Source organism: Pinus tabuliformis, chromosome 5_1 (assembly GCF_031772625.1).
Source record: "Pinus tabuliformis cultivar Carrire ecotype Pingquan chromosome 5_1, CPIR1, whole genome shotgun sequence".
NCBI lineage: Eukaryota > Viridiplantae > Streptophyta > Pinopsida > Pinales > Pinaceae > Pinus > Pinus tabuliformis.
In genome coordinates this window covers 879,215,491-879,359,669 of record NC_142305.1, presented here as the reverse complement: position 1 = coordinate 879,359,669, position 144,179 = coordinate 879,215,491, and the positions used below count along the sequence as shown (strand labels likewise).

Here is a 144,179-nt window from a genome sequence, read left to right as displayed (position 1 = left end):
TAAAAACTCTCACTGCTGCACTGGTTTTCCTACATTGTGTTTTTCTAGGGACATTTGTCCAAAAATAATTGTCTCATATTTTATGTGTGTGCTTAGTTTCCAACACATTATTTTTCTGCAGTTTTATTTGTGAAGGTTACAGTGTGTCTATTTCGATATTTGCCGTAGTAGATAAATTGTTAAATTAATTAACAATTAGGAGAAATAATACCAGTTGCTACAATAAGATTCCATATTGGAATTTTCACAAATAACAATCTATGTGAAACGAAATATTAAGAAGTTTATTCTATTCCATGTAAATTGCACATATGCTTCAAGAGTCCTCCTTTTGGAATGGAGTGAGCACTCCTATTTATTAAAAAAATAAAATAACTGATAATAAATTTAGATCCACATATCTCTCATGGGGTTACAACCATTTGTTAATAATTAACAAGTAATATTTCTAAATATGTTTCCACAAATCTGTCTAAAATATTTGATAACAAATGTTCCATGATTCTTCTCCATCCAAGATACTTGAGTGATCCTTTGAAATCCTCATCAAATCTTCAAGGGTTGAAGAGGAAATTCGAATTTGGACCTTAGTGGTAAAAATTTGCATTGTTGGAATCTCCAAATATACCTATAACCAACACCAAACTCACTCAACTTTCAAAGATAAGTGAAAACATGTTATTTTTTTAATATTTAATCATAAATTTACTTAAAATTATAAAATAAATGCATTGGAAAATATTGTTCCTAATCCCACTTATAAGCATAAAAATGGAGTAAAATAGGGTTATGGAAGAGTAGGGAAGCATATATGTCAAGGGAAAGGTTATGAAAAGATGGTAAAATGGATGTGGAAAGATGGTCATTTTCATGACTAAACAAGGAATACCTCAAGGAAAAGGAAAAGGACAAGAATATTAAGCCACTCAATCATGGTCCTTCTAGAATTATCAAGCGGATTAGAAAGGTTGTGTTTAGGTTGGACCTACTCGCATTCATGGGAACTCATCTAGTGTGAATGTGGATTGTGTAAAGCCCTACAAGCCATGAAATTTGGACAAAAGATGAAGAAAAAATGGTCACACTTCTTCGTAAAGAGGTTTGTGTAGAGTTGGAAGAAACATTGATTTAGAGTCCAAAGAGTGGACTACTAGACAAGGAAACTTGAAGCTTTATAAAATTGGTGTAACATCCCCGACCTCCTAGTGGGTGACATCACACAATACTTGCTGGAAAATCGGAAAGGCAAAACTATTTTCTCTTGTTGATAATTACTTGTGATTATTATTATTATAATCTTTCTTATGTTCTTCTTTTATCTTAGTTCATCAAGCAATTACCAATATCAAACCACAAAGATCAAGGACGCCAGATGTAGGCGCATATCCAAGGCAAAACCCCTATATAGGGGAAAACCCAGTCAAGTACTCTTCCTTCAGTAATTCAAAATGGGATAGACGAAGACCCTAAATCAAAAGACCTTCCTCCTCCACCAAGTTATCTCTTCCTTATAATAGATGATCTCTTCCAAAGTTATAAAGTGCCAGCTTCTCAAATGCAACTTCAACCCAGAATTTCGACCCCCAACTTCAGAACTTTGACCTAGCTTTACGACTGTAGTTTCAATCTAGCAACTTCAGTAGTTCTAGCCTAGCAGCTTCACACCTTCGACCTTGATGCAACTTCACAACTTCGATGCAGCTTCATATCTTCGACCTTGATGAAACTTCACAGCTTTGATGCAAGTTCACAGCTTCGATGCATGTTCACAGCTTTGATGCATGTTCACAGCTTCGATGCAGTTTCATAGCTTCGATGCTACTTCAGAATTTCGTTGCACATGAGAGAGAGAGAGACCCAAAAATTTCGATTCCTGCTTCCTTCTTGAACTTCGCACTTTTTCTGCTCTCAGCTTTTGCAATTCGAACTTGTGTGAGATGAGTGACAAATGAGGTTGAGTTGCTCCAATATATAGGCTTCTTGTGAGGTAGAATTCCCCTATTCAGGTCGACTTGTCCTTGAGGCTTGTTGACCCCTACTGGTCAACTACCCATGCAGTGCACCCCGTTTTTCTTGACAGAAAGAAGCAGCACCTGATCAGCATGACCGTGCCATCCTGCCATCATCAGCAACTTGATCATTTTTTTTTTGTAAACCCAGTCTGCATGTATGAATTGTAAATAATCTTAGCAGACATGAGTCATGTATGTAATTTGCCTAGGTGGACCTAACTTTCTGATGATAATCTACGTCCCGGAAGGTTTTTTGTCTCACCGATCCACGGATCGGCAGAGTTTTCCTTCAAACCTGACCCCAAAGCCGGGATTGATTTTGTCATTAGAACTTTAGGAGAATCCTAGTGTGTTGATCTGCTAGATTATCGTTGTGTCGCAGAGCTGGGTATTTTTGTGAGGGTCTGTATTAAATGGGTTTGTCCCTTAAGATGTAATTTTGTAAAAGTCATGATGTAATGTGTCCTGAGGGTCGAGAAATGTTTTAAATCCCCTCATGAGTCCTAAGTCCTAGGTCCTAGGTGATGTTTCCGAAAGGGCTTAGTTCAGTGATCCATTTTAAAATAAATTAAAAAATGAATAAAAATGATAAAATAATAAAAAATTAAAAAAATGAAGCAAAAACCCTAACTAATAAAATAATAATATTTTAAGTTAATAAATCGACGGATGAGATCAAGAGATGTCTTGATCCTCATCAACGGTCGAGATCATTTCTACATGGATCACTGAACTAGCCGTTAGGATCATTTCCTTTATATAGGGTCTTAGGGAGTCATTTGAGATCATCTGATCTGTGAGTCTGTACTGAAAAAGCTCTCTTGTAATCTGATTTTCTGGTTAATAAAAAGACTTTGGGGTTCAAAACTGGCTGGTGTTACTCTCCGGAATTGCTGTGAGATGATTGTTTTTTTCTGCATATTTCAGTTTTCAGCAGTTAAATATAGCTGGTTTTCAGAGTATTGTGAGTACAGGTATCTTGCTCACGTGCTAGGGTTTGAATGTTGTAGGGTTTCTGGAATAATGGCAGGTATCTCCATTATTCCTGAAATCTAGCAGCGTTTCTTGCCCTCTTTACTGATGTTTGCTTGAGGTGTGCAGGAACTTTTTTTAAGTGAAGGGTATTCGTGGGCGTTTGGGGAAGTTCTGGGCTGAACCAGCCGACTCCCACAGGATTTTCTGTGCAGAGCCCAGCTGATTGTGCCTTGGGTTAATCTTTTAAGTTTTATTTCGTGTTTTACATTGAGAGATTTTTCTTTCTGTTCACAGTGAAGTTCAAAATTTCTGATATTCTGAAAGTATTTCTGCTCTTATTTGCTGAATCTGGCTATTTCAGGGGCCAAAAATCTGTAAATTAGCAGCTGTTCTAGGGTTTCAGATTGCAGGATTTTGCTTTGTACAGTTTTTCATGAGGGTTTTGTATTTTTGTGTTTTCAGCTACAGGGTTTTCAGTTTTGGGTCTGAGGCATATTTCATCAGGGTCCTGTTTCCATGCAATTGCAGGGACAAATTTATTGGCAGATCAAGTTTGCTTCCGATTGCTGCTGAAACATATTGTGCCAGCGTGAGAGCCAAGCGTGAAAAGCTGCTCAGCTTCCCTTCACAAGAACAAGCAGCAGCTCCAGCCACGTTTACACATTTCTGATACGCCTGTCTGCAAAATCGATTTAAAGCCGCATCTCAGGATTATATTGCCAGAGTATCTGATCCCATTTTCAAAACGATTTCAGAAATCACGCCCAAGCAACAGCATTTGGTCATATAACAGGAGAAACTGATTCCAAACAACGTTTCTCAATCCTCAGTGTGAAAGAGTCATTGTGGGTTGAAACCATTCCGCGCGGGCGTCAGGACTTTTGGACCAAGTGCGTATACCGTATGGTGGTAACGAGAACTTGCTGAGAGATGTCGCGTGCCAGCATAAGTTTTCCAGGTTTCATGCTGCGTTCAGTGCTCAGGTAAGTATAAACGTGCTGGATTATTGCCATCAACCGTGTATTTGCCACCGCAACTGCTAGCAAACTGTTCAAAATCCGCTGGCATATCCGTTCCATTCATAAGCATTCAGCCGTCTGAGGAAGAGCGTACAGTGCCATTATCAATCCAGCCAGCAAACGCACAGGTGAGTTTCGAGCCAATTTTGCTGTCTTTCGCCATCACGCTTTTCAGTCTCCGAGCCGAGGTAACATCGTTTCAATCCTCAGGGTTACGTATCGCTTGATTTCTTCTGGCCATGCGTTTTGATTATTGTTAAATAGCGTGGTTTTCTATGATAGGGTTTCATTAAAATACGCTTTGTCTTTGGTGTTCAGTGTAGGCAACGAAAGCGTTAGGATTAGCATAGTTTCGTTGTATAGTTTTATTTGTTTAGATTTAAATCATATAAAAAATAAAAAAAATACGATTTTCCTTTTTCATGTTTAACGTAGATTTTAGAGTTAAGATTTTTGATTTTAATTCTTTTGAGTTTTAGTTCCGTTTTGTAGATTTTAATAGTTATATTTTAATGTATTAATGTTTAGATTTAGATTTTTGTTTTTTTTTTCGTTTTAATTTTAGTTTAGATTTAGATTTGAATTAGATTGTAAATTTTGATAATAAAAAAAAAAAAAAAAAAAAAAAAATATTTCGAAAAATTTTGCGGAAATTTTATTTTGCCAAGTTTCAGTGGTTTTTATGCTATATCTTTTATGCTGAAGATCTAAATTTTTTTATCCGAGATGCGAACCTGATATCTGGTTAATGATTCTCGTGGTGGTTTTAAGCATTTTTCTTTTCGAAGTTTTTAGCTGCTGGATATCGTTTTGGTCGCATGATTTAGCTGATGATAGATGGTTGCTGTTCATGGTCCATGTTTCTTTATCATTTAAAAAGTAATCATTTAAACATTGACTCCACAAGGCACTGGTCTTTTAAATCTTTAAATCCATCTAGTGCTTTTCATAGCGTGTCTCGTGTCTCCCAACCAACTGATCGACAGTTGGTCACATCACCTCACAGGGTCTACCCCCCTTAGCCGCGGGAGACAGGCTTAAACGGAGGGATCGGGGATCAGAGTGACAGCCCCCGGTCCGAGCGTTGTCGTGCCAATCTGCGCGACAACAAGGCTGACTTGGTGGAGGAGGCCTAGAAGACCTAAAATACAATACAATAAATTTCTTCTTTGTCAAATAAATCCCAAGAAGGGTTCTTTACAATATGACATGGGACAAGGACACTTGACATACACCCTAGAACACTGCAATGGAGGCTATGACCTAAAAACAAATGACCCAAGCATGAAACCCATGCTTTAATAAGTCAATTTATTTAATAATAAAATTTCATTTTCTTTCTTTGGACAAATATAGTACATCATGACTCAAATACAATTATGAAGACCGACACTAGTTACATTCTTCAACAATACCCACAACCAACAATTACAAAATTTCAGTGGAACTACAATACTGTGATACAAAATTGCCATGTCTTGGCCCACTGTCGACTTCCCTGTAGCAGCATCAACTCACCACTAACTAATTTAGTTTGCCATCTGGGAACATCACGCCTAGTGCCCCTCGGTGACAACCATGGATTATCCATTTTCCTTTAACCTATTAATATCTGCATTGCCATAGCCTATACAAATACCTGGGATAACCCTCCAATTATATTTTTTGTGTAATGAAATGCATAAATATAATGCAGAGTTAATGCCATACTTAGCAATAAAACAATAAATGTTCACATGGTTAATTAGGGTTAACACAGAGGAATAAAATTGCCCACAACAATCAAACTAAATATCGATAACCCAGAAATAGGGTTTACAAGCAATCACACATAATAATTAAATGACACAAGAGCACTTATTTGAAAAGTCCGTCTTGATGAAATATGTAGCTAGGTTTGATCTTCATATTTACTCTTGATTCTTGTATATTGTAAAATGAAAAGAGAACTATTATTATTATTTTTTCTAGCATGGGTTTTGTTACCGCTCAAACTAGCTAGAGTCCTAGGAGGGGTTCCTCGAGAGCAACTACTTGGTCAAGTGGCAACAATGGAGCAATAACCCACAAGCTTCATGGGCATACCAAACGCCGCCGTCTACGGGATAGAATCACACATGTATTGAATGCTGAGTTTGACGCGTCCTGTCACCTCAGCTAAAGCTCCCTGCTCTTTATGAACTTTCACTGATGGGAGGAGTCTCGATATTAGGGAAATCACTAGGGGAAATATATCAATGGTGTAAGGTACTGATTCCAAGAGCTTATTCAAAAGAGATAATTTAATGATAGGGATTTCTTGTTTTTGAAGCAAGATGAATGGCTCTCCAAGAACGGCTAGAAGGAGACCTAGACCTAGGGTTGAGGGGTATCTCTTGGTAAGAAGTGCCCTATGTTGAGAAATATAGGGGCAACAACATTAGGTGATTTCTCTGAAATGATCACTGTTTGTGATGTATTTTTACTTTACTTAGTTAGCTTCTTCATGCTCTTGTTATTATTAGTGTTTCTTTCATCAAACATCTACCAAACCATAAAGAATAACGAGACAAGAGACACAAGATATAGGCGATCAACCAACGACAAAACCTCTCCATCTTGAGAGGAAAATCCATGAGAATTCTTCTTCTTATAGAATCTTCAATTGACGAATTCCAATACCTAGATCCTTGACCAAATGACCCCTCCAAGATCAAGTCACAGTTCTTCTCGACTTCTAGTAAAGTCAACCCAACTCTCCTTGCTGCAAATCTATCTTCTTATCATAAATTCGGGCCTGCACCTTGACTGTGATTTTCGGCTCTTTCTGTAGTAACCCTAGCTTGTACGTGTGGCAAAATCATGGTGAAGACAACTTCTCTTCTCCTTCTCTTGGGCAACAGTTCCTTCTCCATCAACTCAGCTTGCATATTAGTGCTTCTTCCATCCTTCGTTTGGTTACTTAGCTGCCTGTCATTCTGCTCTAACTACAACTCGCACGTGTGAGAGATTACCCAAGAACAAACTTATGAAAATATTCCTTTTTCCTCGATTTGTCTTTTCCTTTCTTCGCCATGTTCTACACTTTTGATCAAGCTTCTTGTGATGAGATCGATGCTGGATTGATGCCCTTTCGAATGAGGCCGAATGCCTCTATATGTAGGCTTCCTTGGCAACCCTACTAGGCCGACATCATCTTCTAGAGAGGCCGATTTGAAAATTTGTGTCTGACAAGACCTTGGAGGTTCATTCTGACACTATTTGACTCAAATAATTTTCTTTACAATATGTAACATGCCTAAGAACGGTCATTCATACATGATAGAGACTCCCTAGACTTGTAAACTCAATGACAAGCCATAGAAGCTTTCAATGGGAGCTTAATCTATAAATTTCCCTTTAGCATGAACCCGATGCCTCAAGATCAATAACAATAAATTTATTTTTCTCATTACATCAAATACATAAAATCATGATTACATATGCCATTATGAAGACCAAACCTAGTTACATATATCAACACTCCCTCTTAGCTAGGGAGGTATTCATAATCCATACAAGGTACTTGGACATTCTCAATTTGACGAATTCTCATAAGAAGAGTCAGATTGGTAACCCATCTGTATAGCATCATATCATCCAGCATTATCACATATCAAGGCCTTGACAAACAATGTAATATCCCCAATTTTGATTTTTCATTTGAGGAGATTAACGAAGTTTATTGGGGAGGTGCTAGGCATAGCACAATTTTGTAGTTCAAGTTTCATATATGATTTCGGTTTGAGGAGCTTGGGTGAAAAGGCAAGATTGCAACTCATTGGCAGGTGGGGGCCACAAGAGAGACAAAAAGGGAATGCACACTTGTGGAGCAAGAGAGAAAAAAAGAAAGGGGATGAACTAGTGGAAAGTGGGGGCCACCAAGGGAGAGAGAGGCCAACAATTATAAATGGAGAAAGGAGGCTCTCATTTGGGAAAATCTTTTAGTCATTTTACAATTTCAACATTAGTTCTCTTGAGTTGCTTAGCCAAGACAACCATGCTGTTCAGCACAAGGAATTTCCGAGCGGGAATTCCACCTCTACCTTCGGTGAACTTCGAGTGTCACCCTAGGGGAGTAAGAAGGAGTCCATCTTAGGGCTTCTCTAGGAGCTACATTGCAGACCATTTCCAGCTGGAGCATGCTTCTCTTAGGGTGCAGAAGGAAATTCAAAGGGGCTGAGAGAAGCTAGCAAATAGTGGAGTTTGGCTGAAGAATTTGTAGAGATTTATCCATTGGGAGGGTGAGTTTTTCTTTGGTGATTTGCAAGGCCGAGAGTGCTACATTTTGGAGGGTCGAATTTATATATTTTCGGGGTTTCTGGATAGCTACTGTGCATACATTTTGATAGGGAGATTTGGGAAGTTCGAGTAAAGGAGAAATAAAGAGGCTTGGAGGAGATTTTTCCAGTAATTGGTTGGCCTTCTATAGCAGAATTATTTCGACAAGGCGTTTTTCCAGCTAGTTAGAACCATACACATTTATTGGGGTCACTGGACCACATTGGATTCAATCCAAGCTCTTTCTAGGTTTTTGTGGGTTTATTGAGAGGAGTCTCCAGTGAATTTTATAGAAATTTTTCGGCAATATTCGCCCTGAAATCCTCATTCTTATAGTAGGGCGAATTGCTAGTTAGCTGGGGAATCTACGTCATTTGGTGGGCTCGGTTTTGGTTTGGAGTTGGACCAAACCCTTTCTGGTATTTTGGAGAGGAGTCCGTGGCTACAATTTCAAGGTGATCCAAGCATTCTTGAGCTCAGAATATTGAGTCCCTTACTGCTGTACGAATTTTTGAAGCTCGCTACTGCGACATCTCTCATAGTCTTACGTGGTTCTCTTAGGTTATTGTTGTGTGGAGTGTCAGTTGGAGGATTTAGGGGCTGAGTTAGTATTTCATTTGGAGGGAGATTGTGGAGATATTTTGAGTATTTTGGAGCAACAATTCAGCATTTTCGGATACATGTGAAGCATTCTGGTATTGGAGGAGGGCCAAGCTATTTGGGGTCGAATTTGGAGGGTCAAAACTAAAGAAAACCCTTTTTGGGTTTTTTGGGGATCTTGACAAGGATCACATCCCAAATTTTACAGAATTTTCTGGGTAGTTTTGAAGGGCAAAATCAGGGTGCCAAGTCAGCCAACAATGAAGAAAAATTGGGCCAGTGCAGATTTCTGGAGGGACAAACTATTGCAGTAGCTGGGCATTGGGAGATTGATCACTTGGGGCTTGTAACTTGCCTTGATTAAACTCAGACACACTCCTTCCAATTTTATTTTACTCCAGCAGTTTATTTATAATAAAAATTGGCCATTTGGGTGTTCCGAAGCATTTTTCTGTTCATGGGTGTTTGCTGAAATTTATTGTGTTGTTATTTTTGTGCATGTCTTTGATTGTCTCTGTAAAATTTCTATTTGGAATATAATAGTGGTATCAGAGCATGATTTTGCCCCGCTGTGGGGGAGCCAGCAAGATCATGGAGGATTTGGCCATGCATTCATAGTGACTGGTGAATTTATGGGCACTTTGATGACACTAAAAGAGGAGTACAAAAGGGATCATGGAGGAGTTGATGAGGGAGAACCGATTGTTGAGGAGGCAAAACCAACAAGTCCCAGAGAGGATGCAACAAATGATGGGGACATTGAGACATAACCAACAGAGAAGCCACCCACATGCATACTCAGTTCAGTGGAACAATACCCATGGCCAGCCCAACCGACCTACCATGCCTCATTTTCTAGGGGAACCGGAGAAGGAGAGGGAACCAGACACCTTTGCAAATTTGCTGAGGCCCTCCATTGATATGATTGATTAGTGTGAGGCGTTGGATCCTAGCATTAGGAGGGATTTCTCATTTGAGGAGCATAGAGGAGGACAATTGGAGGATGAGACCGAGAGGCGCTTTTGTTGGTGGAGACTTGGCTTTAGATATCAGAAGCCTGAGGAGGAGGTTGAGCATGAGATTGTGGGCACACAAGAGTGTGAGGAGCGCGTTGATGTGTCCAATGTGACGCATGAGTCACCCTTGTTGGAGATCCCTTCGATAGCTCTGGTTGAGACCCTAGTGGAGAGAGTCGAGCATACACTCAGTGGGCCATTTGTTGATGAGGAGCCACCCATGGATGAGATGTCCATTGTTGAGGGATCCATTGATGAGGTGTCCAGGGCCATGTCTGAGTTTTCAGGTGATAACAACACACAAGAGGTTGATGAGGTACTAGGAGACATATCCACCGTTGATGATGTACCAGGAGACATATCCACCATTGATGAGGAGTTGATAGGTATAGAGGCATCTGTGACAGAGTTTCCAGACGGTAGCTACCTATCGCTGATTGTTGAGGATGTTATGCATGATGAGCTATCTTTGGAGGGACAGTTAGTGGCTCATGTTGAGCCCATGGTGGAGGAGGATGAGCATCCATCCTTAGAGTTGGCCATCGATGAGGAGCAGTTAGATGCATCGGGAGCCAACATGGATGTCATACTTTCAGATAACAGTCCCTTTTAGGCATACATCGATGAGGCTTGCGGCATTATTGGGCCACCTCTGCATGTTGGTGAGAGAGAGGCCGCATTACCTAGGCAGATTACATGGATTTTCTAGACTAGTGAGATGGGGAGACATGAGCTGCACAGGGTGCAACATTCGCACTGATGTCAATATGGCAGTGTTTGTGATGGAAAATTCTTGTGACATGTGTGGTTTCCCATTGATGCCCATTGATCATAATACTGCTCATGGAGGATCCAAGGATTGAATACAGACATAATAGTGGAACCGAGGAGGAAAGATATCAGAAGCCATTAGAAGAGAAAGAGAAAGAGTAAAGAAGAGAAGCCGTCGTGAAGCCAAAAAGTGAGAGGAAGAGTTCATCGGAAGCCATCAAAAAAGCAGGTTACGGAGCAATAGAAGTAGGTTATCGCATATGCCCAAGGGTAAGTGCTATCGGAAGAACAAAGAGCAACAACGATATTAGAGAAGTAAAGAAGAAAACATTGGAAGAATTGCATGTAATATATGCCCAAGAAGAACCGATAGGAAGAAAATAGCGAAGGAGCATAAACAGAGCTATTGGAGCAGTGTATTGGAAGTCATAGGAGTGAAGAGAAGCCATAGGAGCGACAAGTCAAGACAAAGCAGATCTATCGCATATGCCGAGAGTAAGAGCCATATCAGAGATATTGCATGAAATATCGGAGGAGCTAGCATAATAGAGGAGTTAACATTGCATCGGAGGAATTATATCAGCAGGTTATCGGCGGCTTTATCATTTTATTATGTGTCACGTTGAATCCCCCGATTGTGATATGTGTTGTGGACCCAAAAACAGGTTATGGTAATAGCCCTATTGTAATATCACATCCGTCGTATCAGAACTTTCATATCGCAAGACTTAAAGGGATGTTACGTTAAAACCCCCGATTGCGATATGTAACACAGACTCGATAGCCCCATTACAATACGTCTTAATATGACATCGCATCCGCCACATCGCAAGCCTCTTTAAAGCCTTGCCACATTGAAATCCGCCGATTGCGATATGTATTGCGGACCCAATCATTTTATGGTAACAACTCTATTGAAATATCGCATCCAGTGCATTGCAAGCTTTAAAGCCTTATCACGTCGAAACCCCGATTGTGATAGTATGCGGACCCGTTGCACCATTATAATATGTCCTAAAGAAATATCGCATCCATCGCATATCGCAAGTCTTGAAGAAATGTAACGATGGAAAACCGCTGATTGCGATAGAATTGTGGACCCGACAGATTTATTAACAATTGTTTAATATCACATCGCATCCGCTCATTTGGAAATAGGGGCATCGGCAATGTTATATCGTGAAGCCAAAGGGTTGCGATTGCGGGAGTTTTATGAAGTTGTGATTGCGATTTAAGCAATGACGTGGCATGTGGGACTGCCAGACATCTATTATAATATGACATCCTCCGTAAATAATAAGTCTATTGGATGAATATTAAAAAAGGGCCTCTTTGATATAATTTGAATATGCGACATCATAAGTCGGCCTCTCCTCCAATAAACATGTTTTTTTGGGTATTGATGAGACTCGTATATATACAAGTTAAAAACTTCACCTCAAGCATGGATCTCGGGCATCTATCACAGAGAAGAAGGACAGTTCACAACTCGTGAACGTGAGGTAGTAGAAGAAAGGAACCCAAAGGTCAAGTGAACTAAAGAGGAAGTCGAAGGTTGAGCGAGTGAAGAAGGAAGTCGAAATGTCCAGCGGAAGAAAAAGGAAGCCAAAGGTTGAGCGAATGGCAGTGGAAGCCGAAGGTCGAGCGAGCAAAGGAGGAAGTCGAAAGGTCTAGCGGAAGAAGAAGGAAGCCGAAGGTCGAGCGAGCAAAGGAGGAAGCCGAAAGGTCCAGCAGAAGAAGAAGGAAGCCGAAGGTCGAACAGTTTGTTGACTGGGTTATTTATTGAAATGCTTGGACCTGTGTTTGACAATGATTGAGATAACAGTTCAAAAGGACGATCCGCGGATCTAAGAAGATTATTTGAGTATGAACAGGGTTGTTTTTAATTGAACGCGCAATATGAAACTGCAACAGTCACTCCTTTAAAGAAGTCATTCTTGAAGCAGTTACTCTTGAAGCCTCACTCCCGAACAGAGGGTCGAAACAAAGCTGTTTTGGAAAGACATTGAGGCCTAGCGCAAATATCTTGTTGATAAGTATCAATAGATCTTGAAGATCATGATGCATTGTTGAAATCATCATGAGGCAAACTTTGCAAACTTTGTTGGGCAATATGAAGAATTGTGAAGACTCCTTCATATGAAGACGGGTTGTCATTGATGTAGCAGTGAAGCTGTAGATTGACAGAACACAATGAAGAAGATTTTGAGAGCAGTGTAATACAATCAAAACATTTCTTGTCAAAGCAAAACTATAGGGTTGGAGCCCATGGGTTGGTGCCTCAGAATTGGAAGGATTGGTGTCCTTGGAGTTGGTGCTCCTAAATCCAAGGTTAGTGCTTTGACAAAGTAGGGTCAGAGCCCTTGGGGTTGGTGCCTTAGAATTGGAAGGATTGGTGTCCTTGGAGTTGGTGCTCCTAAATACAAGGTTGGTGCCTTGAGAAGATAGGGTTGGTGCCTTAGAGGTTGGAGCTTCACAAAAGACCAAGTTGGTGCTTAGCAATAGAGTGGAGCCTTATATATATTGTACCTGATTTATTGTAAAGATTATATTAATAAAAGCATTTATTCCTATTGTTCATTTTGTGTTCTAAATATAAATGATTTAACTGGTAAAAATAACAATTGAAAAGGAATATTGATTCACCCCCTGTTTCATTATTTCCAACAATTGGTATTAGAGCCAGTACCTTCACTCAAAGCCTAACAGCTTGAAGGTTGATCATTAGAACACAAATGGTGAAGCCAAGGAAGAAAATCTCCAATCCTCTTAAAGATGTGTCTCCTCTACCACTAAAATAGAAGTCAATCAATTTGTGAAGGCTCCATGGTTCAATGGAAACTTTGATATATGGGAAGCAAGAATGAGGAATTTCTTAAAGACTCAAGGCATTGAAGTTTGGAAATCAGTGATTGTTGATAGCATGATGGATGGAGAATCCAAGGAGTACAATGCAAAAGCAATGAAGGCAATCTTGAATGGGCTCCCTGATTCTATAAAGAAAATTTTAGGAAAATGTTCGTCAGCGAAGGGGATATGGGACAAACTTCATGACCTTCATTCAAAAGGAGCATTGACCATGACCACTAGTCAAAAAGATGATGGAAACCAAGAAGGAAATCCAAAACCCATCATAGAAGCTGAAAATGAGAATGATGACATCAAGGCTAAAGAAGACCTAGAAGATGAAGAGAATGAAAAAGATTTTGAAGAAGATCTCCTCACTAAACTTATGGTTGCCATGGAAGAGATTATCAATTTGAAAAAGGAAAACGAGGAACTTAATAAGAAAGCACTAGCTGGTGACCAAGACCAAACAAGGAAGAAAGTTGACCTTGTCAAGCTTCAAGTACAAGAAAGGGATGAAGAGCTTGCCAAGCTTAAGAAGGAATTTCATCAAAGCAAAAGAAAGCATCATGAAGAAGTCATATCCATGACAAATCAATTGGATAAAGCAAAGAAATAGGAATATAACTTGTCAAGCCACCTTGAACAAAGGCACCAAAGTTTGAACAAACTTGAAGCAGAGATTGGTCAATACAAGGAAGAGGTCTCCTCCCTTAGATCACAACTAGAAGAAGCAAGGAAACAAGCACAAGGAGCTAAGAAGACAATGGAAGCATTGGCAATCATAGAAGGACAGGTTGATGAAGCAGAAAAGGAGAGAAACACCATGATATGTCAACTAAAAGCAAAGGATGGAGAAATCTTCAAATTAAAATCTGACATCAACCTTCTCAAGGCCAAAACATGTAAAGCTACAAGGATCAAGGAAGAAATGGAGAGCAGTCTAGCAAAGGAAAATGAAGAAATATTCAAAATGAAGTCAGGTATCATCTCCCTTAGATTAGAAGCAAATGAAGCAATACATATTAAGGAAGAGATTGAGAAACAACTTGCTAAGAAGAATAATGATTGTGAAATATTGGAAGAAGAGATTGTCTCCCTTAGGAAAAAGGTTGAAGGGATGGACAAAATCTTGAAGAGCTCTCAAGCCTTGGATGACATGCTTAGCCATCAAAGATCTCCATTTGATAAATCAGGTCTTGGCTATGAAGGTGAATCCTCAAGCAAGGGTGACCATACTTCAAACAACAAGGACATGAGGAAGCCTAATGGAAATAATAATGCTCCCAGTTCCAACAAAGGCAAGGAGAAGAGTCAAGGCAACAATGGAAGAAATCCCGCTCCAAGAAGACTTGCAGATGATGTCAAGAATACAAAAGGCGATGAATATTATCAAGGAATCCCAAGGCAGAAAGGCTTCAGAAGTACATCAAGGAAATCCCCATCTCCCGGGTACCAAAATTTATTTCTTGGTTATTGTTATTCTTGTATAAACTTTGGCCATATGGCAAAAGATTGTAGGGCTTATAATGATCCCTGTCAATCTCCGAGAAGCAATTTTGCAAGAAGTCATGAATTCTTATTCATGAACAACATAGAATGCTTCAAGTGTCATAACATTGGTCATATGGCACGTAATTGTAACTTGATTTGGGCACCTTCTCAAGCTAGAACTATGCCAGATAAGAAAGTTACACAAGTATGGAGAAGGAAGCAAATACAATCCAAAAGTCCCTTGAACTCTCCAGCCAACAACACATGTTGTTGACCTGATCTTTGACAATCTAAGCATTTGATGGGAAGACTCTGCCAAAAGAGATGATGCATACAGTTAGGGGGAGCCTGTGATTCTTGATCATTATTGCAGAAGCTATTTGTGAAAGGGTCCTTATGAAATCCTTGATGAGCTATATTAACAATCATTCTTTGATAAAGATCATTTCTCAGGAGCACTACATTGAAGAACATGATCTTGTAACCATTCTTTGGACTGTTGTTGAAGATGTTTTCCACTTGATCACTAAGGATAAATTGGAGCAGCAGAGAAGGCAATCCAATGCTAGAGAAATAGGGCAAATAACTATGTTGCTGTTATTACAGATGTTAAATGTCTTGACCCAAGGATTTGATGTGATAATAGGTAAATTATGGACACAAATAGAGGCAACCTTCAAACAAACAGATGCATTCGAGAATGGAGCTTGAAGCATGAGCAGTTGGCAGCGTCTAACAAAACTGAAGCATTGCAAAAAGATGCCAATTAGTGAAAAGAATTTAAAAGACAATCACAGACTGGATATCAAAATCTGCTAGTGGAGATAACTTGCAGAGACTTTTACAAGAACACAAGGAAAATATGGCTCATCAAAAAGACTATAGAAAGGAGAATGTTGTGATGTCGAATATAGCTCAACAACTTAAGGAGAAGCACAAAGATACAAAGGAATCCTGATTTGAAGAAAGATAGTGAGAATGACAATTTCAGTGGCATTTTCTCTTGATTTGGACTGTGAAGGCCTCTTAATTCTGACTGTGGAGACAACAAAATACAGTGTAGAAGCATAAAAAAATTGGACTTGGACATTTGGTGTATGACTATTTGGAGTTTGTTTTGAAGCATTGAAGTGGAGCATATTTAAGCATTGTTGAAAGCATTATGAAGAAGTTCTGAGACATGAAGAGGGGATAATGTGCTAGTTGATGATGAGGCAACAATCCTTCTATCTTGAGTAAAAATAAGAGCACCACGACAGGGGGAGTAACATACCCATAAAAATATTATATTCATAAAGAACAAAAGCAGTTTGACAGGGGGAGCAGTTCGACAGGGGGAGTCCTTGTGCACTCCTTTGCCATTGATGTCAAAGGGGGAGAGAAGAAGAATATTGCCATCAATGAAAAAGGGGGAGATTGTTAATATAGGTTGTCATTGATGTCAATATGGCAGTGTTTGTGATGGAAAATTCTTGTGACGTGTGGTTTCCCATTGATGCCCATTGATCATAATACTGCTCATGGAGGATCCAAGGATTGAATACAGAGATAATAGTGGAATCGAGGAGGAAAGATATCAGAAGCTATCAGAAGAGAGAGAAATAGTAAAGAGGAGAAGCCATCATGAAGCCAAAAAGTGAGAGGAAGAGTTCATCGGAAGCCATCAAAGAAGCAGGTTATGGAGCAATAGAAGCAGGTTATCGCATATGCCCAAGGGTAAGTGCTATCAGAAGAACAAAGAGCAACAACGATATCACAGGAGTAAAGAAGAAAACATTGGAGGAGCCATATTGAAAGTATCACATGTAATATATGCCCAAGAAGAACCAATAGGAAGAAAACAACGAAGGAGCATAAACAGAGCTATCAAAGCAGTGTATCGGAAGTCATAGGAGTGAAGAGAAGCCATAGGAGCAACAAGCCAAGACAAAGCAGATCTATCGCATATGGCAAGAGTAAGAGCCATATTAGAGATATCCCATGAAATATCAGAGGAGCTAACATAACGAAGGAGTTAACATTGCATCAGAGGAATTATATCGGCGGGTTATTGACGACTTTATCATTTTATTATGTGTCACGTTGAATCCCCTGACTGCGATATGTATTGCGGACTCGAAAACAGGTTATGGTAACCGCCCTATTGTAATATCACATCCGTCGTATTAGAAGTTTCATATCGCAAGACTTAAAGGGATGTTATGTTGAAACCCCCGATTGCGATATGTAACACGGACCCAATAGCTCCATTACAATACGTCTTAATATGACATCGCATCTGCCACATCGCAAGCCTCTTTAAAGCCTTGCCACATTGAAATCCGTCGATTGCGATATGTACTGCGGACCCGATCATTTTATGGTAACAACTCTATTGAAATATCACATCCAGTGCATTGCAAGCTTTAAAGCCTTATCATGTCGAAACCCCGATTGTGATAGTATGCGGACCTGCTGCACCATTATAATACGTCCTAAAGAAATATTGCATCCGTCGCATATTGCAATCTTGAAAAAATGTAACGATGGAAAACTGCTGATTGCGATAGAATTGTGGACCCGACGAATTATTAACAATTGTTTAATATCACATTGCATCCGCTCATTCAGAAATAGGGGCATCAACAATGTTATATCGTGAAGCCAAAGGATTGCGATTGTGGGAGTTTTATGAAGTTGTGATTGCGATTTAAGCAATGATGTGGCATGTGGGACTGCCAAACATCTATTATAATATGAAATCCTCCGTAAATAATAAGTCTATTGGATGAATATTAAAAAAGGGCCTCTCTGATATAATTTGAATATGCGACATCATAAGTCGGCCTCTCCTCCAATAAACATGTTTTTTTGGGTATTGATGAGACTCGTATATATACAACTTAAAAATGTCACCTCAAGCATTGATCTCGGGCATCTATCATAGAGAAGAAGGACAGTTCACAACTAGTGAACGTGAGGTAGTAGAAGAAAGGAACCCAAAGGTCAAGCGAATGAAAGAGGAAACCGAAGGTCGAGCGAGCGAAGAAGGAAGCCGAAAGGTCCAGCGGAAGAAAAAGGAAGCCAAAGGTTGAGCGAACAAGAAATGAACCCAAAGGTCAAGCCAATGAAAGAGGAAGCCGAAGGTCGAGCGAGTGAAGAAGGAAGCCGAAAGGTCCAGCGGAAGAAAAAGGAAGCCAAAGGTTGAGCGAACAAAAGTGGAAGCCGAAGGTCAAGCGAGCGAAGGAGGAAGCCGAAAGGTCTAGCGGAAGAAGAAGGAAGCCGAAGGTCGAATAGTCAGTTGACTAGGTTATTTATTGAAATGCTTGGACCTGTGTTTGACAATGATTGAGATAACAGATCAAAAGGATGCTTTGCGGATCTAAGAAGATTATCCGAGTATGAATAGGGTTGTTTTTAATTGAACACACAATATGAAACTGCAATAGTCATTCCTCTAAGAAGTCATTCTTGAAGCAGTTACTCCTGAAGCCTCACTCCCGAAGCAGTTACTGTGACAGTAAGAATAGAGGGTCGAAACAGAGTTGTTTTGAAAAGACATTGAGGCCTAGCGCAGATATCTTGTTGATAAGTATCTGCAGATGTTGAAGATCATGATGCATTGTTGAAATCATCATGAGGCAAACTTTGCAGACTTTGTTGGGAAATATGAAGAATTGTGAAGACTCCTTCATATGAAGACAGGTTGTCATTGATGTAGCAGTGAAGCTGTCGATTGACAGAACACAGTGAAGAAGATTTTGAGAGCAGTGTAATACAATCAAAACATTTCTTGACAAAGCAAAACTATAGGGTTGGAGCCCTTGGGGTTGGTGCCTCAGAATTGGAAGGATTGGTGTTCTTAGAGTTGGTGCTCCTAAATCCAAGGTTGGTGCCTTGACAAAATAGGGTTGGAGCCCTTGGGGTTGGTGCCTCAGAATTGGAAGGATTGGTGTCCTTGGAGTTGGTGCTCCTAAACACAAGGTTGGTGCCTTGAGAAGATAGGGTTAGTGCCCTAGAGGTTGGAGCCTCACAAAAGACCAAGTTGGTGCTTGGCAACATATTGGAGCCTTATATATATGTACATGATTTATTGTAAAGGTTATATTAATAAAAACATTTATTCCTATTGTTCATTTTGTGTTCTAAATATAAATGATTTAACTGGTAAAAATAATAATTGAAAAGGAATACTGATTCACCCCCCCCAACTATTTCCAACACGATGGAGGACATGTTCCGTGTATGGTTGTTCATGCATTCGATCCCTCTCTCAGGGTTGGATGGCGAGAGATATTGAGTTGGTATCCGGTGGAGCTGGCTAGGAAGTTAGATGCATCCATGGCCATAGTTCACCAGAGACTGTGGATTACCAGAGGGGCTCGAGAGCCACACTGTTGTTGGGATCCAGGTGGGATTCTCCATCACATCGTAGAGTCGGTAGGTGATGGTAGTAGCTGCATGATGGACTTGGTGGTTGGACGCACACACCTTTTCATATCCCTTTCAGAGTTCTTGACAACACTAGTGACAGGATGGATTGACAGAGGATGATGATGCACGATAGGTTGTTTAAGTGTTTTTGCTAGAGAGATATCCTAACGAGGGCATTAGACACACCATTAGGTTTAGCACACATAGATTTGGAGAGCAAGTTGATGACAAGGCCGACTGTGAGCTTCCATTTTTCACTCTTCAACATTGCACACTAGCATAGTGGACTTGGATATCGTCTCTTGATGCTCGCATCATGAGCAACAAGACCCTGGAGGATGGCCTGAGACAGTTGGATGGGACACGATGCATTAGGAGAGAGGCTTTCCAGCTGTGCCATATGGTCAGGGTGCGAGTTGGTGGATGCATGCTTGGGGGTAGTCTGATCTTTTGTAGAGGTAACACTTGCACCACCCTTGAGCCCACACTCAGGGAGATGCATGAACCCCTTTTGGCGAGACATTTTAAGGTGTCTCATGAGCATCTACAATGGTTGGTGGACCTTACTTCTAGACGAATGTTTAGACTCCAGGCAGTATTTGGGAGCGCTTTCAGGAGGCAGGATGATAGATCCCACTATGTGGTATGGCCGACGAAGGGAAATTTCACACGCACTAGATTGGTTCGTGATGTAGGGAGTCCATATATTGATTGCATGCAGGGACTTGAGACGTGGTACAGGTTGGTGCCAGCAACTGTCAGGACTATGTTGCAACCATTCTGGCTATGGAATCTGGGGAGTTGGTTGGTTGATGGGACACTCTGTTTTGTGATGAGTGGGATCAGGATAGAGGATAACCCAACTCACACTTGGTTTGACATGTGGGGGAGTGTTGAGGCCTTTGTCACATGGAAAGGTTGGTTTTCCTTGTTGCTGCTACAGATCAGGGTGAGTGTTGGATGGGTAGGTCGTGACATCGTGGAGATTCCTAGGCCAGATGCGTTGGGGCTCTATAGATATTTTTCCATTAGGTCCCAGGAGAGGAGGATACAACTTGCACATGATGGGCAGATTGTCATGGTCGGAGTTGCACAACGACAACATGGTGGAACCCATTTTAGACTAGAATGGCATCTGAGCATCATAGGATTTGGCAATACAACTACCCTTGGGGATGAACGCATTTCTACAGGGAGAGATCATTCAGATCTTCCTTTGGGATTCATTGGTTCACCGATGGCGCGGGGGACTTCATTAGCATGGCAGGGGCATCAACAGGAAGATATGAAGGGAAGCTCATGTGAGGGAGACTTTATCTCTGCAGGGATTGGGAAATATCGACAGGAGTTTACTCTTGGAGTGTATGAGATGGACCACTCAGTAGGGAAGCTTCATGAGGAGTTGGATAGAGTGCTACATTATCATGATCATGATTCCCTAGTCATTTATGGTATGCAGAGGGCTTATGGTAGTTATACATGGCATGATAGTGAGTGGAGCAAGGGGAGCTTCACGTTGGACATGATGGCTTGGGATCCTGGTATTGAGGGATTCCTTCATGACGGGACAGTGCAAATGTCGGGGATGTTTCAGTGGCATGTTTGGGACCCTGGCATAGTTTGCAGTAATGGTGGGGAACAACAGCTAGAGAGGGTGCTTGTTCAGGCATTGCTTGAGGACAAGCAATTTTTGGCGAGGAGGACTGTAATATCCCCAATTTTGATTTTTCATTTGAGGAGATTAACGAAGTTTATTGGGGAGGTGCTAAGCATAGCACAATTTTGTAGTTTGAGTTTTAGATATGATTTCAGCTTGAGGAGCTTGGGTGAAAAGGCAAGATTGTAGCTCATTGGCAAGTGGGGGCCACAAGAGAGACAAAAAGGGAATGCACACTTGTGGAGCAAGAGAGAGAAAAAGAAAGGGGATGAACTAGTGGAAAGTGGGGGCCACCAAGGGCAAGAGAGGCCAACAATTATAAATAGAGAAAGGAGGCTCTCATTTGGGAAAATATTTTAGCCATTTTACAATTTCAACATTAGTTCTCTTGAGCTGCTTAGCCAAGACAACCGTGCTGTTCAGCACAAGGAATTTCCGAGTGGGAATTCCACCTCTACCTTCGGTGAATTTGGAGTGTCACCCTAGGGGAGTAAGAAGGAGTCCATCTTAGGGCTTCTCTAGGAGCTACATTGCAGACCATTTCTAGCTAGAGCGTGCTTCTCTTAGGGTGTAAAAGAAAATTCGAAGGGGCTGAGAGAAGCTAGCAAATAGTGGAGTTTGGCTGAAGAATTTGTAGAGATTTATCCATTGGGAGGGCGAGTTTTTCTTTGGTGATTTGCAGGGCCGAGAGTGCTACATTTTGGAGGGCCAAATTTATCTATTTTCGAGGTTTCTGGATAGCCACTGCACATACATTTTGATAGGGAGATTTGGGAAGTTCGGGCTAAGGAGAAATAAAAAGGCTTGGAGTGATTTGTAGGGCTTGGAGGAGATTTTTCTAGTAATTTATTGGCCTTCTACTGTAGAATTATTTCCACAGGGCATTTTTTCAGCTAGTTAGAACCATACACATTTATTGGGGTCACCGGGGCACATTGGATTCAATCCAAACCCTTTCTAGGTTTTTGTGGGTTTATTGAGAGGAGTCTCCAACTCATTTTATAGAATTTTTCAGGCAATATTTGGGCCTGAAATCCTCATTCTTATAGTAGGTGAATTGTTAGTTAGCTGGGGAATTTGCGTCACTTGGTGGGCTCAATTTTGGCTTGGAGTTGGACCCAAACCCTTTCTGGGATTTTGGAGAGGTGTCTATAGCTACAATTTCAAGGTGATCCAAGCATTCTTGAGCATAGAATATTCAGTCCCTTACTGCTGTGTTGTCGCACAAAGTGTCTAGGTAGCACGACAACGCTCAGAGTAAGGGCTGTCACTCTTAAATCCTTACTCACTCCGTTTAGACTCTCTCCTAGATATGTCAAGGGGGGTAGTCCCTAGGTAAATGGATGAGGATAGCCTGTGAAAAACAGACTCTAGGAGATTTTAATGACAGACAACTTGATGATTAAGTCAGATGAATAGATTAAACGCCAACATAAACAAGACACGACCACAAGATAGAAACAATTATAGACCAGTGCCTTCGATATTTGAATTAACCATCAATAAAACAAGTTATCCAGAACGATCTTCCAATATGTGACGAACAGTGACAATCAGGTATGATTAATATAAACGCCCAACACTGTAACATGCAAAAGATTCCAGATCTAAAATGATTTTCATCAACTACCCAGATCTAGGATTAATTAACCTTTTCCAAAAGCCAATATGATTTATCACACCTTGACCATAAAATTTAAGATTTAACATTTAACACCAAAGGACTTTAATTTAGGCAATAAACATTGATGAAGTAAAACAAATCAACGGGTTAAAAAAATCGAAATTTTTAATGGGCCATAGGCCACATTAAAATTTTTTAACGTTTAAGCGAAAACCCCTTAATTTATTTTATTTTAAATCCTTAGTCACAAATTTAAATTTTTGTTTATTTTCTTAGAACATTTTAAATTTTTAGATGTTTAGAATTTTAAAAGTTTTTTCATTTTTATATTTTGAAAATTTTAAAATTTTAAGGATTTTAAACTCTTTTAAATTTATTAGATTTTTAGGACCCTTTTTTTATGTTAAGGATTTTTAGTTTTTATATTTTATGATTTTTTAATTTTGTGAAAAATAAAAAAAATCAAAATATACAAAAAGCCTTTTTTAATTTTTAGAATTTTTTTTTTATGTTTTAATGTGAATTGAAATGTTTTAGAATTTTCTTTGAAATCAAAATTAAAATCATAAAATAAAAAAAATAAATAAATAAAATGAATCTAAATTCTACGTATATACATATAACATAAAAGAAATGAAAAAAACTAACCCAAAGTATGTAAATAAAAACTAATGCCTAGACTAACCTAAACCCTAACCAAAAACAAAAGAACTAACCAAAACATAATGCATTCATAAGAAAAAAATCGAAGTGCCCTTTTTTTTATTTGCTACTGTGCAGGTTAGAGGTCGAGCGAAGGGAAAGCCACGGGTTGCTGCAGAGGGTAGGAGATGGAGATGCTTGCTGATGGAGGAAGGAGTTGAGCAACAAGCATGTGTTTTTCCTTTTGAAGAAGAATGGATGGGTTGCGGTGATAGCTTGGAGCTTTGACGTGGGTGCTTGCAGGTTCGTAGGAAGGATACGCAGCTAGGGAGATAGCATGAAAATGGAGGCTGCGTGGAGGGAGGAAAGGTTGCAAGGGCTTGGACGGAGGGAGATGGACAGCGTAGAGAGGAGAGCTGCGGGGATAGAAGGCTGGGCAGCGTGGAGATGGAGGGACAATGCAACGACAGGGAGAAGATGGGGTTCGATGGTTAGGGATGCAACAAACGAATGGCGATGTAAGGCAGCTACGGATTGAGGGAGAAAGGCAGCATAGGGGGAATGGTTTGCTGTGGTGAGGAATGGATGCGTGAGAGGCTTTAAATGCAGATGGAAAACACATATAACAGAGGGTAGTCTGAGAGGGTCCCTAAAAAAATTCGAAATTTGAACACTGAACCCAAACAAATCTGCAAAATGGTAGCCCAGAAACCCCTTTTAAAATAATTTTTTTTCCGAAAAATCTTAATTAGGATTTTAAATCCTTATGCTTCAGATTTGCCTGATGAAACCCTCACAAATGGAGAGATCGGGGATCAGGGTGACAACCCCCGATCTGATCGTTGTTGCAGTGCTTAGAAAATCTGTGCGACAACATTTTTTGGCACTGTTGCCGGGGACATTTTATTCTCGGCTTTTCAATGACATTTCCTTATCATTCTTCTCATTTCTCATCTTTTCATTTCAACCGGCAACGACAACATTTTTGCCGCTGTTGTCAGGGATAGAGTTTTTCTGTCCTTGGTTTCTCGACATCGTTTTCATCATCTCATATTTTCCGCCATTCATTAGCCTGTCAAGCGGCCCAACATTTCCTGGCATCATTTGATCTTTTCATCGCCCTATATTTCGTCATCTCATTAATCATTTCATCTACACTTTTAGCACCTGGACATTTCAGTTCGTTTCTTGTTTGGGTGGCGACTCCACTTCTTTCATTTATTATTTCTTAGACAAGAAGCCCTCCCCTATATCCAGTTGTTTTTTCCTTTTCTAGAGCTAGATTTGTGTTCAAGTGGCGACTCCACTTCTTTCATTTCTTACAAGAATTTCTACTAGAAGCTCGTTTCTTGTAGATCCCTTGATTTTCTTGAGCAGGGGTCTTTCTTTATCATCCATTTGTTCCCTCATTATTCCTTCAGGCAATTCATCATGGATGATTTGTTTACCTGTGTCATTTTTATGATGTTCTCCATGATATTCCGGAAGTGGCCATTCATAAATTGTCTTTGTTCTCGAGTGGGGGTTCACGTGACACGACCATCGGGCTTTATGAGCCTACATGATGATGTGGCCGACCTTGGCAATTTGCACATATGTGAGCCTAAATTCAAAACCACACCTTTTCTTGTCCAAACTTGATGATCTTTAGGTCGATTTTGGTCCTCTCGGAAAGAGGAATTTAATGCAAATACCATCTCCAACAAATGATCTGTCCAATAGTGGAATTTGGCCCTAGTTTCCAATTTTAACACTGCCTTTCAACTAGGGAGAATTCCACTGTTAAATTATGCAACTATGATCAAATTCCACTTTGGACAGCTTATTTGATGGAGATGATGGTTGCATTGAATTCCTCTTTTTGAGAGGGCCAAAAATTGACCTAAAAATAGCTCAAATCAGATAAGGGGAAGTGTACTTATGTAGGAAAGCCCTCATATGCACATTTGGACAAGGTCGACCCTAAAGCAAATTGGATAGCCATGGAAGCCTTAAAGTAGAAGTGACCTCAAGCTCATTTGGACATCACTAAGCATCTTCTTCTCTTCTTCATTTGATTGGCTCGCACAGGTTTGAGGCAAGGATGACAATAGAGGTTCGCAAAGGTCCAAAATTACAGGGTTCGAGGCTCGCATCTGTTTTAGGGTTTGGGCTACAGTTGTTGGCTTCCCACAGGGTAAATTCGACCACAGTCGCAAGCATCACATGTTGAAATAGGTAACTAGGTTCGGTCTTCATAATGACAAATGTAATCATGATTTTATGTATTTAATGAAAAGAGAAAAATAAATTTATTATTGTGAGTGTTGAGGCATGGGTTTCATGCTCAAGAAAATTTATTTTTATAGGTCAAAGCACCCATTGAGTGCTTCTAGGTTTGTTATAAAGTCATTGAGTCATTGTCATATATGAATGCCCTTTTGGGCATGTTACATATTGTAAAGAAAATTATTTGAGTCAAATTAGAATCAAACGACCCTCCAAGGCCAAGTCAATCATGCAAGCATCAAGTCGGCCTAAAGGAGCAACAAGTTGGCCTAAAAGGAGGCTCAAGGAAGCCTATATATAGGGCACTCGGCCTCATTTGGAGAACATGCTTACACTCACACAAGTTCGATCATAAAGGAGAAAAGAAGTGTGAAGAAGAGGAGTTCGAAGGAAGAAGAAGCAGTCAAAGTTTTGGGTTTTATTTTGGGTTACTTCTCTCTGCATGTGTGAAGGAATTAAGGCACATATTGTTTTTGTAAAACCGAGTTTTAGAAGCGAAGTTAGGTCACCAAAAGGAGTTATTCTGAAAGCTGATTTCTCTAAGAGAAAGAATCTACCTAAGCAATGAAGCGAAGTTGCAGTGTCTAGGCAAGTCGAAGTTGCATTTTCTAGGCAAGTTGAAGGTGCAGTTGTAGGATAGGTCGAAGTTGCTGGAAAGAGGAGTTACTCAAAGAAGAAGCATTGACTTGGCCTTGGAAGGGTTCTTGGTCAAGGGTCTAGGTCTTGGAATTCGTCAATTGAAGATTCTATAAGAAAAAGAATTTGTTGGGTTTTCCTTTCAAGCTTGGAGAGTTTTTGGCCTTGGCTGATTGCCTACATCTTGTGTCCTTTGTCTCATTGTTCTTTATGGTTTGGTAGTTGTTTGATGAAGAAATAACACATAATAATAATCAAGTACAAGAAGAACCTAATTAAGAAAAGTAAAAAGTCCTCACAAGCAGTTATCATTATAAGAGAAATCATCTAATATCTTTGCCCTAGATTTCTCAACATGGTATCAGAGCTAAGGTAACAAGTCAAGGAAGGGCAGCTCAATAAAGGACACTCAAGGATCAAATTTTGAGAAAAGTATCAAGGACATCAAAGCATAAAAAAGATTCCCTCATCTCCAAGGCATTTCAAGGACAAGGATCACATCATCATCTTGAAGAAAGTAAAAACCGTAGTTCGATCAAAGGAGCATTCTTGGGATCCACGCTCAATCATCACCTCAAAGACCCTATCTCTACTTAAAAAAAGGACTTCAATTTGAAGCATCTTGAAGACTACTCATTCAAGGGTGGCTAGATCAAAGGCGTTGTCATCATCAAAGATACCAAGGCAATCCCTCTCTCTTAGAAGCAAAGGATTTCATCTCAAAAGAAAATCCTTATCCTTGAAGAAGATCATCCAAGAAGCATCAATACATCATCAAGAAGTCATCAATCATCATCAACAAAGAGATCAAGTTGAAGAGTTCATCTTCACTTGACAAGTATCTTTATTTCTATAATTAAATCTAGTAAAATGACTTCATTTCGCAAGGAGAACAACAAGTTGGTTGTGTTGAAGAATGTAACTAGGTTCGGTCTTCATAGTTGTATGAGTCATAATGAAATGTATTTATCAAAAGAAAGAAAAATAAATTATTATTATTATTATGACTTATTAAAGCGTGGGTTTCATGCTTGGGTCATCATGTTTTAGGTCAAAGTCCCCATTGAAGACTTCTAGGTTTTGTCTTGAGTCATTAGAGTCGTTGTCCATTTACTGAGACCCTTCTTGGGCTTTTGAATCATGTAAAATTAATTATTATTGAGTAAAATAAGTCATTTGTCACCTCCACACCAGGTTGGCCCTTACTTGATCAAGTCGGCCTACATGAGGGTAATTCGACCCACAAAAAAGGGTATATATAGAAGTGCAATTCGATTCATTTGGAGCATCACTCACAAGTTCGATATGTAAGCAGAAGAAACAAAAGTATAGGAAATTGCTGAAGAAGGATTGTTGGATCAAAGTTTTTAGGTTGAAGTTCTGCTGCTACAACTAGGTCGAAGTTTCTGGGTCGAAGATCTGCTTCTGCATCTAGGTTGAAGTTGTTGCTAGAAGGTTATCATCTGCAGAAGAAAGGAAGGGATGACTTGGTGATCGGAGGAAGTCTGTTCCTAGGTCAAGGAGTCTTGGATTATCTTGTGAAACTATTAAAGGAAAAGTTGTTGACTTGGTTTTCCCCTAGTTAGGGGTTTTTCCCTGGTTGTCCGCCTACATCTGGTGTCTTTGATCTTCGTGTTATGGTTATTGGTAATTGCTTGATGAACTAAGAGAAAGAAGAACACAAGAAAGTTAATAAGAACATAAGAATATCACAAGTAATTATCAACATAATTACTTGTTGCTGGAAGGTTACCATCTATACAAGAAAGGAAGGGATGACTTGGTGATCGGAGGAAGTTTGCTCCTAGGTCAAGGAGTCTTGGATTATCTTGTGAAACTATTAAAGGAAGAGTTGTTGACTTGGTTTTCCCCTAGTTAGGGGTTTTTCCTTGGCTTTCCGCCTACATCTGGTGTCTTTGATTTTCGTGTTATAGTTATTGGTATTTGCTTGATGAACTAAGAGAAAGAAGAACACAAGAAAGTTAATAAGAACATAAAAATCTTTTCGCCTTTCTGATTTTCCAACAGGTTGGGTCATCGAACTTCCTTGCATGGAAAAGGAGGATAGACTTAGTCCTCAAGGAAAATGAAGTTATTGATCATGTCTAATGGGAAAGTCTCCAAACCATCTGAAGGGCAAGCACTATCTAAATATATGACAAAGGATCTAAGGGCTCAAATGATTCTTATAGAGTCCATCAAGGGTTCCCTCATCCCCTATATAGCAGAGTTGGAGACATCAAAAGGGATATATGATAAACTAGTAGAACTATTCTCTGAAAGAATGACAGGAAAATCATATCACTAAGATTTGATCTATACAAATTGAAAGCATCAAAGGATGAAGGGATATCTACATGTCTCACAAAAGCATTTCAAATAAGGAATCAAATTCAAGATCTAGGACAAATGATATTCGATAAAGAAATGATTACCATTGTTCTAAATGCTCTATCTGATGAACAAGGAAACCTTGTATCAAACACCTATGAAGAGAAGAAAGTTATCCCATTCAATAATTTGTGGTCACTATGCAAGATCGAAGAAAACAAGTTGAAGGCAAAAAGTGATACAGGATCAGATGAGCAGGGTCAAACATTTGCTGTCATGTCAAGAAGCAAAGGGATATTTGGCAAGTTTGGTCCTCAGAAAAAGAAGAAGATCAATATGTCACAGATCCAATGCTATGGATGTCAAGGATATGGGCACTACAAGAGAGACTGTCCTAAGCTCAAGAAGGACAACAACAAACGAAGAAGGGAAGAAGTCCATATCATTGATGAAGGAAGAAGCTGAAAAGAAGAAATTCAAATAGGAAGTAAAAGATCTCTACTATTATTGAGATAAGTTTTCCTCACCTAGTTCTTCTCAAGTTTCTGATTTCTATTATAAAGTATAACTATCATATTAGGAATCATTAGAAGCATGATAGGATGCATCATGTTAGAAGATGTCATCATAGAAGCATACGAATGAAAGAAAGAACTCATGACATCATCATAAAGAAGCATGAAAGATAGCTGAAATAGAAGTCTGTGGTTGTCATCTATAGAAAGATGTAGCTCTTGGTAACCTCATTAGAAGCATAAGTATTACTTATGGGAAAAATAAAGTCATCTAGCATAAAGCTCATCATACATCATTCAAAAGGAGCATTTGCAGGATGAAGATGATCAAGATCCTTCGTTGGAATCTTCATTGGAAGGTTCACATACTGGAAGAAGCAAGTTTCTTGCTGGGAATTCCAACGTGTATGGGATTCATGGAATGATGGTATGATGTCGAAAGAAGTGAAGCAGATCAAGGAAGCTGCTGAAGGAAGTCTAGATGACCTAAAAGGATAATGAGGTATGTATCCTTGTATTTGATACAATAGAGTCATGTCATATAGTTGCAGGTAGCATGGATAAATGCTCTATCTTGAGAGCATGATCAAAAGGAAGGATCTCTTCCTTTGAAAGGATGTAGGAAGGCACGTGTCATACATTGCCTAGATGAAATTGTTGAAGAAAAGTGTAACTAGGTTCGGTATTTGTCATTGTAATTTTGATCTTTGTACTTGTCAAGAAAAACAAATATTATTTTTATAAATTATATGAATGAGTTTCTTGCTCATTCCATAGGTCTAGGAAAGTCAAAGAGTCAAAATCATGTTAAAAAGCTCTTCTTGAGCATTTATGTAATGTACATGGGTCAACGTAGTGTCAAGTAGCCCTCCAAGACAAGCACCATCCTCCAAAGAAGAAGACTGCCAGCAAAACGATGTGAAAGACAGTGAAGTCGGCTTCAAAATATATATTAATGACAAGTCGGCTCAAATAATAGACACAACACCTCACATTGACACTTCGGCTAAATATGGGAGACTAACCACTATTTATATGCGGCTAGGGTTACCACAGACAGAACAGAACTCAGTTTCTCTCTGAATTTCGTATAGGTGCAGAAAGTATAGGATAGTTGCAGGAAGAATTTCGGATGACATTCTTGGAGGCCTATGCTCAAGCTTAGGAACTTCGATGGGTACAAATGGGTACAATAGGGTGCATCACAGATATCTCTGCAATAATTACAGTGAAAAAACTACAATCCTCATCTCCTCGATGTTCATTGTCTAGGCTTGTCTATACAGTGACCTTTGAAGCAACCTTACAATCTCGGCATTATTGTGATAAGGCAATGATCTCATGAAGACACAGTCTGTCTTGGTATATAGTCCAGAAGTAGTCATAATAGATGTAAGTATGATCTTAGTATAACTAGATTCATGACCTCAATGGAGATAATTGGTATCTCTGTAAAACTAAGTGCAGCTCTCCTATATATATATATATATATATTTCAGATCTCTTTGTTGAAATGAAGATCTCGATGAGTATACAACAGTAAGGATCTTGGTGGTACAACAGTGATAATCTCGATGTTGCAGCAGTGATGGAGATCTCGATGATGCAGTAGTGATGGCCTCAATGGTACAACAATGATGATGATCTCAACAGTGACAAAGAAGAGGATTGGTGTCTTGGTCTTGAAGTGGCCTAGTAGGTCAAGGGTCATGGTGTTGGTGTTCGTCAATTGGAATCTCTATAAGAATAATTACGTGTGGGTTTTCCTCTCCAAGAGGGAGAGGTTTTGGCCCTGGTAGAATGCCAACTTCTTGAGTTCTTGTCTTTTTGTTTTCGGTAGCAGTTTGATGAAGTAAACACATACACTAATAATAAGAAGAAGATCAAGCTAAGATAAATTGTAAAAGCACTTCACAAATTGTTATCAAGTCTAGAAGAATCTTACTAATGCTAACTGCCCTAGATTATTCAACATGGTATCGGAGCTAAGGTGCTAAAGTCAAAGGAAGGGCAGCTAAAAGAGACATTCAAGGATCAGTCTACAACAACAATATACAATGTCACAGTTTTGAATTACAGTCTCTCTCAACTTGATGACCTATACTCGGATTCTTCCCACATTCTCAGCCTCAGAAAACTCAGACAAAAGATGCAAATGATCACAGGCAGAAGACTCGATTAGGAGAGCTCATACAACAATTCAGTGTGGATATACACGGCCAGATGACATTTATTTTACAAGTCCCATTCTACCCACAGTTTCGGTGCCACTATATGAAGATGTCAACCTCGAATTGAATCCTTTCTGTAAAAGGAACAGTCTTGACATCTCAGATTCTTAGAGCTTGAAGATATATATTCAAGGGCATATATATAGAAGTTTGTATAAACAATACTCAATATAAAATGAAGAAGTCCTATGATACAACAATTTTAACTAATGGGTCTCTATATATCATGGCAAGTGACCTCAATACTCTATGATTCCACACAATGCTGCATACTACAAGGTTCCATGGTCAATGCAATGCCATCCCAAGTACATCAATATTTTGTCAGATGTATAAGTCGAAGTAACTTGAAGGCAAATAAGGCAATCTTCCTATTAGTGCAACATGGATCTCATCTGGAGGAAGCATCAATGCATCTGCTTCAACCACTTCCAACATGATCAAGGTGAAGATTTCATCTTCACATGACAGTAAGTATCTCTTCATTCTATAATTAAGTTTGGTTAAATGGTTTCATGATTGCAAGGACATCTATAGGTTGGATGGGTCATCAAGATTCCTTGCATGAAGAAGGAGGATAGTCATAGTCCTCTAAGAAGATGAAGTCATTAAACATATCCATAGGTCTCCTCTGAATTTATGGAAAGGGATGCTTATGAAAGATACCCTCACATAGCAATATTGGAGACATCAAAGTGATGTAGATGATAAACTCATTCTATGAAGGTGCAATAAAGAAGGTCACATGAAATCTAATCTTCATGAAAGTAAAGGTATCAAAGGATGTATGATATCTTCATAAGATCCCATCTGCAAGATCTAGGAAGGAAGATAATCATCATCATTCTAAATGATAAGCAAGGTAACAATTGTCCATGAATAAGAAGGTTACATCATTCAACAATTTGTGGTCTCTATGCTAGTAGAGAAAGGCAAGTTGATGGAAAAAAATTGAAGGTTAAAAGAACTCAAACGCGTGCAGAAAGGAAAGACAAGTTTGGTCCTCAAGCAGACCGAATAGTATAATTAAGATTCAATGCTATGGAAAATTTATAGAAAGAAGCTCATATCACTGGAAATATGGGGGAAGCTAAAGAAAGGGACCAAGGAAAGAGGGAGTAACAAATCTCTCCTATGAGTAAGATGTTATCCCTCACAAAAGGGTCCTATCATAAGCTCCTAAATCTTGTGTTATAGATATGACCAAGATAATAAGATGCATCATGGCATCATGGAAGCATTAGAAACAAGAGCTCGTGACATCACCATGGGAATCATGAAGGACAAAACCCATGGCAGACAAACATGAAGAATATAGCTCTTGGGAACCTCAGTGGACATTGAAGAAAAGGAAGGAGTCATCTAGGACAAGGCTCATCATACATCAAGTCAAAAAGGAAACATATGCTAGTTGGGGATATACAAGATCCTCAAAATTCTCTGATGGAATCCTCATCGAAGGGTTCTCTAATCTAGAGAGGAAGCAAGTGTTTCAACAAGAATTCCAACTTATGGAATCCATGAGATAATGATGTGATGACATGAAGCAGATCAAGGGATTGAAGATCTCTTCAATCAAGGAAGCTTCTGACCTGAAGGTAAAATAAGGTATGCATGCTTGTGTTTAATATTATAATGACATGTCATATGGTTGCAGGTAACATGGATCATTACTTCTATCTTGAGAAGCATGATCAAGAGAAAAAGGATCTCCTCCTCTGAAAGTATGCAAAAAGACATAAGACACACTAGATGAAATCAACATAATATGTCCTCATATGAAGTATGAGGTGGTTGACTACAATTAAGAAACTTTGATTGAAAGCACCTAGGAAGGAAATGTGTGAGGAAGGAAGAGATCGTGAGATATGCAACCCTAATGAAGGCAATCAACATCCAAAGACCAAGAAGACTTGACTAGGAAATCTCCCAGAAAGATATGAAGACTCTGATGGAAAAGATGAAGACCCTTGACAATGGACATCTTTGGGAGATGTGTCAACATGAATGCAGGATGCTGATACCTACAGGAAGATGTCATGATGAAGAGCCATCTAGTAAGGTACAATTTAATTTAATGTTATGTTTTGATTTCTTGAATAATATCTAGATGAGTGCATGCAGGGCTACTGGAACAAGAATTGTAAGTACAAGTACAACTGAAATTCATGTGGTGGATGGAAATTCCTAAAAGAAGCATGATGAAAAAAAAAGTAGCTACATGACGAAGGTTCCAGATATGTATCAAGAAGGCCACTTTCCATGAAGAAAGGAATGACATGATGAACCAAGAAGGAAAGTGATCGATGGCTGATGCCCTACAAGGAAGAAGCTCAACTGAACTCTATGACATCAAGGAAAGAAGTTGATCAAGTCGCTTAAGGACCCATGAAGAAGAAGCTGATGATGAAAAGAAGAGTCCCTTGTTAAGAAGGAGCTCTGACAGGTACCTAATCAAGAGGGAGCTTGAATAAATCACCCCTGATTACAAAGGAGTGAAAATTGTGTTTTTCTATTTCATGTGTCATGCGCTAGACAAGGACTAACAACTGTAAGTCTCGATGAAGGCCATGAATGGAAGTGTAGACACATGATAGACACAACCATCTTGTCTTCACCTAGGAAGAAAGAATGGAGTGTTGGGTAATCATCTGGCATCTGATACTCTTTGAGGATTTGTAGGGCATCCAAGATAAGAGTAGGCAAGAGGACTGATATTCTTTGAGGGCTAGGAACCCAAGATAAGAATAGTCCTAGAAGGTCATACTTAGTGAACGCCCGGGTGGGTATGTACCTTGAGAGACAATGATGAAGGTATCTATAAATCATTGGTCTCACCAACATTGTAGCTCATGGTCTCGTAGAGAGATGGAGCTGTTATTCAAGGCCTTGCACTGTGACAATGTTGGTTGATATGATGCTATACAAATGGGATTACCAATCTGATTCTTCTTATGAGAAATTCTTTAGATTGAGAATAACCAAGTACCATTGTAAATACCTCCCTAGTTAAGAGAGAGTGTTGAAGAAAATGTAACTAGGTTTGGAATTTAGAAAAGTAATTTTGATTTTTGTACTTGTCAAAAAAAACAAATATTATTTTTATAAATTATATGAATGAGTTTCTTGCTCATTCCATAGGTCTAGGAAAGTCAAAGAGTCAAAATCATGTTAAAAAGATCTTCTTGAGCATTTATGTAATGTACATGGGTCAACCTAGTGTCAAGTAGCCCTTCAAGACAAGCACCATCCTCCAAAGAAGAAGACTGCCAACAAAATGATGTGAAAGACAGTCAAGTCGGCTTCAAAATATATATTAATGACAAGTCGGCTCAAATAATAGACACAACACTTCACACTGACACGTCGGCTAAATATGGGAGACTAACCACTATTTATATGTGGCTAGGGTTACCACAGACAGAATAGAACTCAGATTCTCTCTGAATTTCGTATAGGTGCAGGAAGTATAGGATAGTTGCAGGAAGAATTTCGGATGACATTCTTGGAGGCCTATCCTCAAGCTTAGGAACTTCGATGGGTACAATAGGGTGCATCACAGATATCTCTGCAATAATTACAGTGAAAAAACTACAATCCTCATCTCCTCGGTGTTCATTGTCTAGGATTGTCTATACAGTGACCTTTGAAGCAACCTTACAATCTCGACATTATTGTGATAAGGCAATGATCTCATGAAGACACACTCTGTCTTGGTATATAGTCCAGAAGCAGTCATAATAGATGCAAGTATGATCTTAGTATAACTAGAGTCATGACCTCAATGGAGAAGATCAGTATCTCGGTAAAACTAAGTACAACTCTCATATATCTATATATATATTTCAAATCTCTTTGTTCAAATGAAGATCTCAATGAGTATATAGTAGTGAGGATCTTGGTGGTACGACAATGTTAATCTCGATGTTGTAGCAGTGATGGAGATCTTGATGATGCAATAGTGATGGCCTTAGTGGTACAACAATGATGATGATCTCAATAGTGACAAAGAAGAGGATTGGTGTCTTGGTCTTGGAGTGGCCTAGTAGGTCAGGGGTCATGGTCTTGGTTTTCGTCAATTGGAATCTCTATAAGAAGAATTACGTGCGGGTTTTCCTCTCCATGAGGGAGAGGTTTTGGCCCTGGTAGAATGCCAACTTCTTGAGTTCTTGTCTCTTTGTTTTTGGTAGCAGTTTGTTGAAGTAAACTCACACACTAATAATAAGAAGAAGATCAAGCTAAGATAAATTGTAAAAGCACTTCACAAATTGTTATCAAGTCTAGAAGAATCTTACTAATGCTAACTGCCCTAGATTCTTCAACAGAAATCAACATAATATGTCCTAATATGAAATATGAGGTGGTTGACAATATTTGTAGGAACTCAAATTGAAAGTTCTTGGAAAGGAAATGTGTGAATAAAGAAAGAGATCGTGAAATATGCAACTACGGAGAAAGCAATCAACATCCAAGGACTAAAATATTTGACAATGATATCTCCATAAAAGATACGAAGACCTTGATGAAGTCTGAAAAAGAAAGAGACCCTTGACAATATATTCCTTTTGGAGATGTTTCAATATGTATGCAGGATGCTGATGCTCACAGGAAGATGTCATGATGAGAGACCATCACAAAGGTAATTTTGATTTAATGTTCATTTCTTATTTTTGAATAATATATTTGGATGGGCTTATGCAGGACTGTCAAGGGAAGCGCTGTGGATGTCTTCCACAATTGATGCCCATGTAGCAGGATGAAAGATCCTTAAGGAAACATGGCATGAAGAAGGCAACATGGCATGAAGGAAGACCAGATATGGACTAATGGATCACTTTCCAATGAAAGGAATGATGACATGACTGACTCATGGATGAAAGTGATGGATGGTCTATGCCCTACGAAGAAGTCTCGAAAGATGTAGACTCTATGACAAAGAAGAAATTCATGACATCAAAGGAAGGAGTTCTATAAGCAACTGGTTGTCCCATGATCTCCACCTAAAGAGCTACTGGAAGCAAGTCCTTGGTCAAGAGGGAGCTTGGACAAGTCCTTGATTAAGAGGGAGCTTGGGTACATTCCTTTTATGGAATGGGTTGGTCATCCCTGGTTAAGAGGGAGTGACAAATATGGTTCTCTACTTCATGTGTCATGCACTAGACCAAGACTAACAACCGTAAGTCTTAGTGAAGGCCATGAGGAGAGATAGACACATCATTCTTGTCTTCACCTGGGAAGATAGAATGGAGGATTGGGTAAGCATCTGGCATTCGATACTCTTTGAGGATGTGGTAGGGCATCCAAGATAAGAGTAGTTGTAGAGGACCGATATACTTTGAGGATTGGGAATCCAAGATAAGAATAGTCCTCGTGGAAATAATCTGAGAGAACCCAAGTAGGGTATGTTTCGAGAGAGACAATGATGAGGGTGTCTATAAATCATTGGTCTCACCAGCATTGTGCTTTGATCTTGTGGAGAGATAGAGATTTTAGTCAAGGCCTTGCTATGTGACAATGCTGGAGGATATGATGCTATACAGATGGGTTACCAATTTGACTCTTCTAATGAGAATTCTTCAGATTGAGAATGTCCAAGTACCTTGTATGGATTATGAATACTTCCCTAGTTAAGAGGGAGTGTTGAAATATGTAACTAGGTTCGGTCTTCATAATGACAAATATAATCATGATTTTATATATTTAATGAAAAGAGAAAAATAAATTTATTATTGTGAGTCTTGAGGCATGGGTTTCATGCTCAAGAGAATTTATTTTTATAGGTCAAAGCACCCATTGAGTGCTTCTAGGTTTGTTATAAAGTCATTGAGTCATTGTCATGTATGAATGACCCTTTTGGGCATGTTACATATTGTAAAAAAATTATTTGAGTCAAATTAGAGTCAAAAGACCCTTCAAGACCAAGTCAATCATGAAGCATCAAGTCGGCCTAAAGGAGCAACAAGTCGACCTAATACGAGGCTCAAGGAAGCCTATATATAGGGCACTCGGCCTCATTTGGAGAACACACTTTCACTCACACAAGTTCGATCAAAGAAGAAAATAAGTGCGAAGAAGAGCAGGTTGAAGGAAGAAGAAGAAGTCAAAGTCTTGGGTTTTGTTTTGGGCTACTTCTCTCCACGTGTGAAGGAATTAGGGCACATATTGTTTTTGTAAAACCGAGTTTTAGAATTGAAGTTAGGTCGCCAAAAGGAGTTGTTCAGAAAGTCGAGTTCTCTAAGAGAAAGAATCTACCTAAGCAAGGAAGCGAAGTTGCAGCCGAAGCTGTAGTAGAAATTGCAGTAAAATTTGTAGTCGAAGTTGCATTTTCTGGGAAAGTTGAAGGTGTAGTTGCAGGATAGGTCGAAGTTGCTGGAAAGAGGAGCTACTCAAAGAAGAAGCATTGACTTGGTCTTGGAAGGGTTCTTGGTCAAGGGTCTAGGTCTTGGAATTCGTCAATTGAAGATTCTATAAGAAGGATTCGTTGGGTTTTCCTCTCAATCTTGGAGAGGTTTTGGCCCTGGATGATCGCCTACATATTGTGTCCTTTGTCTCATTGTTATTTATGGTTTGGTAGCTATTTGATGAAGAAAGAACACAATAATAATCAAGTACAAGAAGAACCTAATTAAGAAAAAGTAAAAAGTCCTCACAAGCAGTTATTATTATAAGAGAAATCATCTAATATCTTTGTCCTAGATTTCTCAACATCACAGGCTCAAGGGAGTGACGAGAAACCTTCAGTCGCACACACGACTCCTCATCCATGCGACTAGGAAGTTTGACTCATTTTTGACGAACAACTAAAGTTGACCGCAAATAAGAAAAATTGTCTCTGCTATATTTTGATGCTGGAAACATATTTCTGAATATTGTTGGGTTGTTTTGCTGGATGATATTGTATTGGGTTCATTGTACTCTCTGCTGAACATTTTATGACAATCTGATAGAAGAAGGTTTTTCAAAGCGTTCTCCACCTAGTGGGGTTTTTCCTTGGTGTCTCTTGTTGATGTGTTGATTGTCTCTTTTGTCATTAGATTTATTGTTCTATCTTCAATTACTGTTGATGAAAGGAAAGACTAATTGTAATTGGAAAGAATGTTGATTGAAGTATTGAATTGGGCTAAAGTAATTGATTCAACATAGAACAATCTGAAAATTATCATGAAATCATAGCTAAGGTGAAGGACAAGCCCAAAAGGAGACAAACATTGAAGCAATTATCTTTGTAAAGTTGAAAGAGCTGATCTAGCCTAGTCAAGATGACTTCCTTCTTCAAGGAAAATGAGAAGTTGGGTGACTCATCCAATTTTGCTGCATGGAAAGTCAGGTTGGAGATCATAGCTGATAACAATGATGTTTTGGACTACATTCAAGGAAAGGTACCTGAGCCTCCAGAGAATGCTTCTGCTATTGCCAAGAACAAGCATAAGAAAGGTGAGTTAAAAGCAAAAAAAAATTATAGCTAATCGTTTACAAGATAATTTACTTGCATATGTTGGAAACTTAAGAAGGTCTAAGGATATGTATGATAAGATAACTGGCATGTATGAAGTCAACAATTTGAATGAAATCATCTCCTTGAAAGATCAACTCAAAGACAAAAAGATGAACAAAGGAGAATCTGTGCAAAACTACATAATGAGGATATCTCGTCATAGAGATCAGTTGCAAAGAGTTGGAGAATTTGTGCCTGACAGGGAATTGGTGATTGTGACTCTAAGAGGTCTCCCTCCTATTTGGGAAACCTTCATTATTGCTATAAGTAACAACAATGTCCTCCCGTCATTTGATGAAATTGTTGGAAAGCTCACTCAAGAAGAATGAAGGATGATATCAAGAGGAAGGATTCAAGAGCATGAATAAGGAGAGCCCGCTGCATTCATCACCCATGACAAGAAGAAGAAGACAGGGAGAGGAGGTCCATCAAATTCAAGAAAGTCTCCTCCTCGAAATCCAAATAGAAGAAAGGAATACATGCACATCGAATGCTACAATTGTCATAAGAAAGGCTACTATGCTCGAGAAATCCCTGAGAAGAACAATGGACCACACTACAATACTAGGAGCAACAACAATAGGTTCAATGATCAAAGAAGAAGAGATGACGATAGGAATGACCACATTAGAAGAGATGAAAGAAGAAGAAGAGATGCTTCAAGTGATCACGAAGAAGATTGTCGTCCACCAAAGAAGTCAAAATTCTTTAGGTATGAAAGTAATGTTGTGAATAAATATTTGAATATATTCTTATTTCTACCCTTACTAGTTCATCTCCTCCAGATTTGTGGGATACTTGATTGGTTGATAGTGGGTTCACTCATAACTTCTCTAGCTATAAGGAAGTTCTCTCTAATTTGGTGGAGAGGGAGTCAAATTTGAAAATCATTCTTGGAGACAACTCCACTCATCCCATTGAACACTTTGGGTCCATCAAATTTCATTTGAATTCGGGAATCTATTTTGCTCCATGATGTGATGTATGTGCTAGGGTTAAAGAAGAATTTGGTATCAATATTTGCTTTGGAAGACAAAGGGATGAGGGTTGCCTTCATAGGGGAAATGTTCTTATTTGGCATGTTGGATCACCTATGAGAGATGCATTCACATTAGGATCAAGATATGATGGACTCTACACGGTTATTGGAAGACCACTTCTATCATTGGTCCATGATACTAATCATCTAAGTGACCTATGGCACCGAAGATTGGCCCATCTACATTATGGTGCTCTTCCGAAATTGGATAAATTGGTCTCAGGGATTCCCAAGGTTCAAGCCCAACATGACAGAGTATGTCCAGGATGTGCCAGTGGGAAGAAGACAAGAGGACCATTCTCCTCCATTGAAAACAAGACAAATGACATCCTCCATCTCATTCATTCCGACTTGGGTGGTCCAATCCCTGTACACTCTCTTGGTGGCCATCTCTATTATATCACCTTCATTGATAACTTTTCAAGAAAGACATGGATATATTATTTGAGCCCATGTAGAGTGTGTGATCAAATTGGTGGAGGTCGTGGTTAGCTATCTCAGATAAATTCCCCACTATTAAAATTTCAGAGGTCAGAAAGAGGGACGAGTTCTTAGCATGGAATCTGGATAGAGCTCGAGCTTCCTTTTCTAATTGTTGGTGGGCTCGAAAAAAGAAAAAGACCTAGCCCCCTGCTTATAAATCTGATCGAGTTCCTTCAGATTTCTGGGTCGATTTCCCTGGTGAGGAGGCATACCATTGTACATATACCTGGAGCGAGTCTGGAGTGCAAGGCCAAAATTTCTCCATTTTTCTGAGCGTAAATTTGCTGCCATTGTTGAGTCTTGGTATCATTTCATTTCAAAGGGGTCGAGTAGTGCTTGTGGAGAATTTCTTGGTGTTAACTGCAGATAGAAAGAAGATCGACTTCCTAGCTAGCGAGCCACCGATTTGTTCATACTCCAAGCCTGAGTTTCTCTTGGAATAATTTCTCTTATGCCTGTAGTAGCTTATCTTAAGAGGCTAAGTCGGTTTGATACCTATGGCAACACATTCAGGAAGGACGAGATAATCTCTCTGAGGAAATCTCTGTTTCTGAGGACCCACGAGTTTCTTTTTTCCTAGCTGCTGTGCGTATTCAGGAAATGAGATAGCCACACTTTGAGTCGTTTCATTAAATCTAGGCACTATATCCTTCCTGGGTAACTCAGAACTCATGGAAGCCGCATCTGCTTGGTGGCGGACGAGACTATCAACTGAGAAATTGTTCCGCAGATTCTGGTTTGGTCAAATTTCTTTAAGTCAGAGGCCGCATCACCAGTCAAACTTATTTAAAGCTGGAGCGAATTCTCAGATGTTCTGTACCGCATAGTTGTGGATGAATAATCCACATCATTGCTGGATTGACCATTCATTTTCTTCCATCTCTGTCTGCTCACTGAAGTGTCCATTTATTCATTGAGGAAGCCGAGCAATTATTCCAGGGCTAACTGATTCAGAGGACGCTGAATTTGTATGGATGTGTTAAGTCTTTCAGGAGTATCGACTGCCTAAAGAAGGTGCTGGCTGCACGAAGGAGTATTCACTATATTGCCACGTGGAAAGTCATCCTATTTCAACGCTGCAAGACCAAGTTTCTCATTCATTTCATATACTTGTGAACCACTGCTTCTAACAGTCTATCAATGTTTATTTGCCAGTAAACAAATTTGTGATTACAATGTATATGGAAATATAAATTCTATGTGAAAATTTTCAGATTTTTGTAAATCCTAAAGTCCTCAGCCAATTAAGACAAGGACAAAACTGTAGCTGTTAGAGCATGGAGTCTGATTGATAGTCAATTTGTAATACCACTGCATTAATGGAAGAGTCTTATATGTACACTGGGCCAGGGAGTGAGTTGTTGGGGTCATGTTGACATATTGGGTTGATTTATTCTGATGTGCTTGGTCGGATGGTGTCATTAAAGAACATAGTATTGTATCTTACTGCTGGAGGGTGTACAAGGAAGTGAATTTGACTGCTAGGAAGTGAGTCAAGGTGTAGAGGTCTGGTCATTATTTCTGTCACAGTCTTATATGAGTCAGTTTGATGTACTTGACATCATGGATAAGATATTGATAAACTCCTTTAATAAATTTGCAGCAGAAATTAACAGATCCCTTTCCAAGGGGATACTCACTTTGCTACAGCAAGGGCAGCCGCAAAAAGAGCATGAGTTGGGACACAAAATATTTAAACTTGGGACATAATTGAAACACATGAAGGTCACGATAAGAGCTCTTTTCAAACTAGAAGAACTGGATGCACTCCTTTCCAAAGTACACCAGTTAGAGGGGAAGAAACTAATTTGGGCCCTAAGACCAGCTATGCTTTCCCTAATATGAACCAAGTTCTTAGAATACCCTTGTGAAGGGGTCACTCTTCCAGTTGCCTCCTGTCTCAGCAGTATCATGATGCTGACTGCACCTATACCTCCTTACAGTGATGACATAATGAGGAGAGTCTTCAGACTGATAGTAGAGACCTTTCAGGATTTGGATAACAATGAGGGTCCTACATTTGGGAAGAAGCTTGAGATTCTAGAAGACATGGCCTTGGTTAGATCTTATGACATCATGTTTGATTTGGAGTGTGATGACCTGATTCTCCAAATGTTCCAATGCTTCTTCAACATTAGGAAACATCATCCTGACGTGGTCATAACACATATGCAGTCCATTTTGTCTTCATGTATGGGAGGCCTTGATGCCATTTGCAGGGAGTTACAGACTAGATTGTTGACCATTTGGAGGAGAGAACTGGTCTCACTTGCAACTTATGAACTAGCCGAAAGGTTGGTTGAGCAAAACATTGGGTTGTTCAAGAGACAGTTGACCAGGGAGGAGCTGCTAAGGTTTGGTGGATCATGCAACAAGAATGAGCTAAGGAGGAGTGGTCTTGGCTTCATTTGCAAGGGACCATGGGGATTTAACCACTCATGCATGGGTAACACCGAGGAGACGACAGGGGGAGATTAGGAGGAGATTCCTTCTGACTTTTAGGATGAGGATGCTTCTTCTATAGTTGAGTCCTTGGACACCTCTAAGGAGCATGAGCAATCGGGGGGGGGGGGGTTGTTGAAAGCAGCTACAACCATGTTTGGTAGAGGAGATTGATAAGCAGCAGGATGAGCAACACATAGTGGAGCTCAATACGCATGATGGGTCATCTTTGGGGAGTCAGATAGTGGCTCATGTTGATGAGGATGCTTCTTCTATAGTTGAGTCCTTGGACACCTCTAAGGAGCATGAGCAGTCAGATAGTGGCTCATGTTGAGTCCATGATGGAGGAGGATGAATAGACATTCTTGGGGCCAACCATTGATGAGGAGTGGACAAATGTATAGACAATCAACAGGGTGGTAGTATGTGCAAACACTTGTCGTCAGGAGGTGTTGGAGCTTGGCACAATAGTTTTATAGAAGGTTAGTAGAGGGGAGGAGCATGGAGTTTCCGATTAGAGGAGGGAGGAGCTGTTCGAGATGGTGGTGCATCCATCTTTGGGCCTACCCATTGATGACGTGCAGATAAGTGCAGTGGCAACTAGTAGAGCTGTAGTATTTCCAACCTGTAGCCCTGTGTAGGAGTACATAGACAGGGCTTGTAGCACATCTTGCCCACTTTTGCCTATTATAGAGAGAGGGGCAGGTTTCCTTAGATAGATCTTGTTGATTGACTAGGTAGAGCATCCTGAGTTGAGCAGGGACCCATATTAGCCTAGTAGACTTGTTCCTTACACAGGTGCCCATGCATTGAATTGGCGAGAGATCATGAGTTGGTATCCTATTGATCGTGAAATATTCTTAGTCAGGCGCGTAGTAGAGCAGGGACCCTTAGACATGTCAGATGCTACATGCCCCAGTTGGCAGTGGGATACAGGTCGACAACTCTTCAACATTCCATCCCAGCATCAGGAGAGTGGGATTGGCATTGTATTGAGTCAGGGGTTGGACTGGAGAGAGTTAATGAGTTGGTATGCAATTGATGGGGTAGCATTCGCAGCCGGAGCTATAGCACAACAGGAGGCATGGAGCATTGATGCTTGTCCTTGTTGGTACTGGGATCCAGGAGGATTTGTTGGTGCCAGGTTCAGTCAGAGATTGGTCTTGGATCCGAGCATTGAGGGGTCCATTCATGGTCGTTTGTATGGGATTTGGGCATTGGTTCTCAATTGCATTGGGTCACCAGACTGGTCCACAAGTTTGGATTGCTTGAGGGCAAGCAATCTTGGGGCAGGAGGATTTGTGATGTTCCTTTTTCCGGTGTTCCTTATGGCATGGTTAGGATGGACTTTTAGGGTTGGAGGCAGACAGGTCACAAGTGCATGTTTATGTCATCAGCGGGCCTAGGGGCTTATGGAGATGTTTCATGGGGGTTTGAGGAGATTCTATGGGATCCGATGGCATTCGCTTGGAATGTTCCATCTTATGCACAACTTTCCTTTTGTTCTGTTGCGTTCCAACAACTTTCAGAAAACAGGGTTATTGTTGGCCTAACTCAATTAATTACGCTTAAGGTGGCGTTTCGAGAGGAATACTTAACAGAACACCTTAGTGTAATAGCTCGTTGGAAATGAACGAGAAGATCTATATGATGGGATGGTTAGAAGTGATTTTCAGTGACCTGAGGAGACATGGTGGCCAATTTACCCTTTTCCCACATTAAAAAGAATATTTTAATTGAAATAAAAAGAGGGAAAACTGCTCCATGATTAAAATAATAATAAAATAGAAGGTTCTAGAGGGGTCCATCAGATTTATAAAACGAGTAGGAGGAGGCCATTAGAGGACATCTTGGATTTGATATTTCTTCTTGTATGAGAGGTTGGCAACTCGGTTCTCTATTTCATTGGTAGCCCCAAGAAGGAAACCCCCTGATGATTTAGTGAGATTGGGTGAGTACCCGTCTCCCCTTGGTGAATTCATCCAGAATTCACAGGAGAGCTTAGTAGTTGCAATTCAGTTCAGTTTTGGTGGAGGGCCCGTGTAGCATTGGAGTTGATCCTTGAGGCCAGTTCTATCTCAGCCAGCGATATCAACTATTTTGTTATTTCAGCATGTAAAGCCCAGTTTATATATTATAATAAAAGTTGATATTTTTTTCTAGTTTATTGTGTACTTGTTTGCAACATGTTGATTGTTTTATTTTACATGGCAACGTTCTGTTAAATTTATGAGAATTGGGTTGTGAAATTTTGTTCAAGAAGCATTTAAGGAAAATACCCATAATTTCCCATTTGGGATATTACAACGAATGATTGATGGTTACATGCCTTCGTGATGTGGTGCCTAAATAGGCATTGATTGGTCATGAAGGTGAATGGTCATGTCATTTGAATTTTCCCCTTCATAACAATTAAGTATTTATTAATGCTTATTAATTAATTAATTAACCATTATTTTTTTTATTAATTTTGTTATTATTTATTTAATTATTTTATTCATAACATTGCCACCCTCTTAGAGACGCTTTGTCGTCAAGGCATAATAAGCAGGGTTTTCTCTAGTTGAACGTGTTGCTATGGAATGACGGGTATTTGCTTTTATGAGTTTGAATTTGTTTGTGCCTTGTGTGTTGGTGAAGTTCTTGCATGTATTTGCAGCTCCTTTGAGGCTTGGAGCGTCAACACCATATAATTTATAGTGTTGATCTTGCCAATTAAACTCCATGAATTGTTCTTCAAGGTTTGTATTATAGCTTCCTAATTGCATTAACCATTTTGCACCTAGTACTATATCCATTTCTTTGAGCGGTAGAGCATAGAGTTTTGTCTATAGTTCTAGTTCTTGTATCTGAATTGAAACCTTATGACATTCTCCTATTTCTTTGAACTTTTTCCCAGTAGTGACAGTCATGGTCAGGTCCTTGATTGGGCACACACAAAGATTAAGTTGTTTAGCAAGATCAATGTTTATACAATTATGAGTATTGCCAGAATCTACAAGTATATTGACATTTTTGTCTCTTATGATCCCCTTAAGCTTCAGGGTTTTAGGTTGTAATTCCCTCATCATGTTTGTCAGTGGTGTTGTAAGTTTAGTGTTCTTTCTTCTTGGACACTGGGTTCTCTTCTTTTGAAGGTGTGGTGGAACATATTTTGTAGTCGCTTCTTGTTTTTGGTCTTTTGAAAAATTGCTTTCTTCACCCTGATTTTGCTGGACACATGAGATTGTAGCTAATGATGCTTTTTGTGATGTTTCCTCAGGGTCTGAATCTGCAATGCACGTTATAATGATTTCTTCATCAAGGTTTTGTACTTTTACTTGTCTTTCATCTACTATTTTATAGTAGCGTAAGGACATATCCTCACATTTATGTCTTGGTATCCAATTTTTCCCACACTTGTGACAATTGTTTTTATTCGTTATCTTTTTCTTTGACACATTACTTGAAGTGTTTGACTCTTTCTCAATTTCATAAATATACAATTTCCTATTGAGGCATCTGTATCCTGACGACCATTTGCCTCCACAATATCTACATTTGTTTATCTCTTCCTTATCCAAGTATTGTTGTTGGTTTTCATCTTCCTTGGTGAACGATGGCATGTTGAACTTGTCCTTTTGTTCAATTTGTTTCACTGCCTGTCTAGCTTCTTCAATAGTGCTTGGCTGGCATAGTTTCAATTTAGCACTAGTATAGTCCTTTAGTCCACATATGTACATCTTTAATATCTGCTCTTCAGTGAATCCACTATGTTGTATTGCTAATACTTCCCATTTGTGGGTATAATCACTTACAATGCCTTTCTTCTTTAGATGTATAAATTTATTGTATAGGTTGTCATCATCCTCATCATGGAATCTTTTTAATAATGGTGTAGTGAACCCTTGTCAATGAAAAGAATGAACTTCACACTTTTTATTCCACCAGAGGAACCAATCACAAGCTTCACCTAATATTGGATTTGCTCCAAAAATTCCTTCCATCTTGTTGACCCAAACAGTTGCTCCTTTGTGATCTTTACCATCATATTTTGGTAGTTCATTCTTAATTCATTGATGGTTTCTCTATGGAATTCTAGTGTGATATTGACTACCTGAAAAGTATATCTCGAGTTGTTTTGGGTGGTCACATTCATTTTTGTTTTGCAGGCTATCCATAGTTTCTTGATAGGGAAAAGATTGTATCGTTAGCATGCTACCTCCTCTATTAGCTTATTAAACTGTTCACTATGGTCGTTTTATTAATTTTTTATATTATTTTTTTAGTTATTTTATTCATAACAATTTGTAATAGAGATCCAAACCTGTGGATGAGCGTGACAGAAGATCGAACTTGTGGATGTTTGTAACAGAGATCCGAACCTGTGGATGAGTGTGACAGAGGTCTGAACCTGTGGTTGATAATTGTAACAGAGGGCAAAATAATTATGAGGTACATCTTCTATGTTCAAGGGGCTGACTTTGACACGTGGTGAATGCTGGTTAGGTTGACTATAATCTTTGACTTTGATATCTCTTGTTGGATTGGTTCTCTAAGGAAAGGATTGTTGGGTTTACCCCTTTGTGGGTTTTGCCCTGGTCATTAACCTAAAATCTCGGTGTGTCTTTGTGCATTATGATCTTTATTTTCTTTATACTTGTGTAATTGAATGTGTAATTGCTTGATGACATAATTGAATGATGTAAATGCTAAAAAGAAAACATATATATCAATCACAAGTAATTATCATGATAAAAAAATCTAGTTTGCACTCGAATTTCAACAATTTATGTAATGAAATTTTAGAGTTGATATTTTTCCTTGGTCATTGCGTCAATTGTGTACATCGATGTGTTATTTTTGTTCTATTTGTTTGATTATCTTTATAAATTAATTTGCCATAACCATTTGAGTATGTATGTAAGATTATGACATCATGGATGTTTGTTGTGGATGCACTAATTCCACTAGGCAAACTATCTCAAAGAAAAAATTGAGTCAACTATCAACAAAATGGGTGGATGTGTAATGCCTCGCCAATGTAGTATCCCTTTCAACCAAGGTTGGGGGATTTATAGGATGCTTAGCACTTCCCATTGTTGAGATAGGTTGGAAGGAGGAGATCAACCTAGTGGGATAGGGTGTGGATATAGGGAAAAGGATGTTTTAGAAACTGCCAAACTATAGTGAAGGAAACTAAGGGGTTGTGATATCTCTTTTCTTTTCAACATATATCCAAAATATTTGTTATAGTAGTTAAATGTTTGAAAGATGTAACCATTAAGGTTTTTACCCCAAAGGGTTATTTCTTGTGGTTGTGGGATGTGATGCAACATTCTTTTAATTTATTCTCTAGTTACAAATATTGAAAGAAGAGTCAACTAGTCTGACCAATCTAAATAAGAAGATGCAATTAGAAAGGACATGGCCATTTTATATATAATCTTATCATGATAAAGAAAAGAAATGTAATAATATAGAAATATTAACCTTTGAAAGTTGGTCTTAAGAAAATTCAAACTTTGTTTAATGCTATTCCACCCACATTAAATTGGTCAACTGACCCTTGTGACATGTAGCAAAGCGAACTATTTATGTTATGTTAGATTATAGGAGTCAACTTTGTCAGGGGGTAAAAGATGACGGCCTTCTCTTCAATGGCTAACAATGTAACTTTTGTTTTTAACATTAATAAAATGTTTTTGTTACAACTTTCGAAAATTTTGGAGATGCCATATACATGCATGGATATTGGTGAACCTGTCACCATTGAAGGGAGTTATTTGAGGATTTTGGAGATGCCATATTCATGTATTGATATTAATATTTATCACATGGTTTTAATGTGTCGTGACATGGTTTTGATATTAATCTTGCTTTCTAGCTATTAAATGCATAATTTCATGCTACATCCTAAGTGAAAGTTTTTGGGCCTAAACTCTAGCAATATCACTCACAAAGCCTTAGAATATGAAATGGGATGTGTGAGGAGTTTCTCTCCCATGGATAAACCTATTTAATCTTAGGGTGGGTGAGGACTGTTACTTATGCATGTTTTCCATTGTTTGTGTCAGAATCCATAATCACTGGTAGTTTGCAAACTCTCTGAGGTTCTTGCCTTAGTGTGGAAGCTTTTATTTGGATAGTTTTCATCTATTTCTTGTGCATGCTAAATAAATTGTCTATGTCATTTAGGATCACTCATTAAACTTTATAAATTTGAAATGCTATGTGTAGGCACCTTCTCTTCACAAGGAGATATTGAAACAACTGACTTCTGAAGAGGTTGTAGTGAATGAAGAAATGAATATTGAAGGAAGTTCCTCACAGGTATTCTTTTGACAAACTTAGCTTGAATTTACTGTAAGGATTTTGATTGAATTTCTTTTTCATTTTCCGCATCTTCTGTTCATTCAAACTTTTCAGGTTTCTCCTCTTTTTTAGCCGAGGAAAATGTAGATGCTGAGTTTAATCTCACTAATGTACTGTTATAACTCAAAATCACAGTGAAATCTTGTAAGGATTCATAAGAATGATCAGGTGGAAAAAGTCTGTCTGCCACTAACACCTTTTCCCATACTTCTAGGTCAGTACTTCTTTGACCTAATGGGGGAAACTCCTAATCAAACTCACTGCAAGCTGCAGGAAAGCTCAGAGATCTGTGCTAAACCCTTACAATAGCTAGCAAAAATCAGATTTACAACAAGATAACTTCAGCTCTGCATCAATACTCTGTAAATCCACATAAAACAAGTGTAGATCTGTGCCAAAAACAAATTGAAAACAGCAAAAGCAACTCTGAACTTTGGAGCCAAATCCCCAAATCTGTTTATAGAAATGCTGACCTGCATATTTGCTGGTAGAAACTAGCAAATAAAATCCCTCTGGATGATGAAATAAAACACCCTTTGACTGTATGGATCTCTATCCTTCAGACTATGATATTTATCCTTTTGGCATGTCATATATGCAATATATTTTAGTGGTTATTACTTTCAAACCTTATTTTGAAACCCCCTTTGCCTAATTGTGGAGCTGTAGTGGTATTGGTACTATTGTCACCCAAATTGTACAAGTCACTGCGACGACGACTCAGGGAAGGGGTGTTAACTTTGATCCCTGCCCTCTTTGTTCTAGCTGTCTCCCAACAACAGGTTATGGGGGGTAGTCCCTATGAAATGTGTGGATGAAAGTCTTGTTGGGAACCGACGTGATGTTCCCTTTTCTGGTATTCCTTATGGCATGGTTAGGATGGATTTCCAGGGTCGAAAGCAGAAAGGTCATAGGTGCAAGTTTATGTCATCAATGGACCCAAGGGCTTTTGGAGATGTTTTATGGGGTCTGGAGGAGTTCACTTACCATCTTCCATCATCAGGATTGATTCCACAGAGCTCGCTTCTTGTTCCATTGCATTATGATAATTCTTGTAAAACGGGGTTATTATTGTGCCTAACTCAATTAATTACGCTTGAGGTGGCATTTTGAGAGGAATATTTGACAAAACACCTTAGTGTAATAGCTCGTTGGAATCGGAACGAGAAGATCTACAGGATGGGATGGTTAGTGGGGATTTTCAATGCCCTGAGGAGTTGTTGCACTCAAATTGTCAAAGTTCCAAGGAAAGTGGAAGTACCAACTTTTCAACAAGGATCGGATCACATATCAGCAGTTCATGTGTCATGGTTATCTCATTGTACAAGTTATGTAATGTAAATGATCTTACTAAAACCTTGAGTCTATCTAACAACCTAGGTAAGCCTATAATTTGATGATGGATTTCATCTTAGGAGGTTTTTTAACCTCGCTGATTACCTGTGTTTTTAGACACGACTAATCATAAAAGTTTTTTTCCTTCCAGCTTAAACCCCAATGTTAGGGTAAAATTTATTGTTTTTAGTCGAGTCTGATATAAAAGTGGTTTGGGAATAATTCAAGCTAGTTGGCTTAATTATTTTCGTACAAATCACTTGGTTTACTAGATCATATTGTGTAGTAGATGGGTTATGTGCCTTGAGGGTCTAAGCCAAATGTGTATTCCCTCTTTGAATCTTGTAAATGAAAAATCTTATGTATTAGAGTGTTGAAAAAATAATTAAATTTCCTCATGTATAAGTTAATTAATTTTTTTGGCAAAATAAAGTTAAATCCTAAGCTAGAAAATTAATTAATTATAGTCAAAATAAATTGTCATAGGAAAATAAATTCTCCAAATGGAAAAATTCGTGGGTCTTAAAAGATAATTTTTAAAGGTCCTTGACCAAAAGAATATTGTATATTTCAAGAAAATTTGGACCCTTGGACTTTGGTGGTTAAGTCAAAGTCAAATTTTTGAGAAAATTAACTCAAAATAATTAATTTTGAGCTAATTAAAATGGAATTAAACGATAAATTCGAAAATTCCTCAAAAATAAAAAATCAAGAGCCAAGATTAAAAGATCTTGAAGTGTTTATCAACGACCAAGATTATTTTGACAAGGATCAAAGAAACTAGCCGTTACTTTTCCATTTGGAGGATTCATCTATAAATTAGAGAAACAATTGAGTCTCTAGTCATATTGATCTCTGGCTAGAATTGCCGTTGAAGCATTTTGTAAACTATTGTCTCGCTAGGAAATAATTTTCTACTATAATAAAAGACTTTGGGGTGCAACTCGAGGTGTTCTTGTTCGTTGATCTGTGGTATGTATTGACTATGTGGTTCCTATTGTTGGAAATACTAAGAGGAGGGGTGAATCAATATTCCTTTTCAATTATTACTTTTATCAGTTAAATCAATTATATTTGGAACACAAAATAAGAAATAGGAATAAATGCAATGCTTTTATTAATATAATCTTTATAATGAATCAAGTACAGTATATAGGGCTCCAACCCTTGATGAAGACATCGATCTTCAATTCCAGGTGTTGCTCCAAGATATTCTCCAAGGTGTTCAAATTCTCTTCAAATGCTGCTCCAATATCTAGTCAAAGATTAGTCTTTAAACAAGAGTCTTCAATGATTCTTCAACACAATTTCGAGGGTTCAAGGACTGCTTCACAATTGTTCTCTTCAAACTATTCAAGAAGGTTCTACAAATATCTTCAAGTGCACTTCAACAGACAACTCCACAATGTTTTCTCAGTCTGTCCAATAGCCTTCAAGTCTACTTCAATGCTTTCCTTTTTTGCTATACTTTTGCTTCACTGATGTAACAATGTAATTCAATAATCTTCCTTGATCCCAAAACGTTGTCCTCCAAATATGAGTTACCTCAGATTACTGCGAGCTTATCAAAACTGTCACTTCATTTCAATAAGCCATCACAGATATAAGCCTTAATAGGTTTGTAGGTTTGCAATAGTAATACAAGTTGCAAATTTATAAAACCTGAAGTCTAGTGCTTCTTCTACAATAGAGCCAAGGTTTGGTGCTTAACATGGCAGAAGTATGGTGCTCTTTTTGTAGTAGGACCGATGCTCAACAGGGCCACAATCTCGTGCTCTTTTATGTAGTAGGGCCGAGATATGTTGCTTCAACAGAGCTGTGGTCTGTTGCTTCAATAGGCCTAAAAGGATGTACTAAGGTTCCACAAGTTGAGGTCTTTTGCCACAAGGTAACCAATCTACAAATGTGCCACTAAAGGTCTGCAACAAGAGTCTTAGATCCGCAAAAGAAAAGGTCTACAATAAATTATTTACACAGGTCCGAAGTGTGCAAAAGATAGCCCATTTTTGAGACAAGTCTTCAAAGGAGAGCCATCAAATAATCTCAGTCTTCAACAAGGGATCTGTAACAGTTATATCTCCACCGGTTCGAAGGAAATGAGTTATATTACTCCATGGAGTAGTTCGAATCGCTTTTACAATATATAACCCAGAAATGTGAACTCCGAATTGCTATCTTCTCAGGTCATGAGTTGTGAACTCTTGTATTTTTCTTCGTCAAATTAATGCTGTAATGAATAAAAGCGTAACTCTGTATATAGTACTATCTATAGTAGATTTCTTAAATATGAAAATACACGTCTTGGGTGAGCCGACTTGCTATGCAACTTGTGGCAGTATCACATTCGATTTATTTTCAAATGTTTCAAAGCTCAGTAGAAAATCTTGACAACGCACATATGTGATATAATGGAGAGGTGTATTACGTGGAGGTAGTATTATTGGAAATCAACGTTTTAGGAGTTGTTATGGGGTCCATTATCTAATAATGTTACCTCTTCATTTTTTTTTAATAATGTCCAATGATTTTAGATTAGTGAAACGTTCAAGTATATATGACCCCTGTATATATTCCTTGTATATATATTTCAAGAGTTAGGGTATGATTCAAATTAATATTTTTGAGTGTATAGGTAATCATTGGAGGTTTTTCATTAGGGTATGTCTTGGAGGTTTTTCATCATGCTAAGGTAAGGGTTTTAACATAAGGACATTTTTTACATAGACCTAGGGTTTCCAAGGACAAGGGCATAAAGAAAGTCTTCAATGAGGCTAGGGAAACATCCAATTCTAGGGTTTTCCATCTTCAACAATGTCATATTGACATCAATGACAACCTTGATTAACAGTCTCCCCCTTTGTCATTGATGGCAATATTCCTGCCCTTCCAACATTCTCTCCCCCTTTGACATCAATGGAAAACATGGTGCCCAAGTACTCCCCTTGTCAAACTACTGTTTTTCTTCATCAATAGTAGGTCTTTATAGGTATGTTACTACCCCTTTCATGGTGCTCTTCCTTCTGGAAATGTGGTCCATGATAGATGTGTTTACATTTCTTCGTGTGATGAACCAACTCCCCCTGTCTGCACAACCTCCTCTAGCTCAGGAAAGATTACTTGCTTAGTGATCAAGTGGAAGACATCTTCAAGAACAGTGCATTGGATAGATAAGAGATCATGTTCTTCAATGGAGTGTTCCTGAGAAATGATCTATCAAAGAATGATTGTCAATATAGCTCATCAAGGATTTCATAAGGCACATTCACGGATGGCTTCTGCAAGAATGCTTAATCATCATAAGCTCCCCCTAACTGTATGCATGGTCTTCCTTTTGGCAGAGTCTCCACATCAAATACTTGGAATATCAAGGATAACTTAATCAGGTCAGCAACATGTGTTGTTGGATGGAGTGTTCAAGAGACTTCTAGATTCAATTTGCTCCTTTCTCCATACTTGTGTAACTTACTTCTCTGGCACGGTTCTAGCTTGTGTAGGGGCCCAAGTCAAGTTACAATCACATGCCATATGTCCAATGTTATGACACTTGAAGCACTCTATGTTGTTCATGAATAAGAATTCATGACTTCTTGCAAAATTGCTTCTCGAAGATTGACAGGGACCATTAAATATGTCTTTGTGATATTGTTAAAATTGGCAACTAGGGCCAAACTCCATGTGGGTCTTTTTATTTATGGCAGCTGATATTTTTCTTGGATTCCTCTCATTGAGAGGTGTAGGATTGATCTAAAGATTATCTGATTCCGACATGTATTCATGGAGATATGAATTTATTTGTGTTACTTGACAATTTGTCAAGGTTGGCCAGCAACCAAATTACCCCAACTTATTCTCAACGTTGCACTATAAATAGAATAGGTCTTCAAGTCATTTCACACACTCATCTCTTGTGATCTCTCTCTCCACTCGTTTGGGTTTTGGTGGAAGGAGAGGTCTAGTAGAGAAACCCTATACGCTGTCCTAGAGGAGGCTCTTCTACGCAGCAAGGAGAGGCTTCAATTCGCTGTCTAAGGAAGCTCTAAAAGAGCCCTAGCCGCAGACAAGAGGAAGGCTTCTATACACAGGTAGCCGCAATCCTAAAGGGAGGGAGATCTAGCCTTACCCTAGCCACAGTAAAGAAGAGACTTAGTCGCAGGTAAGGGAGAGATCTGGCCGCAATCCTAGAGGGGAGCTCTAGCCCTAGATGCAGTTAAAGGGAGATTAAATACGCAGCATAAATGGAACCCTAATCCGCAGTCTAAAACGCAGTCAAGAGGCCCTAATCTGTAGTCCAAGCAAAGAGCCCTAGCCGCAATCCTAACCGCAGTTTAGATGAGATCTATACGCTGTCATAAGGAGGTTGAAGAAGAGTTTTGGCCACAGTTAACTAGAGGCTTATAATCTGTAATGACCCATTTTTAATATAGAGAGCATAAGAGTATTAGCATGCATACGATGCATGCATATGATAGCTACATATGCATGTATTGCACTAGTATTTATATTCTAAAATTAACTATAAATGTTGAATATCATGATACACCTTCAAATAGAAGTTACCTTCACCCATTAACACACATATTGCTTAATGCATCTTAATTAATGAGCAAATACCAATGATATAAATTTAAAATAAAAGTATAAAGTTAAAAGGGTTATAAAGAAATAGATGTAAAAAAATTAAGTTAATGTTTATATATGGTTATATAATTATATATCCTACAATATTAATAAATTATTAAAATGATAAAGTAAATCAAAATAAAAGAATTTAATATGAACCTAAGGCATTTAAATTAAACTAAACCCTAAATATAAGATAAATACACCTGTAAAGAATTATGACTCACGTTCATAAAGGAAAAAGCTGTCACTACGATGGGAAACGGTGGGATCGCTGGTGAAGAGGGCGGTCACCGCCAAGGAAAGCTACATATAGAGGTAGACAGAGTTTTTAGAGGGGGTTGAACCGGGAAAAACCAAGAAGAAGGAAGAAAGGAGGAAGAACGAAGAATCGGAGGACAGTGGGAAGAAGCACAGTGGGAAGGAGCCTTACTTGTTCTGAGGTTGCTGGGCACGGGGGAACAGTGTGCTTCAATTGAGAAGCTTACTGGACTGAGTATCGAGGTTATGCTCAGTTTGGCTGGGTGGTTTCGGTCTTTTGGTAACGCAGCAGGAGCAGGAGTCGCGACAGAGCAGACAGGTTGGTACTCAATAGAAGAATAGATAATCTGTGTTAAAATTTCATATTTGTGAGTAGAAATATTGTTAAACTCTGTTAAATATCGAATTGAAAGGCTTCACAGTTTTTCTGAACATGAATTTGTTAGACCTTGTTAAATTATGAATTTAGGGCTCTTACATAATCCGCAATTAAGGTCTAAAGTCGTAGATAGAAAGGCTACTTTACGTAGTTAAGAAGGGTTCTTATCCGCAGATAGAAAGGCTACTTTACGCAGTTAAGAAGGGTTCTTATCCGCTATCAAGAAGAAATCTAAACCACAGTTAAGGAAGGCACTTATTCACAGTTAAGAGAGACCCTTAACCACAACAAAAGGAGTCCTATCGCAACATAAATTGTTGTAGGTGACAGCATTGTATTAAAGGCTATGAGTAGGAATGAGTTAAGGTCCAAGGATTTACTTGGGCCTATTTGAAGAATCTGAAGCTACAACTAGCTGCTTTGCTAGGCTGCAAGCCATAGCAAGCAACTAAGGTTGTTCCAAGGCAGCATTGCAGTGTACACTGAGTATAGGTGGCAACGTGGATTAGGAGAGTCTCTCCTAGGTTGACTGCAGCCCTTGGAGGGCTTAGTTGGCTGACAGCGTGGAAGGTTAAAGGGCTTCTTCTTGTGCACTAAGTAGAATTGTAGGAGCAGACAATTAGAGGAATATTGCAACAACATTGATGATCTACCAAAAAGGATATGATACAGTACTCTTCATGAGTGTTTTAAGTCTGTAGGTGCTACAAGCTATTAGTGGAATGTTGCAGCAGTAAGGAGGGCTTCTAGATTGATGATCTACTACAACACTCTTATTGATTGAAGACTGTCATGAGAATTCATGGCTGCATCTCTGATTTGTCATCATTAGTAGAATGATGGTCTTTCTACTGCTATCATAAATATTAGTTTTGTATGCTTGTACTCTCTCTCTCTCTCTATTTGCTAAACTATTGAAGGATATAAGAAGAATTGATCAAGGGTTTCCCCACATTGGGGTTTGTCCCTGGCTGGTGCCACATCTTGTGTCCTCTTGTCTTGGCTTGTCTTCTGCTGTTTATGTTTATGTTCTATATGCATTTTAGTATCATGCTGATGTGATTACTAATCTGAATATTGTCATTGGGCTAATATGAAAAATTGAAGTAAATTGCTCTAAGCATAGAACATACCAAAATTAACATGGTATCATAGGTGAGGTGAAGACAAAGCCCAAGCAAGAGTGAAAGAGCAATCACCGAAGACAGTTGGACAATGTCAAAGGCTCAATGTGTTCTTCATCTCACTTCCCGGTTGAAGACAAGCTGCGTGAAAAGTCTGATTATCGCGAATGGAAGATGTCTCTGGATCTGACATTGGAAGAGCAAGAAATGTTGGATTACATGAAGGGTAAAATCGCTGAGCCTCCATCAAATGCACCGGCTGCTACAAAGAACAAGTACACCAAGGGTGAAGTCAAAGCGAAGAAGATTATCAGAGATTCCATTGACAAGCGTCTGGGGGCTTACCTAAAGGTCTATTCAATGGAAAGCCCGGATCTAAGGGTGGAAGGAAAGGCAGATGCTTTGCTTGCAATAAGTTTGGTCACTATGGGAGGGAATGTCCAAATAGAAGGGACACATCACATGATGATGATCACAATCATTCCAGGGGCAACTACAATCGAAGAAATGAGAGGTACAATGGCAAAGGTCAAAGTAATGCGGGACATCAAGGAAATGGTCGACCCTCCAAGAAAGTAAGGAACTCCAGGTATGAAGAATCAAATGTAATTTCTGATATGCAAAAGGAGTATTATCTTATATTGGCCCTCTCCAATACCTCTCCTCTGGACTCTTTAGGAAATTGGCTTATTGATAGTGGTGCTTCAAGGAAATTCACCAGATACAAGGAAGCACTCTCTAATTTGATAGGGAAGGAAAGAAACTTGAAGATTATTCTTGGATACAATGCCACCTATCCCGTAAAGGGTGTAGGGAATGTTACTCTTCAATTGGATCAAGGTAACTCGATTCATTTACAAGAAGTTCTTTATGTACTTGATCTCAAGAAAAACCTGGTGTCCATTTCGGCAATGGAAGACAAAGGTTACAAGGTGGCATTCATCGATGGAAAGGTACGTGTTTGGAAAAGGAATTTTAAAGATGCTTTTACTCTTGGGTTCAGGATTGGCAATTTGTATCAAGTTGCAGGAAGTCCATTGGGGAACATGTCGTGTGACACATCTCTTCTATGGCACCGGAGGTTTGCCCATCTTCAATGTAAGGCCCTACCCGATGTGAGACAGATGGTGATAGGGATGCCTCAATTCAAAGAAGAGCATGAAGGTACATGTCTGAGATGTATCGAATGAAAACTTACTGATCCCGATTTAAACAGGAACGCAACAAATTATAGAGATAACCATAAACACAAAGATGCAGCAGAAATAATACTTCATTTCATTAATGTAAAACACTGAGATATGCTTACATACAGAAAATGGAAATAAATAGCTAAGGTGATGGTAGCTTATCTCTGAGAAGAGATTTGGTGGCTACATGCCTATGAACTGTGTTACAATGAGGCTCGAAGGCCTATTTATTGTTGAGAAACAATGTAAAACTCTTCACATCCCAAAACCTAACCCTAGAAGATGAAACGCCAAATTGTGGGCCCCGTTTGGGTAAATTGGTACATCAACTTCCCGGGGTCGTAACTTTGGCATATGATCTCTGTTTGACGCGTACAATAGCTCGTTAGAAAGATCTATTCGAGCACTACCACTTTGGGAAGGGCAACATCGGTCCATGGACCCATGTTGCCCCCAGATTTCCCAAAAACGTCGTTTAGGGTCTCAAAACGGCTCCAGAAGTTCAGGACCCGAAGGTTGCTAAAAATAGTAGTATGTGCTGCAATTTAGGAAACTGAAAAGCTAAAAGAAACCATGGTGGGGGTCCAAGTGGACTTGGCGGGTGGCCACCAATATCCACTTGGATCATCCCCCCCCCTGGAAGCAATGGTCCCCATTGCGTTGAGTTCCTCCATGAGATGAGGAAACTTCTGCTGAACTTGGTCCTTGGTGAGCCACTTGCCTTGGTGAAGGAGTTGGCCTGCTTTGACAACTCGATACAATTGGATGTTCTGCTGGCGAGTGTGCTTGATCTGTGTGTCCATGATCCGATTAGTTGCAGCTTGTTCCATGCAATTTGGATTTAACTCTGTGGGTGTGAGCTGTTCTGCAATGTCAGATGTGTCTAGTAATGGTGTAAAGTATGGCTGAAGGCGGTCCACATTGAACACTGGGTGCAGACCAAGGAATGGGGGAATGCTGAGCTCAAATGCATTGTCTCCCACAGCCTTGGTAATGGTGTAAGGACCATATCAGAGTGGTCTGTGTTTCCGATAGGCTCCGGTAAGGCGTTCCTTTTGCAAATGCAACCAAACTTTGTCGCCCACCTTAAACTTATGTGGCACCCAATGTTGATCATGTCGCTGCTTGTACTTGGCATTTGATTTCTCCAAAATGTCATGGACTTGTTGGCGAATATGTTGGATGTGCTCAATGAAGCTGTTTGCCTTATCTGTTTCGGACTGGACATGAGCTGAACCTGCGTGAGTAGCTGTAAATGGCATGGCCACATCAATGGGACATAGTGGCTGGAATCCCAAGCCCACCTGAAAAGGGATGTGGCCAGTCGAGCTGTGGAGAGCCCAGTTGTAGCTGTGCTGAACATAGGGGAGGCTCTCGTCCCATGTGCGTGGATGCTTTGAGTTGTACATGTGCAGAATGTGTACAATCATCCTGTTGACAACCTCTGTCTGGCCATCAGTTTGAGGATGGAAGGCTGTGGACTTAGTGAGTTTGGTGTCCAGCATCGACCAAAGACTAGACCAAAATGTACTGAGGAACCTGCTGTCCCGATTTGAGATGATAGACTGTGGGATCCCAAAGTGTACCCACACTCGTTCAAAGAAGAGTTTAGCAGTGGCTTCTGCTGTGATATTCTTCTTGTAGGCTGCCAGAATGGCCATCTTCGAGAACCTGTCGATGACCACAAAAACACAGTCGTTTCCATGCTTAGTGGAAGGAAGGCCTGACATGTAATCCATGGAGATGGATTCCCAAGGTCGACTAGGGGTAGGTAGCAGGGTATAGAGGCCTTGTTTCTTGACTGTTGGTTTGGCAATGGCACAGGCAATGCATGATCTGATGTACTTTCCGACATCCTGTCGAAGATTAGGCCAATAGAAATACTTTTGTAGTACTGCCACCATTTTCTCGACCCCGAAATGCCCAACAGCTCGACTGTAGTGTGCTTCCCAAATCATCTTGGCACGCTTGCTTGAAGGAACACAAAGGTGACCCACGTGGCATAACAGGGCATCCTGGAGGTGAAAATCTAGAACATGCCGACCCTCCAAGAGTGTCTGGTATGTGTGGCCGAATTCTGGGTCGCTTTTATAGAGAAGTGGCCAATCTGCAGTCTCGTGCCCACAAGAGTTGAGCACGGTGGTTAATGACATGATCGGTGGTCGACTGAGGCAATCTACAACATTATTGGTACTGCCCTTCTTATACTTGATATTCAAATGGAACTGTTGCAGATATGTGGACCACTTCTGATGGCGCTCATTCTGCAATTTCCCTTGGGTCTATATGAATTGGAGGGGTTAGTGGTCTGTGTGGGTGACCATTTCCTTCCCCAAAATGTAATGTTTCCATTGTCGGTAGGACTGCACAATGGAATACATTTCTTTGTCATAAGTGGGATACTTCCGAACTGTGTCTAAAAGTGTCTCACTGTGATATGCCACTGGATGCCCGTGTTGAGTAAGGACTGTCCCAATAGCATAGTCAGAGGCATCTGTTTCGACCTCAAATGGTTGTTGCAAGTCTGGCAATGCGAGCACTGGTGCTGAGCAGAGGCGATCTTTCAACTCTATGAATGCCTTCTGTTGAGATTCAGACCAAAAGAACTTTTCTTTTTCTCCTCCTTTGGTGACTTGACTCAAGGGCCAAGTGATATGAGAAAATCCCAACACGAACCTGCGGTAGAAGTTGGCAAGACCTAGAAAGCTGCGGAGCTTCATTAGAGTAGTTGGAGAGGGCCAATCCTGAATGACTTGGATCTTGGCTGGATCCACATGCATCCCCTGTTCATCAATAATGTATCCCAGATACTGAACCTGGGTCATGCCAAAAGTGCATTTCTCCAAATTGGCACATAACTTGTGTTGCCGCAGTGTTTGGAGAACCTGTTGGATGTGGTGGAGGTGCTCTTCCCAACTCTAGCTGAAGATCAGGATGTCATCCAAGTATACCACTACAATGAGTTGGTGAATGGCCGCAAGATGTCATCCATTAGCCTCATGAAGGTTGTAGGAGCATTCGTCAATCCGAAAGGCATAACCAACCATTCGAAAAGGCCCTCCTTGGCTTTGAAGGTGGTCTTCCACACATCGGAGGGTTCGATTGCTACCTGGTGATATCTTGACTTCAAATCAATCTTGCTGAAATATTTTGCCCCCTTCAGTTGGTCCAGGAAGTCATCAATCCGTGGGATCGGGTACCTATTACGGACAGTGATCTTGTTCAGCGCCCGATAGTCAACACGGAGTCTCCAAGTCCCATCCTTCTTCTGTACCAACACGATCGGGCTCCTACAGGGTGATGAACTCGGATGGATGTGACCTTTCTGTAGTAGCTCCTGAATGTACCTCTTGATTTCCGTTCTCCAAAACAGAGCGTTGATAGATTGGTCCATTGGGAAGCAGCGCACCTAGTGTCAGATGGATGGAGTGATTAACCTAATAGTGCAGAGGAACCTTTGCGGGGGAGGTGAAGATGTCCTTGTCCTCCTCCACGACCTTGTCCATCTAGAGTTGTCGTGCGGAGGGGCCTTGTCTGGAGGTCGTGGCCACTGTCTTCTTCTCTTCTTGAGGGCGTATCATCAGGAAAACAAATTTCCTGGTTTTGAAAATGAGTTTACTGCATTGTTTTGTAGTAACCAAAGAGATGGCGGTAGGCAGTGCTACCTCCGGTATCCTGTACAACTTATTTCCCAAAGTAATAATAATAGCATGGGGCCTTGATTCATAGTACATACACAGCATGTCACTTGCACAAATATGTTTGGCCTAATAATACATCACAAACTTCAAGGGGAGCAATGTCACACAATACCTCATCCGTGAAGGGCTTGATGTTGTATGGAAGGCGACACTGCTGGCTCACGCGAAGATCCCGTCCTTGGTGAAGCCACCTGATGGTGTACGGTTGTGGATGTGATGTGGTCGGTAAGCCCAGCCGCTTCACGACCTCTGCCGAAATGAGGTTCTTTTGGCTCCCGCTGTCGACAATGAACTACAGCGGGGATCCCTTTACCCACATCTGGGAGTGGAAGAGACGCTCCTCCTCCTTTGGATCTTCGGGTTCCTCTTTCTGGATCTTCGTGGTGGCAACGGTGGCGTTGGGCTATGCATCAATAATCTGCTTCCCTTTGTCATTCCCCTTGTCGGGTTCTGACTCAGAGTCGGAACATGCATCTGATTCTGAAACCTTTAGCTCAACCACTAGTGACTGCTTGGCTCGACACTCACTTGTGTTGTGAGTAGAGCTCTTATGGAACTCACACCATTTTCCTGTGTCCTTTTTCAGCTTCGCGGCACTGTTCTTTGCTTGCAGCTTTGGCGGGGTGTCTTTGGCCACCCCGCCTTGGTTTTGTCCTTTGTTCTGCGGTTTGGGGGCACCTTTCCCCTGCTTCAGATTCGCAGATCCAAAGTCGCGCTTCTTTTGTTTAAACTTTTGATCGACCTTGACGACATATTGGTATGCCATGCCAAGTGAGGAGATGTTTAGGAATTCTATTTCTTCCTGGATGTACTTGTGTAGGCAGCCACGGTATTTGAGTATCAAATGCTGCTTTGAATCCTTGATACCCAACTTTGTGCGAAGGGTATGGAAAATATTGGTAAACTCTGGCACGTCTTGGTCCCTTCCCTGCCGCAACGTGGTCCACTTTATGTATTGATCCTCATAGCTTCCGACAGGGTAGTACTGCTCCTTAATGGGATCTAGGAATGAATTCCAGGTGGGTGCGGCTGAAAATAGTGAGCTGGTATTTTCATCCTTCTGCTCGCAGTAGGTTTCATACCAGTCCTTGAGGTGGGGGGCTGCTTTGAGAAGAGCGAAAATAATCTTTTCCCGGCTGGAAAAATCATGAACAGAAAAATAACCCTCTAGCAGATTTAACCATTTATTGGCAGCAGCTGTGTCTATTTGACCCTCGAATATGGGGATTTCAAAGTTAACTTGTACCTTAAGCGGTGTGGCGTTTCCAGAGTAGTTGTGGGAAGCCGATGCGTCGCCCTTGGGTAGCTGTTGAAGGATCTGGGCAAAGTTGTCCATCATCGCGTTCCTTTGTCGAGCAATATTTTGATAGGATCTCCTGCCCCCTCATCTTTCTTTTCATCCACCATGGGAGGCCGTCGGGTTTTGCGAGGCTGGTCTTGCAAAGGTTCGACCAGTTCAAGCCCTAACTCCTTATATCTCGACCTTGTTGGGGACATGCAAAGAAAAACAAAACAAAAAAGTAGACTGCTCTGATACCACTGATCTTGATTTAAACAGGAACGCAACAAATTACAAAGATAACCATAAACACAAAGATGCAACAGAAATAGTACTTCATTTCATTAATGTAAAATACTGAGATATGCTTACAAACAGAAAATGGAAATAAACAGCTAGGGCGATGGTAGCTTATCTATGAGAAGAGATGTGGTGGCTACATGCCTATGAACTGTGTTACAATGAGGCTCGAAGGCCTATTTATTGTTGAGAAACAATGTAAAACCCTTCACATCCCAAAACCTAACCCTAGAAGATGAAACACCAAATTGTGGGCCCCATTTGGGTAAATTGGTACATCAATTTCCCGGGGTCGTAACTTTGGCATACGATCTCTGTTTGACGCGTACAATAGCTCGTTAGAAAGATCTATACGAACACTACCACTTTGGGAAGGGCAACATCAATCCATAGACCCATGTTACCCCCAAATTTCCCAAAAAATGTCGTTTAGGGCTTCAAAACGGCTCCGGAAGTTCAGGACCCGAAAAACTGCTAAAAATAGTAAACTGTGCTACAATTTAGGAAACTGAAAAGCTGAAAGAAACCATGGTGGGGGTCTAAGTGGACTTGGCTGGTGGCCACCAATATCCACTTGGTTCACTTACAAGAGGACCATTCCCCTCATGTAATAGCATGACCACGGATGTGGAACAACCTGAGGGGTTTGAGATTCATGATTGAGAATCTCATGTATGCAGGTTGAATAAAGCTCTCTATGGCTTGAAGAAAGCATCCAGGGCTTGGTATGAGAGGATTGCTAGCTATCTGATGAAGCTGAGATTCACTAAGAGTGAAGCTGATCCAAACCATTTCTTTAAGGTTGTGGATGATAGACCTCTCATACTGGTACCTTATGAGGACGACCTCTTTCTGACAGGTACAGACCCTCTCATTTATAAAAGTAAGAGGGAGTTGGATTTTGAATTTGGAATGGTGGTCTGTAAGAATGTGACTACCTCAATGGAGCTTAACTTGAAGAAGTTACGCGGTAGTGCTGTCAGACCTGATTTGGGAAATGCCTCTGAGTTTCTCAACTCATAGTAGCATAGATGTTCTTGGTGAACTCCCGTCCGGATATATGTTTTGTAGTTAGCATGTTGAGCCAACATATGGCTGAGCCTCATCACTCACATTGGATTGGTGCCAAGAATCTTCTGAGATATCTTCGGGGCACAATCACTCATGCACTGAGATACACTGTTGGAGTTGTGAGGCTGCATTGTTATTCTGATGCTAATTGGGCAAGCAGTGTGGAGGATCGCAAAAGCACTTTTGAGTGTTGTTTCTCTTTGTGTTCTGTTTCGATATCCTGGATGAGCAGGAAGCAGAAGTCGGTTGCTTTGAGTACCACTGCCGCTGAATACATAACTAAGAGTATGTCCTCCTGTGAAGATGTCTGGTTGTGGAAGCTCTTTAGTGCGCTGTTTGGACATGTGCTGGATACCACTATGATCTTATGTAACAACCACAGTGGGATTCGATTGTTGTGGAATCCCGTGTTCTATGATCGCTATGGTACATCGAGGAGCAATAAAGCTCCATCACATTGGGATTGATGTGCAGGTCACCGATATTCAGATGAAGCCCCCGGGAAAGGTCAAATTCTTGACTTTCCTAGAACGACTAGGATTCATGGAGAGACCCTCTCCTGATGGTCCTGTATGATATGGACATTGAGCTCTGGGAGCTTCGGGGGGCTTGGGGGTACTTCTTGGAGCGAAGAGCAACCATAGGGTGAGTGGTTCAGCCTTCACCTAGTGGTTTTCTATGTAGGCAGGATGAGTGGTTCATCCTTCTCCTGCCTAGACACAATCATAGGGTGAGTGGTTTAGCCTTCCCCTAGTGATTTGTTGTGTACAGGGCAATGTTTTTAAAACCGGAACCAGTGACCGGACCGGTCCACCTAATGAACCGGTTTACCGACCGGAGCCGGTCTAACCAGGACTGGTTTGGTCTAAACGAACCGGTTTTAAAAAAATACATTAAATAATTAATTTTTAATGAAACAAAACTATTTTTAATATGTAAAACCATGATTCCAAGCCAATAGAGACAAAATATGCAAAGTTTGCTCATTTATATACCATGTAAAGGTGAATATATCAAAATGGCACCGAGTGCAATACATATCATCAACAAAATAGCAAAATACATAAGAAATGAGGCTCTAAATGACCTATAAAGTCCAAAAATAATGCTGCAAGCTATGAGGCCATTGGCCTACTACAATTCTACAGTGTACACATGATCAATCATCAAGTTCATCACCACTACTAGACACAAGATCATCATCAGGAGCTACATAGAAATCATCTGGTTCAGAGTCTGAGGATGCCTCAGCCTGATCTGCAACCTCAGTATCAATGCCACCAATGACAATAGAAGTGGACCTAATGGAAGCACGAGTTTGTCGACCTGCATGACTAGTGCCTTCCATTGGTTCTTTGCCTTTCCTTGATGCCGCTATTGATCCTGGTTCTGATGCCACCACATAATCTGCTTCATCCCCTGCCAAGGCCATGTCGATATCAAAATCATCCTCAAACACAGGTTCTTCAGTCTCCTCCACCCATTCTGATGTTGGATCAATATCGTCCAACACAATGGGATCTAGATCAGGAGTTTTTCTCATCATTTGGAGCTCTAATTGCATTTATTGTTTACCCCCAAACCATGAAATCCTGAAAACCATTAAGTCTGCTGAATTTTGAGTGAAATCTAAAATTCTAGTTTCTCCATATGAAATCCAATGAGGTCGAAACCACTCTCAAACATCCTGAGTCATTTCATGGTAATGTTAAAAATTTAAGTAAAAGGATGAAAATGAAAATTAAAGGAAATGCCACTTTTACTTTAAGAATTTAACATTACCATTAATTGCCAACATTGTTAGGGTTGAAACACCCTTAGTTCCCCCCCAAAACCCCTCAAACACAGTCAAAAATATGCTTTTTTAACTTTATGGTGGGTGTGCCTAAAACCGGCCGGTTTAGGACGGAACCAGCCGGTTTGTTACAAACCGGCCGGTTCCGTCCTAAACCGGCCGGTTTTCACCGGTTAGGGCAAAAAAATGGAGAAATCAGCATTTAAATCGGGTTTTTTGGCCGGTTAGACCAGTAACCGGTTTTCAAAAACGGTTTTTAAAACACTGGTACAGGGTGAGTGGTTTAGCCTTCCCCTAGGAGACCATACCCCTGGCGATATGTAGGCAGGATGAGTGGTTCATCTTTCTCCTGCTGAGACATCCTACCCATGCAGTCTGGGACTCATGGGAAGTACCTCTCATCTGGCCAATGAGTAGGGAAATGAGGATAGGGACCGTAGTACTACTGATGGATGCATCGTGTACTACCGTACTCTCTATGCTAGGATGATATTGATCTGGGATCAATTGGAACTGACTTCAGGTCAGTAAGAGTGGTATGAGACACTCTCTTTATTTGGAACTGATTTCAGATCAGTAAGAGTGGTATGATACACTCTCTTTATATGGGACTAACTTCGGGTCAGTAGAGAATGGTATGATACATTCTCGATCACTTCTTCTTCTTCATAGTTCAGTAGAGCAGAGGAGAGCAGTGTAGGGCACTACATTGATTGCAGAGATTGTACGGACTGGTAGATGAATTAGCAGATGGGGTTCTCCCTAGTTGAGAGGGAGTGTTAAAACTGGCAACTAGGGCCAAACTCCACGTGGGTCTTATTATTTATGGCAGCTGATATTTTTCTTAGATTCCTCTCATCGAGAGGTGTAGGATTGATCTAAAGATCATTTGATCCCGACATGTATTCATGGAGATATGAATTTATTTGTGTTACTTGACAATCTGTCAAGGTCAGCCAACAACCAAATTACCCCAACTTATCCTCAACGTTGCACTATAAATAGAAGAGGTCTTCAAGTCATTTCACACACTCATCTCTTGTGATCTCTTTCTCCACTTGTTTGGGTTTTGGTGGAAGGAGAGGTCTAGTAGAGAAGCCCTATACACTGTCCTAGAGGAGGCTCTTCTATGCAGCAAGGAGAGGCTTCAATTCGCTGTCTAAGGAAGCTCTAAAAGAGCCCTAGTCGCAAACAAGAGGAAGGCTTCTATACATAGCTAGCCGCAATCCTAAGGGGAGGGAGATCTAGCCTTACCCTAGTCGCAGTAAGGAATAGACTTATCCGTAGGTAAGGGAGAGATTTGGCCGCAGTTCTAGAGGGGAGATCTAGCCCTAGACGCAGTCAAAGGGAGCTTCAATATGCAACATAAATGGAACCCTAATCCACAGTCTAAAATGAAGTCAAGAGGCCCTAATTTGCGGTCCAAACAAGGAGCCCTAGCCGCAGTTCAGATGAGATATATACGTTGTCATAAGGAGGCTGATGAAGAGTTCTACCTGCAGTTAATTAGAGGCTTATAATCTGCAATTAAGGAAGTTCTAAAGCCGTAGATAGAAAGGCTACTATACACAGTTAAGAAGGGTTCTTATCCACGGTCAAGAAGAACTCTAAACCACAGTTGAGACCCTTATTCACAGTTAAGAGAGACCCTTAGCCACATCAAAAGGAGTTTTATCGCAGCATAAATTGTTGTAGGTGACAGCGTTGTATTAAAGGCTATGACTAGGCATGAGTTAAGGATTTACTTGGGCCTGTTGGAAGAATCTAAAGCTACAACTAGCTGCTTTGCTAGGCTGCAAGCCATAGCAAGCAGCTAAGGTTGTTCCAAGGCAGCATTGTAGTGTACACTGAGTACAGGTGGTAGCGTGGATTAGGAGAGACTCTCCTAGGTGGACTACAGCCCTTGGAGGGCTTAGTTGGCTGACAATGTGGAAGGTTAAAGGGTCTCTTATTGTGCCCTAACTAGAATTGGAGGAGCAGGCAATTAGAAGAATATTGCAACAATATTGATGGTCTACCAAAAAGGATATGATACAGTACTCTTCATGAGTGTTTGAAGTCTGTAGGTGTTGCAAGCTATCAGTGGAATGTTGCAGCAGTAAGGAGGGCTTCTAGATTGATGATTTACTACAACACTCTTATTGATTGAAGACTGTCATGAGAATTCAGGACTGCATCTCTGATCTGTCTTCATTAGTAGAATGATGGTCTTTCTACTGCTGTCATAAATATCAGTTTTGTATACTTGTACTATCTCTCTCTCTCTGCTGAACTATTGAAGAATATAAGAAGAATTGATCAAGGGTTTCCCCACATTGGGGTTTGTCCCTGGCTGGTGCCACATCTTGTGTCCTCTTGTCTTGGCTTGTCTTCTGCTGTTTATGTTTATGTTCTATCCGCACTTTACTATCATGCTGATGTGATTGCTAATCTGAATATTGTCATTGGGCTAATATGAAAAACTGAAGTAAGTTGCTTTAAGCATAGAACATACCAAAAATTAACAAATATGCCCTACAATCTTTTGCTATGTGCCCAAAGTTTGTACAAGAATAGCAATAACCAAGAAATATATTTTGGTACCTAGGAGAAGAAGGTTTCCTTGATGTACTTTTGAAGTCTTTTTGCCTTGGGATCCTTTGATGATAACCATTGCTTCTTGCATCCTTGACACCATTTGCATTTCTTCTTGGAGTAGGATTTCTTCCAATGTCAACTTGACTCTTGCCTTTGCTGGGAGCATCAACATTTCTTCCTGGCTTCCTCACATCCTTGTTGTTTGAAGCATTTTCCTTCTTGCTTGAGGATTCACCTGCATAGCCAAGGCCTGATTTATCAAGGGGAGACCTTTGATGACTTAGGATGTCATCTAGGGTTTGAGAGCTTTTCAAGTTCTTATTCAGCAAGTCAACTTCCTTTTTAAGAAAGATAGTTTCTCCTTTTAACTTTTCACAATCTTCATCTTTCATAACTAGTTGCTTCTTCATTTCTTCCATCATCTTGGTTGCTTCACATGATTGGGCCTTAAGTGAGATGATTTCTGCTCTTAACTTGATGATGTCATCATCCTTCTCTTCTAGTTGGCATGTCATGGTGTTTCTCTCCTTTTCTATTTTATCAACTTCCCCTTCTATGAATGACAATGCTTCCATTGCCTTCTTAGCTCCCTATGCTTTCTATGAATGACAATGCTCCAATTGCTTTCTTAGCTCCCTGTGCTTTCTATGAATGACAATGATTCCATTGCCTTCTTAGCTCCCTATGCTTTCTATGAATGACAATGCTTCCATTGCCTTGTTAGCTCCCTGTGCTTGTTTCCTTGCTTCTTCTAGTTGTGATCTAAGGGAGGAGAACTCTTCCTTCTATTGACCAATCTCTAGTTCAAGATTGCTCAAGCTCTTGTGCCTTTGTTCAAGGTGGCTTAACAAGGTATCTTCCCGTTTCTTTGCCTTATCCAATTGATTTGTCATGGATATGATATCTTCATGATGCTTTCTCTTGTTTTGATGAAATTCTTCCTTAATCTTGGTGAGCTCCTCATTTCTTTCTTGTACTTGAAGCTTGCAAGGTCAACTTCCTTCCTTGTCTTGCCCTGGTCACCAACTTGCGCTTTCTTCTTAAGTTCCTCATTTTCGTTTTTCAAATTGTTAATCTCTTCTATGACAGCCATAAATTTAGTGAGGAGATCTTCTTCATTCTCTTCATCTTCTAGGTCTTCTTTAGCCTTGGTGTTATCACTCTTATCTTCAGCTTGCTTGATGGGCTTTGGATTTCCTTCTTGTTTTCCATCATTTTCTTGACTAGAGATCATTTTCAATGCTCCTTTTGAGTGAAGATCATGAAGTTTATCCCATATGCCTTTTGCTGATGAACATTTTTCAAAATTGGCCCTCATAGAATCAAGTAGCCCATTCAAGATTGCTTTCATTGCTCTTGTATTATGTTCCTTGGATTCTCCATCCATCATGCTATCAGTAATCACCAATTTCTAGACTTCAATGCCTTGAGTCTTTAAGAAATTCCTCATTTTTGCCTCCCATATATCAAAGTTTCCATTGAACAATGGAGCCTTCACGAATTGATTGACTTCAATTTCAGTGGTTGAGGGAGACACATCTTTAGGAGGATTGGAGACTTTCTTCCTTGGCTTCGCCATGTGTGTTCTAATGATCAACCTTGAAACTGTTAGGTTTTGAGTGAAGGTACTAGCTCTGATACCAATTTGTTGGAAACGGGGGGGTGGTGAATCAATTTTTCTTTTCAATTGTTATTTTTACTAGTTAGATCACTTATAATTAGAACAAAAAATTAACAATAAGAATAAATACTTCTATTAATCTCAATAAATCAAGTACAATATTTGTGTAGGGCGCCAACCCTAGATGAAGACACCAATCTTCAATCTCCTAGGCTCCAACCTGCATTTGCCAAGCACCGACTTGGACTTCCAAGGCTCCAACCTTGTCAATTTTGAGGCACCAACCTCAAGGGCTCCAACCCTATATCTGGTTCAGGCTCCGACCTGGTTTCTTGAGGACTCCAATCCTCTAGGGCTCCAACCCTATCTTCTAAGGCACCAACCTTATATTTTCAAGGGTCCAATCTCTTGGGCTCCAACCCTCACTTTACTTTGTCTGTTCTTCAAGATAGATTTAACAATTCTTCAAGGCTTCTAAAATATTCTACAACAAACCTTGATAATCCTTGACAATTCCTGCAATTAATCGCCAATAACACTTCGTACATCAATGGCAGCTCTAGCATCCACAGAAGGTGTCTCCAAGACTCTTCATGATGCCCAAACAACTTCCCTCAAGGTTACTCCATGAGGGCTTCTGTCATACATGAAGGTCTCTACTAATGCCTCTAAGTCAGCTTCTAAAAAGGGTCTTCAACAATGCTTGCCTTAACAAGATGTCCTCAACACAATTTCCTTTGTAATGCTTTAATAATGTTGCTACACAACTTCTTCAATGAGTCTACTTCCAGGTCTTCAATGAGTTGCTCCAAGATATTCTCCAAGGTGTTCAAATTCTCTTCAAATGCTGCTCCAATGTCTAGTCCAAGATTAGTCTTTAAAAAAGAGTCTTCAATGATTCTTCAACACAATTTCAAGGGTTCAAGGACTGCTTCACAATTGTGCTTTTCAAACTATTCAAGAAGGTTCTACAAAGATCTTCAAGTGCACTTCAACAGGCATCTCCACAATGTCTTCTCAGTCTGTCCCATAGCCTTCAAGTCTACTTCAATGCTTTCCTTTTCTGCTATACTTTTGCTTCACTGATGTAACAAGGTAATTCAATAATCTTCATTGATCCCAAAACGTTGTCCTCCAAATATGAGTTACCTCAGATTACTGCGAGCTTATTGAAACTGTCACTTCATTTCAATAAGCCATCATAGGTATAAGCCTTAACAGGTTTGTAGGTCTGCAATAGTAATACAAGTTGCAAATTTATAAAAACTGAAGTCTGGTGCTTCTTCTACAATAGAGCTGAGGTTTGGTGCTTAACATGGCAGAAGTATGGTGCTCTTTTTGTAGTAGGACTGATGCACAATCTGGTGCTCTTTTATGTAGTAGGGCCAAGATATGTTGCTTCAACAAAGCTGTGGTCTGTTGCTTCAATAGGGCTAAGAGGATGTACTGAGGTTCCACAAGTTGAGGTCTTTTGCCACAAGTTAACCAATCTGCAACTGTGCGACTAAAGGTCAGCACCAAGAGTCTCAGATCCGCAAAAGAAAAGGTCTACAATAAATGATTTACATAGGTCCGAAGTGTGCAAAAGATAACCCAGTTCTGAAACATGTCTTCAATGGAGAGCCACCAAATAGTCTCGGTCTTCAACAAGGGATCTTTAACAGTTATATCTCCACCGGTTCGAAGGAACCGAGTTATATTACTCAATGGAGTAGTTTGAATTGCTATTACAATGTTTAACCCAGAAATGTGAATTCCGAATTGTAAAGTCTGAATTGCTATCTTCTCAGTGCACGAGTTGTGAACTCCTGTATTTTTGTTCATCGAATTAATGCTGGAATGAATAAAAGCGTAACTCTATATATATTAGATTTCTTAAATATGAAAATACACGTCTTTGGTGAGCCGACTTACTATACAACTTGTGGTAGTATCACATTCTATTTATTTTTAAATGTTTCAAAGCTCGGTAGAAAATCTTGACAAGGCACATATGTGATGTAATGGAGAGGTGTATTACATGGAGGTAGTATTGTTAGAAATCAACGTTTTAGTTGTTATGGGGTCCATTATCTAATAATGTTACCTCTTCATTTTTTTTAATAATGTCCAATGATTTTAGATTAGTGAAACATTCAAGTATATATGACCCCTATATATATTACTTGTATATATATTTCAAGGGTTAGGGCATGATTCAAATTAATATTTTTGAGTGTATAGGTAATACTTGTATAGTATATGGTGTTTGTAATTTGGGACATAGTAACTTAGGGTTAGGGTTTAGGAATTTAGGATTAGGGTTTAGCAATAGTCTTAAGGGTTGTATTAACAAGTAGATTCATCATTGGAGGTTTTTCATTAGGGTATGTCTAGGGTACATGTCTAGGAGGTTTTTCATCATGCTAAGGTAACGGTTTTAACATAAGGACACTTTTACATAGACCTAGGATTTCCAAGGACAAGGGCATAAAGAGAGTCTTCAATGGAGCTAGTGCAACGTCCAATTCTAGGGTTTTCCATATTCATCAATGCCATATTGACATCAACGACAACCTTGATTAACATGGTGATTAGTTTATCTTAAAGTGGTACCAAACATTGTTTTACATCTTGTGAGAATTTGTTGAAGTTTTGCACTTGTATCTCTAAAGCAATTTATCTTGTTCAAGATTTGTTGATCAGTGGTTGTCATTGATGTCAACCCAAGCAACACCAGGGGCTACCCCGATCTTGCATGGGCATTTTGACTTGACAACTTACTCTATTCTAAGTCAAGGATCCTCTAGATGGATTCTACTCGTCGTGATTTTTCCGTTGATATATGGCACACCACATAATTCTTCATGGTTTGGGAGATATTCGTGATTGAAGCTAGTAACCCCTGTTAGTGGGCTAAAACCCTATGGGGTTGTGGCATGGCACTCATAATTGGTTGTGGTCATTGAATAGCTAATAATTAATAAAAAAATTGCTCTTAACTTTTTTTTTTTTTTTGCGAAGCTTTAGAATTTGAAATCAAAACCCATTTGAGACAAAATCTTGATGAACCTCGTGACCACATTTCATATCTTGGTTCGCTATATTTTCAGAGATATGATTTGAGGAAGTTAGGGTTTTTGCAGGCTCCCGAATTCCATGTCAAATAGGTGACGTTGGGAAAATCGTCATAACTTTCTCTCTGAGCATTGGATTCAAATTTTGTAAAAATTCACAGAAGGAGGACAGACTGCAGTTTGTTGAGTAGTGTTTTCAGGGCCGAAGGTTGCAACAGTGACTCGTGGCACTTCGTACAAGTTCGCTCTACTGAACCAGTCTATAATCAAGTCATCGTGGGAGATTGGCCATAACTCTTTCTTGAAGAATCCAATCTTGATCAAACCCATGGGGTTGGAAAGAGGACTCATAGGGCTACCACAGGACGAAATTTCAAACCATGGAGATTCGAAATTACATAGATACAACAGATTCAATATCGAGCTCCTAGAAGGCAAGAAAAAGCATGCATTCAAGGATCACTGCAATAAGGACCACACATCAACTGTCAAGGGTAAGTCTCCTACAACAAGGTATGTATGATTAGTGTTTACGTTTGAAATATGAGTATCATCTCTGACATATGTTTTTGCAGGACAATGTAAGTATATACAGGGTCTTGGTTATATCTCTATGTCTTTATATGTCACAGTTAGTTTTGATACCACATTTCAGATGTTCTATTCTTGACACTACACATTTGATGCTACATATTCTTGATGCTACACCAAGTCTGCTAAATCTATATGATGTTGTAAGTTCATGTTGTCTTTTCATAGTTGATAGAATGGTCTCTGTTGTTGAACTTAGAACTTGGTCCATCACAAGTCTAGGGTTTGTCATCAGTTTTTATTGTATATATCTTTAGGTCAGTTTTGGATATAGTCTTGCATAGAGTCGAGGCCTATATCAAGAGTGGGAGTCTTTGTCTACTACTGCAACAAGTCAACAACAAAAGTGACAAGCATACTTTAGGTACACATTGTAATTTTAATTTGTATTTGTTCATTATTATGCACTTACATGTGTTTTGTAGGCAGAGGTAAGTTGAAGGGTATTTTGTTTTGTTTTGGGATTAGTTTTGCTGGGCAAATTTTGCATGCTGGTAGAAGAAGATTCAAGTACAACTTCAGGCAAGCATTCAAGAGCAGAAGTATCAAATCAAAGGAAGCATTACAGCGGGAAATCCTTTGAAGACATGACAACCATCCGTATATTGTGAAGAAGTGTCAAGGCCAAGAGTCATCATTGTAAAGTTGTAAAAGAGTCATTTGTAAAAGTGTCATCATTGGAAGAGTGATTATTGTAGAAGAGTCAATCTGCCTAGAGTCGAAAAGGCATTATTGGGAGGTATAGGAGTCTCTGTTGGGATGATGTCATGGTTGGGTTGCAGGTCATAGTGTGATTGGGTGTTCTATCAAAATCATTGTAAATAATATTGTATCGTGGATCATTGTCCCTAGTACGGGAGTCACACTTTTGTATTTAATTTTTGTCTTTATAGGGTGGTAGGGTGGTGCTAGGGCAAGATGAGGCTCACTAGGGTGTTGGGGCATCCTTTCAGTTGACTACTGAATAAACTAGGGCGTTGGGGCGTCCTTCTAGTGGGAGTTGGAGAAGAATGCTTTTCTAGAATTATAGGAAGTTGTAACTTTCATTTCAGTTGGGGCTGAAGATTAAAGAATTTATTAGAAAAGCATTCGGTGGTTTTTGACCTGGAGGGTTTTTCCACCTAAAATTCTTGTGCCTATTGTGTTCTATTTTTACTGCATAAACATTAATTATAATTGAAGATTAACTAATTCTCCGAAAGATTTAAAAAGTGCTAATTGCTAAGAAATACTGATTCAACCCCCCTCTCAGTATTTCCAACAATTGCTATCAGAGCTTGGTTCCTTCAATAGCAGTCTAACAACTGGAAGGAGATCATGGAGTATACTAAGATAAGTTCCTTTGTTCAATGGAAATAACTATGCACTTTGGAGTGGAAGAATGTAGGTTCATTTGCTGGCGCAACGATACGAAGTATGGGAAATCGTTGACAAAGGCTTCACACCGACCCAAGATGAACAAGGTAAGAAAAATATGGTATATGATGCAAAGGCTAAAGATCTTATTATTAGTGGGTTTATCAAATCTGTTTATCTTAAGGTATTGAGTTGCAAAACTGCTAAAGAGGTATGGGGCAAGCTTGAAAATATATATGCAGGTGACTCAAAGGTGAAAGAAGAAAAGCTTCAAATTTTCAGGGCAAAACTTGAGCAACTCAAAATGAGGGAAGATGAAGATATTGCTACATACTTTCAGTGTGTTGATGAAACAACAAATACTTTGGAAGGTTTGGGAGAACCTGTTGAAACGAAAATTGTTGTCCAAAAGATTCTCACAACCTTGCCAACAAGATTTAATCCTAAGGTATCTGTCTTGGAAGATAGATCGAATTTGACCAATCTCAACATAGATGAATTGCATGGAATTCTTACAGCATATGAAATGGGGATTGAAGAAGAGGATGGCACATCTCACTTAGAAATAACATTTGTCACATCCAAGAAGAATAGTAAGGATAAGTAGAGTCCAATAGCAAAAACTTGCAATTGTAAGGATGAGGAAAAGGAAGAAGATGAAGAAGAATTCTTAGATAAAGAGTTTGTCTACTTCACGAGGAAAACAAGAACAGGTACAGGAAAATTCAAAGGTAAAGTTTCATTAATATGTTTTGATTGTGGTGAAGTTGGGCATTTTGTAGCCAAATTTCCTCACAAAAATGAGGTTTTTACGAAAGGAAAGAAAGTCCTAGGAAGTTCAACAAGCAATGCAAGAAGAAATGGTATAAGAAAAGTTTCTTCTCCAAAGAAGATAACTCCTCGTCCGAAGAAGATACTGATAACAAAGAAGAATTCAACGAAAGAGTATTGTTTATGGCCACGCACAATAAGAAAGAGGCACCTGACGAAGAAGGAGACGAAGAAGAAGAAATTACTTAGTTTGAATTTCAAAACGAAGTGATCAGGGTTATCAAAGAGCTCAAGGTCGAGAAGAAGCACGTCAACACTCTTGAAGACAAATTAAAGACAGAAAGGGAACAAGTCCTAAATCTTAAAATCAAGGTTGAAGAATACAAACGAATTGAAGAATCGCTCAGGAAAGAATTAAAGGAAAGCAACAAGGAAATGAGAAGCATTGGAACCTGAAATCGTTTCTTTATGAAAGGAAGTAAAAAATGGAAAAACTCTTCAAAACTACACCAACAACGCAAAGACTTTGGACGAACTCATCAACGACCAACGATCATGTAGCGACAAGACTGGTCTTGGTTACAAAGAAAAATTCGAAAAGGAGTCAACTTGTTTTATGACAAATAAAGAAGATGGATATGCAAAATCTACCAAGCAAGGAGATCTCCCAGCTAGATCAACATATCAAGACTCGCAGGAAGAACCTTGGAAGACAATTCCTCGAAGAAGATTTCCTCCCAGGTATCAACCTATCTTTTATGGTCATTGTTATTCATATGGAAGGTTTGGACATAGAGCTGCAGAATGTCGGATGTATGTTTGGAATGAATATAATTCCATGAGATCTGTCAGAAATGGATATTTAAGAACTCAGCAAAATATCAACATATTTGATCATTTGAGAGATGATGTCGAATGTTACAAATGTAACAATTTTGGACACTTGGCCAAAGACTACAGACTTGGAAGTTCTTCAAAGGGATTCTTGCAAAATCAGAATGAACAAGTATGGAAAAGGAAGACTGAAAGGTGTGCTCTCGTTCTCAAGGCTCAAAGCAATAGCAATGTATGGTATGTTGATAGTGGTTGCTCAACGCATATGACTGGAGATAGAAATAAGTTGATATCCTTGAAAGAAAAGGAGGATGAAACAATGTCTTTTGGAAATGACGGGTCTGTAAACGTCATAGGAGTAGGTACGGTCACTCTTGGAAGTAAGGATGCATTAGCAAAGGATGTGTTGCTAGTTGAAAATATGAATCACAATCTGCTCAGTGTTGGGAAGATATGCGATCAAGGACACACGATGTAATTCAACTCGAAGAAATGTGAAATCGGGAAAGGAAAGTTTGGTAAAATTGTGGCTATAACAAGCAAAGCTGCAAATGACATATATATTTTGGATGAGACACTTAAAGGGTGTTTCTTGGCAAAAGAAGACGAGAGCTAGTTATGGCACAAACGAATGGGACATATAAATTTCGACAATTTGGTCAAGATCAGCAAAAAGGATGCAGTTAGAGAAATGCCGAAAATCTCAAAACCTACCAATACGATATGTGAATCTTGTCGGCCTGGCAAAAAGACAAAAGTCGAGTTCAAGACAAAGGAACAAATTGTTGACATCTTTACCAAACCATTACCTCGTGAAGCATTTGAGTATCTTCGCTAAAAGCTTGGGATTCTCCCAAGTTTTCATTAGACTCTTTCTCTTATCTACTCAAAGGGGGAGTGGAGGTGTGTACAGGTCTACAGGATGGCTGTTTGTCAGGGGGAGTTACCCTTTGCCATTGATGACAAAGGGGGAGAGAAGGTAGTAGGAAGAGGTGTCATGATCGCAGGAGGAGTACTTGTGTTGCCATCAATGCCATAGGGGGAGATTGTTGATCAGTGGTTGTCATTGATGTCAACCCAAGCAACACCAGGGGCTACCCAAACCGTGCATGGGCATTTTGACTTGACAACTTACTCTATTATGAGTCAAGGATCTTCTAGATGGATTCTAATGGTTGAGATTTTTCCGTTGATATATGGCATGCCACATAATTCTTCATGGTTTGAGAGATATTCGTGATTGAAGTTAGTAATCCCAGTTAGTGGGTTAAAACCCTGTGGGGTTGTGGCATGGCACTCATAATTGGTTGTGGTCGTTGAATAGTCAATAATTAATAAAACGTTTGCTCCTAAGATCCCTCCAACGTTCACTCGTTGAGGATCCTCTCAACTCAAGACATTCATATAAATAGTGACCCTCATATCCTCTTCTAGTAGGGATTTTGTGGCTTCAAACAGGTCATCGTGGCATTTTCGTTATAAGTTTTTTTCTGCAAAGCTTCGGAAGCTGAAATTAAAACCCATTTGAGCTGAAATCTTGATGAACCTCATGAATGAATTTCAGATCTTGGTTCACTATATTTTCAGAGATATGATATGAGGAATTTAGGGTTTTTGCAGGCTCCCAAATTCCATGTCAAACAGGTGACATTGGGAAAATCGTCATAAATTTCTCTCTAAGCATTGGATTCAAGTTTCGTAAATAGTCACAGAAAGATGACGGATTGTAGTTTGTTGAGTAGCATTTTCAGGGTTGAAGGTCACACCAGTGACACGTGGCACTTCGTACAAGTTTGTTCTACTGAACTAGTCTATAATCAGGTCATCATGGGAGATTGACCATAACTCTTTTTTGAAGAATCCAATCTTGATCAAACCCGTGGGGTTGGAAAGAGGACTCATAGGGCTACCACAGGACGAAATTTCAGACCCTGGAGATTTGAACTTACATAGATACAACAGATTCAATATCGAGCTCCTAGAAGGCAAGAAAAAGCATGCATTTAAGGATCACTGCAGTAAGGATCACACATCAACAGTCAAGGGTAAGTCTCCTACAACAAGGTATGTATGATTAGTGTTTACATTTGAAATATGAGTATCATCTCTGGCATATGTTTTTGCAGGACAACGTAAGTATATACAGAGTCCTGGTTATATCTCTATGTCTCTATATGTCACAGTGAGTTTTGATACCACATTTCGGATGTCCTATTCTTAATACTACACATTTGATGCTACATATTCTTGATGCGACACCAAGTCTGCTAAATCTATATGATGTTGTACGTTCATGTTACTCGTCTTTTCATAGTTGATAGGATGGTCTCTGTTGTTGAACTTAGAACTTGGTCCATCACAAGTCTAGGGTCTGTTATCAGTTTTTTTGTATATATCTTTAGGTCAGTTTTGGATATAGTCTTGCATAGAGTCCAGGCCTATATCAAGAGTGGGAGTCTTTGTCTACTGCTGCAACAAGTCAACAACAAAAGTGACAAGCACACTTTAGGTACGCATTGTAATTTTAATTTGTATTTATTCATTATTATGCACTTACATGTGTTTTGCAGGCAGAGGTAAGTTGAAGGGTATTTTGTTTTGTTTTGGGATTAGTTTCGCCGGGAAAATTTTGCATGTAGGTAGAAGAAGATTCAAGTACAACTTCAAGCAAGAATTCAAGAGCAGAAGTATCAAATCAAAGGAAGCATTGCAGTGGGACATCCTTTGAAGACATGACAACCATCTGTATATTGTGAAGAAGTGTCAAGGCCAAGAGTCATCATTGTAAAGTTGTAAAAGAGTCATTTGTAAAAATGTCATCATTAGAAGAGTGATTATTGTAAAAGAGTCAATCTGCCTAGAGTCGAAAAGGCATTATTGGGAGGTATAGGAGTCTCTGTTGGGATGATGTCATGGTTGGGTTGCAAGTCATAGTGTGATTGGGTGTTCGGTCAAAATCATTGTAAATCATATTGTATCGTGGATCATTGTCCCTAGTACGGGAGTCCACACTTTTGTATTTAATTTTTGTCTTTATAGGGTGGTGCTAGGTAGGTGAATGAAGTCACCTACAGGTTGCGGCTTGTAAACACTTTCGGGTGGTAGGGTGGTGCTAGGGCGAGTTGAGGCTCACTTGGGTGTTGGGGCATCCATTCAATTGACTACTGAAAAAACCAAGGCGTTGGGCGTCCTTCCAGTGGGAGTTGGAGAAGAATGCTTTTCTAGAATTCTAGCAAGTTGTAACTTTCATTTCAGTTGGGTCTGAAGATTAAAGAATTTATGAAGAAATTGTTTGGTGGTTTTTGACCCGGAGGGGGTTTTCCACCTAAAATTCTTGTGCCTACTGTGTTATATTTTTACTGCATAAACATTAATAATAATTGAAGATTAACTAATGCTATGAAAGATTTAAAAAGTGCTAATTGCTAAGGAATACTGGTTCACGCCCCCTCTAAGTATTTCCAACAAAATTGTCATCTCATCATTGTTGAGTAGTCTTGCTATAAGATAATTCACACTAAGTACTTAAGTAACATAAACAATCTTAATTCAAAATAATCTCACTCGTAATCTCTTGCATAAGCATCCTAGATCTAGCTTGCATTAAAACTTACCTCCTAGCATAAGCTAGGTTGATAGAAATCTAGGGCAACCCTTCTCACCTAGCTTGAGGGGCTTGGCAACTCTTCGGTGGTTAACACGGTAACCTTGCAGTCATCAGAGCCACAGTGTTTGCAGTGCTGAAAGCATTGGGTGATAGGAGCACAACAGAAGGTATCATTATTCAAGCCCTAGCTTGCTTCTTGTTGGCCTCCTTCCCACACTCTACCTTGGAGCCCAACTTCAAAATAGTTAAGGGAAGGTCATACTTAGACTAGGCATATAATTAAAATAAACCAAGATCACTACATCTCACATAGATCCTAGGACTTGCATACAATATAGGTTAGTTAATCATTCAAGCTGCGGGTGTCCATTTGGTCACTTGGTTTCAATTTTCCATAAGCAAGAATTGTGACTCCATTAAGGCAGGGTCTCATACTTAAAATCTAATCTAATCATTAATCTTGCTAAATTTAAACAAGTAACTAAGCCACTCATTTGTGTCTCCCAAACAAGTTGGTTTCCAATTTGTTTTCCTTCACCTCTTTCCATAGGGACTACCCCCAATTGCCTGTTGTTGGGAGACAACTAGAACGGAGTGGGCGAGGATCAGAGTGACCACTTGCGCAATGAGCGGTTGTCGCGGTGCCTGTACAATCCAGGCGACAACAGTGACCACATCAGAATGATCACACGACTTCAATAATTCAGCTCCTCTATTATATACGAGAATCTCAAAATCAACCTAGTCTAACCTTCGACAATTTTTGCTAGTAATATCTTCACGAATTTTTATAATAGTTGGCCTTTTTCAAACATTGAACTCTTGGCTTTTATGATATGTAATGTAAAAGTCGGCACTTTTAAATTTTTAAATGAATAAAATTCGGCCAAAATTAAACTTTAAACCCTTTTGACTTTAGCTTGGCCTAATATTTGACCGCCTCATGAAATTAATCGGATCTTGGTCTCTCAAATCGACAATGCATTATTCTTCATGCTACAATCATGCGTTTCTTTTGTACAATATTTAATGCGAAGTCAATTTTCAGACACTTATTAAAATTTGGCCATTCCTTTGAGTAACATGGCTTGAAGATTTCTTCAAGAATGATGTGGCTTCCCTGTCACATTTAGAATAAACCCTCGAAGCATAATAGTTGCAACTGACAACTAAAATTCCACTGGTTGAGCCAAGATCGACGCTCTGATAACACTGTAATATTCCTAATGAAAATATTAATAGTAGATTCCAGAAATGAACTTGAATAACAAAATAATCGTAAATAGACATACAACTAGCAAATTTATACACAAATAGATGCCAATAAAATCACTGGGCCATTTTATTAATCCACTAAAAAGAGTACATCAACATGAAGGAATAGTGGAACCTAAGCTTGCCAAGCAAGGAGAGGAAAACCCAAAAAAAGATCTTTGATCCAATTGAAGAATGACTGGCAATGATGTAGATGGCTCGTGAGAAGACTGCTGCAAACCGGCTACTGCAAAATTGCTCTCTCCAAACTCCAATGAAGTACTGTGAGATGTCTGAGTGAAATCTCCTTAAGAGTACTGGGTTTTCGTCCAACACCCACTAGCACACCCAAGGGTTTCCTTCTTGGGGCTACCAATGAAGTAGAGAATCGAGTTATCAACCTCTCATACAAGAAGAAATATCAAATCCAAGATGTCCTCCACTAGCCTCCTCCTTTTCTTTTATAAATCTGATGGACCTCTCTAGAACCTCCTATCTTATTATTATTTTAATCATGGAGCACTTTTCCCTATTTTATTTGAATTAAAATATTCCTTTTAATGTGGAAAGAGGGTAAATTGTGTTAGATGATCCAAAAATACAATTTTATCATAGGTTATAAAATTAGAATAAAATAATTATTAATTTAAGATATTAAATTAATAATTATTATTCTAGAATGTTTATTTATTTAATGGAGACTTTTAGAATTAGCATATTGTTGTAACTAGATATGACTCTCCAAATGTGTCGTATCTTAGGCTCTATTTTAGGAGATTAGTTAGCTAGTTGGTTTGAATAGCATTTATTGTAAATGGACACTTGTTATTTAATAAGTGATCCATAATTAGAGGTAGTTAGGACATGGAGCTTATATATAGCTCATTGCAAGAGTATTTGTGTTGTTCGGGTGTAAACTCTTGCAAAATCAATTATGTAATTGTTTTTTTTCTGATTAATAAAATTACGTGTCTGAGGACACTTCTGCCATTATTGTGGTATCAGAGCTCCAGTAATGCTGCAGTGGATGTGAAGAGGAGATTCTAGCTCTACAAGTTTGTGGAAGACTCCCTTGAATTGATCAACAAATCACTGGTATGAAATTGGCCAGTTTTGTGTTCAACAAACAAATTTTTTTTTTTTTTTATTATTATTGCTAATCTGCAAATTGATTTGGTTAATTCTTGGATGCTGGAACATACGCCCATGCTAAAATTTGATGCAAAGTTGGATAGTATTTTTTATTGAATGTAATATTGAAAGCGCTCGTACCATCTCATCATCGGACTGGTTACTGTTCAAACAATCTGATAACTCAACCAAGACATTCGAGAAGTTTCTACCCAGGAATTTCTCAGGCGAAATGGATCAGATCTTTTTCCATGACAGAAAGGCCATGGACCAGATTAAACCATAGATCTTCCGTCCATGCGAAGGCACAGGCACAATACCCCGAGGTATCTGCAAACGTCGAGGGCTCGGTGTCAATAGTTGACGGTCTTGTTGATTTTCTGAACGAGTCTTGGACGCAGTTCCATGCCACAGCTGAAGCAAAGCGGTTACATGCAATGCTTTCAATACAATATGCAAATTCTTTAATTTTTTCAGTGATATATGATGAATTGAAACGTATTTGTTCCGCGTTGATTCACAGTTACAGTGCATATAATCCCTGAAACACTGCGTTAAAATTCCATGTGTAGTCAATTTTCTGTGCGTTGGGTTTTGTGTTGTTGGTGGACAATACAATGTTGAAGCGTCGATTGAATGGAGTGTTGTAAAAACTCTTGCTATTGCCCTTTGCGTTGATATCCTACCTGCGTTGGAATGCTGCATTGATTAAAACATGGTATGTGTGAAGTAATGTTGGCAACGGACTTAACCTTTTGATTGTTCCATTCCCAGTCATTCTTGCAAGTTAAATCTCAAACATACATTAATTCCAGTCAAGAAGAATAGACCGAATTATGCAACGCATGCAGAGGTTATGGAAAGAGCAAGAAGCTAGCGTGAAGCCAGCCTGCCAGCAAGAAGCCAGAGTGAAGCCTGTCAGCATAAAGCCAGAGTGAAGCATGTTAGCTTGGATCATAAAGTTTTTTTTTTTGTAATATAAGGCATATTGTATTTTGGAGAGATCTGGTGATTTTTTTTATTTATTGTTTGTGGAGTAATAAGGTGATTTGTAAATTTTTGGAGTAATAAGGGGATTTCAATTGTAATTTTTTGAAGGGATAAGTGTAACTCAAAGTAATTTTACTTTGAGGGGGGGTAACTTTTTTTACCAGATTGTGCAAAAGCACCATTGTAAAAGTCAAATTTTGAAAGTTGCCTTGTAAAAATTTGAGATATTGACTAGAGCCAAGTGCAAAGCTCAGTCAATTTTCTCCTGTTTTGATGACTATTCGAGGGTCAAGGCCAAGCCCCGATAGATCGTGTTTTTTGCGTCGTGTGTTGCTATTGTGTTGCGCATCTTGAGTTTTTTGGAGCTTGATTCGTGGTGTGAAGTCTTAACGCTACAATGTCTAAGTTGATTAATTTGTTTTCTGATTCCGACAAACTAGAAGGCACCAAATCTTATAAAACATGGCATCGTCTCATCGAAAGCACACTCATTTACAATGAATTATGGCAGGGAATATGTGATGGAGATGTTAAGCCAAATAAACCCACAGATGCAGCTGCACTAGCAAAATGGGAAATCAAGAATGCTAAAGCCTTAGCTCTTATTAAATCTTCTGTGAATGATGAAATGTATGTCCATATAGAAAATGCTATAGATGCATGGACTGCTTTGAAAACTTTTAAAGACCTCTTTGATACTCAGCCTGAATCAAAGAAAGTCGATCTACAATTAAAATTGTTGCAACAAAAATTAACTGAAGACGGTGATGTTCTTGAATATATCTCAAGACTTAAGAATATCAGGCAAGAAATTATTAATGCTAGTTTTCCCGCAATTGATGATAGCTTTATGGTCACAATTGTAATTGCTGGGCTTCCTTCTTCCTATACGCATTTTTTGGAGACTCTACAAGTAACTGGGAAATTAGAGAAATTAAAGTTTGATGAACTCTGTGAAATGTTAACTCAACATGATAAAACTTTTGGGAAGAAGAAGAAAGTTGGTGAAGATGTTTTTCTCACAGAGGCCAGCACTAGTAAGTCATCAGCAGATAATTCTCGAGGAAGAGGCAGATGGAATCAGAATCAAGCAGCACATAATCGAGGTCAAAGCCAAAGCAGAGGAAACAATTTTAACAGAGGAGGAAGAAATAATTTTCAAGGTAGAGGAAACAACCAAGGAAGAGGCAATTTTCAAGGACAAGGATATAATAATCAAGGTAGAGGACAATCTCAAAATAGAGGTCAAAGCAGAGGCAGAGGACAATCTTCAGGAAGAGGAAGAGACTTAAGTCAAATTGTGTGTCGAAGATGTAACAAAGTTGGCCATTATGCTGAAGATTGTCGAACATCACTTAATAAAATTCCCAAGTTTCAACAGCATTCAGCACAATTTGCAAATGATCAAGATGAAGATAACTCAGAATATGTTTTTACTTCCTCACCAGCATCACAAATTTCATCCCATCTTAGAAGTGACTATGAAGATGCCTGGATCTTGGATTCCGGGGCAACTCAGCACATGACTTGTCGACATGATTTTTTCTGGAATTTTCAAGATTGCCAACTTAATTCCATTTTTCTTGCTGATGATACAAAACATACGCCTTATGGAAAAGGAGTAGTAAAAGTTTTTCTCCCTGGCATTGGAGAAAAAATGATTTCCAATGTATGGTATGTACCCAGTTTTAAGAAAAATTTGCTCTCTTTAGTCACGATTCGACAAGCAGGACATCAGGTGATTATGGAAGATGGTTTAGTCAAGATTAATTCAGTCAAACAGAACTTAAAAACAGTCATGACAGGTTATGAAGATGGAAAACTGTTACGGATGAAAGGGACAGTTATTCCAAGGCATTCTGATTTTGCAGGGACAGTGACTATAGGTATTTCACCTATAAGACTATGGCATGTAAGATATGGACATTTGAATTTTGAGAGTCTTTCTCAATTGCAGAAACAAGGAATGGTTAAAGGACTTCCAACTTTCAAAAGGGAAAATGCAAAATGTGAAGCTTGCATTTATGGCAAACAAAATCGAGAAAGTTTTCCAACAAGTTCATGGCGTGCAAACAGGTGGCTACAACTAGTTCACAGTGATGTTTGTGGTCCACTACAAACTTCATTTGGTGGTTGCAAATATTTCTTACTATTCATTGATGATTTCAGCAGAATGACTTGGGTTTACTTCTTGAAGAACAAGTCAGAAGCATTTGATAAGTTTAAAATTTTTCGCCAACTTGTTGAAAATGAAGTCAAAGAAAAGATAGGTACTCTCAGGACAGATAATGGGGGAGAATTCACTTCAAATGAATTCAAAACTTATTGCAGTGAAAATGGCATCAGATGACATCTTACTAATGTTTACACTCCACAGCAAAATGGAGTAGTCGAAAGAATGAATCGTACTTTGTTAGGCATGGCGAGATCCATGTTAACTTTCAAAAGGTTAAGTCCAACATATTGGGCAGAAGCAATCCATACAGCTGTCTACCTAAGAAACAGATCTCCAACTACTTCTTTAGACGGAATCACACCTTATGAAGCTTGGTTTGGTTTCAAACCTCGAGTTAAACATCTTAGAGTTTTTGGGTCAGTGTGTTATGCCTTAGTTCCGAAAGAAAAACGAACTAAGCTTGACTCAAGAAGTTTAAAATACACAATGATTGGCTATTCTGATGAGAAGAAAGGGTATCGTCTTTTGACCAATGGAAAATTCATTGTGAGCAGGGATGTCATTTTTGATGAAACAGAGAGTAAGAGTGCTGAAGAAATTGAAAATCTTCTTCACAAGTTAGAAACTAAAGGAAGTAAAAGAAATGGAAAAATGCAAAGTCAACCAACTTCACCAAATTGGTATGAACTTGATTTTCCTTCCTCTGAAGATGAGTCATCCAGTCCATCTACATCAACAACATCATCTGGGTCTTCTAGCAGTTCATCCGCATCTCCAAGCAGCAGCAGTTCTTCTGACAGTGATTCTCCACATTCTTCACCTGAACGACGAACATCAGTTTATATTAATCCTCTTTACAATGATGGGGACTTTACAGAAGTGCAAACAAGTGAGCACCAACTTCCGAAATGGGCAGTTCAACTTTTGAAAGATGTAAAGCCTGATGAACAGAATAAAACTGGCACCAGAAGGGCACATAGAAGTGAAGGCAATTTTGCCTTGATAGCAAATGATTTTACTGAACCTTCCACATACAAAGAAGCAGTAAAACATAAAGAATGGCAACAGGCTATGGTTGAAGAATATCAAGCAGTAATTGATAACAACACTTGGAAACTTGTTGATTGTCCAGCAAATGTTAAACCCATAGGATGCAAATGGGTTTATAGAATTAAGTATAATCAAAAGGGAGAACTTGAAAAGTATAAAGCACGACTTGTCGCAAAAGGTTTTGCGCAGCAGGAAGGCATTGATTATGAGGAAACTTTTGCTCCTACAACTAAATGGAACACCATCCGATTAACACTTGCATTGGCTGCTCAAAAAGGATGGAAAGTTCATCAAATGGATGTGAAAAGTGCTTTTCTCAACGGGGATTTACAGGAGGAAGTGTATATGACCCAACCACCAGGTTTTGAAGTTGAAGGACAAGAACATAAAGTCTGCAAATTGATCAAGGCTTTATATGGATTAAAACAAGCTCCCCGAGCTTGGTATGCAAAGATGGATGAATACCTTAAGAAAGTTGGTTTTCAACGAAGTGAATCTGATGATACTTTGTATGTGCGACAACAGGGAAAATATATGGTAATTCTTGTTATGTATGTAGATGATTTGATCATTACTGGCAACCATGATGATCATATTGCACAGGTGAAAAAGGAGTTACATGCAGGTTTTAAGATGGCAGATTTGGGATTACTTCACTACTATCTTGGAGTTGAAGTCTTCCAACGTCCACATCATATTTTCATTTCTCAGAGTAAGTATGCAGCAGAGGTTCTTTAGCGTTTTGGCATGCAGGATTGCAAGCCCGTTCTTACCCCCATGGAACAAAACTTGAAACTTTCAAAATTTGAAGGGGGGAAAAGGTGGACAATACAACTTACAGACAGTTGATTGGTAGCTTGATTTATTTGACAAATACTCGTCCTGATCAATCTTATGCAGTCAATATTCTTTCACGTTTTATGCAGGAACCACGAGACAGCCACTGGAATGCAGCCAAAAGAGTTCTTCGATATATCCAAGGAACAAAAGATTTTGGTCTTCTTTACACAAAGACTAGAAATTTTGTACTTGGTGGATATTTTGATGCCGACTTTGCTGGGAGTATTGATGATCGAGCATCAACATCAGGTTATTTAATGAACATGGGGTCAGCAGCAGTATCTTGGAGTTGTAAGAAACAAGCTATAGTGGCCACTTCTTCAGCAGAAGCAGAGTACATTTCAGCATGGGAAGCAGCATGTGAAATTGTTTGGTTGCGCCGAATTTTGCAGGACTTGGGCATTTCTCAGGCAGAAGCTACATCATTATTCATTGACAGCCAGTCAGCCATCAAACTTGCCAAGAACCTAGTTTTTCATTCAAAGACAAAGCATGTGGACACCAAGTATCATCATATCAGGTCTCTCATTGCCAAAGATGTCCTCAAACCAGTTTATTGTCCTTCCAAAGATCAGATCTCCGACATTTTCACGAAACCGCTTGGTAGAATAAAATTTACTAAGTTCAGGGATGAACTTGGTATCTGTTGTAATGTATCTTTGGATCATAGGGGGGAATGTTAGATGATCCAAAAATACAATTTTATCATAGGTTATAAAATTAGAATAAAATAATTATTAATTTAAGATATTAAATTAATAATTATTATTCTAGAATGTTTATTTATTTAATGGAGATTTTTAGAATTAGCATATTGTTGTAACTAGATATGACTCTCCAAATGTGTCGTATCTTAGGGTCTACTTTAGGAGATTTGTTAGCTAGTTGGTTTGAATAGCATTTATTGTAAATGGACACTTTTTATTTAATAAGTGATCCATAATTAGAGGTAGTTAGGACATTGAGCTTATATATAGCTCATTGCAAGAGTATTTGTGTTGTTCGGGTGTAAACTCTTGCAAAATCAATTATGTAATTGTTTTTTTCCTGATTAATAAAATTACGTGTCTGAGGACACTTCTGCCATTAAATTGGCTGCCATGGCTCCTCATGTCATTGAAAATCACTTGTAACCATCTTGTCCTATAGATCTTCTCATTCCGGTTCCAACGAACTATTACACTAAGGTGTTCTGCCAAGTATTCCTCCCAAAAGCCACCTTAAGCGTAATTAATTGAGTTGGGCCCATTAATAACTTTGTTTTTTGAAATTTGTCGGAATGCAATGGAACGAAAGAAAAACTGTGTGGATGATGGAATATACCAAGCGAATGCCATCGGACCTCATAAAAACTCCTCAAAACCCTTCCAAAAGCCCTTGGGATTGCTGAGGATGCCAACCTGCACCTGTGACTTGTCTGCCCCCAACTCTGAAAGTCCATCCTATCCATGCCATAAGGAATACCATAAAAAGGAACATTACATCCATGCCCATGTCGCCTTGTACTTTTGTGCACATGTGGGTTCCACATTAAAAATAATATTTTTCCTTAGCAAAATTAAATTCTTCTAAGGGCTAGTAGGGTCTTCTCCGAATGAGGAAGGCTTCCCAATGTAGGGAATTTCTCCCTAAGATGCCAAATTTCAAATCTACTGCCTCCTTGACTTGCTCTGGAAATCCTGTTGACTTGCTTCAATTCTGATTCTCCTTGGCCTCCTCATCCCTTGCATTGATCTCCTATTTCCTAGTGCACTTCCAAGCCCTATGTCTTAGCACACTTTAGCTCCTTTCTGTGCATAACCAATCCTTCTAAATCCTAGCACACTTGTGCTCCTATTCTTTAGGACGCAATTCCTGCGCTCCAAAATCAAGGCTCTCTCACACTAACTTGTGATCTCTGTCTTGGCACAATCCTTTGTGCACAATTTGTGTTTACATGTGCCTTTGTCCTTCCTTTATAGATTCGATCCATGTTAAATTAGGTAAGTACAAATTTAGAACTTGAGTTGTGATTGACAAGTTAATTGAGTTGAATTGGTTCTCTCTCCAATCATCACTGGAGTTATAACTAGTCCTTCCTTCAATCAAGTATGAAGACCCAACTCATTCTAACTTAACTCGATTTGCAAACCAATCTTGTACTCAAACTAATGAAGACTTACACTTAACTGAAGCTCCAACACTCCGCAAGGATTTGTGATGATTATTCCCATAAACTGGGAATTAACTCACCACAACTGAACTCTATCCTATGAGCCTACACTCATACTGGGAGAAGAACAAATTAAGGTCTTCACTAGCTAAGGCACATGCCATAAGACCTTGCTCACTACATTTTCAACACAACCACTAAGTTAAGAAAGTTTGACTTTAGAAGTACTCATGATAAAATATCTTTAGCTATGAACTGTGGAGAAGATTACTTAAAGTATCATTGTTGAGTTTTTTAGGTACTTTCTATGAGCAACCTAAGAATCACAGGGGTTGAGAAACAATAGCTTACTAATTTGTTTAATTTCTTTAGGCTAGGAAGTGTTTTGGACATGTCAAAATATCTATGATTTTCAATCTAGGCTATAAGCAAGGTCTAGAACAACATAGAAATCAGCAAGAATGTCACGAGGGAAGATGTGTTCTCAAGCACTGCTAAAACTTGGTGGTTCTGTCCATATTCTTGGTGATTGTTGGACATGTTGGACAATGGTATATTGTATGCTTGCAACAATTACTTCAATGTCCTTTTGTCAACCCAATGACAATTTTCACTTAATTACCAATAGCAATCACATTAACCATTAATCACATTAACAGTGATTGTAGATAGAACATAAACAATAAATACAGAAGACAAGCCAAGACAAGAGAACACCAATATTTGGCGAATGCCAGGGAAAAACCCCAAGATGGGGAAAACCCTTTGATCAATTCTTCTTATTATTATATCAAATGTTCAACACAGAGAGAGAGTACAATAATACTGTTGATTTGGGGTAGCATCATATGTGCTCTAAGCCTCAATTTTTGCAGGGAGGCTTGGGCACATGTATTCCAAAGAACCCAAAAAGCGTTTTGGGAAACTCCACCTAGAAGTGATTTTATTAAAATAATTAATATTTTTAATGGGGTTCCTAAGTCTAAATTTAGGAAAATTAAAATATTAATGGGTATTAATCTAATCAGGGGTGAAACTTCTAGAAAAAGGCACGGATCAAGCCAAAAAGATATGAGCCTTTGATTATGATTTAATCCAGGCCGTTGGTTGTCCAACAGGGAACTATAAGAAGGGGCTTGAGGGTCATTTGGAAAAACATATTGAAAGATCAAGGAAATCGATTTTATGAAGTGAGAAGTTCTCAGGAGGAAAAATCGATTGAAGAGATTTCTTGCAATAGAGGGGCAGTGAGAATCTGGAAGAAGGAATTTTCGGAGAGTACAAGGCAGAGGGAGAACAAAAAGATGTCCAGAGGAAGGTTAACGTTGGCCCACGCAGTGCTGATGCAGAGGCAGCGCAGTCCTTGAGGGGAAGTCGAGTTTCCTGCTAAGGGAAGTTGAGTTTCAGTTGCCAGAAGCCAACGTGTGAGTTTGGGAGGCAAAAGTTCGATTTTCTCAGCCATCAGAGGATCCGGAAGAGGGGCAATGTAATACGCAGGAGGGGTGACGTAGTTCTGCACAGAGACCAGCAGAGCCTCCAGTTCAGTGGGATAGTCACTGATTCTCCAGCGACAAGGTGAGATCATTTCACTAGTCTTTTGTTCAATATTCTATCTGTATCAGATTGCTAGTTGAACGTCCTAGAATTGTACTCAGATTTTCTCCTGCATAATAATAAAACCCTCAGAGTTGCTGCATCGGTTTTCCCGCATTGGGTTTTTCTGGGGACTATTGTCCAAAAACAACGGTGTCCTATGTGTTTCTATTTTCCTTGCTCAGTTTCTATGTTTTAGAATCATATTTAATTGATATAGGCTGCTTCAGTAATTTACTTCAATGTTTCAAGAAGAAATCTGAAATAAGTTTGTAATGTAATTTACAATTTAGGTGAAGTAGATTCAGTTGGTTGTAGTAGGATTCCTGAGATTGTTAGATCTAGGAATTTTCACATGGTATCGGAGATGTTGATGTGAAACAGAGAAGAGAAGATCTAGCATTGAAGCAAGGGCCAAATTGCTGTAGTAAGCAATAGTTCGAATCCCCTGAGGGATTGCGCAGTTCTAGCCAGGAGGGCTATATTTTCGTGGGTCTCTCTCTCTGAGTGAGTTGACAGAGAGGTAAGACAGCCAAATCGAGAATTTGCAGAGGCAGAAGAAGCCACGCAGAGCTAGAGGGGCGTAGTTTTCTGCAAGTCGAGTGCTGGGCAGAAAAACCATCGGAAGAAGGAAGCAGATTGCATTGTGAAGGAATACTTCCTTAGTGATTTCTTGCCAAGGAAATCGTGTTTCTCATTTACTGAGCAGAAAAGGAGCAACAAACTTACCAGCTCCATGAGGGAGTGCGTAAGCTAGCCTAGAATCTACGCAGTAGGGAGAAAGAGGGAGTTGTTCGACATTTTTTGGAGGATATCGAAACCAGTGGCTTGAGGGATCACAAAACGTTGGCCAGGGCTTCCAACTCCGTCATCTGGAAGGCTAGAATGTCTTTCCTTCTAGATGAGCATGCCCTCAAGACATATGTTGATAGTGTGGTAGCTGTTCCTACGGATGTAGATCCACTCAAAAAGTACAAAGCCAAGATGGCTAAGGCGAAGAGGATGATCTTGGATGGAGTCAAGGATCATGTAGTATGTCACGTTGCTAGCAAAGGGACTACTAAGGAGATGTGGGATGCCTTGGCCACATTGTATCAGGGATCTTCCGAGCAGCGGAAGATGTACTTAGAGCAGAAGCTGAGATCTGCTTAGATGTAGAAGGGAGAATGTGTGGATCCATTCCTCACGAAACTAAAGGAGACCCATGATGAGTTGTCAGCTGCGGGGCACACTCCTCAGGATTCAGAATTAGTGAGACTGACTCTAAATTTCATCTCGGATGAATGACAAGTCTTTGTCCAGAGTATCCTGGGCAGAGCAGCATTGCCAAATTGGGACGAGATGTGGACAGCTCTGAAACAAGAAGAGTTGAGGAGAGACCTGCTTAAGGTCAAACTTGACGGGAGAAGCAACAACAATGGGTCGAAGCCCAAAGTAGAGGAGGAGGATAATGCAACCCTTGCATCGAAGGGACATCAGGGGAAACATAGACAAAAGAAGGACGTATCCAAGGTGAAATGTTTCAGATGTGGCGAGATGGGCCAGTGTGCATCCTAGTGTCCTTTGAAGAAAAAGGACAAGGATGAGAAGCACAATCCTAAGGTTGTAGCTGCAAAGATCGAACAGGAGGAGGAGTTCGCCATGACAGCCAAGATACCTCCAGGAGGGAGGTGGGCTGATATAGAACTGTAGTTCGATAGAGCTACAGATGGGCAGGATCCTTGAGGAGCCCACCTCTTGGATCATCACCTTGCTACGGGAGCCCATGATCAGTAGTAGCGGGATGGAGGAGTTTTCAGTTGGTGCCATGGAGTGTTGGAGCGACAGATGCAATAGTTAGTAGCGCTAGAACATGAGCAACGCAGACTAGAGAGGCAGGAGTGCGTGGAGGCACAGTATAGAGCTTCAGCAACACAATGGCTTCAGAAGAGAGCGTGGGACTAGCAATAGTCAAGCTTTTAGCACCAAGGTGTATCCACTAGATACTTGTCCAGCTTTGGATGTTTTCAGTAGCTTCTCTCAACAATTGAGTTTTAGTACAGATGTAGTGTTAGCAGTGGCAGTGCTAGCAGCATAGCAGATGCAACATTTGAGAGAGAGCTGTAGTACATATGTAGCATTGGCAGTGGCAGTGTCAAAGGAAACAATACAGTAGCAACAACAACGCAGTATTTGGTGGAGAACATGTTAGATGTCAACAGTGCAGTGGTTGGTGGACAGCATGTCAGACATCAACAGCGCAAAGGACGCTGCTTCAGAGTCGGACACGATTTGTTGGGGATTCGAATCCCAGAACAAGACACATCGTGTTCTAATGTGACACATACGAATCCCGTATGTGTCCCGTTAGGACACAATGTGTCCCAATTTTGGGATTCGAATCCCCAAAAAATGAAACCCGCAGGCATAAAAAGGCGCTATTCTTTCAGTCTTTTACCATTTTTCTCTTTTAGTGTTGCATACACTGAGCTGTGGGCAAAGAGCTAAGGGTTTGGAGCAAGGAGCTAAGGGTGTGGAGCATTCGACAAGGAGATTCAAGCACCAGGTAAGTGCATTTCATCTCTATTTTTTGCATTTCTATTACAACAATTTGTATATGATTTTTTTTACAATATGTTTTGTTTATTTTTTTACAGTATTCATGGCTCAATCAAGGGCAGCAGTTAGGGGGCAAAGGAAGGGGAAGAATGTCTCCATTGGAGATGCCCCTCCTCCCCCAATATCATCACAGTCTGTTGCAAGTAATGTTGAGGGAAGAGGAGGACCTAAAGACAGCATTGAGAAATATCCCTTGTGGAAATATGTCACAAGAGAGGATGGGACAAGCACCAAGGGGAAGAGAGGAGGCAATGTGAAATGGAGATGCAACTTTTGCCACATTTCTTTCAAAAGCACATATTACCGTGTGAAAGGCCATTTGTTGGCTTTACCAGGTTGTGGAATTGGATCTTGTAAAGCTATTCCTTTACAAAAGAGGAAAGAAATGGAAAAAGAGTTCACTGTTGGTATGGAAAATGTGGCTGCGAAATCAAGAAAAACCAAGAATGAAGACCCCCTTCCATTTTTGAGGAAAGGCACCACCAAATTTCCATTTGAGAGTTCTATTGGGGGACAAGTAGCAAAAAGAAGAGTAATTACACTTGGTCCAATGGACAAGATTTTTCAAAAAGAAAAACGGGAAGAGCTTGATCTCACCATTGCCTTATTTTTCTATCAAAACTTCATATCATTTAATGTTGCATGCTCACCTCTATTTATTGAGATGTGTCGAGCTCTAACACACGAGTCTCCATCATGGTATGTGCCTCCTGGTTCAGAGAAGCTTAAAACCACATTGTTGACGAAGCCAAAAAAAGAGGTGCAAAAAATGTTTGAGCCTATTAAAGCATCATGGCCAACATCTGGGGTTAGCATTGTTTCTGATGGATGGACAGATCCAACACGACACCCAATCATCAACTTCATGGTGTCTTCCTTGAATGGTCTAGTTTTCTTGAAAGCAGTGGGTACACTTGGAGAATACAAGGTTGCACAATTTATGGGTGAGTTATTTATTAAAGTTATTGAAGATGTAGGTGTTGAGTCTTGTGTGCAAATCATTACAGATAATGCGCCTGTTTGCAAGGCTGCTGGCATGATTGTGGAAGTTAAATATCCACAAGTGTTTTGGACACCTTGCATTGTCCATTCATTGAACTTAGCACTAAAATCCATTGCTTTTGATGTGCTTTGGATTGGTAACATTATTGAGGATGCACGACATACAAATGCCCTCACTATCTACAAGGAGTACAACAATCTATCATTGTTGAAGATTGTTGATACATGGTTTGCCTCTTCATTCATGATGTTGAAGAGGTTGAGGGAGGTCAAGATCGCTCTTGGGGCCATGGTTATTTCTGAGTTTTGGTCTTTTTGGAGAAAGACAGATCAAGTAGCCTCTAAAAGAGTGAAGGACACAATGCTAGATGATGCTTGGTGGGAGAGGGTAGATCTAATTATTCAGATCATGGACCCTATCATTTCTTTGCTTCGATTTGCAGATATAGACAAACCCATCCTAGGAGAGGTTTATGAGGGATGGGATTCCATGATTGAGTCTGTGAGGAGCATTATTCTACAGAGTGAGTGCCTCGAGTATGAGACATCACCAAAGGCCTTCTGTGGTACTATACAAGATATTCTTGTCAGCAGATGGGACAAGAATTGCACACCTTTACATTGTTTGGCTCACTCATTGAACCCAAAATACTACAGCCATGAGTGGCTGAATGGTGGACCTTCCCGCAGATTCCCTCCTCACATGGATGGTGAAATCTCACAGGGGAGGAAAGATGCATTCAGGTGGGTTTTCCAGGATAGAGCATCCCTTGATGAGGCGGAGGATGCCTTTGCAGAGTTGTCCACTGGCACTGGTCGATTTGTAGGATATGATGTGATTAGAGACAAGGGGGCTAAGAAGACCTATTCTTGGTGGGCAAATCATGGGGCAACAAACCCTCCTCTTCAGTAGTTAGCCATGAGGCTCCTCTCTTAGGTGACTTCATCCTCTTGTTGCGAGAGGAATTGGAGCACATATGGGAATTTGTATAGTGTGAAGAAGAGTAGGCTTGAGCAATCCAGGGCAGAGACAATGGTGTATGTGCACACCAACCTTCGTCTTATTTACAAGCAGAGGGAAGAGTGGTTGAGGGGAAAGACAAAGATGTGGGATGTCTTTCCTGATGATATGGGTTTGGACAACAATGTTGAATTGGCATTGGCTAACATGGATCTCAATGATCTAGTGCTAGAGCTTGTTAGATTTGATGACAGTGATATTTTAGAGGGGTCATCCTCCACACCAGCAGATGCAGAGGCGACTATGGATAAAGGGAGGAGGAGGATGCAGAGGAGAGCAGTGGTGAGTTTGGTGACCATGATGATGAGAACATTGATGCTGATTCTGATGATGACTATGAGGATTGTTGACTCATGAGTCATGGGCTACCTATTGCCTTAAGGCTCGTATACTTGTAGTTGTTTTATATTTTCTATTTCTATTTGGCATTTGCCATTGGCATTGCACTACTTGTGTAACACATTTTGATTTGATGACTTAATGAGAAAACTACAGTTGTCAGTGTCTTTATCTTACTATCTTGTAAGTTGTCTTTCATTTATGAATCATGAATTATGTGACATGTATTTGAATTTTGTATGTACTATGCATGCTATAATGTTAATAACTTACTTTGTAAACAATAAAACTAACATCTAGATGAAGATCTATGTTTGAAATCAATGAATTTGTATCATTAATGAGAATTTGTGTAAGAAATATCTAATTTTTAATATATATATATATATATATTAATAAAATAATATATAACGAATCCTATGTGTCTTGTTTTGAGCGGTCGACGTGTCCGAATTCGACTCTCGAATCCCCGTATCCTACGAATCCCGAATCCTCGTGTCAAGTGACCTGAGCATATACAACCCTTCTTGTAGATGTATGGTTTGACCTTGATTCAAGTGAAGAGTGACAGTACGTATCCCTTTCACAGGGTAGGTGGCATTATCCCCAAGTATAATCTTTAAATTAGTTTTCTTTCCAACCAAATTTTAGAGGGCCTCCTTGTATCTAGTGAAGTGCCTTGAAGTGTCAGAAAATCAGAAAATCAGAAAGGCAGAAATATTTTCTTATTCTTGATAATTACTTGTGACATTCTTGATTTTTTATTACGATTCTTTATATCTTCTTTCTTTTAGTTCATCAAGCAATTACCAACGCAATAGCACATAAAACAATGGACACCAAATGTAGGCACTATGCCAGGGCAAAACCCCCCCCTTAAGGGGAAAACCCAGTCAAAATTCTCTTCCTTTCAATGGTATTCTTTGAGACTCTTCACCCTAGACAAAGGCCAAACCTTCCCTGCACACCAAGTCAGCCTCTCTGATCTTCGACCTCTCTTCCAGCAACTTCAACTATGTAGCAACTTCCGACATCAGGGAACTTTCGGCATCATGCAACTTCCGACATCAACGAAACTTGGAAGACTTCGATCTTGCAATCCAAGGCACGAAACAGAGAGAGAGAGCCACCCAAATTTTGTTTTTCTTCTTCTCCTTAGATTCCACCCAACTCGCACTTCCTTTGGCTTCCCGGCAACATACTTCGCACTTCCTCCGGCTTCAAGAGATATCAAAATTCTTGTGAGAGAGTGTGCTCCAATTGAATTCGACTTGCTTGTATTTATAGGCTCCATGTGAGGTAGAATTAGTGTCCTTAGGCCGACTTGATCTCTTCTAGGCCGACTTGATGTGGAGGATACATAAATTACATTTGACTCAATACTAAACCTTTTTACATTATTCAAAAGCCTAAGGAGGGTCTCTTTAAAAGTACAATAACTCTATTGACTCAGAATAAATCCTTGAAGCCCTCAATCGGGACTTAACCTAAAACATGGTGACCAAAGCATGAAACCCATGCTTTAATAAGTCACAATAATAATAATAAAATTTCCTTTTTTTATTCTTTTGACAAGTACATTACAAGATGACTCAAATACATTAAATGAAGACCGAACCTAGTTACATTTTCCAACACTCCCTCTTAACTAGGGAGGTATTCATCATATACAAGTACAAGGAAGATCTCAACTATATAAACCATGAACTTTAGGCACCGCAATGCCATGGACTAGATTCCTGACCAGGGCAATCTATCCATTAATCTCTCAACAATTTAGGCACCGCAATGCCATGGACTAGATTCCTGACTAGGGCAATCTATCCAAGTGGGAATAAGATGGACTCAATCTTTCAACCCCTCTAGGTAGCATTAGGCATACTTTCTAACCACCAACCCAAAGATCCAGGTGTGTATCCTAAAACAAAGCTCTATAATCAACACCACCTTTTCCAACTTCGAGACCTAGACATCAACACAACGTGCCGGCTAGATGTCTTCTTAGGCAATGCTTCACTCACAAAGCCTCAACACTCCTTGATCCAACAGATTAAGGATGACCAATCTCTCCCAATCAAACTGATAGGTAACCAACATGCTATCGAAACCTTCGAGAGATTCACCTGTACAAACACAACCCCAATCAATAATATACTTTCATATGTACATAATCAAATACAAACCTCCAGGGTCTTTCTAGACAACTTGATGTTGCTTCTCAACTTTTCATAGTAGGACTATCAACCGAATCTCTGATAGAAGATTCCTCAATCATACACTTTCCTTTCCTACTTCTCATGCAACAACATATTCTTCAATCGGATCCTGCTTTCCTTCTTTCAGCAGCACCTCAAAATGCATTCTCCAATTTCCTTCTCTCACTCATGGCCTTCACTAAAACTTACGACTGTTAGTCCTGGTCTAGTGCATGACACATGAAGTAGAGAATCATATCTGTCACTCCCTCTTAATCAAAGAGGATCTAATCATTCCTGTACAAAGAATATTCTCAACCATCCTCTTATCCTAGGGAGATTTGTTTCATTCAAGCTCCCTCTTAATCTAGGGAGATTTCTTCTTTTTTCATTATCAGAGAATCTTTCGTGGCAGCCAACCATTTGCATCAGAGTTATCATCATCCTCATCATGCTTATCACATCAACGAACATCTTCACCATATGAAGATTGTGTACTTGCACAACTTAGATAGCAAGGACAACCAAATCTATAGAAGCATGAAGTTAACCATATCAGAATCACAGAAGCATTTCAATTTTACATATATCAGATACCAAAACAAGAGACGCATATTCTTCAACATCTTGCTAGGGACTTTGTCATAAACCCTAGACTACTTCATAACACCTTTCATTATATCTAGGGTTTCAATGTTTCTTCCATAGGTATGCATACCTTACTACAACACATAGCAAACCCTAGAAACAATTCAAACAAATATAGATCGACAAAGTATCTAACAACTTTCAGACTCCTTTTTCTTCTTTCTTCACCAAAACTCTGATACCATGTTAGAAAATTAGAAAGGTAGAAATATTTTCTTATTCTTGATAAGTACTTGTGATGTTCTCGATTTGTTATTACGATTTTTTATATCTTCTTTCTTTTAGTTCATCGAGAAATTACCAAAGCAATAGCACATAAAACAATGGAGTCATGGACACCAGATGTAGGCACTGTGCCAGCGCAAAACCCCCCTCGACGGGAAAACCCAGTCAAAATTCTCTTCCTTTCAATAGTATTCTTTGAGACTCTTCACCTTAGACAAAGACCAAACCTTCCCTCCACACCAAGTCAGCGTCCCAAATCTTCAACCTCGCCTCCAACAACTTTGACTATGTAGCAGCTTCTGGCACAGGTAGCTTCCAACATCAACGAAACTTAGAAGACTTAGATTTCCCAATCTAGAGCATGAAACAGAGAGAGAGATAGAGAGACCAAAATTTCGTTTTTCTTCTTCTCCTTAGACTCCACCCAACTCGCACTTCCTTTGGCTTCCCGGTTTCGTACTTCGCACTTCTTCCGGCTTCAAGAGATATCGAACTTCTTATGAGAGTGTGCTCCAAATAAATTTGACATGCTTGTATTTATAGGCTCCATGTGTGGTCGAATTAGTGTCTTTAGGCTGACTTGATTTCTTCTAGGCCGACTTGATGTGGAGGATACATAAATTACATTTGACTCAATACTAAACCTTTTTACATGATTCAAAAGCCCAAGAAGGGTCTCTTTAAAAGTACAATGACTCTATTGACTTAGAATAAATCCTAGAAGTCATCAATGGAGACTTTGACCTAAAACATGGTGACCGAAGCATGAAACCCATGCTTTAATAAGTCACAATAATAATAATATTTTTTTTTTTCTTTATTCTTTTGACAAGTACATTACAAGATGACTCAAATATATTAAATGAAGACCGGACCTAGTTACATTTTCCAACATGAGGCTCCACTATCAATCAACCAATGGTCCAAAGTATCTGGAGGAGAGGCAATAGATAGAGTGGAAATAAGATAAAACTCATATTGTTTTCTACAACATTACTTTCATCATACCTGGAATTTCTTGTCCTTTTGGGAGGTTGACCATTTCCATTTCAAACACCGGGAGCATTCCTCTTTCCTTTGTTGTTGACCTGTTGTTCCTTTGATTTCCATTGCCTTTAAAATTGTTGTTGTTGTTGTTGTTCTCATGATCCCTTGGAGGATTCTTCTTATGAGGAAATTCTCTAGCATAGTGGCCGATCCTGTTGCAATTATAACACCTTCCTTTTCTTCCTTCTTTGAGTCCCTTCATAGATCCTTGACCCTGTCTCCTTGGACCAACATTATTCTTCCTTTTTGCAGGAGCAGAGATGGCAATTGGTTCATTTCCATTTGAGGACTTATCTCTGTCCATCATGCTTGTTTCCTCTTGAGTGCCTCTAGCCAATAATTCATCGAAACTAGGTAACCTATTGTTGTTGAAAATGGTGGTGGTAAATACATCCCATGGTCTTGAAAGACCTTTAAGTGCAATGAGAGTGAGCTCCCTGTCACCAATAACTTCTCCAATTGATAGTAGGTCATCTTTGATTTGTGTTATTATCATGAAGTAGGTTTGGGTAGACTCCCCTTTATCCATCTTGATTTCCTTCAACTTGTGTCTGAGAAAGAGGATTTGATTTTGCATTGTTCACTTTGAGCATCCCAACTAGCTTATTATATATTTATTTAGAAGTTCCCAAATCAGAAATATAGGCAACCAAATTCTTTTGAATGGAGTCAATCAAAATTTTCTTTGCTTTGACCTGACCTTTTCGATAATTCATTTTCGTAGCAGTAGGTGCATTTGAAGGATGCTCTACCACTTTTCCCTGCACATAGTCCAAAGTCATCTTCCATGCATGATAGTTAGATTTGTCATTGAGCTTGTCCTCAGACTTGAAGTACGACGTAGAGGCCATTGAGACTTGTCCAATGAACTGATCTCTTAGTGATTGCTTTTCCCTCTTGCTTGGGCTTTGTCTTCACTTGAGCTTTGATACCATGTTAAGTTTAGATCACAATGGTATGTTCTATGCTTGCAACAATTAATTCAATGTCCTTTTATCAACCCAATGACAATTTTCACTTAATTACCAATAGCAATCTCATTAACCATTAATCACATTGATAGTAACCGTGGATAGAACATAAACAATAAATGGAGAAGACAAGTCAAGACGAGAACACCAGTGTTTGGCAAATGCCAGGGAAAAACCCCAAGATGGGGAAAACCCTTTGTTCGATTCTTATTATTATATCAAATGTTTGGCAGAGAAAGGGAGTACAATAATACAAAGTCAAAGTCAAAATTGACTTGCTAAATCACTGTCCAAAACAGCCCTGTCAAATCAGCAATTCTGCCCTCAGTCAACAGCAGTCAAATCAGCCCTAACCAGAATGTCAACACTAGTCAAAGTCTGGTCAAACTTCCCCAAAACGGCTTGGTCAAGGGAGAGAGGAACTCGACCTCTCTTGCTGGTCAAAGTCAGCCCAAAACAGTCAACAAATCTGCAGTCAAATTTAGTCAACCTGAAGTCAACCCTACAGTCAAACAGGCTTGTAGTCAATGTAGGTCAAAGTGCCCAAATCACCTCGGTTTTTGTGCCAATAAATGCAGCCTTTTGGGGGATAGATTCTCCCAAAAAATCGAAGTCAAAAGCTGCCCAGAAAGTAAAAGTCAACACTGTTCAAACCCTGGACAAATTGCAGAAAAACTTAAGATTTTTGGCCCTGTAATTTTTGTTCTCCTTTCTGCCACACGTATAAGAAAAATCAGCTGCCCAATAGTTGCATGAACCAATCAGATGAAGAGAGAAGGATGTGTGAGTTGACGAGGTGCCAAATGAGGTTTGTGGTTATCCTTATTTATACAAGTCGTTGAGGGTCAAAAGACATGTCACTCGAGCTTCATGAGCCTACATGATGGTGTGACTGACCTTAACAATTTCCACGTGTGGGTTTGTGTTAAAATTGGCAACTAGGGCCAAAATCCATGTGGGTCTTCTTATTCATGGCAGCTGATATTTTTTTTGAATTCCTCTTGTCGAGAGGTGTAGGATTGATTTAAAGATCATCTGATTCCGACAAGTATTCATGGAGATATGAATTTATTTGTGTTATGTGACAATTCGTCAAGGTCGGCTAGCAACCAAATTACCCCCACTTGTCCTCCACGTTTTAGTATAAATAGAGGTGCCTTGCAAGTCATTTGAGACTCACCTCTTGTGATCTCTTCTCTCCACTGTTTTGGGTTTTAGTGGAAGGGGAAGTCCCCAAGAGGATACACTGTCCTAAGAAGAGATCTGCCATGCCCTAAACCGCCATTCTGAAAGGGACCAGGATGCAATCAAACGAGGGACTAGAACGTAGTAAAACAAGGACTTATATGCTGGTTGCAATAGCCCTAAACGCTGAGATGAGGAAACCCTACTTACAGTTAAGTAAAAGCCTAAACATTGTCCTAAATGAGGGATGCCCTAACTACTGTTCTAATTGAGATTGAGGCACAGTCAATAAAGCATGCCCTTGACCATAATACAGTCAAAAAGGATAGATCCTATCGTTGTCATGGAGGGTCTATCCTTACCCTAGCCACAGTCCTAAAGGGTGAGCTAAGACACAGAGGGAGAGGCCTTAACCAGTACCGTGTGAAGGACCAAACCGCAGTTCTATAGAGCCCTCATTGTTGTTCAAAGGGTGACCCTTATACACAGTCAAGGGACTCCTATATGCTGGCAGAAAAATCGCTGTTTGTAAAGCTCTTATACGCAGCAAGCTGAAGGAGCCTTTAGGTAAGGAAAAGGGTCTCTATTCCAAGACCAAGGGTAGTGGAACTTCCAGCGTGGAAGAGAAGGACTACCATTGTTTAGAAGCAGTCATGGAGGAAGGCTTATTATGCAGCCCTTATCTGCAGCTAAGAGAGGTCCATTAGTAGTCTCGTATTGTTGTTCAAAGAGATCCTTACTGCTATCTTAAGGTGACCAAAACCACTGTCTATTAGCAGCTCGAAGAGAACTTGTTACAGTCACCTTTCTTGCTAACATGATGCCATATTACTGTAGGTAACAGCGTGGCATAATTAAAGACTGTCTGGGCATATTGGTGATGATCCATGAGCTTAATTTGAAGGGTTTCTTAATCTACAGCTACAGCCAGTTGCTTTACTATGCTGCAAGCCATAGCAAGACGCTAAGGGTGTCCCGTGACAGTATTGCAGTATGCATCATATAGGTGACAGTGATGATAGGTGCAACATGGTGCAGCACAGTGATGGGTGCAGCATGATGATGAGGTGCGGCATAGTGATGGATGCAGCATGATGATGATGTGCAACATAGTGATGGGTGCAGCATGATGATGATTTGCAGCACAGTGATGGGTGTAGCATGATGATGAGGTGCAGCACAGTGATGGACGCAGCATGGGTGTAGCATGATGATGAGATGCAACACAGTGATGGGTGCAACATGATGATGAGGTGTAGCTCAGCGATGGGTACAACATGGTGATGGAATCACCTGAGTTCAGATCTGCTACCTCATGTGTCATCTTCTTAAAGAAGATCTTTGCTCTTGTTTTGTCAAGTCAAAATGTTGACTTCTGATGTATATGTACTATCTCTCTCTCTGCAGAACTACTGAAGAACATAAGAAGAATTGATCAAGGGTTTCCCCACATTGGAGTTTGTCCTTGGTTGGCGCCACATCTGGTGTCCTCTTGTCTTGGCTTGTTTTTTGCGATTTATGTTTATGTTCTATGTGTTTTACTATCATGCTAAATGTGATTGCTAATCTGGAATTGATATTGAGCTAATATGGAAAATTGAAGTAAATTTGTTCTCAGCATAGAACATACCTAAAATTAACAATTTGGCCTCAAAAAAATATTTCTCCTTCTCCAAATTTAATGATCTTTAAGTCGATTTTGGTCCTCATGAAAAGAGGAATACAATGCACTAATTATCTCCATCAAATGAGCTGTCCAAAGTGGAATTTGGACCAAGTTGCCAACTTTAACAACATTTTTGCAAGATTGTGAATTTTAGTTGTTTAAAATCTGTTTTTGAATGCATAAATGGTTTCAGCACCTTGAAAAACCCCTGGGGCACTCGAATTCTGCAGATTACAGAGTTGAAACTTATGATTCCAAGAAATCCCTGCTGAATTTTGGGAAAAATTAACTGGAAAAGGGAAAAAATGTCTAATAGTTACACTATGCATTTTCAATCTCCTAGAGAGCAAACATGTTCATCTTTGTGACGATACATTTAGATCACAGAAGAATTCCATTGTGTGCGCCATACACCTTAATCTCTGTCCTCGAAGAATCTGTGAAGGTTATATCCTACAGACATTTGGGAAAAGTTGTGTTGTTTGACATGGAAATAGTAACTACATCAAGAATACCAAGGTGTTTTTTATTGTGTTTTGAGTAGAGGGATTTTCTAATAGAAGGAATCAAAATAATCTCTCTTTCGATTGCCATTGACCTATTTTGGTTCTTTCGTTCTTTCTTGCAAACATGTTTCTTTGTGTCTGTAAATCGATTTTATGTCAATAGGAGGAAAATTCTATTATGGTCTCCAAACAGAGGAGTGAAACAACAATTTAAAAGATACCCTCCTCTACATGTAAGTGGCCCACAATTCATTCACTGTACATTCCAAAGGCCAACCACTATTTAGAATTATCCATCGAGTTCTCCACATCGCAAAGGTTTCTGAAAAGATATCAAGCTAGGATCATCTCTGATGTTACTCTTCTACAAGGCTCCATTTGCCACTTCCCATTTTCTAGCATGTTATATTTGAATGTCAAATGAGAAGCTCAATATCTGTTTTATCTGTAAATTTGTAGGTTTGTTGAACTTCTTACATCTTATTTCTGTACACTCTGGCTTGATGTATCATTGATCTTTTCCGCCATCTGCAGGCTATAAGGAAAAAGAAAAACAGTGATTTCAAGTATGATATGCTTGGTTGGGTTGCGTTAACAGTTGGAATAATTGCATGGGCTGGATTGGCCAGGTCAGCACTACAGTTACATCTAGTATCCTCGGCATGTACATGAGGGCATATTCATGTGACATTAGCGTTTCTTTTGGCCGAGAATTGGCATACCAGCACTTAGTGTACATAATTGTATATATGAATTTGTAGACTTCAGATTGAGAAATTTCTCTAACAATGTACACAGTTAGAAAAGAGGATCGGTAGAATGGATATGGATGCTACAACCTTATAAGGCTTTAGAGTAATTAATAATAGTGGCTAATATTCTGTTAGCTTTCACTGAACTCGTGTAATTATGTACAGTGTAGCATGCAAGTTGTAACATGTTCTTATGATGAAAAAATGTTTAGCTTCAGCTTGTAGCTCTGCACCCTTGGAGCCTAGTAAATTAGAGTTTTCAAGGAAAGCATTTTATTGGTTTGCATTGTTTTCCGCATGATAGAATTATTTTTGGTAAACCTTGCCTTTTGATGTTACTGCTGACTGTATGCAAGTAAATATATATTAACAATATGATGTTTCTTATTTATTCCTGAGCATTCCAAGAGATGCATCAATTATTTTTTCAATCATTCATTGGTTTATCGATAGGAAACTGGTGCCTTTCATGTATAAAAATGCTATACTCTGAATCACTTAGGACTATTTAGCACCACGGAAAATGGCCTGGTCAATTAAATAGAACTATGTTATACATTTACTAGTTAACTAACCGTGTGTTTAGAAGGATGGATGGTAAACAACAGGTTTACAAAGGTAATTTGTCTTTGACCTTAAGGGGCTATGCTAAACTCACCTTATATATATGGGTCAACGTTATCGATTAGTGACCAAACCAGTTGGCCTCAAGAACCAGAGGCAGGGAAAAATGGGAAAAACTGAGTTGACTGAACAATAGCGTAGAATGTTCAAATTGTAATTTAAAAAAATATTTACATCCATGCAGATGCATTCGATACCAAATCGGCATAATTCGATATTATATAAAGCATCGTAATGGCGAATGTAGCAAAATGGCACTAGTGCAATACACATATAAACCAAAATACATCAACATTGAGGCTCCTGATGGGCTGCTGTGTTCAAATTCCATTCCGCTGCAAATTATAAAAATTACAAATACCATTCCGCTGCAAATTATAAAATTTAAAGAAGTGGTCTGTGCATCGTTTCGGCACCAAAAAGTCACAGTGACCAAACGGCGTTGCCAGCTATTAAAATGTTGGTTACATATTAATCAGTTTGAACAGTTTCTTTTTCCCTGAAAGTTGACGTGCTGTTTTGGCACATGGAAATGAAATGAAATGATATTTTAACGTTCACGAGATAAAACAGTCTGTGGGATCATAAGTTCTTTGCTTTTTACCTTTTGCAATTCAATCATTTTCTTATTCAAATTGATCATGAGCTGGCCCAACCTTCCAACAATCCTCTAGCTAAAAAGACAATGCCAAGAAACTGATGCTAACATATTCCCATAAGTTTTATTTTGATGTCTTTGAACGCATCACATTCCAAAATGAAATGTTTTTCCGATAACACTGCCCAGACGTGCAAAATGTACATACCCGTTCTTCCTGAGCTTCTTTAGGCCTTTTCCACAACCTTGTCCCACACTGAAGTTGATGCGACTTGGTTCTTAATTGAGCAATAAAAACCTTTGCCCTCCACGGAATACTAGCTCCGATGTACCTTTTTTGTTGGGGATCACACGTAGGGTTGAATTCTTCAATGTAGTACTTCTTTCTACCCAACTCTTTTCCCCATACCTATTTACAAAACTTCTCCATAACAAAATTCTTTAGCTCCTTGTTATTTGTGGGACAAACATTGATGTGGATATTCCATTTTCGCATCCATGTGTAGTTTTATCTCATCCATGTTTTCTTCTTTCATTCATGCCTTCATTGAATTTCAAGTTATTCTATTCTATGCAACAACTTGTCTCTAGGGACTGTGTCAAATGCCCTTTTGAAGTCAACAAAGAAGCAAAATACTTCTTCTTTGTCCCCCCAAACCTTTCAATAATTTGTGTCAACGTGATACCGTGATCCACTATTGAATGCTTTGGCCTAAAACCTGCATTTCCTTTTGCCCTCTTTTCTTTTACTTCTACCCACTTATTGATTCTATTGTCTACCATGCTGCTGAAAGGCTTTGCAAACGCAGGATTATTAATGTATTCACTTTTAAAAAGGGGGTATTGTTAGGCTAGTTGCCTAGGCTCTTGTGAATCATCGCTGAATGCAGTTGTTGAATATTTCCATGATGTGCGGTGCAAGAGTGTTCATTTCCCATTTTAGATTCTTTGCTTGAAGTTCAACCAAGTCCTTTGCCTTTTCTGTTTTCAGCGTCTTAAGTGCAATCTCCACCTCCTGTAACGTGAAGAGCTTTGTAGTTATGTTGATCTTGGGGGGAGGATGAACCTCTGATTCTTTCTCATAGATTTTGTCTTGCATAGTCAAACCATTGATTGGTTGTAATATTATTTCGATTTGCTTCTTCCTTGGTTGAAGTTCCTGCCAGAAAAGCTTTGGGTTATTCTTGCCTAGATATATTAACTCTTCTCGCCTTGTTTGCATGAACTCATCTTTTTTCCTTTTTAGTATATGCTTATATAACTTTACATTCATCTTCTCGTTGCCTACCTTTTTCAAGGTTCTCCTTGCCATTTTGCATTCCTCATCAAACCAAGTATTTACAGGAAAACAATTTGATTATGATTTCCTATTTTTTTCTCTTTTGCACTTCTCATGTGCACTTTGAATTATATTTGTTAACTCATGATTGTTGAAGTTTTGGAAACCCATTTTCTTCTTCTGAATTAATCTCTCTAGCATTGTCTTGAAGATAGTACAATTTTCTTGCATTAGAAGAATTTTTCCCCTTGATAGTGATTGCCGAGAGCATTGGGTTTTCCTCTTATGCTGCCTTTCTTTCAACCATGATAACTTTATATAAATTAGGTTATGGTATAATTTTAAGTCCCAAATATGCTCTCCAATCTTAACTTCGTCTATCTTTTCTATCAAGCTTTGTGAACAAATCACATATTTAACAACACTTGTCCCATTGTATGTGTTGCAAGTGAAGTTCCCAGGCCTTTTCCATCTATCTAGACCATTGCAAATAATTAAGTTGAAAGCACCACACAGTGTAAGCAACTCCTCTCCAAAATGATTGCTAACTTTGTCATTTTCTTAACATCTCACCTATTGGGGATTCTTCTCTTTAGTGAGCCAAATAGGATTGTAATCCTCTTTGCAACAAATAACACTAGCGTGTTGATTTGTTGTTTTAGCATTGAAATCTCCCACTAAAAGAATTTCTCCCTGTTGAGAGTACGTGTCAATATCTTGTTTTAAAGTTGCATACAAATATTTGTTGTCTAGCCCCTTATTTTTGTAAGATTTTGAGACTCGAGGGGCAAAATAGTATGTTGCAATTCTTAAGTGATTCTCATTCTCTGATATTTTTAACCATAAATATTGTTTATTTGCATCTTATTTCATTAACTAAATGTGACAACCTTCTTTTTCTTTCACTAAAACTAGTATTCCCCCATACCCTTTGTCATTTTCTGCTACTTTGTTCCAAACTGCTAATTTCAAATAATCGTCAAACACAAGAGTTTTGCAACCATCATGTTCATGAGTTTCCATGAGACAAATTATGTCTCTACCTTTTGTTGAAGAATCTAGGGAAATTAGATATAGTAGGATTCTTCTATACTTGGTAACAATTTGTGAAACACTTTTTCAATTTAACTTGTTAGCTTGATCTTCTTCTCTTATTATTATTGTATGTGTGTTTACTTCATCAAACTGCTACCAAAACACAAGAAACAAGAACACACGACATTGGCTCTATGCCAGGGCAAAACCTCTCTCTTAAAGAGAAAACCCTTTCATAAATTTCTCTTATTGAAGCTTCTTATTGATCAATGCCAAACCCTAGACCCTTGACAAGAATATCCTCTAAGCACAAGTCAAGTCCTTCTTCTGACACTTTGTTTCCCGACACTCCGTCCTCCTTTTGACACTTGGTTCCTTGACACTTGGTTCCCCGAAACTTTGTCCTCCTTCTTCCTTTGGCAACTGGTGATAAACCTTGTTTATGTGAGCTCTAGAAGAGATACTTATCTTTGATACTTAGTGAGATCCTTCACCTATGAAGATATCTTCCTCTTGCCCAACCAAGCTTCTTCTTGATGTGTAGTTGCAGACTTGATATGATAGCACTGCAACCCTAGTTTCTCACACGTGTGAGAGGTTTCCTTGTGTATTTGACTCTTTTCTCCTTCGCTTGAGAGAGCCTCTTCTTCGCTTGAGTAGGAGGCCTTATAGGCCTAAGTTTCTAGCCCAAACAATGAGAGATGAGCAACTGTGATGTTGTTGCTATAGTGACCGCAGACAACCCTCCTTTCCTCGCATGTGTGACTGCAATTCACCCTAAAAACAATCCTTTAAACTTTGGTTATGTCTCTTCCTTCTTCATTGCACTAGAGGCTCCTTATACTTGTCTTTCTTCACCCTTTACTTGGCTTCTCTTGCTCATTGATTTCAGAGGTATGATTGCTTGTTGTTGGAGGAGTGGACAACCTCTATATATAGAGGTTTGTCCCTCCTTTAGGCCAACTTGAGGCCGACTAGGAGACTGTAGGCTGACTTGACTTTTCTTCTTCGGAATTGCTTCTTTTGGTGATGTCGTTGCATGGAGGACTTGTGACTTTGCTTGGAGGGATATCTTTGACTCTTATACAAATATATACATGGTGTAACATGCCCTTAAGGGTCTTCAACATTTTCTTTTGACTCTTTGACTTACCTATAACACTTTGACATGTGCTAGATCTATTTCAATGAGAAAGAAACTCATTGATAAATATAACAAAAATAATATTTATTTTCTTGTATAAATACAAATATCAAAATTACATTTATGAAGACCGAACCTAGTTACACTTTTTTCAATACCCCCTCTTAACTAGAGAGGTATTCATAAATCAGTACAAGGTGTTTGACTATTTTTCAATCTTGAAGAATTCACATAAGAGAAATTAGATTGGCAATCCATTTGTTATAGTATCATAGTAAGCAACATTGTTCATAGCAAGGCCTTGACTAGCAACTCCTTCTCTCATAAGATCAGAGCACAATGTTGGAGAGACTAATGATATATAAACACCTTTATCATTGTCTCTCAAGGTACACACCCACCTAGGTGTTCACTGAGTATGACCTTCTAGGACTATTCTTATCTTGGGTTCCCAACCCTCAAAGAATATCGATCCTCTTGCCTACTCTTGTCTTGGATGCCCTACACATCCTCAAAGAGCATTGGATGCTAGATGATTACCCAATCCTCCATTCTTTCTTCCAAAGTGAAGACAATAATGTTGTGTCTATCTCTTTCTCTTAATTGAGGAAGACATACCCAAGTTTGCTCTGACAAGGAACTTGCTCAAGCTCCTTTGTAAATAGGAGCTTGTTAGAACTCCCTCTTAGCTAGGGACTTGTCCATTCATCAACAACTTCTTCTTTGTGGGTCCTTCAACTGCTTGATCTCCTTCTTTCTTTTGATGTCATGAAGTCTTTGTTTGAACTTCTTCTTGGTAAGGCAATGACGATCGATCACTTTACTTCCTAGATTGTCATGTCATTTCTTTCTTCATGGAAAGTGGCCTTCTTGGTGTATGCCAGGATCTTTCGCCATATGGCTACCCCTTTATCATTTGACTATACTTCTGAATATTTATTATAAGGATGCTTATTTGTACTTTCTAGTTCCCATGCTTCGATCTAGTAGTGCTTCGTGACTTCATCATGATATTACTTCAACATCAAATAATGCTTTGCTAGATGGCTTTCCATCATGACATCTTTGTGGAGTTGAATCAGTTATTTGCATCTTAATATCTCTAAGGCCTTCATGGGTGTCAAGGGTCCTTTGATCTTCTTCTTACTTTGTAAGAGTTGTCATGCCTTCTTTCGAGATGTCTTATACCAGATCTTTGTCAAATAATGATTTTTCGTGTCCATGGTGTTCTTACATGCTTGATCTCTTTCTTCATTTGCTTCTTCTTGGATTGTTTAGTCAACAACCTCATACTCCTTATGAGAGCACTTCTTTACCTGCTTCTTGGATTAGTCAACAACCTCATACTTCTTATGAGAGCATTTCTTCATGTTGACCTTCATTTGATTGTAGTACATACTTTCGAACATGTCTTTGGTGAAAGAGATCCTTTTATACTTGATCATGTTTTAGAACATTTCCCGTGATTCAATAATACATATGATGACATGACTTTAAACATTGATGCATACATACCTCATCTTGATTCTTCTTTGATCATCTCAGCTTCATTTGATGGTTCTTTTTTATTGGTGTAGCCTTTCTTACTTCATCTTTTCTTGCCTTCATATCATCCTTTCTTGAATCCCATAAATGGAACTTCCAATGAGACATCTACTCTTATGTATGAACCTTCTTTTGAAGATTCTGTAAGAGGATCTTGATGACCCTCATCCTGTGAGTGTTTCTTCCTTTTGATGATGGAGGCCTTATAAGATTACTAATCATGATCAATTATTCTTTCATCGTGGATGAGGTCCTATAATAGGTATGCTCCTTCTACTTGAATATATTGAGCTATATCTACACCATGCTCCTATATTCTAGAAGATATCTTTAACCATGTATTCTATCCTATTTCTATATGCTCCTATACTACTCAAAACTTTGAAAGAAGACTTAAGTAAAGATGTTGAGTTAGTCATAGTAGAGATCTTTCACTTCTGGAGTTATGTGAGCTGCTTCCCTTTTTCTCTTGTTGTTGTTGTCCTTCTTGTAGGAATTTACAGGGTAAGTTCCTCAGAAAGAACACCAAAAGGACACCGCTCACAACCAGATCTCAAATCAATACACCAGTATTTTTGACGTGGTTAAAACCCTCAAAGAGGGAAACAGTCCACGGCCTGAGCCAACGTGGCCACTTCAGGCAATTTATTAATCAAAGAATGGAAATTTACATAAGCTTTCTCTCATAGACGGATTACCCGAACAATGACCCTCCATGCACTTTAAATAGAACTCATGGACCAATCGGGTGTCAAGCCACGGATCAAGTGTCGGTAATACCGAGGAGAGAGTGAACCATCGGATCACTACATATCGTGACCGTCGGATTGTAAGTTACAAAATGTACAACGGTAAAGAAACACACTTTACCTAACTCTATACCTAACTCTATACTAGACCAAGTTGAACTTAACTATTTCCTATGTGTCGGAATATCCTAACACTTCTTAAGTTTGGGACAGTCCCTTTTGTAGTGTCCATATTCTTGGCAACCAAAGCAATGAACTTTGGACATATCTATATTGCTTGTTCTTCGTGGACCAAATTTGCCAAATTTTCCCTTTCTCTTGGCCATGGTAGCAAATGCTTGCTCCTTTGATCCCACATCATCCTTTGCTTTGAGTCTAGTTTCCTCTATTTTGCATAGAGACCATAGTTCACTTAGTGGGGTAGCTTCCTTCTTGGCATATATGCTTGATGTGAAGTTGCCCCAATCCTCAGGTAGAGCATTAAGTACTATAATTGTCATTTCTCTATCAGACATGACTTCTCCTAGTTCTTGAAGTTGATCTCTCATCTTAGAGATCTTCATGAAGTAGGGAGCTATTCCTTCCTTTGATATCTTCATTTTGTATAAATCATTTCGTAGAGATATCACTTTTCTAGTTGTGATTACCGAGAATAACTCTATTAGTTTGTCATAGATTTCTTTTGATGTTTCAAATTTGGAGACATAAGGAATGAGATAGTCCTTGATAGATTCTATTAGAACCCTTTGAGCTCGTCTCATCCTTATTGTATTGGCTAAGGCTTTAGTTTGTTCCTTAGTAAGGATAGTGATATTCCCTTTGACGAGGTCTAGAAGTTCATTCTCCTTGAGAAGTAAATCAGTCCTCTTCTTCCATGCAAGGAAATTAGTGGTCCCAACCAATTTGTTGCTTTCCTTGCAAAAAGACATTGAGGTATATTCAAGAGGGGACATATACTTACTTGATAGAGTTTTGTGATGTAGTAGTCTTTCTTTCTTCTTGAAGACTTGATGGCTTGCCTTCCTAGATCTTCAAATTGCTTCCTTTAAATAGAATTGCTTGATGATGAGATTTTCTTGGAGAGTAGGACTCGACTTGTAGTGCATCTTCCCTTGAAGATGGTGTAGCTTGATGTAGGTCCTTCTTTGACTTGATCTTCTTGTAGGTGTCTTTGAATGAAAGGCTTCTTGCTTTGTAGTCCTTGATGAATAGTATATGGTAGACCACCTTGTCCTTGATGTGTTTGAGACTTCTTGGCTTGATGCTTCAACCTTGTAGTTGTTCTCGAGATGTCTTTCCTTGATGAGTCACCTTATGAGTGTTCTTGAGATGCCCTTTCCTTGATGTGTCACCTTAGCTCTGATACCATGTTGAAGAATCTAGGGAAATTAGATATAGTAGGATTCTTCTATACTTGATAACAATTTGTGAAGCACTTTTTCAATTTAACTTGTTAGCTTGATCTTCTTCTCTTATTATTATTGTATGTGTGTTTACTTCATCAAACTGCTACCAAAACACAAGAAACAAGAACACAAGATATTGGCTCTCTGCTAGGGCAAAACCTCTCTCTCTTAGAGAGGAAAACCCTTTCGTAAATTTCTCTTATTGAAGCTTCTTATTGATCAATTCCAAACCCTAGACCCTCAACAAGAATATCCTCCAAGCACAAGTCAAGTCCTTCATTCTTCCGACACTTTGTCCTCCTTCTTCCAGCACTTCGTCCTCCTTCTTCCCTTGGCAACTGGTGATAGGCCTTGTTTATGTGAGCTCTAGAAGAGATACTTACCTTTGATACTTAGTGAGATACTTCACCTATGAAGATACCTTCCTTCTCTTGTCCAATTGAGCTTCTTCTTGATGTGTAGTTGCAGAATTGATATGACAACACTGCAGCCCTAGTTTCTCGCACGTGTGAGAGGTTTCCTTTTCTATTTGACTCTTTTCTCCTTTGCTTGAGAGAGCCTCTTCTTTGCTTGAGTAGGAGGCATTATAGGCCTAAGTTTCTAGCCCAAACAATGAGAGATGAGAAACTGTGATGTTGCTGCTGTAGTGACCGCAGACAACCCTCCTTTCCTCGCACGTGTGACTGCAATTCACCCTAAAAACAGTGCTTTAAACTTCGATTATGTCTCCTCCTTCTTCGTTGCACTAGAGGCTCCTTATACTTGTCTTTCTTCACCCTTTACTCGGCTTCTCTTGCTCGCTGATTTCAGAGGTATGATTGCTTGTTGTTGGAGGAGTGGACATCCTCTATATATAGAGGTCTATCCCTCCTTTAGGTTGACTTGAGGAGGCTGACTAGGAGATTGTAGGTTGACTTGACTTTTCTTCTTCAGAATTGCTTCTTTTGGTGATGTCGCTACATGGAGGACTTGTGACTTTGCTTGGAGGGATATCTTTGACTCTTATACAAATATATACATGGTGTAACATGCCCTTAAGGGTCTTCAACATTTTCTTTTGACTCTTTGATTTACCTATAACACTTAGACATGTGCTAGACCTATTTCAATGAGCAAGAAACTCATTGATAAATATAACAAAAATAATATTTCTTTTCTTGTATAAATACAAATATCAAAATTACATTTATGAAGACCAAACCTAGTTACACTTTCTTCAACACCTTCTGCAATAGGCCCTAACCCAGGTCCCCTCTATTGAATTTCCACATCCTTGGGTCTAGGTTAGAGTCTTAACATCACTTACGCTACCAAACCAAGAATATCAACCATAAACTAATTTACACAACGAAAAATTCTAAAGCAGTAAATCACATATGCACAATATACACAATTTTAAACAAAATTGTACAATAATGTACCATCACCAATCTTCATTATATTAATCCAAATCTGATAAACACAACAGTCTATGGTTACAAGATACAACGACAAAATTCGCTGCAACACTTCTATGTCGTATCTTGTCTTGCTGGTCCATCGCACCCGTACTACTCACTAGTAGTGCCTTAGTCCATCAAGGCCACTACACATCGAGACTCCAAGAGGGCTACCTACTATCACTACTGCAAGTCACATCTGCTACAAGGAACACGTGCTCATCAAAATTCTCTCTGGGTTGGCCAATTCTCGAGCTCCAGTCTGCCACGGTAGCAACAACTTTTGTCCTTCAAAGTGTTCCACTTCAACACCTATCTTAACCCAATCTTCAGCTACTCTGCTTCCTTTAAGATAGCTCGTCTAGGGCTACTTTGGGTAGCCAACACGTTGCCCTCCAACAGTGATATGGAACCCAATACTATCACTGCGGAATCTACACCAATGAAGGCTTCACGATTACCCAATCTCGCCTCCAAATTGGCTCCCACAGGCTTCTCCTCAAATGATCTAATTCTGGTCGCCAAATGACCCAATACACCTCCAAAACGCATTGTTGTTCTTCACCTTTTAGTTGCTGTGACCATGATGACTGGTTATGGCACCAAACACTGTTGTAACAACCCTTCAACAATCAACAAAACAACCCTAAAATCTGTGACTCCTTGTGTAGGTGTTATCCACTTTGCTGAAGGTGTAGAGCACAAGATAGCCCTCAAATCTGCCTACGCTACCCTTGGTTATGGTGATATGGCTTGCGACCTACCACATAACAATCCTGTAGGTTTACGATAGCCTTCACAAGGGTTTATCCCACACAAAATAGCCCTTAAAAAACTACGTTTTAACCTCCAGCTGTGCGGCCTTATTTTCTCATCAACATGCCCTTCAACGCATTAGAAACAACCCTTAAACATGCCCTAGAACAGTCCGTTGTACCTCAACAATTCGGCCTCCACTTCAGGAACACCCACACTATCCTTAAGCCCTTCCACACTGTACCTTTTGGTCTTCTTCAGCTTGTTGCAGCTTCCTGAGATTTCAGAGCTCAACATGATGTATTACACCTTGTTGGATGCTTCAAATGACTCCAATCCGTCCTTAATTTATAGTCTTTAAGGCCTCCAACGAATCACATGAAGTGACATGTCTTTTGGATTTTACTTCAAGTCGGCCTACTTGAAAAATCCAATAATAATTATGTCAACTTCAAAATTCAATTTCTCCCAAACGACAACTTGGATTCAAACGATTTTCAATGCATTGGAATCGTCTTTCCGAGCACTATCGTCCTCATCCATCACATGTCATGAATCCATATTTTTTTTTCCAAAAAACATGATGGGTGGCAAAACCCCATACTTGGGTTCCAAGCCCACAAGTTGTCCTTGTGGTGCTTTGTCTTCCAAACCCTGAACCCTAGGGCTTGGAGTACCTCCCAAGCTACACAAATCAACACTCCCTCTTAGCGAGGGAGGTACTTCAAAGACTAGGAAGTATCTCGTCATCATCATCACTGCTCGCAACATTTTCCCAACTCTTGGCACTCATAATCATAGCGATCCATGTATGGTGAACTACACCCTTCTCGAAAGTGTCGATGTCACTGTCAGAAGCACCCTGCTTCTTCTTCTTATCATGTAATGTCTTCCACTCTTTCCATGATTCCTTCTTGGTAGTTGTAGGAGCACCCTTGCTCACCACTGACCACACACTCTTGTTGGGTTGTAGAGTCTCCCTCTGAATCTGCAACCTCCCTCTCGAACTAGACTCCCTCTGAGTCTTTGGAACGTGGACCTTCTTAGGAAAGTGTACCTTCTTCTTGGGAACTTGTACCTTATCCTCTGAAGCATGCATCTGCACCTGCACCTACTCTTGCTTCTCTGGAACTTGCACCTGCTCCACCTGTTTCTTTCCATGATTCACAGTGTTGGCCATCAACCTGTAGAGACCATTCTCTCTAACTCTGAGTACAATCCCATCGGACTTACAACCTCTGAGCATGAGTCTTGCCTTCCCATCCTGGAACAAGACCTCAAACCATTTCCTCTCGATCATCGGGATAAAAAATCACGCTATATCTGAGTCCTGGTACAAAGAGCACATCCTGAACCCACATCGTATGTCATGTCTCCATCCTGAATGACACCACACCCGATCCTCTGATCTCCAACTGACTCTTGTCGCCCAACACCATGTGCAACTTCGAGTCCCATCTAGCTAGAGTCTCAAAAATATCCTGTGACCCTATCATATGCTTGGTTGCACCACTATCCACGTACCATCCATCTGCTTTAATAGTACTCTGCGAGAAATGAGAAATCATAACAAAATCCTCCTCTTCATCTTCCAATCATCTAGGGAGGTCATCCATCTCTGCTTTATTGGAAATAAGGGTGGCCTTCTTCCCTGTTCTTTTCTCATCATCTCCCTTTTTCTTCAAACATTTTGATGAAAAATGACCCATCTCACCACATTTGAAACACTTGTATTTACTCAAGTCCTTGTGCTTACCCTTCATTCGTGATGCAAGTGCCACGTCATCATCTGAATCTTTCTGCTTTGGCTGAAGATTCTCGTCTCGCAACTCTTCCTGAATGAAGTCATTCCATAGCCTATCCCAGTCTAGTAGTGTCTCCATGGCAACAATTCCTTTGATGAAGGGCTTCCATTCCTCGGTGAACCATTTCAAGGAAATCCTTACCATATCTCTATCTGAGACAGTCACGCTGATGGCAACAAGCGCATCCTTGAACTGAGACAATCTCATCAGATACAAGGCCACACTTACACCCTTTAACATCTTGGTGGCTTTCAACTTATCCTCTAATTCTGATACCTGGTTCTCGTTCTTATTTTGGAACAAATTCTGAAGAGCCATCCACATCTCATGTTCAGTGTTCTTCCTGGACAAATGAGGTATTAGGGCATCTCTCACATCATCAAGGATTATCAATCTCGCCCTTCCAGCGCCTTAGGGTCGGTTGGCTTCTTGATCTTGTTCTCGGAAAAATCCCAGATCCTATCGACCTGCAAGATCAACTTGATCCTTTCCTTCCATGGACTATAGTTGGAAAAACCCTCCAACCTGTCCTCATATCGGATACTTGCCTGCAACTTCGACATTGTAGTGAAGCCTTCACTCACAATGTGACCAAATCCCTCTCGCGTTGTACTTCGTTGCGCACAACTCTGACTTACTTACTTCCAAAGTAGCTCAGACATGCTCTGATACCATGTTGAATTTCCACGACCTTGGGTCTAGGTTAGTGTCTTAAAATCACTGATGCTACCAAACCAAGAATCTCAACCATAAACTACTTTGCACAGTGGAAAATTTTAAAGCAGTAAATCACATATGCACAATATACACAGTTTTAAACAAAATTGTACAATAATGTATAATCACCAATTTTCGTTATATTAATAAAAATTTGATAAATACAACAATCTATGGTTACAAGATACATTGACAAACTTGGCTGCAACACTTCTATGTCATCGTATCTTGTCCTGCTAGTTCGTTGCACCCATACTGCTCACTACTAGCACCTTAGTCCATCAAGGCCACTACACATCGAGACTCCAAGAGGGCTGCCTCCTATCACTGCTATAAGTCACGTCTGCTACAATGAACACGAGCTCATCAAACTTCTCTCTGGGTTGGCCAATTCCCGAGCCCGAATTGCCATGCTAGCAACAACTTTCATCCATCAAAGTGTTGCACTTTGGCACCTATCTTCACCCAATATTCAACTGCTCTTCTTCCTTCAAGATAGCTCATCTAGGGCTACTTTGGGTAGCCAACATGCTGCCCTCCAATAGTCTTGTGGCACCCAATACTGTCACTGCAGAATCTGCACCAATGAATGCTTCACGATTACCCAATCTCGCATCCAAATTGGCTCCCACAGGCTTCTCCTCAACTGATCCAATTTTGGTCACCAAATGACCCAATACACCTCCAAAACGCACTGTTTTTCATCACCTTTTAGTTGTTGTGACCATGATGATTGGTTAGGGCACCAAACACTGTTGTAACAACCCTTCAATAGTCAACAAAACAACCCTAAAATTTGCGACTCCTCCTTGTGTAGGTGTTCTCCACTTTGCTGAAGGTGTAGGGCACAATATAGCCCTCAAATCTACCTACGCTACCCTTGGCTATGGTGGTATGGCCTGTGGCCTACCACACAACAATCCTGTAGGTTTACAACAACATTCACAAGGGTTTATCCCACACAAAATAACCCTTAAACAACCGCGTTTTAAGCTACAACCCTACGACCTTCTCTACTCATCAATAGACCCTTCAATGCATTAGAAACAACCCTTAAACATGCCCTAGTGTAGTCTGTTGTACCTCAGCAACTCGGCCTCCACTTCAAAAATGCCCACGTTGTCCTTAAGCCCTTCCACATTGTCCTTTTGGTCTTCTTTTGCTGGCTGTGACTTCCTAAGATTTTAGAGCTCAACATGAGATGTATTGCACCTTGTTGGATGCTTAAAATTACTCCAATCCGTACTTAATTTATAGCCTTTAAGGCCTCCAACGAATCACATGAAGAGACATGTCTTTGGATTTTATTTCAAGTCAGCCTACTTGGAAAATCCAATAATTATTATGTCAACTTCAAAATTCAATTTCTCCCAAACGACAACTTGGATTCACATGATTTTTGATGCGTTGGAATCGTCTTTCTGAGAACTATTATTCTCATCCATCACATGCCATAAATTCATCATAGTACGTCCCAAGCTACACAAATCAACACCGTCCTCCAAGGGTAACCTCTACAATTCCAACAAACTAAACTTAGGTAGACTTGAGTAGAATTTGACTGCTACGTAGTTTGGCACATAAGACTCAAATTTGAGTCTTCACTCCTTTTCATCCATGTTGATCTTGTTTTTTTCCTCCCTATTATCGAATTCTTTGTTTTTTCTTTACTGCCAACTTGTTGCCCTGTTTTTCCCTAAGGCCCAAACATCGCAATAACTTCCTTACCAATGTACAACCATACCCTTTTCCCTTCATTTCTTGCTGCTCTAATTTTCTCCACTTCTTCCCTTCTCTCCTCTTGTTGTTTGTTGGTTAAATTTTCACCTTGGAAGAAGTGTGAGCCTTTCAAGAGTTTATCTTTGCTCAAGAGATGGTATTTGTCTTGCACGCTTTCCATGGTGACTTTTATGGGTCGAGGCCTCCCTTCACATATCTTCCCCACTCTCCTTGCTTGGCAACTTTGCCCTTTCCAATGTATTTTCTCTTTCAGAAAGCCCCTTGTCAAATTGAGAGTACCTTCATTTTTCCCATAATCTCTTATTCCTGTGATAATAAATTTTGTTTCCGTGTCCTTTCTTTCTTTTTGTTCTCTTTCCTGTGCTCTACGAGAACTTGCATCTTCTTCCTCTGTCCTTATGTAACCATTATTGTCTTCAACTCTAGCTTTGATTTCTTTTGCACCATCTTTCCTATTGTTTTTTATTTCTTTCTCTTTCGAAATGTGTATTTGCTGAGATACTTGTGTATCTACTTGCGTTTCTTTATAAATTATCACATCCTTGTTTGTTGCCATCGATTCTTTCATGATTTTCCATGCTGTCTTCATGCTTTTCCATTCTTGTTTTCTTGTCTCTAGAGCCTCTTGTAACATTGTTACCTATTCTTTTAAAATTCTATTAACTTTCATTAAACATCGATTTGCAAATGTGATATCTAAAATTTTGTGGTCCCTTTCCCATTTTTTTGCTTCCAAAATCTCCAGCCTTGTCCTAGCCTTCATTAGTTCTTGGACACAGAGATCCGATGACCAAGTAAGAGGTGTAGATGTGGGACTGTAAATGGTTGACTTTTCTTTATTTTTTTTGCTTTTATTTATTTTCTTTCTCTGGAACCATTTTCTTCTTCTTTGTTCCCATTTAAGACGAGCAAGCCTACTCCTTAAAATGTCCCTATGTTTCTTTGCATTTACCCAAATACACTTTCTTGTTTTGTCTGTTGAAGCAATTTTGACTTTTCCCAAATGATTTGTTTCCACAAAACTTGAGATTTTCTTGCCATTTTTAACATTTACTATTAATTTTTTTTCCATTTTAAGATGAGGCCACACACTAAATAAATAAATATCCCTAAGCTAAAGGAAAACCCCTTTTTCACTTTATTGGTTTCGAACTAGAAATGTATAACAAAAAGTTGAGACTTGTTTGAAAACAAGCCACGAGGACTCTTTAATGGACGAATCTAAAAACCACGAGATTGCTGCCCTTGAAAATTCAAACCTGTGACTTGTGTCAACCCTTCTGCATAATAGTAAAGGCGTATGGAAAGCTTTGTCAAGTCTTAGTTACCGCCCCGAACCTTCATTTCTCGAGTACCCACCTAACCACACAGCTTTAGGGCTGGTTATTCAACCTACCTGCACCAAAAACCTGCCTGTATAAAATAATTCTACTTCCAATAAAAGAAAATTTGTGTTTGGATGGTCGTTGCACTCTTCCTCTTTCCACCGTTACAATTTCTTAGTTGCTGCAATCTTAGAACTTGGTTCGAGGTGGTCGTTGTGCTCTTCCTCTTTTCGCAGATGGGATGGGGTAGAAAGTATGGTAGATGGGAATAGTATTATTCTGGGACGCTACCTTTCCAAGAAGCCGCCTAACGGCTTCACATAATCACTACCAACATGATCCTGTGGGAGTTGGTGTTGATTGTGATTTCTAATTGTTTGAAATTCCCTTTTGAATGTATAAATAGATTCAGTACCTTGAAAAAATACAAGATACTTGAACTTTGCAAATTAAAAAGCTTAAACTTATAATTCTAAGAATATTCGACCAAAATTTAGTGAAATTGATAGGAAAAAATGCCTTTGAAAAAGGGTCATTTTGTTTATTAATTAGATTAAACTGAAAAAATCCACTATTCATATCAATGCATTAAATGTTGTATAGCTTGGGCAATACACCTTTAAATATACACATTAGATATACAACATTTAAATTTAATGTTGTATAACTCAACTTATATAATGGATAATACATATTATTTACTCAATCTACCATGCAAAGGGAAACCCTTTGCCTAAATATACATCATTTAAATTTAACAATGTGTATCTCAACATATATAATTTATTGTTACATGATGCATGTTATTTACCTAATCTACCATGCAAAGGGAAACCCTTTTCCATTACTTATACTCATGCCACCCTAGCCATAGTTGTTCTCGAAGAGGGTGCGATTTTTTGCCACTGTGATTCACAACCGATGCGATCATGGTTCTCATTCACAAGACCATTTTTCGGTGATAAGATGCAACAAAAGACACTTGACATTGTTGTTGGTGGGGAAGGGAACCCGTAGCTAAATTAACCTTCATGAACATATACTGTAGCTAAATTAACCCTTATTAATCACTAGAAGAAATTATTAAATGATTATATATATATAGGAAGTCACGTCATAATGAATAATAGATAAGGGGTTGAAACCCTAGGGATTTGCAACCAGAGTCCTTGGAAAAAAAATTGATAACCAACTACAAGCGAAATATTACAAAGGGTTAAGCCTTGTCTAATGAAATTGAAAAATAGGAGAAAAATCAACAAAGAACTTCCAAACTAACTCTCATTACCTTCAGATAGAGGGCGTATAGCAAGTAATACCGAAGAAATCCCGTCAATACCTGTAACCATGACAAAAGAAACCAAACGTTAATATGAGATTGGTAGAAGGAAATAGTAATCCTATGAAAAAAAGAAGGAAAAGACTTTTACCTTGTTATTTCTTGTAATTTCGCTCGAGGAATAAATACCATCTCAAAAGAAGAACATTGATGTAGTTTTTCAAAACGAACTGGTGTAAGCACAACATTTTAATGCCTGCAATCACTCATAAGAAACTATGAGTTAATCACTAGACATCATCAAGGTTCACATACTAATAAATGGCCATATCGAACTAGAAAGAGTGGAACAAACTTAGAACTCAATGCCAAGACCATGGATAACAATTTGGAAACCTTAGTACATTTAGCTAAGCTCGAATTAAAGAAAATAAACTAATATGAGTAACATAGTTACCTGTAAAAATTGCCTATGGTCATGGTGAGACTACCTGCAAAGGGAAATGAAGATTAACTCACTGGGGGAGAATAACTTTCATGGGAACTCATAGGCATCAGGGTCGAAACCTCCCCTATAGTTGCAAAACCCCTTGGTGTCCAACTCCAATAGAATGAATAACATGATGAACAAGGTAGTTTGCCCTATAAAAAGATCAAGGAGTTTTCCTCACCGTTGGATCGCTTTGAGAGATCTCCACCATCCAGTGTGGAAAATTCATGTGGTGGATAATGGAAGAAGGAAGTAGAAGGGCCCACGTAGCTAAGGTTCATATGGTGTGTTGTTGCATGGATAAGGCATGTTGACTTCCAAATACAACGTAGAGGTATAACACCATGGAAAGGCGTATCAACTCTTAAAGTATAGGGGTGAGTTCAAAATACCCTTAAGATATAAAGTAGTCATATACCTCTTAACCAATAGACCACGAGAATACATACAACTATGTGCTAAGCGTTAATATATGAAGGTATGGCGGAGTCACACATACAAGGAGAAAGGTGTCAATATACATAATCAATATGTTAAACCCAATAAGATCTTGATAATCTTAAATTAGGCAAGGGCGTAAAACGACACCAATGATATAAACAATAACAAGAAAAAAAGTGTGTGAATTCGGGGTACATTACATGTGGTATCAACGCTGAAGGTTACAATACCGAGGCTTATGAGCCGATCACAACTAGAATTGAACATAGTAAATGTTTTCTTACATGGTAAGGAGCAAAGTAAATTTTTGTGTTACACAACAAGGACAAATATAAGTAATTGTGTATTGCACTGTGCTTAATTGGTATATTTTATTTATGAAAAAGAGTATTGTACTATGAGTAATTGATATGTTTTTATTAAGTGGATTAAGTCTATAAAAAAAAATAACTAATTGATTATTGCCAAAATACCCCTGCCTTTAGTAATAGTTATGTTGGGCATCTAAGAGTGCAAGTAATTTTTTTAATAAATCATTTGAGTAGTAATACATGCTATAACTAGTGAACTCTATTCCATGATTGTTTGTATATTGAATAGACAAATAAGCTAATAATCTATGGAATCAAGAAAAACACTTACATAGCCAAGCCCAAGAAATACATACATGTATAGACTTGTAAGGTAAAAGATGGTAGAGTTACCTGTTTTACTCTGTTAAAGAGTCAGTAACAATATGAGATCAATGGATATGTTCTAGACATAAGTTTGAATGTTTACATATTAAATTATTCATAGAAGTCTAAAATTCCTATATGTTGGTTACTTGTTAGTGTTGCAAGATGTTGTATATACTGATGGAGTTGTGGATGATGTGCATTAGGTGAAGTTTAATCTACAAGTATAACCCTATGTTGTATTGTTACTGTTTGTAAGATATTTTTAACTTGTACAAAACTACTTCTGGTACATAACTTACAGTACTAAGATTCATAGATGTCTTATATTAGATATCAACTACAATTTGTCTCAGAGGGAGGTAGAAAAATAAACTTAAGGGGGTAATATTGGTATTAAATATGCAATACCCAATTGTTACATTAAACACTCTTGGAGAGTAATTATAGAACTTTATGGGTACAGGTAGTCCATGACTACCTCTTCATGCAAATCCTGTAAAGAGATGGATCCCAAGCCTTGAATCATGGCCAAATAGTTTAGGGAGAAGGACGAACCAAGGAAATAAAGAAGATGACAGAAATATTTACTATCAAAATAAAAAGTTACTATTTCCAATTGAAGAGTAATCTTGTATGTTCATCACTAAGGAGCATAAGAAGTAAGTCAAAAAGGAACTGAGCTTACAATGACACTGAAAAACTGAGAGTTTCCAAAATCAAAACATAGATAGTATAGTAAATTACACAACTAAATTATATTTATCTCAAGTGAAAGATGTTTGAGAATAGCTATGGAACTAGAATGATTCACAAGATTTCATGCTTATATACTTGGGAGTTTAGTGAAAAGTAAAATTACACCCTATATATATATATTAAGAATGTTTGGAAACCTTTGCTATAGATAGTCTAGTATGAGACTTATGATTGAATTAAATGAAACCATATAGCGTATATGTAGAATAAGGTGTATACAAGATGCTGAGAAGATATATATATATATATATACCAATTTAAAGAAAAAAAAGTGCTTAAAAGAGGGGTTTAAGAACCCTATATTATATAAATAAAATATAGCACAAAACATGATGTATTAAAAAAGAGTTTGCCTGGGCATAATGTTAACATTGTTACAACTTGATTAGCTATACATAACCAAGAAAAAAACAAATTCTAACAACATAACTCAAGTATGAGTATGCTAAACGCTATAATGTATGGCGGTAAATGAGCCACTATGGTTGTTGTGGGTAAGCGTTGGTTTTCATGACTGATAATATTGGTGGAAGAATTAATACTTTTAAGAAAGATTCTTACCTAGAAAACTAGTATACAGTGATGGGGAAAGCTTCCAAACCAAGAGAAGCCTGTGGTAGACAACAATCCAAATTTCATTAGCTCCTCATCAGAATATGTAAGTAAATAAGCCATAATTGAAATTAAGTAACACCAAATTACTTGGTGGGTTGCCTCGTGAGGGTAGCCACATAAAATTTGTTACAAATGTAGAATAGTTAAGAATCTTAGTAAGAACCACCATGATAGAAGTGTAATAAGAACTAATTCCATCTGAAACCATTTGAACGCTGCAAGGTTCTTTTTGTATAGTGAAATTCTTCTAGCATTTTACAGCTTCCAGGAATTCCAAGAGAAATCTATTTGTCCTCCTTGATTAAGGAATCACAAAGATCAATTTTCAGACAACTTAAATATCTTAAGTATCAGAGTACATGATTGCGTGATGGGGATTTTCAGGTACAACCACACCTGAATAAGCTAAAAATTATGGCATAGGGCATGGCCAGTGAGGTTTTCAAAGAAAAATAAACATGAGGAAATAGGTAATTGTATGTTCCAGAAGAACTATTGATTTAAATTTTTGGTTTCAAAAAAACATTAGAATGTTGGTAGCTGAGATGCAATAACACAATATTTCATGATTGGGATATCGTAAATAACATAGCAAGAAAATCAATGGCACATACCTAAAATATGTAGTAGATATAAGATCCTTATGGGGATTACAAACTATTATTGTAAAATCATATAAGCTTCTTTAAACTGGCCTATCTTATAACATCTTTACAAAAGAAAAGGGATAAGTTTATATGGACTTAAAAGTGTTAAAAAATATTTTTCCAGTTGAAATATATGTTAAATATAACTCTTATACCTAAATATTGATTTGAGTTTATGTAGCAAGATAAACGGGTAGGATGTGTTGAAAAATGTGTAACTAGGTTTGGTCTTCATAAATATGAAATGTACTTTTGATTCTTGTAAATTGTAAAATGAAAGAAAATTATTAGTATTGTTTCTTTTGGAGCATGGGTTTCATGCTCAAGGTATTTTATTTTATAGGTCAGGCACCCATTGAGTGCTTCTAGGGTTTGTCCTAAGGTTTAGAAGTCAAAAGAGTCATTATCATAAGTTGAAGACCCCTTCGGGCACATTATAACTTGTAAAGAAAGCTATTTTTGTCATTTAAAGAGTCAAATACCCTCCAAGACCAATTCGGCTTGGAAACTAGCAAGTCGGCCTAAAAGAAAGAGCCACGTCCACCTTGAAGAGCCTATATATAGGTGGAAACTTGACCTCCTTGAGAGACATTCGTCCATCACTCATTCTAGCAAAGATGGAGGAAGAAGAAAGCAGGAAAGAAGGAAGAGGACGAAGGAGACTTTTATTTGGGCTATTTCTCTCTCAAACGTGCTATGGAGGACTAGGGGTTATGCAACAAATATAGGGTTTCTATCTACAAGTTTGATCTTGGAGAAAATAAGGCAAGAAGGTCAAGAAAAGGTCACCAAGGGTCATCCTTAAGCTCCAGAAGTCAGAGAAAGGAAAGCCAAGGTAAAAGGAAGGCTCAAAAGTAAAATCAAGGCTCACACGTGTGGCAACAAAAACTGCTGGGGGGCTGAAAATTTCAGATTTGCAGTGGATGTCAAAATTCGACAGCTGGAATTCGAAGAAGTGCTACTGGAAGAATTTGATTGGATTTCACTGGATCAAGGTTAGAACATCATTCGAAGAGGTTGATCTTGCTCTTGGAGGGTATAGTCTTGGAATTTGTCAATTGAAGAATCTATAAGGAAGATAAGAGATTTGCGGGTTTTCCTCTCAAGTGGAGAGGTTTTGGCCCTGGCTTGCAACCTTTATTCCATGTTCTTGTTCTTGTTCTGTTGATAGTTGTTTCGTGATACAACACATAATAATAAGTAACAAAGCTAATAAGTAAAACGACGTCAAAAGAAGTTATCAAGTAAAGAGAAATCACTCTAATTATTTCCTTATAGATTTCTCAACTTGGTATCAGAGCCAAGTTGGCTAAGGGCATTATGAATATCTCCACTACATTGAAGAAGTTCCTTAAGAAGTGTTCAAAGGTAGCAAGTTATTTCAAGAAAGGCATCAAGGAAGCATGGCATCTTCTATTTACTACAAAGAAGGAAGTAACCATGACAAAGGATGAAGGTCTCTTCTTAGTACTCATTGACACATTCCAAGATGAGAGCATTTGGGTAATTGATAATGGTACATCTAGACACATGAATAGTTATAAAAAACAACTAAAAACATTATTAGAAGGAAAGTCTTCTTACTCAATGGAACTTGGAGATAATAAAAGCTATCCTGTAAGAGGAATTGGATCAACCTCTATAAAGTTAAAAAATGGAAGCAACATTCATCTCAACAACATCCTATTTGTTCCAGGTTTGCATAAGACCTTACTTTCTATTTCAATTCTAGAAGATAAGGGTGATAAAGTAGCTTTCATTGATGGAAAATTTGTAGTATGGAGTAACAACTCAAACATAGAGAATGCTAGAGTAATTGGTATTCGTGAAGGAATACTTTACAGGTTGATATCTCCTCTTGCACAAGCTTTGGTTGACATTGAAATCAACCCATGTGAACTCCGACATAGAAGATTTGGTCATATCCATTTCAGAATCCTTCCAACTCTAAGTTCTATAGTAGATGGAATTCTCGAATTGAAAGAAGATCACAAAGGAGTATGAAAAGGATGTGCATTGGGTAAGAACACCAAGAGACCATTTGGAAGCAATGCTTCACGGTCAAAATAATTCTTGGATCTTATTCATTCCGATGTTTGTGGTCCTATGACTCCAAAATTACTTGGAGGTAATATATATTATGTCACATGTATAGATGATCATTCAAGCAAAACTTGGGTTTACTTAATGAAATCCAAGGATGAAGTATTTACCAAATTTCAAGAATTCAAAGCTAAAGTAGAGAACCTTACAGAAAGGATAATCAAGATACTAATGTCTGATAATGGAGGTGAGTATACATCTAAGGAAATCATAAACTTATGTAAGGAGTCTGGGATTTAGAGGGAACGGATAGTCCCATATAATCCGGAACAAAATGGAGTTGTAGAGTGAAAGAACCGATCCATTGAAGAAAGTATAAAAGCAATGTTGCATGATCATATGTACTGAAATTTTTGTGGGGAGAAGCCACTGAGATGACTATATATATTCAAAATCGAAGTCCCCATAGGTCACTAGATAACAGAACTCCCGAAGAAGTACTCACTCAGAAGAAACCAACTGTGGATCATCTTTGAATCTTTGGTTGTCCTGTATATATTCATATACTAAAGGATAAAAGAAAGAAGCTGGACCCTTCAGGTATGAGAGGAAAATTTGTTGGATACAATAACTCCTCTAATCCCTATAGGATCTACATAAAGGAAGGACACCGTATATAAGTAAGTTGAGATGTTATATTTGACAAGAGCATCACATTCAAGAAACCTAAGGAACTTCCTATGTACTCTGATGATGAAGAACTTACAATATTTGAAGAAGAAGTCACGAGGGAAGAAGAAGAATCTAATCAACAAGATGAAGGTAATAATGAACCTATTCAACCTATGGTCATCCCCGAATCAAGAAAGATACCTAACTGGTTGAAGTCTACACTACTTGATGCAGAGGGTCATGGAGAAGCTCAAGTAATATTCAGGGAAAGAAAGAAGCTCAAATGATATTCTGGGTATGCGGCCTACATGAAAAAATAATAGAAGCATACCCATACACTTTTGAATAAGTTTCCAATCATCAAGAATGGAAGGATACCATGAATGTAGAATATCAATCTATAATGAAGAATGGAGTTTGGGAGATCATGCCTAGGCCCGAAGACAAATATGTGGTAACTTCCAAATGGATCTATAAGATCAAACATGCAGCATATGGAAGTATCGACAAGTATAAGGAAATATTTGTTGCTAGGGGCTTCTCTCAACTAGAAGGAATCGAATATGAAGAGACATTTGCTTCGAAAACAAGGTATACAACTATACGTTCATTGGTCTCTTTGGCAGCATCGATGGGATGGAACATCCATCAAATGGATGTCAAGGCTGCATTTCTGAATGGCACAATTGATGAGGAAGTCTATATAGAACAACCCTTGGGCTTTGAAGTTACAGAAAAAAGACATATGTTTGCAGATTGAAGAAGGCATTATATGGCCTCAAGCAAGCACCAAGGGAATGGTATGCTAGGATGGATGCATACCTTAAGAGATTAGGCTTCACAAAGAGTTTTGCTGATACGAACCTCTATATTAAAGTCGTGAAGGGTGAACCGGTAATCAATCTTCTGTATGTGGATGATGCTCTCTTGACAGGTGTAGAAGGTCGAATTGAAGAATGCAAGAAGAAAATAGTAGCAAACTTTGACATGAAGGATCTAGGGTTAATGCATTACTAGTTGGGACTAGAAGTCTAGAAAGGACTTGATGAATTCTATCTAGGTCAAGGAAAGTATGTGATCAAGATGTTGAAGAGGTTTGACATGATGAATTGCAAACCAATGAAAACCTCGATGATCACAAATTTGAAAAGACTAAGGAGTTACGAATCGAGCCCTATGGATCCTTCCAGGCATAGACAATTGATTGGCTGACTGATGTACTTAGCAAATACTTAACCGAACATATGCTTTATAGTAAATTCTCTTATTCAATTCCAAGTGAAGCTGAAGCATGATCATTGGATAACAACAAAACATATTCTAAGATATCTATGAGGAACCACCCACTATTGCTTGAAGTACAATAAGAGGAATGATGACCACTTGATTAGATATATAGATTCCAACTTGGGAGGCAATGAACAAGATGGAAGGAGCATCGCAGGAGGATGTTTCAATTTGGGATCCTCCATGATCTCATGGATGAGCCGAAAGCAAGATACAATTTCTTTAAGTAGTGTTGAGGCAGAGTATATTGCTGCCCGTGGAATATGTAGAGAAGCGTTCTAGTTGAGGAAGTTACTATCTGAGCTATTCGAAGGGCCAATGGAGCCTACATTGATACATTGTGATAACACCAATTGTATATGATTTTCTGAAGACCCAGTGTTTCATGAAAAGACAAAGCATATCAACAACAAGTATCACTACATTTGGAAGCTAGTACAAGATGGTGTGTTGAAATTACAATATATCTCCACTGATGAGCAAGTAGCTAACATATTGAAAAAAAAATCTCTTCCTAATAAGAAGCTTTTGTATTTGAGAGACAAGCTTGCATTGGTTGATGTATCATCCTAGTTGAGAGGGAGAGATAGGCACATCGTTCTTGTCTTCACTTGGGAAGACAAAATGGAGGATTGGGTAAGCATCTGTCATTCGATACTCTTTGAGGATGAGGTAGGGAATCCAAGATGAGAGTAGTCATGGACTGATATTCTTTGAGGATTGGTTATCCAAAATAAGAATAGTCCAAAGAACGTCATACTTTGTGAACACCCGGGTGGAGTGTACCTTGAGAGACAATGATGATGGTGTCTATAAATCATTGGTCTCGCTAGAATTGTGCTTTGATCTTGTGGAGAGATAGATTTGTTAGTCAAGGACTTGCTATGTGAAAATGCTAGTTGGTATGATGCTAAATAGATGGGTTACCAGTCTGACTCTTCTTACGAGATCTCTTTAGATTTATAATGTCCATATACCATTTATGAATACCTCCCTAGTTAAGAGGGAGTGTTGAAAAATGTGTAACTAGGTTTGGCCTTCATAAATATGAAATTTACTTTTGATTCTTGAAATTGTAAAATGAAATAAAAGTGTTATTATTGTTTTTGGAGCATGGGTTTTATACTCAATGTGTCTTATTTTATAGGTCAAACACCCATTGAGTGCTTCTAGGGTTTGTCCTAGGTCAAGAAGTCAAAAGAGTCATTGTCATAAGTTGAAGACCCCTTCGGGCACATTGTAACTTGTAAATAAAATTATTTTTGTCATTTAAAGAGTTAAAATACCCTCCAAGACCAAGTCAGCCTGGCAGTTGGAAAGTCGGCCTAAAAGAAAGAGCCACATCCACCTTAAAGAGCCTATATATAGGAGAAAACTCAACCTCCTTGAGAGATATTCATTCATCACTCATTCTAGTAAAGGAGGAGGAAGAATAAGGAAACCAAGAAGGAAGAGGATGAAGGAGACTTTTGTTTGGGCTATTTCTCTCTCACATGTGCTAAGGAGTACTAGGGTTTCTGCAACAGATCTATGATTTCTATCTACAAGTTTGATCATGGAGAAAAGAAGGCAGGAAGGTAAAGAAAAGGTCACCAAGGGTCACCCTCAAGCTCTAGAAGTCAGAGAAAGGAAATTGCAAGTCAAAGTAAGGCTCAAAAGGTAAATAGAGGCTCACACGTGTGGCAACAACAACTATTAGGGGCCCAAAAATTTCAGATTTGCAGTGGAGGCTGAAATTTTGCAGCTGGAAGTCGAAGAAGTGGTACTGGAAGAGATTTGACTGGGTTTGCCTAGATCAAGGTTAGAACATCATTCAGAGAGGTTGGTCTTACTCTTGGAGGGTATTGGTTTCAGTCTTAAGATCTTTGAATTCGTCAATTGAGGAATCTATAAGGAAGAGAAGAGATTTGCAGGTTTTCCTCTCAAGTGGAGAGGTTTTGGCCCTAGCTTGTAACCTATATTCTGTGTTCTTGTTCTTCTTGTGTTGATATTTGTTTGACGATACAAACACGTAATAATAAGTAACAAATATAATAAGTAAAAAGATATCAAAAGTAGTAAATCACTCTAATTATTTCCCTATAGATTTCTCAATTGGATGCTGACTAGATTCCTTGGAGAAACTCAACAGAATTGAAAATTTTGATGAAAACTTGAATAAACTGAGAGGGGGGTGTGAATTAGTTTAATACATTCATGGAAATTAAATTATTTTCTTTGAAATCATTAACTGAACTTTTAAATGAGCATCTTAACACATCGCGAACATCATATTTAATATGTGAACAACAAGAAATATTTTGAACCAAAAATATCACAACATCACATAAAAACATCACATATGAACACCAAATATAAGTGGAAACCCATAAAGGGAGAAAACCATGACTTTGTTATTGTTGTGATGCAAAGACAAGCTCTTACTCCTTTATTACATCTGATTTTCTATAGGCTCCAACCTTTAGGAGGATGTGACCTCAATTTTTCTACAAGCTACAACATGCAAGCAAGCTCGAACAACCATAAGTTTTCTATAAGCTACAACCCATAGGAGGCTCCTACCTCAACAAGCTCCAACTTTTTATTTATCAAGCTACTTCTTAAAAGGATACTACAATCTCCTCATACAAACAAGAAACAACAATATGTTGGCTACTTGGTCTATAAATATGCATACCTCCACCTCTGTTCCTCCTTCTTCTTCTCTCCAAATCTACTTCACATATGTTCTATATGTGCCAGATAATAAACAACTCAAATAAACTCACATACTCTCTACCTCTCTAACCTTCTTTGCCTTCCAAAGTCACATCTTTAATAAAGATAATTTTCTGGCTGTTTGTATTCCACATAAGAATATGAAGTGAACATGGTTGACTTTTTTCCTTCCACTCATTCGTTCCCAAACTCTTCATATTTTGAATATTAGAAAAAAAATAAGTGATACAAATGTTATTTTAATCCACCTATAATGATTAAATACACTAAGATAATGCCAACATATCTAAGCAACACATTATAACATCATAACACATACAAAACATTCACTTTTCAATGGAAGCAATATGCACTCAACATATGAAAGAAATGCATCACTCTCTAAAGCCATATATTTGTTTTGCAACATCTTGTATCACTACCTCTTCATGCCATTGCCTCAACAACCTTGAGTCTTGCCTTGTCTATCATGGAGTCTTGCCTTTGCTGTCACAGAGTCTTGCTTTGCTTAGCATCAAAACAATCTCCTCAAACAAGCCAGTCTTCAAATCAACCCTACACAAAACATATGCAAGCATCAATCATCATCATAACATATTTGTAACCATAACTCTTAACACAATTATGCATGTAGCAACTGTGCCATGGTATTTTCTAATCCTTTGTTCTGCCAAGCCATCACGTCCTTGTTGCTCTTTTGTTGCTTCTTTGCCTTTTCTTCTCTTTTGCTGCTTCTTGGCCTTGCTATTTCTCCTTTACCATCAATGCCATCAATGCCATCAATCTATCCCTTTGGAAATGATGGCAACACATTGGTCCTCCCCCTTTTTGTGCAGAGAAGCATTTCTCTTTATTGCTTCATAACTCTACTTACCTCCCCCTATGACATCAATGGCAAGGGGTTTGGAGATTTATGACTGAAAAACATAGTTATGTGAGAGTAAAGAAATCTGAGATATTTTAGGGAATATATAGTTAAATTTTTTCCCCTCTTGTAGGTTTTGAGATTTGTTTTCAAACTTGGGCTTCAATCATGTAATCCAATTATAAACCTGCATATTATTTATGCACATCCAATATAGTTTTAAGCAATTAAGCAAGTAGAAATATTCCCAAAGAATAAGAGGAGGTTAACACCTTTCTATGCCCGTATGTGTTCCAACAAATTACCATTTTGTTCTTTGAATGTGCCCATTGGTGATGACTTTGATTTCACTGACTATGTATCGCAACTAAGAAATAAAAATTTCTCCAACAGCCACACTTCTAGCTCGAAAGGAATGGAGATAGTGAAAATAGATTCAATGGAGGAGTTACAAAGGAAACATTTAAAGTCCAAGGGTTTCAAAATGTTTAGTCTTAATTACATTCATTCGTCCTTAGAATGTACAAAAGCATAATTCAAGAAACCAAGAAATTGGTTTGCACTGAACATCATCCACATTTTCACATATTTGTGAAGGTTTTAGCATAGAAAAACTTGTAGGTACTACAACTTCGTATGCACTAAAAAATGAATCTCTTAATCAAATAAATTAAATCCCATGTCTTCATCACTCTCCTCCTTAGGTTCCTCTTTTTTCTCTTCAAATGTAGGGAAAGCCTCATCAACATAAACACCACCTCCATTAGGAGCAACTGCAATAGGTGCAACAACAACACCACCTCCATAGCCAACACTCAAAAGGAGGTCTTCAATGTTTCTTTTCTCCAGTAGCTTGGCAAAGAGATCATGCCAATAGATTTCTATCAACACATTTGCAACCTTCACTAATGTGTTAATCTTCTTATGAGTAACTGGGATACCATCATCCCAAAGAATCAAAGCTACAAAAGTACAAGAAAATTCATTGACTGACATCTTTGAAAATGAATTCAAAGACCCTTGAACAAAAGTCCTTTGCTGTATTTTTTATTTTTTATTATTTTTGTTTGTTTCTCTCCTCCTGTTGATGTCTAGAATCACTCGCTGAGCTGTTATGCCTAGGCTCCCTCTCACAACAAAATAAACTATCACGACTCTAATAATATATGTGTAGAATCATGCTTCACTCATCCAAAACCCTAGACTTCTCATAAAAGAGAATCATTAATGTTATTGCAATCTACAAGCTCACTTTTTGTTGATATTCAACCTTCTTCAACCCCGTGTCTTGGAATATGGCATAAAGAACCTCCATTGTTTTCAAGGTCCTACAAACAATCAATTATCTGGTCCAAACAACAATAGGCCTATTAAGTTGTTGGTGAACCATTGTCATCATTGTAAATGTGCTCTGACATCTGCCAAACTTGAAGAATGTTGTCTTCAACAACACTAGCAATGATCCATTCCTCAACTAGATTCAAGAGGTGCCTCTTTAGTTGTCGATGCCAATCACCAATACTTTTGAGGTCCCAAACCATGAGACCTCCATCTAACCCACATGATGCTAATATAGCTCCGTTTTGGGGATTCCAATCAATTTGGAACACTTCTATGTGATGTGTACAAGTATGAAAGACTTTGTAGATATGTGTAGCCAATGCACTATAATATGTAGATATAGTACTTGGATTTCAAATCCCCACCGTCGATAACAAATTTATTGATCAAACAAGAACTATTACCTCAAAACGAGAACTCTAGCCGAAAAACAAAAAAAAAACATAAAAAAAATAGTCAGAAAACAAAAAGTTTTGGTGTTGGAATTTTTTTTTTTTTTTTTTTTTTTTTTTTTTTTATTATTTTGTTAATTTACAAGGTAAATTTTCAACATTTTTAAAGAATAGAAGTAAAAGGCAATTTTTTTGTGCAAAAAAACACCCTGAAAATGAAAAGTGTTGATGTTGGAATAACTTTTTTTTTGGGTAAATTTTCAACATTTTTCAATAATGACGTTAAAGATAACATATCATGACTACGAAAAACCTTAAAATTCCAATGATTTTTAGGCATGACATTAAAGATAAAGTATCACGTCTCTGAAAAGTTTTAAAATTCCAACAATTTTTAGGGATGACATTACAAATAAAATATCATGTCTCTGAAAAGCCTTAAAATTCCAATGATTTTCAAGGATCGCATTAAAGATAAAATATCACGTCTATGAAAAGCCTTAAAATTCCAACAATTTTCAGCGATGGTGTTAAGAAAAAAATACTTATAACGATTTTCTACCAAACATTAAAGATAAAATATCATGACTCAGAAAAATCTTAAAATTTTGATAAGTTTTCAACCATAGAATTAAAACCAAAGGTCATGACTACAAAAAACCTTAAGTTTTCAACATATTTCAACCATGGTATTATGAAAATTTTTTACGACTAATTAAAAAAAAATGAACACTTGAATGAAAAAATCATTACTAAGAGTAATTTCTTTTTGAAATGCTAAAAATATATCCATTTTAAAATACTAGCCTAAGACAATTTGACGCATTGCAACAAAAATTTAAAAATCAACCACCAAATTGACACAAGTGTAGGCGAACTCGGCCCATTGTAATGAAAACTTAAAACCCAACGATGATTTGGAGGCAGACTCGATCTATTATAATGAAAAAATTAAAATCAACTATCAAATTGACACATAATGGATTTGGGTTGCTTGTCGATGATCGACACAAATCCTGTAGAAAGAAATAAAACAAAATAAAAATAATATATAAATAAATAAAAATGAAAAAATACAAAATAAAACAAAAATTAAAACATCGATTTAAAAAAAAAATAATAAAAATAAATAAATAAATAGCATGTAAATAAAAATATATATTAAAACATAAACAAATTAAAAACATGAGGAAAAAATAAAATAATTAATTTACGAAAAATAAAAATTTAAACTGAAAAAAAAAAAAAAAAAATATAAAAATATAAAAATAAAAGAAAATATTTCCAAAAAAACATAATCCAATAAAAAAATTTAAAAATTAACAAAAATAAATAAAAATAAATAAATAGTACGAATTGGATAATTAAAAAAAACAAATAAAAAACATTAAAATAAAAATAAAAACATTAAAAAAACATAATAAAAACAATTATTTAAAAAAAATCATTAAAAAAAAAACAAAGTTGTGTAGGCCCTCGGTGGGTGAGGGTTGATTCCTGGAATACCAACCCTCGTGAAGCTCGCTGCCCGCCAAGGCCCAAAATAAAAATAAAAACATTAAAAAAACATAATAAAAATAATTATTTAAAAAAAAATAATAAAAAAAAAAACAAAGCCGTGTAGGCCCTCGGTGGGTGAGGGTTGATTCCTGGAATACCAACCCTCGTGAAGCTCGCTGCCCGCCAAGGCGGGCCTTGGGCAGGGTAAGGTCGATCCCCATAATCGACTTTGATGTGTCGAGTGCCAAGGGGATGTCAATTTTTTTTAATTATTATTATTAGTTTTTTAATGATTTTTAATTTGTTCTCTTTTAATGTTTTTTATTGTTATTGTAACGTTTTTTTTTCCATTTTTTAATTATATATATATATATATATATATATATATATATATATATAATTTAAAAAATTGTTTTAATTATATATATATATATAATTTAAAAAATTGTTTTAATCCTTTTTTTTTATGCTTTTTAATATTCTTTTATTTTTAATGTTTTTTTCTTTCTAATTTTTTATTTTTAAAGATTTTATTTATTTATTATTTTTTTAAAGCCTATGTTTTTTGTTTTTGTTTTTACTTAAAATCTTATTGAATCATTTTTTTTGGCAAAAAAAACTTAAAATATCATCATAATTCATAAAAATTTCATAAAATTTGATATTTTTTCAATCTATTTTTTCATAAAAATCTTTTATTTAACATGTCACTTTGAGCGAAAAGGTCCTCAAACACTTATTGTTTTAATTATATCTATATGTAAAATGTGTATTTTTTGTGAGTGTTTAAAATTATTTTTTAGTGACAATTATTTTATGTGAATTGAAGTATTATTTAACGATATTTAAATATATAAAAAATCCTTAATGTTATTATTATTTTTTTAAACTTTGCAAAAAAAAAAAAAAATTTCATTATAAAAAACATTGCAAAGAAAAACAAAAAAACACATATTTAGAAAACCTTAAAAAACAAACATCTTAGGACGAAAAACAAAAAGAGGAAAAATGGTTAAATAATCAACATTTAAAAAAAATTTGTGGTTACTTAGGACATCAGAATATTTAAAGTGTCAAAAATATGTTCATGTTTTTCATAGTCCACATTAAAATCACCAATATTTTAAAAAAATAATCCACAATTAATACACTAGAAAATTTGAAGTGTAAAAAATAAGACTTCTCAAAATCAACACTTTTCAAAATCAACATGAAAATCATTAACATTTAAAAAAAATATTCATATTTATACATTAAAAAAAATAATATACTCTAAAATAAAAAAATGTGTATTATGAATCTAACATTTTTCAAAATCAAATGATTTTTTTAACTATCATATTCATTATTCAAGAAATTCCGACAAAGAAGCTTGAAAAGTGAGAAAAGAAGCACTAAGATAACTCTTTTAGTCTTGCCATCTATTTTATACGAACTCGAACTAGGGATCAAAGACCTTCACACAAAATGGCTCTAACAACGTCTCGTGTTCCAAAGATGTATTTGACTCAAAAAAATATTTATTTGGAATAATCTGCAATGTCGTAGAAGGGATACAACCCGGGCCCAAATACGCAGATTCATTTTGGAATTGAGATACAAAATTGTGAAGAACAATGCCGCTGATTATTACATTATTATCCAGGCCAGCTCCAACAAAGATATCATATTTTGTTCACACTAACGTTGCTCTCCATCATAATGGATACACTGCTCCAATATATAATAAATGCCGAGCCATGATAAGATGATCAACGCTGCTCTAATATAATTATCAACACTGCTCAATAAAAAAAAATAAAATGTTGCTCCAATATAATGATCAACACTGCAATAATATATCAATATCAATGCTCCCACTCCTATATATATATATATAACTTAATTAAAATATATAGTACTAATATATAAGTTCAGATGTCACCATATAAGTTTTTGGGATGATTTATTTAGTTAGGTGTTTGTAAAGAAGTTAGGAGTATTTATTTTGAAGTTTTACAGAAAAAAGGCAAAATACATCAAGCAAATAAAGAAACAATCTGTCTTATAAGTTATTTTTACTCTAATAAATATTAAAATAATTTATTTTTGTCTTTCTAAACCAACTCATCATAAACATATAAACATCTTGTTGTCCATGTCAAATAAGCCAACACACCACTTAAACAAAGATATCAAGCAAATAAAGAAATAATCTGTCCCATAAACTATCTTTACCCTAATATATATTAAAATAATTTATTTATTTATTTCTAAACGTACTCATCATAAGCATATAATCATCTTACTGTCCATGCCAAATAAGCCAACCACCATGTAAACAAGGATAAACGCCAACTCCAACGCACATGTAATCAATAATAAAAGCTAACGACAATGCCAATATATATATATATGTGTGCACATAGACAATGGAAACATATATGCTATATTATAATCATATAGGCAATAATGTGAACCGTCATCTTATGCCAGCATCCTCCACGACCATGACCATAACAGTGTATACAATAATGTGAGCCATGAATAACATTGAAGTTATCACTATATCAAGCAAAAATCGACGTGATTTGAGATCAACAATGCTAGAAGAAGGATAGTCTCTACGTGAGAAAATCGTAGCTGAGCCTTCCTTTGTGTCCTATAATGCAATAAGCTCCAATAAGCTCCATGTCCTTGTGTATCAAACGCCCAAAGTACAACTAATAAGACAATCATCAAGAGAAAAATTCCATTCCCATAGCTTCAAGAAACATGCCCTCTCATATTCATTCAAAATTTATTGCATTGGCTAAAATCCTTAACAGCTGAAAAATTGTAAAATATTATTCCATCACTCTCGAGATGGGCATGTTCAAAGTTATAGGTAATGGCTTTTCCGATTTCTTATCGACGGGTGCCTGCCATCGATCAGAAGGAAGAGCAGCAAAATACCTAGATTCTTTAAGACCTTTGGAATGCAAGTGAACTGCAAATGGTCGATCGATCTCGACACTTTCCTTAGTATCCTTGTCAAAGAACGTAGAAACTGTGTAGAAACGAAACAACTTCGGCAGTAGCCACACCATTGAACCCTACAGTCTTATTAGCTTTATAATAATTTGCTTGCTGAAAATCGAAACTACTCTCGTCATTTATTATTGTGTCAAGCTTCTAGTCACAAAATGTTGATAGTCGACTGCTGCTGCCAATACGCTGCCTCTTCATAACATTGAGAATGTGAAAGATATCTTCAGTTTTTTCCATTTTTATTTAAGGTTACTCAATTTAATTCAACATTGGTTGCAACATGATAATTGAGGAGTCGATATGGAACCATGATAATTGAGGAAGCGACTTCGCTTAACAAGGAAATAACCGATTGATTTTTTTCATCATTGAAGTGAGAATCCAGTCACAAAGAGAATCGTTCTTCAATACAACTGATGAGAGACTTTGATGAAATAATTTCTTGCCAAATACACTTCCTCCATGAGTACACTTGTAGTATTTTTGATGGGAAACAGTGGTAGGTATTCCACATCCATTACAACTTCCTTCAGAATTTCAATTTGCTTTCTGGTCCTTTCTGGTTACGTTTCCCAAGACAAAAAAGGCCAAGCAGATCGGATAAGGAAGGGTTATCGCCCGAGGCAGATCTTCATTGGCTCATCCAACTCCTATGAGTTCCGCGGATTTCTATGACGCTAGAAGTGGATCGGCGCTGCACTACACTCTCTTGCGTGATTGATAGCATAACCAACTTTGATGAGTTATTGGCAATGAAGAGAGGAGTCTTAGAGGTTGCATTTCTGTGTTTAGGGTAATAGTTAGATGATCCATTTTTTATTTTATTTTAATAATATGGAGCTCATCCATATAACTTGTTACCTTTACAGATGAATTTGCAATTGCATTGAATTCTCGCAATACAATGAATGCAAACGAAGAATAGCAGGGTGAGGTAATTGAATATGAGATGTCGCATACGATGTTTGTTGTAAACATAGACTTGGTATTCCGGCGAGGGTTGTGTCCACCACGATAAAAAAAAATTGGAACCACTATAGATGTTCTCGACACCTACGTAGCTAAATAGGTGATGCAACCATTCTATGTCAATTGACTCAAGCCTACTGTTCCCATGTTTCCCTCTATACATTCATTACTGTAATTTTACTTATTGTAATAGGTACCAACAATGCAAGTAATAAATCCACAGTACTATTTTCCTGTTAGCAGTCGACATTTTTGCCAAATAGCTTTCTCAAAGAATGCTTCTTGATAGGCTGTCACAATTCACTACTTTGTTGAGTTCACCAGAAGACTGCTACACATGTTATGTCACAAAATTTTAAATCACATTTTCACCTGTAGGATTGTCATAAAGATTGTATGGATTTAATAAAATGTGCCATGCTAAAGGAGAAACACCTTATTATCGCTGACAGGAAGATTGCCCCTCGAAACAATAGGTAAGATCCTTTGCAGCCTCATCAACTATCTTGTGATGTATGGGTTGGCTTCCATAGCTGATATATGACATTAGAGTTGCTGCATCCATTGTGTCCGCTCTTAGGTCCTTAGCATAATGCAACAAAGATTGCCCCTCCTAACAATAGATAAGATCCTTTGCAGCCTCATCAACTATCTTGAGATGTATGGGTTGGCTTGCATAGCTGATATATGACGTTAAAGTTGTTGCATCCAATGTGTCCACTCTTGAGGTCCTTAGTATAATGCAACAAGATGCTTTGCAAGCACCCTCATTATTTTAAATAGATCAAATGTAGGATACTTTGAGCATTATGTGTTCAAACACACCTATGCAACAAATGCCTTTGTCATTTTTCAGGTTTAAGTTTAGTTTCCTCATATTTATTACTTCTTAAGGCAATCATGGGGCCTTTTCTTTTTACTATTTCCACTAGTATCTCCTTCATGTATTAGATGTAATCTATCCTAAATTTCCTTTGTAGCTATTAAGTGTTTAACAATATCAAGATATTCACTGTGAAGGTTGTTATATATTGCACATTTTGCTTGAGAATTACACAATTTTTGTTGTAAAGCGGGAGAGTATTTATAGTAATCATCACATACTAGCTTCCATACACTAGGTCCATAAGCTATCAGTTCAGATTTTACCTTATATCTCCATTCATTAAAGTTTGTTGCACTTAGCACAAAAACATTTTGATAGTCCATGACTTAACCAGGTCTACCTTCAAGTTGTTAGGCTTACACAGAAGGAACTAGCTCTAATACCAATTGATGAAGATTGACTAAATTGAGAGGGGGTGAATCAATTTAGCACATTCATGGACATTAAATTATTTTCTTTGAACTCATTAATTGAACTTTTAAATGAGAAACTTAACACATAATGAACATCAGATTTAATATGTGAACAACAAGAAATATGTGAACCAAAAACATCACATCAACACACAAAAACATTACATATGACCACCACATATAAGTGGACACACATAAAGGGAGAAAACCACGACTTTGTTATTGTTGTGATGCAAAGGCAAGCTCCTACTCCCTTATTACATCTCATTTTCTGTATGCTCCAACCTACATGAGACTGCTACCTCAATTTTTCTGCAAGCTACAACATGCAAGGAAGCTCCAACTCCCTTAAGTTTTTTGCATGTTACAACCCACTGGAGGCTCGTATTTCAATAGGCTCCAATTTGTCATTTATTAAGATACAACAGGAAAGGAGACTACAATCCCCTTATACAAACAAGAAACAACAATGTGTTGGTTACCTTGTCTATAAATCTGCATAATTTTCTCCAAATATACTTCACATATGCTCTATATGTGACACTTAATAAATAACTCAAATCAACTAACATACTCTCTAACTCTCTAACCTTCTTTTCCTTCCAAAATCACATCTTTTATAAAGATAGTTTTCTAGCTATTTGTATTCCACATAAGAATATGAAGTGAAGGGGCTTGAATCTTTTCCTTCCACACATTAGTTTCCAAATACTTCATATTTTGAATATTTGAACACAAATAAATGTTCCACCAAATATTATTTTTAGCCACTTGTAATGTTTAAATACACTAACATAATGCCAACATATGCAAACAAGTAACACATTATAACATCATATCACATGTAAAACATTCACTTTCCAATGTAAGAAATATGCACTCAACATAAAGAAATGCATCACTCTCCAAAGCCATATATATGTTTTGAAACATCTTGTATCACTACCTCTTCATGAAATTGCCTCATTAACCTTGAGTCTTGCCTTGTTTGTCATGGAGTCTTTCCTTTTGTAGACATGGAGTCTTGCATTTGCGTAGAATC

General features: G+C 38.5%; 1 long non-coding RNA gene and 1 pseudogene across 1 annotated transcript; one reads left to right on the top strand and one right to left on the bottom strand.

The window, feature by feature from the left end:
- Nucleotides 1-48,778: 48,778 nt before the first annotated feature.
- Nucleotides 48,779-106,258, top strand: LOC149167630 (uncharacterized). Its single transcript, XR_016260569.1, has 2 exons — nucleotides 48,779-49,121; nucleotides 105,755-106,258. It is a non-coding gene; the product is annotated as an uncharacterized LOC149167630 (long non-coding RNA).
- A 29,026-nt stretch (nucleotides 106,259-135,284) lies between these two features.
- Nucleotides 135,285-135,623, bottom strand: LOC149167629 (large ribosomal subunit protein P1z pseudogene; annotated as a pseudogene).
- Nucleotides 135,624-144,179: the final 8,556 nt, after the last annotated feature.